The sequence below is a fragment of the Mesoplodon densirostris genome, chromosome 18 (assembly GCF_025265405.1).
Source record: "Mesoplodon densirostris isolate mMesDen1 chromosome 18, mMesDen1 primary haplotype, whole genome shotgun sequence".
NCBI classification, from domain to species: Eukaryota; Metazoa; Chordata; class Mammalia; order Artiodactyla; family Ziphiidae; genus Mesoplodon; species Mesoplodon densirostris.
In genome coordinates this window covers 50389493-50530367 of record NC_082678.1, presented here as the reverse complement: position 1 = coordinate 50530367, position 140875 = coordinate 50389493, and the positions used below count along the sequence as shown (strand labels likewise).

Genomic DNA, 140875 nt, shown 5'->3' with positions numbered 1-140875 from the left:
TTAGTGCTTAGAATGAGAAACTAAGGCTGTTCTAAAAGTACTTGATCCATGTTAACTCATTTAATTCTCCCCACAAACTCATGAGAGGGTTGCTACTGAGTAGTCAGGGTCTTAACCTGTAGTGCAAGTCACAGAATTACTCAACTTTCAGTCTAGAACAGGGTTTGGCAAACTTTTTCTGTGAATGGCCACATAGTTTTACAGGCTTTGCAGGCCATATGGTCTCTATTGCTACGATTCAACTCTGCCAGCAACTCAACTGTGCCATTGTGAAAGCCCCCACAGATAATATGTAAACAAATGGGCATGGTTGGGTTCCAATAAAACTTTATTTATGGACACAAATTTCAGATAATTTTCATGTCATGAAATATTCTTTGGGACTTCCCTGGTGGTCCAGTGGTTAAGAATCCGCCTTCCAATGCAGGGGACGTGGGTTCGATCCCTGGTCAGGGAACTAAGATCCCACTTGCTGCGGGGCAACTAAGCCCGCATGCCACAACTAGAGAGCCCGTTTGCCGCAACTACAGAGCCCACGTGCTCTGGAGCCTGCATGCCATAACTAGAGAGAAGCCCGTGCGCCACAATGAAAGATCCCACGTACCACAACTAAGTCCTGATGCAGCCAAAAATAAACAAACAAATAAACAAATAAATATTAAAAAAAGAAATATTCTTCTTTTGCTTTTTATCAACCATTTAAAAGTGTAAAAACCATCTTGGCTTGTGGGACAGACAAAAACAGGTGATTTGGCCCCTGGGTCATCCTTTGCTGGCTCCTGATTTAGGAAATACCACAAACTGGTTACCTTGTCCATCCCCTGTCTCCAAACAAGTCCATGCCTAAATCATCCCAGGTCAGAAGGCTGCGAACATACATTTAAAGACTGGGACATATCATAGCTCCTCTTAAAAGACTATCCCTATGCTTCACAGCCCCAATTATGGAAAATGAAGAATAAAGTGAATGTTCTTTGAAAAATCTTTGAAGTTCTATATAGTGCTAGGCATTATTATTATTGTTGTTGTTGTTATTAGCAAGTCCTTTCTTATGGCCAACCTAATTTACTCAGGCACACTAATTTATTTGGTTCTTTTACTTAGTAGAGACACAGAACAGATACTTCCTATTCCAATTCCTTTAGCTTTTGTTCCTAATTCTGATTTTCTAAATGATTCATCAGCTGTGTGATTCTTATTCTCCTAGGTTCTTCTGGAAGAACCAGCACAATATCATAATTGAACTGATAGATATGAACATATTTACTTAATGATATTTGATGATGATTTAAAAAAAAAAACCTTCAAGAGTTGATAAGGTGGTTGTCCAAGTCTCTTCATTCTGTTCTGCTGCTTCCTGTGACAGTGGCATACTAAATATGGGTGGCTCAGGATATTTGCATATATTCTGGGAACAGACGATGACACATGTGTCGGATCACAAGGTCTGAATCTTTTGTGATGTGTACAGCCAGGATGCTGATACCAAGAGCAAATCCCAGCTCTGTGGCCCATCTCTTTCCTGCCCCACCTTCTCCCTTTGAGTCCTACTATCTAGCTCCTGACCCGGGCTGCCCCTGCTTAGCTGACAATATCAGACAAGATCACAGCCGTAGGCAGTACAGCTGCTGCCAGAACCTGGTGGCCCCCTGCGCAGCTGCTGCTTCCTGTGTCTGCGAAGTGTCTGGCTTGTCAGCCACATCCCCTCCCTGGAGCAGTCTTTGTTAACCAATTCCACCTCGGCCCACTGAGCAGAAGATGAGATGCCAAGAGCTCCTCCAAAACCAACAAAGACAGCAGCCATTACCAAGTCCCTGTTGGAGTCCCTTCCCCAAGGTGACTCTCAGAGCTGGCTTTCCTGGCACTTTTAACCCGGAGCGGGGGAAAGCTGGAGCTTGGGATGGGAGATGGCAGATGCAGGGAGAGCTGTCTGCCCCTCCCAACTCCTCCCCATTCCATCCTGCCTCTTGTCCTGCTATAGTAACTGGTGGAAATCCCTCATCACCAACTCCCTACATCATGTCTGAGGCTTTAGTTGGGCCATAGAGAAGTCAACAAGGCCCTTGGGAGGAATCTTCGATTATCTCTTCCTAGGGCTGGATCCAGCTAGGGTTGGGAGGAAGGCACAGTTAGTACCAAATGCTCTGATGGTGTTCTGGGACTTGGGAGCTGCATTCTTTCCAGGGATCCCCAGCATCCCAGCTTCACTACACAGTGCTGTCTTTCTAGACCAGCCCTGACCGCTCATTTCCTGGTCATTTTTTTTTTCCTGCAATGCCCTTGTCCCTTCTCACCCTCCTCCTCCCCAAACTTCGTAGCCTGGATCTGAGCAGAAAAAGAGGAAAGGGAGGCCCAGAGCATAGCGGTGAGAAATTGATGCAGAATGAGCAGACTGTTTATTGGGATCTAGGAAAAGCCATTAAGAAAATAAGTACTTAAATGATTTTCAATCTGTGCATGGAAGTCATCTATCTTCATACTGGGGGAAAAAGGCCCGTTCTCCCCTCCCGGCTTTGATTGACTGCTTTCCAATTCTCTAAGCATCTCTCACAGGAGCCTCTCACCTATTTCCCATAATGACAGGCCTTTGCATTTCCAGGCAGTGTTTTACATTTATTTCCGATTTGCTCATAATGGTCAAAAGTCTCTCTCCAATCCAAGGCATTTCTCTGGCAGTGCATGGTTTCCCTCAGGCCAAATAGCTCAGCTGTGATCCACGGAAAATGAGTATTTCCCAAACACACCTCTGGACTAGGGGAGGGTCCAGCATCACAAATTCAGATGGAAAATTTCCCACTGTTAGATCAATATCTGGGCTGAGAAATAAATGCCACAGGGGCAGAGAGCTGGAGCAAAATGATTACAATTGGCACAATTACATTCACCAGCAGAATCAGCTTGCTGATTACTCCTAGGGATAGGGAGCTCCCGCTTCATCCACTGCAGGACGGTTTGGGAATTAGAACATCACTCAGCATTTCATAATTCAACAGATTTGCCCATTGCTTTGGCGTGAGTTCATTTCCTCCATATAGTACATTCCTGAAAGAGGAGTTCTTATTTCAAGGAAAGAAGGAAGGACGGAAGGGAAGAAGGGAGAAAGGAAGGGAAGGAAGGGAAAGTAACTAAATCTCAGAGTATGTGAGAGACCAAGGCTAGTATATTGCAGGCAGAGGTTAGAATATGCTGCTCTGGAATTTCCGGGCCAGGGATCTGACATTGTGACTGCTAAGGTGAGGTCTTTCCCAGAATTCTACACAGCTACAACCTCATCAGGTACAAAGGGCTCAAGAACGTACGCTTGGGTGACTTAATTATCCTGTTGACCAAGGAATTTACTAGGCAAGTTTTCATTAACTGAGAACCAATCTGAAGTTCTTTTGGGGCCACAGGAAAAAGACGGTCTGCTGGCTGGTGGGGATTTCTACAGCATCTTTCCTCTGCTGAGCTCACTGCTTTCTCACCAGTGGTGAATGCTGGGTAGGCGGGGGCCACGGCAAATGGATTGGGCATGCTGCGTGGCTCTGTGTACTGACACTGGCCCCAGGGCCCGCTGTGTCCCTACCCCCTCCCAATCTCCTCTTTAATCCCCCCAACCAGATAATGTGGGATTTGGAAGCATGTAATATCCATGAGACTCCATTATAGGCTATTACGAGCTTTATATACAGTACCTGGGGGATGTGTCAGGCTGATGCTTGTCACTGTGGCTGCTGAAACCGAGAGGGACTACAGGAATGGTCCCAAGGGCCAAAGTGACCCTTCTATTGTTTTGATCAGTTCCCCCAAAAAGGGAGCTCTGATCTCTTGTGACAGAGAGATGGAAAGCGTTAAAGAGAAACAGCTCTCATTCTCTTATGGAGGAAGAAACACAGAGGCAAGTATAGGGAGAAACAAGATCACTGAATCACTGAATTAATTGCTGGAGTCCTAAGAGGCCATCTCACCTACTGGGGTTTCTGCATGAGGGCACTATTGGCATTTGGGTGGGATCTTCCTGAGCATTGCAGGTTTAGCATCCCTGGCCCCTGCCCACCAAATGTGAGTGGCAACCCCCAGGCATTGTGACAAGCAAAAAAATGATCCATGCCATTTCCACAACTCCCCTGGTGTGGAACTACCAATAGTCCAACAGTCATGCGTTACAGAGGAGGAATCTGGGGTTGGATCAGGGAGCAATCAGACCAAGGTCACAGAGGGCATGCCGGGACTGGAACCAGGGCCAGAGCTCCCAACTTAGGACCCTTTCCACAAAACAGGCAGCCTCTGAGAAGGAACTGAGAGATAGATGCACAAGAGGAGACAAAACATTATATGACAAGAAAAGGGAACAGGGGAAAGAAACAGCAGGGTGTTGGGGAGGGGAAAGGGGATAAAGAATTGAGTTCAAAACAGTGAGTGGGGTCAGGGGACTGGAGGAAAGGGAATAAATCTTATCAAGTTCATTGAACATTTACCACTTTCTAGGTGTGGAGATAAAAGAGGACTTAGGATCTCTGACCTCAAGGGCAGGATGGATCCTGATGAGGGAAGATGGAGGGATAAGCAAACCAATAGTGAGAGCTAAGGGCAGACTTGGGGATGGGCTAGCAACCAGCACAACAATACTGGACTGTTACAACAGAATGGAGATGTCTTTGCCTGTTTTTTGAATGTGAGGCCAGGACTCCCCTTGATGCCTGGTCTGGGGCCCTTGCTGAAAAATGACAGAGAAGGCCCAGGGCCCGGATGCAGACTCTCACTCAGGTGTCTTTTTTTTTTTTTTTTTATAGGCAGACTGGACTACTGCTGCTGGGAATGAAGGAGAATGCAGAATTAAAGATAATCCAGGCTACTCTGTCTAGGCAGGGAGTGGAACACCAGTGTCTTCCACCTGAGGAACTGAAGCAACGTTTCCCCAATATTCGGTTGGCCAGGGGAGAAGTGGGGCTCTTGGACAAGTCTGGAGGAGTTCTCTATGCTGACAAGGCGCTCAGAGCCCTTCAGGTGATATTGTGCAGCATTAGGGGCACTGCAGCTCCTGCTCTGGGCATCCTGGGTCCCCATCAGCCATCCCCTGACCCCCAGTTGGATGACAGCCTTTGCCCTGCCAGCTTTAGTCTTGACTTTTTGGACTGGGCAGTTTTATATACCCTGCTAGGCCTCGACAATATGGGAGAGGAGGTCTAGATTCTGCCCTCTCTTTTCTGCACTCCATGAAGGATTCTTTGTCCACCAGGGTGAACCACATACATAACTGATTCGCCCTTTCCTGCTCCTGCCCTTTCAGGATGCAATTCGACAGCTAGGAGGCATAGTGCATGATGGAGAGAAGGTGATAGAGATAAAACCAGGGCTACTGGTCGTGGTGAAAACCACTTCCAGGAGCTACCAAGCCAAGAGCTTGATCATCACAGCAGGTCCTTGGACCAACCGGCTCCTCCGTCCCCTGGGCATTGAGCTGCCTCTCCAGGTAAGGGGAGCTGGAAGCCTGAGAGTTGGAGCTTAAGAAAAGAAGCCTTGGACCCAGATGGACTTGAGTCTTCCATCTGCCACTTGCTAGTGGATGACTTTGGGCAAATTCATTCACCTTCACCTCACTTAGCCTCAATTTTATAACCTGTAAAATGGGGACTAGGGCTGTTGGAGAATTTTTAAAAATATATATATATATATAACCTTAGGAGATGGCCTGGCCTATAGTAAGCACTCAATAAACATGAGGTATTATTAACTCCTGGAGAGAGAGAGAAGTAGGCTGGATGCAGTTTTGGGAGAAGATTAAGAATAGGGGAAGAGACAGATTCAGCAATTTTTATGCTTCATAACATAATGTAACATGTAAATGACATGAGAATTGAGTGAAACAAAGATGGGTGAGTTAATCAGGGCATCTGGGCTTATATTAAAGGGCTGCGGGACCCCAGAAATGCTTTCCCCCTTCATTTCCCACTTCTTCTTCCTGCTCCAAGACCCTGCGGATCAATGTGTGTTACTGGCGAGAGAAGGTTCCCGGAAGCTATGGTGTGTCCCAGGCCTTTCCATGCTTCCTGGGCTTCAGCCTGGCTCCTTACCACATCTATGGATTGCCCTCCGGAGAGTACCCAGGGATGATGAAGGTGAGCGGAGAGGCCAAGAGAAGGCTAGTAGGGGCCCAGGCAGATTTGGGGCAGCTATTCTAACTTTCCTCTCACCAGACTCCCTCGGATCCCAGTGGGCAGGAGCAGGAACGGACTTCACTATTCACTATGCGCAACACAAGACCCCTGGCTGTCCTGGAGCCCTTCCTTTGCAAACATAGGGTTGGCAGGGGAATGGGCAGCTAGGCAAACTCATGTGGCAACAAACAGCATCTGTCAGGACTGGGGAAGGCTGGGATGATGGATGGGGCGCATTCTGTGTACAACCTGCCCCCTGGGTTGGGGGTGGTGTGCAGGAGGCCGGCCATCCCAGCTCACACTGCTCTGATTGGGAGCCAGGTCTGCTATCACCACGGCAACAATGCAGATCCTGAGGAGCGGGACTGCCCTGCAGCTTTCTCGGACATCCAAGACGTCCACATCCTGAGCTGCTTTGTCAGAGATCACTTACCTAACTTAGAGCCTGAGCCTGCTGTTATGGAGCACTGCATGTACACGGTAAGGGTGTGGGCAACTGGGCCAGGCTCTCTCGCAGCCCTGGAGAACAGGGGAATGAGACAGACTGGCCTTGTGCTGCTCAGGCTGGACTCTACCTGACCCCTGACACAGTATGTGACTTGAAACAAATGAGCTCATTTCTGCGGGTCAGTTCACCTCCACCAGAGAGGGCCCACTAGAGGTTATTCGTATTCTTTTTCATTAGGAAACTAGGCATACGTCTGGCAGTCCTTCACTATGCTTCCCAGAAGAGCTCTAAAAGAGTTTTTGGCAAGATGTTCTAGTTGAGCAGGCCTTAGGGACAAAGAGAAGAGACAGATGTCACCAGGGCCTGAGGCATCTTCGCTAAAGTTAGTTTACACGCGTTAACTGAGCACCTGCTGTGTTCATAGCCCTACACGAGAAGAGACAGACGGACAAATGAGAAAGACTGGCGTACCCTAGGGCATTGGCGTGCAGAAAGCATTCCTGTGCCCCATTCCTATTCTTTCTGGAAAGAAATCCAGCTGAGTCTCCTCCCTTCTGAGCCTGCGGTTCTTCTTCCTCCCTCTATCCTCAAAGGACACAGGTGTGATTGTTTCTTTCTAGAACACCCCTGATGAGCACTTCATTCTTGATCGACACCCAAAGTACGACAACATTGTCATTGGTGCTGGATTCTCTGGTGAGCCTGAGCGAGGGAAGACGGGGTGCCTTAAAGATGACCTACCTAGGGCTTCCCTGGTGGCGCAGTGGTTGAGAGTCCGCCTGCTAATGCAGGGGACACGGGTTCGTGCCCCGGTCCGGGAAGATCCCACATGCTGCTGAGCGGCTAGGCCCGTGAGCCATGGCCGCTGGGCCTGCGCGTCCTGAGCCTGTGCTCCACAACGGGAGAGGCCACAACAGTGAGAGGCCCGCGTACCGCAAAAAAAAAAAAAAAAAAAAAAGATCACCTTCCTCAGTACCAGGCAAAATGGTGTTTTTCATGCTTTTAGTTGAACAGAGAGGGGCCAAAGCATAGACCTTGAGTGTATAAGGGGGTTGAGAGGGGCTATCAGAGAAGAAAGGGTTCTCATGGTGGGAGGCAACTTCCAGCTTTGGGATGCGACCAATGGGGAGGTTAGCTCTATCTGAGGACTGTGTAGGGGACGTCCAGGGAGTCCAGTACCTGTCTCTGAGGATGCCTGACCACCTGTTCTCCTTCCCCTAGGGCATGGGTTTAAGCTGTCCCCTGTTGTGGGGAAGATCCTGTATGAATTAAGCATGAAATTAATGCCATCCTATGACTTGACACCTTTTCGAATCAGCCGCTTCCCCTGCCTGGGCAAAGCCCGCATCTGACTGGCCAGCTGCTTCCCTTCTGTGCACAGGAGCTGGGAAGAAAGCCCTCTTCTGGGAAAGACTTCTCAGAGGAAGGAAGTGTCTGTGAGATGTTATCCTTTTTTCTTGCCCCTCTTCAGTTCCCCATAAACACCAGCTGATTGAATTTACCTTCTTTCCCTAGCCAGCTCCCCAATCCCACACTTTTTTTGCTTCAGAAGTTCAATCAGATATTCTATAATCACAGAGTAGCAAGGACCTTGAAGCTGGATGTCTCAATAAGGAGGGGGCATAAGGACTGGCTCAGGAGACCAAAGCAGTTGTTAAAATTCTCTTCACGGGGGGCATTTGATGAATTTGGGATAGATTTGACCAAAGCTGCCTGGGGGAGAGTAAATAAGATGATCTGTAGACCACTAAGGCCCTTGGTATTCCTGTTCATAAAACTAGAGCCACCCTCTATCACAAACTCCTGTAAAATTTGGCTCATCTTGAGTGCACAGTAAATGTTTGTTGCAAAAAATGTGTTGAACAAACAGATAAGTAAATGACTGCACTGCATGAAAGCCTGTGGTGGGCTTTATTTTCCATGTGACCTTTTTTCTTATAGACTTTTAACTGTCTAAATTAGCACCACAGAATCCATTACCCCAGGACTCCGTGGGGTCTTTATCCCCTCAATGCACTGCACCCTCTTTCTCTGGATTCTTTGTTTGGTTCTCATCCTCTCTCTGGCTCTATAAAGATGCTCAGCTCCCCAGTCTCTCATTAAGGTGTATTGTCAGGTCTTTATGAAGATGAAGCTGTTCTACCAGAAAGGAAGAGAGAGACACACTCGCTTAGAAACCCTGTTCAATGTTTGAATGTTAAATGTGCCATTTTATTATCATTAGGATTGCTCCCACTTAATGAAACGGCATTAACACCCAGTCGGCTGGCCTCCTTGCACTAATTGCCTTGGAAGGAAACAGGCTCATAACTGCCCCAGGGTGGGTGGAGGGGTGAGAGGTGTAAACAGAGATTCAAGCAAGGCTGAGTGCACTCAGATGAAACCCAAGCAGGAGCATTTCTAGACAGGGCCAGTTTGACCCAAAAGAACAGGAGTTAAGGCGCTCTGGAGAGAAAAAAACTGGGCCTGGGTGGGGTGGAAATGTTCGAAGGAATCGCTGAGAGGGGAAGAGTGGGAAATGGAAATAAGAGTAAAAATATTCCCAAAGGAAATAACAACACAGAGGAAATTACTCTTCAATTGCCTTATAGGCCTAGGCACATGGATTAGTACTGATTTCTCCTGGGAATTATAAAAGCCAGCCAATCCTGTCAACCCCATGCCAAGTCTGCTTCTTGGGTGCTCTCCCTTAGTTCCCCGAACCACAGCCTCTGTAAAGTGGGAATAATCATATCTGTAAAATGGGAATAATACTATTGATACATTCCATGGATCAACCTTGAAGATCTAATGCTAATTAAAATAATCCAGACATAAAAGGACAAGTATTGTATGATTCCACTTGTGTGAGCTAACTAGAGTAGTCAGATTCATAGAAACAGAAAGTAGAAGGGTGGTTGCCAGGGGCTGGAGGGAGGGGGGAATAAGAAGTTATTGTTTAATGGGCACAGAGTTTCAGTTTGGGAAGATAAAAGAGCTCTGGAGATGGATGGTGGTGATGGCTGCACAACACTGTGAATGTACTTAAATGCCACTCAACTGTACACCTAAAATGGTTAAGATGGTACATTGTAAGTTATGTATATTTTACCGCAATAAAGAAAAAGGGAATAATACTGACCAACTCTACAGGAGTGTGTGAGGATCCAATAAGATCATTCATTCATTCATTCATTCAACACACAAATATTTGTTGAGTTCTGCTGTGTGCCAGGTACTGTGCTAGGCATGGTGGATGTATCTGAACAAAACAGAAATCTCTACTCTTGTGGTGTTTACAGTTCAGTGAGGAGAGGACATGTAAGTAATACGTATAAATAAATTGTGTTGTACATTAGAGGGTGACAAGTGCGTTGGGGAAAAAAACAGTAGAATGGGGAAGAGAGAGAATGCTGGGAGAGGGGCTGCCCTTTTCAATGGTGGTCAGGGTAGGACTCATTGAGGAGGAGGCATCTGAGCAGACTTGGAGGAGAGGGAGTGCACCATGTAGATACCTGGAAGTCTGTAAGAGAACGTGGTAAATTGTAAAGCAAGGTATTGTGTTATTACTGAGAGAGAGGAAAATGCGGTACAGAGAGGGATCAGTGTAAGTTCCTGCCAGCTCCCAAGCCGGCAAAGTCGGGGAGGAAGGATGTTGGGAACCTCTCTCTCCCTCTCGTTCCATGGCTGCCCGCAGCTCCCTCTTCTTCTGCTTCTCTCAGTGCCACCCTCCTCCCCCAGCCAGCTGCAGCTCCCCTTCCAAAATATCCAGTCTTATTCAGCTTGCCGGTGACAGCTAAAGGAGGGGACAAGTGTCTAGAGGAGGCTGAGAAAGGACAAGTGGGGGATGCTGACAAGCCCTGCCTGGGCTGGCAAAGTCTCTTTAGAAGTGAGCCAGTGTGTCCTAGAAACAGAGTGCAGGCAGGGGCAGGGGCAGGGGCGTGTGGGGTAGGACGGGTGTGTGTGGGAGGGATGAGGTCAGGGAAGAGTGGAGAGAAACAGGAATTGGATAAGAAGAGACTGGCAACGTGCAGGCCAAGAAGACAGGTGAGGACCTGCAGGGATGCTGCACGCAACCCAAGTGGGAGGAACTGAGCATTTCTTACTGAGGGCGGGATGGGGTCATAGAGCGAAAGAAGGGATGTAGGAAATAGAGTCTGCGGATATGGAGACGAGGACTAGACATTGTAGATGGGCTCGGAGGACAACCTGAGGGTTTTGGTAACATTGAAGGATTTGCCAAGCAGACCCACCAGCGTTATCTCCCTGCCTACCTTCTGCTTGAGCGTGGCCAGGCACCGACTTTCAGGCCGACCCTACCTATCTTCAAGATGGAAGAAAATCAAAATAAATCGGGCAGGCAATAAGAGACCTCTGGAAGGGCAACTGGGGTCCTCACAGGCTGCAGGGGAGAGATAAGGGCAGCGAAGAGAAAGAGGCCGGCATGGTTGCCAACCAGACTAAGGAAAACAGAGGCAGGCTCAAAATAGATTGGGGTTGGGGGAGGGAGGAGAGGCAGCCCAGAAAAGAAGGGAAAGCAGAGGCAATCGATGCCATTGCGACTCTGACCCAATTCTTCATTTCTCAGCCTCACCATCTGAAAAATCAGGGGGTGATGGGGAAAAAGGGGAAGACTGAGGAGAGTCAGGGGAAAGTAATTGGAGTCCTAAGGCCTAGGCAATTGTGGGGTACAAATCAGTAATCCCAATGTGAAAAAGAGAAGGTATATGGTGTAGTCAGTACGAGTTAAACACTAACCAGAGTTCGGTATCCCAGGACAGGTTTAAGAGCTTAAGGAGTGTGATTGTAACTTGGAATGAGGTTCACCTGTCTAGCAAGGTAAGTGGCAGCAAGAGGATGAGTTAATCTGGGGGCACTAGGCGGGAGTGACTTGATGCTTGCATTTAACTTCTCAAAAGAGTGTTTAAAGAGAATCTGGTTATTGGATATTCTATTTCAGTGGTGGGCTTCTCATGCAGCAAGAGGGATTTAGGTTAGAACTTGGGAAATCCATCCCACTAAGTAGATTTGTGAGATATTAAAACATGTATATAGCACAGCTTAGGGTATTCTTTCCTTGGAAATGTTTAAAAACGAGAAGCCCACCTATTTGAGTCTATATAGTCTTGCCCGAAGGCCAGGACCTCCCAACAAATCTCTGAAAGACTTCTGGCTAGAGAGGAGGTAGGGTCTGAGATGAGATTCTGGGCAGGGAGAATGAAGGTAAGCACCTGGGGGGAGAGGTGAGGCATAAGGCAGGCTGGATCTGTCAGGCAGGAAGAAGCAGCAGGGACAAGGGGCAGGATTCTAACAAGCAGGACCCAGTGGCATTTACATAACTTTGAATAATGAATAAGCCCAGCTCTGGGGCTCCCAGTCAGCATGCTCATCTGCATGTTTATTAGGCTTTATAAGTGATTCAGCTCCCTACCCTTTCCCCCCAGCCCCTGCCCAGCCTGCCCCAAGCATCAGGGTAGTTGATTGCTCATTATTTTAGACTAGATTTGTTTCACCAACATTCAGTGAGGCATGGAGTGGGGGACACAGGAGGGAGGAATAAATCCAAAAGGCAGGTGGAGTGGAGGGGTAGGGGAACGAACAGAAGCAGCAGCCACAGGAAGGCAGGCAGACGGCTGCGAGCTGGGAACGTGGGCATAATTCTCTGAAATGCTCCTGGGGCCAGCATCTTCAGGAGAGAAAGGTTTCTTAGATTCCTCAAAATGTGCTGGGTTCAAGTCCCACTCAATCCCCTGTTTCCCTTACATCTGTTGCCAAGCCCCCAGCAGGCTTCTCTCTCAGCTCCAGTGCAGTGCTGAGCCACTTGAGCAGCCAGATGAAAACTGCCCCCAGGGAAGTTCTCACTTTTTCCTGAGGCAGGAATTTTGCTATTTTCATGAAAAAAAAAAAAAAATCAACTATGCTTTGCAAGGCCAGAACAGGCACCAGGCATATATTAGGGGAGAAAGTGATAGGAACAGGCCTACATGGTATGTGAATTTGTAGAGAAGGGAATGCTTGTGTCCCTAGAGAGTTTCAGCCCACCTGGAAAGAGAAGCCTGGAAAAGATGGGCAGCCCTCGACTCCTCCAGGTAGGCATATTAGGGCCAACTGCTCTGGTCTACTGGCAGGAGGCAGGAGAAGTAGTTAATAGCCTGGATGAGGAGTTGGCAGGAAACTGGTAGGGGGAAAGGTGGAGCACTTCTCAACCCTGGCTGCACGTTAAAACCATCAAGAGAGCTTTAAAAAATATGATGCTGGGGCCCCACCCAAGGCCAATTAAACCAGAATCCCCGAGGGAGAAGGCCTTGGGCACAGTGGTATTTCTTAAAAAGCTCCTCAATGATAGGACTTCCTTGGCGGTCCAGTCCTTCTACAGCAGGGGACATGGGTTCGATCCCTAGTTGGGGAACTAAGGTCCCGCATGCCGTGCTGAGTGGCCTCCAAAAAAACCTCCTCAGTGTTGTTTGGATGCTGATTTGAACAAACTAACTTTAAAAAAAAAATATATATATATATATATATATATATAACTTATTACATTATTAATATTTAAAATCAGGAAAATTTAAACACTGGATATTTGGTACTAAGGAGTTATTGATAATTTTTTTTAGGTGTGATAAGAGTATTGTGATTACATTTTAAGGAGTCATTTTCTTTTCTTTGAGGGGTAGATACTAAACAAATATCTTCATTGTAACAAAGTCATATCATATCTGGGGTCTCCTTCAAAATAATCCAAGGGAATGGGGAAGCGGGCCAGGTTCAAATGAAGCAAGATTCACTCTGTGTTGAAAATTGTTGAAGCTGTTTGGTGGATAAGGCTCATTATACTATGTTTTTTACTCTTTGTATACACAACAAAACAAAAACAGTTCCTTGAGTGTTTCTAATATACAGCAAGGTGAGAACCTCAGAGCCAGGCACTCAGCCGGAAATGGGCCACCATGGCACCTCTGTGGGCACAACTGACTTTAAGGAGACCAGGTTTGTGGGACCCTAAACTATAGGTGAGAGCCCTGTCCTCCAACGCCCTAGGCTTCAGGCAGAGTCACAGGGACCACTTGTGAGGAACCAGAGCTGGCAGTCAGAGGTGCACTGGGGGTGTCCAAAGAGCCCTTCAGGCTTCCTCCCCCACCCCAGCACAGCCTCTGGGGACTCAGGCTCTATGCATCAGGCCAGGAGGCTGGACCAAGGGAAGCCGCCTGCCTGAGGCACCCAGAGCAAGCAATCAGCCTGTCTCTTCTCTCTCAGTCCCTGCCCTCTCTCGATTGACTCCACAGGAGCCAGGCCCCTATCTCAGCCGGCAACACCCCTGCCCCCTCCCCCCTTAGAGCCGTCACCACTGCTTCCCAGCGCTGTCACCCTCCCGACAGGCTCATCTGCCTCTGTCAGGGAACATTAGCCCAGCAGACTTCATCAAGGACGTGAGGGGAGGCTGAACACCAGTCCACAGAAGTACGGGCACCCAGGCAGCCACCCCCAGCGGCTGCCGGCAGAGCTGTCTGAGCTGCTGAGAGATTCGCGGGTAGCTTGATCTCATTTGCATATCACTTCTTTAACGAACACATTCACAAGAATCCCAAATTCTGTTTTCTACTCTCACCGACAGATTGGATCTCCTCACACTTGTCCCTGACACGGATCAACCATTCCCACGTTCTCCACATGCTCTTGAGAAATAACTTCCCGCCCTGCCAAGGCGCAAGGTATTCCCTCCCCCACCCCGCCCCGCCCCTCCGAACTCAGCCCCGCCCCCACCCCACCTCCACCGGAGCACTTGGGGCTCTCTTTCTCTTCTCCGCTCCATTACCTGCCCCTGATGGCCTCTAGGGGCTGGGCAGGGGAGAGAGTTGGAGGGGATCTATTTAAGAGATTTTTGGAATCTGTGCCTGCGCATCACCCGCTGCCATGAGTTATTTCAGCGCCGATGTTTGTCTCGAGCTGATTATTCCAACCCGAGAACAGGTGGAGCAGCCTGCGGTGGCTTATTCGTCAGCCAAGGCCATCTGTTCCCAACAAGCTGAGATTTGTAGCTGATTTCTACTGGGGAGCAAGGAGTGGGGGCGGGGAGGGAGATGAAGATCACCTCCAGGCCCCAGGAGACTTACTCCTCCCAGACCTTATGCGAGGTCTGAACCCCTAGTCCTCCCCTTCTGAAACCAATACCTTCTCATTTTCTCAGAGAACTCACCGGTCAGTTGACTCTCTGAAACAGCGAAAATACTTTTTCCTTAAGGGGCTAAACCTTCTTAGATGGAGTCAGGTATGAGAAGCAGGAATCCATTAGCCAGGCACAGTCTGGCCATTGAGTCATGTCCACACTTAGAGATCTTAAAAAAAAAAAAAAAAGTAGGGCCTCCCTGGTGGCGCAGTGGTTGAGAGTCCGCCTGCCGATGCAGGGGACACGGGTTCGTGCCCCGATCCCGGAGGATCCCACATGCCGCGGAGCGGCTGGGCCCGCGAGCCATGGCCGCGGGGCCTGTGTGTCCGGAGCCTGTGCTCCGCAACGGGAGAGGCCACAGCAGTGAGAGGCCCGCGTACAGCAAAAAAAAAAAAAAAAAAAAAGTATAGAACCATAACACAAATACCCTAAATGACCTTCTTGACTCTCGGCTTCTCCTCACCCCACTCCATCACCGGTCCCTTCATCAACATGAGTCTCCTTGCCTAAACCTGTCACCTGCAGGGCTCCAGGCTGCATGGGAGGCCATGTCTGGATGCTCTTATCTCCCCCTCCCCCACTGCTCCTCTCCCCTAAATACCCTGTTCAAGTTCCACCCTCCAATCTGTTCCTCTTCCAGCTTCCATTCTTAGCCATGCCAAGAGACGCCTGCTGCTTTAAGAATGGCTTTCCCTGAGCAAGGGATCTAAGCAGTTTCTAAGCAGCTTTGCCACATGGTTTACCCCCTGCCCAGGGCTACTATTTCTATATATGCAATGCCGGGAAAGACGCTACTCTTATAGTCACACTAATATGACAATTTGGGGCCTTCTTTGGTGTTTGACACAGATACACATCTGTACTGACTTAAAAGAAAAATTGTATGAAAACTTTATTACAAGCACAGACACTTCATCTATAATCCCACATCCCCAAACAAAGCTATTTCTATTTTTCAGAAGTCTCTTCTAACGTTTATCTATTTATCTGTTTTCACATGTACTTTTGTCATGTGTACATGTTCCCTTAAGAACCCATTCAAAGAGCTTAAGACTGCCTCACTTTCGAGTTGGTTCTCTAGGCTTATTTTGCCAGTGCCTGGGAGCGGAAGCTCCTTTTCTACTCTTAAATCCTGTCCAGTGGCTCAGTATGTGGTTCACTGGAAAGACCAGCCCCCACAGATGAGCTCCTGGACACTCAAAAGCAGGCCATGGACCTGTGCTTCTAGTGCAGAACCTTCCAGGGCAGTGCCACTCACTAGGGTCAATCTCCCTTGCTCTCCAGAGGACACTATTCCCGTGGGGGCCAGAAGCAGCCCTTAAGCAAGGGTGCCAACCTGTAACTGACGCCAGTCCCCAGGATTAAATATGAGCCATGAGGCCCATTTCATCATGTACAGTTTTATATTTGCCTCATCATCAGTTGTTGACCTGTCTTTCAAAGAGGTAAAATTTCTGAAGCTATTGGCTGTATTCCCGTACCAGGATTTTTTTTTTTTTAATTCTCCACTTTCAAATTCCCTAGTGTCCTCTCTTCCGCAAATCCTTTTGCTTCTTTTTCTAATCTAGTCAGATCATAGATGTGGCATAAAACATATAAAAATTTATTAAAATGTGGAAACTCTTTGACTCTTAAACCACCTCAAATATAATTCGCCTGGATGGTGTCAAAACTTAATATCCTTTTTGAGGTTTTTTTTTTTTTTTGCCAAACTGTCATAGCTGACTTTTGATATCTAAAGCAAATTCTATCCACGCATTTAAGTATTCCGCTGGGAGATTTATGTCACTGACTTCAATTGCAAAGCACACATCCTTTTTGGAATCTCCCTCATGTATATGACCCATCACTGGGGCTGACACTACAGAGGACTCAGTTCTCTGTAAAATTCCTTCTGAATAAATCTAGCATCCTTGTTAACTTCAAAATGGCTACTGCTCTGGAAATCACTCCTCCCAGATCAAATCCCAGAGAATGGTCTGGATTGTTCCATTGTACTGTAATGAAATTAGATTGAGGTGAATAGAGCTTAAAATATGCATTCCAGGCCATGTGGAACTGTTAATCATATTGTTGGCACCGTTGTTGAAACACAAATGTGATCATGTATGGGGGGTGCTCTGAGAATTGTTAAGGAGCAACACAAATGTGAGGTTGACATTTCCCCCCCAAATTGTCAAGAAGTGCTTCCTTCCTAAGGGCAGGCCTTGGTGAATACCAGGCACACAGTGATTTGAGATGAGGATCATGACAGCAATTCTTGGCCTTCTCGCCTCCCTCTTCACACTCTGACAAGGCCAGAGTAGCTCAAAGACGCCTGGCCAGTTGCTGGAACCAAGCTGAGGACCCTGCTAGGCCGGATGTCACCTCTCTGAGCCTGTTTCCTCACGGGGACAATGACACTTCACAGAGTTGTGATAAAGGTTAAATGAGGGGCTTCCCTGGTGGCGCAGTGGTTGAGAGTCTGCCTGACGATGCAGGGGACACGGGTTCGTGCCCCGGTCCGGGAAGATCCCACATGCCTCGGAGCAGCTGGGCCCGTGAGCCATGGCCACTGAGCCTGCGCGTCTGGAGCCTGTGCTCCGTGGCGGGAGAGGCCACAGCGGTGAGAGGCCCGCGTACCGCAAAAAAAAAAAGAAAAGAAAAGAAAAAAAGGTTAAATGAGATGTAGGCAAAGTGTATAAGCACTGGGGACATAGTAGGTGCTCACCATGGTTATATTGATTTTGTCCTCCTCATCCTCTGGGTCACTACTGACAAGCCGGGCAGGCCCCTCAGCCCCAGTTGCCACACAGCTTCAGCTCCTGCTGAGGACTTCCAGCAGCCCTTAAAAGGGCGGGGAACAGTATCGTCGGGTTGCTGCGCGAGGAGACCTGTCCTTATGCTTCTGGAATCCTTCAAGGGCAACGCCGACAGTCGGTCCTGTCACAGGCTCAAGGACCGTTAAGGGGCATGGCTTCCGGGAAGAGCGCGGGGGCGGGTGGGGGACGGGGCGGGGAACCTCCAGGCGGAGGCGGAGGCGGAGGTTCCGTGCTCCGGAGGCCGAGGTCATGCAAATGAGATATGAATATGCTAATATGCCCGGGTTCCCAGTGAACCGGAGGGCGCTTGCCTGGACAGGTAGAACCAGCCAGGAAAGAGGAAAGGAAATGAAGAGGACGCGGAGGCGCATGGGGCTGCTGGACGGAACCAAGCCCAGACAGCCCTCGCGCTGGGAGAAGACGTCTGTCTTCTTCCGGCCCCACTAGCGCCACCCATCGGTCCCTCCAGCTCCTCACCAAGGGTGATAAAAAGGTGGGGGTGAGAGGTTCTGTTGGCAGCATTGAGGGGCTCTGTCCGAACCTAGGATCCAAGAGATTCTTGCCAGCAATTCCACCTTGTTTTACAGATGGGGAAACTGAGGCCCAAGAGGTCAAGGCTCTTCTCCAAGATCTCAGTGCCAGTGGCAGAAGCGCTCGGTTTAGCAGGTTTTATTCGTCTGGTTTTGTTTTGCTTCCACTAGGGTCGGGGGACACCACTCCGTAGGTGAAAGAAGCAGCAGCCCCAAACGTGGCAGAACTTGGTACATTACCAAGCATGTCCTGGACGGCCCACCAGGCTGGAGGATTTAGGAAAGAAGACTTCCTGGGGAAAGATGAAAGGCGTTGGGGGTGGCAGCCAGTAGCAGTAGCAGGCAAGTACAGATGATCATAGACTGGTCTGGAATACGCTGCTATGTAAAAAGTGTCTCAGCTTCCCTGAGAACCAGCTCAGAGGAAATGAAAGGGGAACAGAAAGGATTAGGGTTAGATTTAAGGCAGCACTTTCTCCCAGGGGTGATAATGGGGCCCTTTCTTCAATGACCAAGGAAGGCTGTGGACTCACCCTGTCCCTCCCACTTCTGAGGCCTTTGGGAATCCATCTCCCTCCAGTCCCACACGGGCCTGCTTGGAGGACAGGAGTGAATGATTGACTTTGAAAAGTCCCCATCACTCAGGTAGGAGATCCTTCGCCTGGATGCGTCTCCTGGGCTCTTTGCTGGGGGTGAGGACAGCAGACGCGCTGGCTCCAGGGCCCCGGGTGGGGAGAAGCAGCAGTCATGGCATCTCTTGCAACACACTCCCTGCCAAATGGATTCAAATTGGCTTGGATATGAACATATGATTAAAGGAGAGGCGCGATTCATTTATCAGGAGAGATTAAAGAGCAGCATCTGCTCAGCCTAGCTGGGGGACAATTAAGGAGCAAATCGCTAAGTGTCTGTGCCACCAGGCATGGGGGTGGGGCATGGGGGAAGGACAACTGGGATCATCTGCCAAGAGGACACAGGACAAGAGGTAGTTCGGGAGTCACCATGTGCTGCTGTCGTCTCTGGGCACAGACTGGGCACCTTGGGGAGCCTCACAGGCTCCCCCCCCCAACGCCTCTTATCCAGGATTCAGAGCAATCCTGAGGGTCTGAGATTAGAGAGGAAAATCTAGCGAGGCGGCTTTGAGCCTGGCACAGGGACAGATTTGCTGCCTGTTTTGTGGGAATCACTTACATTTTAGGGACCAGAGCGACCATGAGTGCACAGGTGAGGGCAGGAGCTTACAGAGCTCTGAAGCATACCCCAAACGAAGATGGGCTCTGATGGCCTTGCAGGTCCCTGGACTTCCCTGAGGAGTTTGTGCAGAGGGAATTGCCTTCCTCCCAGCCTGGAGCCCAGAATGCTGGCCGAAGGCCTTTGCTGAGGCTTGGAGAAGTGTTGGTCATGTGGGGTGGTGTCCAGCTTCCCCAGACAGCCTGTGGAGTTCCCTGCCACCACCTCTATTTCCCAGCCCCAGGGCCTTTGCTCAAGTTCTTCTTTCTTCCCAGCACACCTATCCCAGCAATATCTACCTGTGGAAGTGCTATCCTTTCTTCAAGCCCCAGCTCAAAATACCAGCTCCTTTTAGAAGCCTTCCCAGTCCCTCCCCACCCTCTCTCAGTGAGAGTGTCTCCCCTCATAACTTGCCCAAAGCAACTTCTTTGTCCTTTTATGTCTCATGTAATTATTTCCAAAGGGATCTGCCCTAGCCCTAACACACGAGCCCCTGGAGGACAAACACTATGACGTACTCCTTTCTACTCACCCAAAGCTTGCGCATATTAGGAGGCTAGACACACATATTTTTTTGTGTTTAACTCCTCCACTAGAATATCCGCTTCTTGAAGGAAGGGACCTCACCCATCCCCAGCACTTAGAACAGTGCCTAGACCATAGCGGCAGTTATGAAATATTTGACTGTTGAGTGAATGAGCAGATGAATAATACATATTTTCTGACTTGAACAAAGCCCTCCGCCCCAGGGAAGGCTATTAGAGGTTGATGCTGGGACTTTCTATCAATGATTAACCAAAGGCCTGAGTCAGTGTGGGTGAGCAGAGTTGGGATCTTGTCTGTAGGTAGCAGGGACTTTTGTCACACTAGCTCCTGGGAGGAAAAAATTGCACCGAGCTATCTGAAAGCAGGAGTAAAAGATGTGAGTGACAGAACTGAACATGAGGAGCCAGCAGTTAAAAAAAAAAAAAGTGACTTCACTTTTACTACCTTCTCTATTCCACCTTGGGGGCAGTTTCTTTTGTTCAAGATGCAGCCACTTCACACTTCTCTCCCATTCATTTTGGGGATGACATTTCCCCCCCTTTCCCTTTCTTGCCCCTTTCTGGGTGGGTGACATCACCAGAGCGTCAGCATCAGGCCTGTCTGATACCCTTTCTTGCCTACCTGTCCAAACCAGAGGAGCCTGATCGACCAGCTGTAAATACTTCATGCACGCAGGGATTATAACTGGTCACATTACAGAAGGTAGAGGAGGAGGAGGGAGTCATTTGTTTCTTGCCCACTGCCTCTCAGCTGTCAGTGAGGGAACCACGTGTGGCCTGGGGCATGAAGGCAGAGACTGAGCAGGGTGGAGAAGCCAGCACGCCCAGCCTATTCAAGTTGCCCTGTGGCCAATGGGGTGGGAGGCCAGAGAGAGTTCTGCCAAGTGTTGATTAGAAAGTCATCTTTGGGATGACTAAACTTAAAAAAAAAAAGAGAGAGAGAGAGAGAGAAGATAGGATCTCTGTAATTGGCAAGATTTAATCATCAGAGGGACCTCAACATTCCCAAGTGGAGGCCAGGGTAGGCCAAGGCCTGGACGGCTCTGCCAACCTGAATTACAATCCACGGGCTCTTAAAATAAAAGGTGGGGTTTGTGTCTTCCTTGACCAATCCTCTCATCCACTGCCTCCGCCTGCTCCAGATGACCTGCCAAGCTCTCTGAGCAGCACTGGTCTGATGTGGGAGCAGGTCAGGGATGAGGGTGATTCCCCCAGGTCCCCACCAGAGTCCTCACTCTGCTCCCCTGTGACCACCCCTGGACTCTACCTGAGCCTGAAGGAACAGGCAGGAAAATTGGCAGAGCCAGGAGAAAAAGGACATTTATTTCCATACATCAGGTAAGCAGGGGAAGAGAGCACAGCCCAACGAGTACAAACCAATTGCAGGGGAGAAAGGGAGACGGCAGATGGGAGCGGCACCAGGCACTGCCCTTGGGCCCCCGTCTGGTGGTGTTGGTGGGATGATCTTTAGGGTGGGAGCTGGGACTGTCAGTCTGCATGTTGTCATGTCTGGTTTAAGTGTGTGTGGGCAGGGCGACTGGAAGAAGAAAAATGACTCAGGCTCAGGACACAGGGTGAGGACTTGCATCTAATACACATCAGTACCGACCAAAGCTTCCATCTTCAGCTTTTCTGATCACAAGCCCTCAACCCAAGGCCTTCCCTCTCAAGCTGAGCTTGTGATCCAGGCAACTTGGACAGAGGGGGAGGGAGGCAGTGCTTGGATAAGCCCTGAATTGGCATTAGGTGGAATGGGTTTACTCTTCAATGGGTCATTGCACTTAACACACTGATGAGACAAAGAAGGGTAGGGGCTGGAAGTTCTGGCTGGTACAGATGCACCCCCGTCTGTGTAGGCCTGCTCAGCTCGAACCCAGAAGCACCTGAGAGCCCCTCCCCACACGGACTCTTAAGAACCTGGGCCCAGCTCTGCTCACGGGTCTCTCCAGCTGCACAAAGAAAGGACTGCTCTCTGAAGAGTAAAGATGAAGCTGAGGTTCCCCTCGTCATCCCCGGTGCGGGGAGGCGGGCCGGCTGCCACCACAGCCCCCTCCCCCTCTCAGGGATGCAGCTGTGATGGAGAGGTTGGGTATTTAAATTAAAAAGTAGTAAGACAGCAGGCACTGAGAAGAGAAAGCCCTCCCCCACCCCAAACTCCTCCCCATGGACCCAGCGACCCGAGAACGTCCCAGTAGGCAATCTGTCCAACGTCCCTGAGCGGGGGGAGGGGGCTGAGATGGAGGTCAACTTGCTGGCTCTATGCAGTGCCAAGCCACCTGCCATCCACGGTGGCCCAAGGCGGGAGCAGAAAGTTCTCTTTTCAGAACTGCTCTTCCCTCCACCTCTTCCACGTGGAAAGTCAGATACCCACAGCCTGGGAAGCCCCCTGACGGAAGAGGGTCGGGTGTTTCCCATGCAGATCAGCGGTCAGGTGGGGGAGACCTGTGCCCCGCCATTTCCCGGGAGAGGCGCCGTGGCAGCATAGGCCGTGGGTGGGAGGGGTGCACACCACTCCCCTGGGCTATGCGTTGGTCTCTGTCTGCTTGGCCTCTGTGTCGCTGTCACTCAGATAGTTGTGGGAGTATCGGGGCCTGGAGGTGCTGTCGAGAGGGTCGTGCTCGTCATCTGACCGGTCAGGGGCAAGGGACTTCCAGTAGCTGGTGGGGCTGCAGGGAGAGAGGAATGAGGTCACAGAGGAAGGACGCTCTTTACCTTCAGCACCAAAGCCTTTGGTCCTGGGGAGGCCCCCCAAACCCTGTCGCAGCATTCCCCCAAAGTCACAAATTGAGAAGGAGACTTCCCTAGCTTCCCCAGAAGATACTCAGAGTAAAAGAGAAAGGAGCACATCGTTTTGACCCTGAAACCTTTTACAACTCCGAGGAAAGCAATGCTGAAGAGCAGTGGGTCTCGAACTTGAATGTGCGTTAAGAACTGGCTGCTAGATCCCCGGGTTCTTCCCCTGAGAAGTTTGGATTTGCTAGCTCTTGGGTGGAACCCAGGAATTCTGCATTTTCAACTCCCTCCCCAGAAGATTCTGATACAGGCAGTCCATGGACTGCATCAACTTGGAGACTGCAGGTCTGGTGATTACACGACTACAACCTGTCTTAGTAAAGTTCCTCCCAAAAAGGTTCCTTGTAAGAAGGACGGGCTTTCCCCATTGAATACTCCCAGATCATAACCCTTCTTCCTAGTCAGGCTTTCCTAAGGCCGGTGAGAGTTTCTGCCCTTGACCATGATATCATCTACTCACAAGGAATAGAGACTCAGGATGTAGGAGCTGGTAAGACCTCTGTTTCAGGGTGGCATAGTCATCCCTTTCTTGGTACCATCATCCAACCCCAAGGCTTTCATCAAGCCATTGGGAGCCTCGTGCTCTCCCCTGACCAAGATATGCAGAAGCATTACTCCCTGGATGGAGCAGACGCATGGCGTTGAGCATGGATGGGATCTCATTTCCACCTCTAGTCACCTTCTCTCTTCTTTCTTTTCCAAAGCCTTAGAGCAGCCTTCCCCTGCCCCTCCCACCTCCACTGCCTCTGCCAGTCCAAGTGCACTGTCATTTCAGCAATGTTGGAGAAAATGCAGCCCAGGGTGGCTCCACCCCTACCAGTGCCCTGCACTCAATGGGCCCCTCCCTGCCCAGTGATCTCAGGGACACAGCCCTGCTTCCAGATCCTAGAGAGCTTCTGCTAGGATAAACAGGAATCCTGTGATCCCACTGTCTACAATTCTGATTTAAGAATCTGAGGAAGGCCCTTGTTTACTAGCGCTTTCAAAGTTCTTCTATCTCCAAACCGAAACAGGAGGACACAGCGTTCTGCAAGAAAGAACCACATGCTCAGCTTTTCCAACTGTGTTGAAGAAAGGATTTCATCACTGAGTATTTCCTGTAATGTGAGACACTGTCTTAGGCACTCTGGATGTGCTATCTTATTCTTCACCACATGATATGGCATGAAGAAGCTGGTTCAAAGAGATGAAGCACCTTGCCCAAGGTCACACAGCCAGTATGTAAATCTGAACCTGGGACCTTAGACCTCAAAGCCTTTTGATGACTCCACCTTGCTGCCAGACCGGTGACCTGAGGAGAAAACCAGATGAAACCTGCATTCTCCTCACTGGCCTGGGCGAGAGCCCAGGGGGTGTGTAAAGACAGGTCTCTCTTCCTCTCTCCCTGGGGAGATGGAAGAGTCTGATAGAAGAGCCTGTTCAATTATGCAAAACGGTTTAGGAATGGGGCAGTCTGGTTAATAGTTATCGTATTTCTCATGAACGAATTACCATTTTTAAAGGAATCAGAATAGCACAAAACACATTTAATATAAACTAGTCTGAACATAAATGAGTTTTACTTTGATGGGCCAAAGGCACTTAAGGACTCTGGGACGTCTCAGGGACAGAATTATAAAGCTCAATGATGACTGTGCAACATAGAAAAAACTGGGGTTATTTTAGCTTTTGGATTGTTTGAATTGTGAATTAGCAGGAGCCTGATTTTATTTTCATTTTTCAGACAGAACTTCTGGGCACCCAATGCTAAGGTCTGCTGTTGGGCAAAGGAAGGAATGGCTTTGTGGAAAGACAGTGGGGTTATTTTGTGGGGAGACAGGGGTGAGGTGGGTGCCAGGGCTGGGACCCAGATGCAAATGGGGTGCTCCTTTCCATCCTCACACCTCTCCTCAGAGTGGAGCTGCAGACCCCACTTTCATATTCCTGTGCTTGCCAGGCAGACACCTGGATAAACGACAGCTGGGTTTCAACACTGTTCCATCCAGATGCTGGGTGCAGTGGCAGAGGCAGCCGGGAGCGTTAAATGCCAGGCCTCTCTCCCCTGCTCTGTGCAGCCACAAGACACCCCTGCTCCCACCCTGGGTGCTCTTTAGCCAGTTTCCTTTGTGGCTTCTACAGCCACAGCTGTCGGAGAGTCAACAGCAGGCAGCTGGCCCCCTTCCCTGGGGCAAGAGTCAGGGCTGCAATTTGAACATTTTAACCATATTGTTTCAAAAGCTTTCCTCCTCACAAGCCAGCGTCTCCTGCTCAGCACTGTCACAAACGATTTGGTTCAGAAGCTAATTCCCACTGGGCGAGCAGCCCCCTCCCCTTGCCTTTGCTATGGATGCTTTCGTGTTCTGCATTCTTGCAGGTCCCCATCACCAGGTGAGAAGCTAAACTGCCCTCACTCTTGGCAGTTTATTCACCCAAAGCCAGTTCATGCTGAGTCCAACTAGGTCCTCCCTCCCCTGGACCTTCTCTGCCAGCTCTGTACTGGTTGGCTAGCTTCTGGCTTGGTGCCCACTCTGGCCGCAGTGAATCCAATCCTTGTTGGAGGTGGCAGTGTGTAGGGTTTCAGGACTACTCCTGTCTTCCTGGTGGACAAGGACTGTGCTGGTGGCTGAGGCAAGAAACGGGTTTTCTGTGTTTTTGTTCTTGCTGGGTCAAGGGTGATGATGGGCTGAGTCACTGGGGTCTGAAATCCACCAGTTGCTGGGCGGTGTGGGATGGCCTGCCTAGGCCCAAGTCTCCCTCTTCAGGTATTGGTACCGTGCTCAGAAGGGCCTGGCCCTCTCTGCTTTCTAAACCTCCTCCCATGGCCCGTCAGCTGACTTCCCGTGCTAGGGGAGCAGGGCGCTCAGCAGGGCTGTGGAAGGACGGGCTGAGATGGTAGACACAATATTATGACCCCTGCCTTTTCTCACTGTGGTGCTGACAACAGCTCCCTAGTGCAACTGAGATGCGTCCTACTCTTCCCAGAGCATCCTGCAATCATCTGCCACATGGGGGGAGTGACAGAGCAGGGGTAAGCCCAAGGGCTTGGTTTCAGAGCAGCTCAGGGCCCACAGAATCTGAGTTGGCCATGAGCCTGGTCTGGGTTCAAGTTCTACCTCCCCCATACCACCCCCCCAATCCCATCCCATCACCATCTCCAAATAGCTGCAGGTAACATTCACTTCCATGGGCTCCATTCCTTAAAACAAAACTGGTCCCTTTCGGTAGAACCCAGCCCAAGTCAGTGTGCTTGGGCAGCTGCTCCACTGCACAAGAGGCCCACTAGCACGCGACAGGTGTGTGTGTTAGTTCATGCATCTAGGAAATAGTGCCCGTGCCCCAGGGGGCTGCGCTCTGGGGTCATACCTCCTGGGAAGCAGCAAGCTTGCCCTGGGAGGGTACCATGCCAAAAACAGCTTCACATAACCAGGGTGATCCAAATGTCACCGCCCACCAGGGAAACTGGCAACAATAGTATTCCAGTGAGTCAGTCTTCGCCTTTCTTCCAAGTGGGGGTGTGGGCATAAAGGGCCTAACAGCTAGATCTCCCTCCCACAGGGAGGAGGCTGGGGGAGGCAGGAGAGCCAGGAGGGGGCTGTCACTCAGCAGCTGCTAATTTCTATTCATTAAAACTTTACAAGATGAGCTGAGATGAGGTGACGCTCATGTGTGGGCTTCGGGTAGGAGGGGTGGGGAGAGAGTCAGGCATCTCCAGGTCTGCTGCAGGGCGCGGTGATGTGGGCGCTGCAGCCCTGTAAGCCTTGCACTCTTAGGCTTGAGACGCATGCCAGAGAGGAGGGTGACACTGCAGGCGGGGGAGAGCTGAGCAAAAGGCCCCTTAATAGCTGATGGCCAGTGATGTACCAACCCACGCCCGGGGGTCAGCTAGAGCCCTTTCCTGGGCCCAGCGTGTCAGGGTCATGGACAGAAGTTCCGTATGGGTGCTGCCAGACACATACAGGAAACATTTTGCCCATGTGCTCTGCCTTGGGTAGTATGGAGGAGTAGTTAAGGGCAAGCTGAATAGATTCCATTCAGATCCTGGCAACATCACTTGCCAGCTATGTAACCTTGGCAAAGAACTTCACCTCCCCGAACCTCAGCTTCTTGTTCTATAAAATGGGGCTAATCGGACATTGGTTATGGGGTTAGTGTGAGGATTAAATGAATAAAATATGGCACGTATCTGGCGGGGGGGTGGGGGGTGGTCCCTGGCCCAGGGTTAGGACTTGATAAGCGGGAGCTGTGATGGACATCACCAGTGAGTTCAGCTGATTGGGCTCAGGGCTCAGAATGACTGATCAGCTCAGCTGGCCCCCGGCTCTCTGAGGTAGCCAGGAGGCTCTCCGAGGCCATTCCCGCGAGGAATGCAGGAAGGGGCCTGGGTGGTGGCGGGTGGGACGGGAGCACGTTAGTTCACACCAAGCGGCACACACCATGCTCTGCACTCCACGCCAGGTGCCACCTACTGCACTAGTCGCTCTCGGGGCGGTACAGGTACCGCATCATCAGGCTGTCCACCTCCTTCTTGCGCTTCTTCTCCTCCTTCCGAGACTGTCGGCGCGCCTGCCCAGCCTCCTTGTCCTCCGCAGCCGGGCCCTTCTTCACGCTCGAGCGGCTGTGGCCTGAGACAGTGGAGCCACTGGATGTCGACGAGGAGGACTCGGTCTCCGTCTCCGTTCTCTTCCTTCTCGATTTGGACTTCTTCTTGCTTTTTCGAGAGCTCCCCTTCTTCCGCCGCCTGTGCTCCGAGGAATCTTCGGAGCTGGAGCTGGAGCTGGAGGTGCTCCTTCTCTTGCTCCGGCTTTTCCGGCTGCTGCGGGGCCCAGAGACGTCCGCAGCAGAGGCCGAGCGGCGGATACTGGTGGCGCGCTCCGGGGGGTCCAGTTGGGCGCTCCGGGTGCTTTGGATGCTCTTCCGGTCCTCCTCCTCAGAGTCAGGCTCCAGGCTGCTCCGCTGGAACGGGACGGGCTTGTAGCTCAAGACCTCGTGGATGGCAGCCTCCAGGTCTGGGTCTAGGTAGGACTGACGGCTGATGGGACGGACACTGGAGCCGAGAGGCTCATCTGTGGCGGAGGCGGAGGCGGAGGCGGAGATGCGGGGCTGGGGTGGCACCGACAGACTGCGGGCCAGCGACGGGTAGCTGTACTGCGAGTGGGCCTCACTCAAGGCCACACTGGCTCCATCGTCCCAATCATCCAGGCAGCTCCGGCCCAGGGACAGGTGGGAATCGGGGCTCTCCCGGCTGAGGGCTGAGGCCCGGCCCAAGGAAGGGCTGAAGGTCCTTGACAGGCCGTCGAGCCTCGAAGTGCTGCGGCGGGAACTGGGGGAGCCCGACAGCGAGAAGCTCATGGAGGAGCAGGCCCCATCCTCGCCGGAGCCACGCTGTGTGGCCGAGGAGGCCCGGCTGACGGCCGCAGAGACGGCCGAGGCCCGGTCAAAGTCTGAGCCCCACGGCTTCTCCAGCCCCCGGCTAGAGCAGCCCCCGACCCCGGAGAAGACGGAGCCGCATTCCTCAGGCTCCTCGGACTTCCTGCCCAGGCCCAGCTCCTCCCTGGGGCCCCCACGGGCCTTCCGGGGGGGCCTCTCGGGGGAGGCTGGCCGCTCGCTCAGGGTGGTGAAGAGTGAATCCTCATCCCCGGTGCCCCCGATGGAGTCCTTCAGGGTGAGCCGCTTCCGATAGCTCAGGGAGCTCAGCACAGAGGCCGGCCTCTCCTCCACCCCCTTGCCCTCCTTCCCCGGGGTGTTGAGGGCCGCTCTGCTGTGCGGGGGTGAGGCCGGGGAGGAGAGAACCGGGAGTGGATTAGCAGTAGCAGAGAGAGAATGAGAGAGAGAAACAAGCATTAAATGTAGAGAATAAAGACACCGGGGGAGGGAGAAAGGAGAACTTGGCAGCAGCCCTGGCAAAGTGGCCGTGAGAGCGTCGGAGGAAATGAAGCAAAATAATTTGCGTCAGTGAAAATAGCTTCATGGAGAATGTCATGTAAATTAGACTATTGTTCTATTTCATCACTTTTTCCCCTCGAAAACGTTTAGTTCAATTTATTTCATTGTCAACTACCTGGAGCCTGGTGCCGTGCAGTGGTGAATGGCAGTGGAGTGGGGAAGGTGGCATTATCTGCAATAGCAAAATGGTGTTTGGCCGAGTAAATTAAACCAATTAGAGGGGGCCGCTGGGTGCTTGCAGTGAGGGGCTGGACTTGGGAAGGGGCCTCAGGGGAGCTGGAGAAGGAGAGGGATTACCTTTTCTACCCAGCTCACCCAGCGCTCTCTGGGAGGAGGTGGAAAGGCGTGCCCTGGGGGATCAGGATGGCTCTGAGTTGGGAGGGGGGAGTCAGCAGGGAAGTGGCCGCAGGAGGGGTGGGAGCACAGGACCCCGGCTGGCCCGTAGGTGGGGGATGGGAATTGGAGACCTGGATTTCAGGGGGAGCTGCCTGTGTGATCAGAAGACTGTGACTGGGCTGGAAAATAGGGGAGCAAGTTCCCCCAGCGGATGGGTGTTAGCAGAAAGCATGGTGGAGGGCGAGTGAAGAGACTAGAAGAAGAAGAAGAGAATGGGCAGAGAAAGACAGAAATGTGTCTGTAGCTGTGACAGGGAAGTCAGGGGAATTGGGGCCTTTTCTGCTGCTATTCCTACTAAGACCTCAGAGGTCCACAGCCAGCCTGGACTGGCCTTGTCCAGGGTGTGGGATCCAGAGTCCCCCTGTGCCCCATTTCAGTCTTGATTCCAAGGGCCCAAACCATCAGGTAGTTCGTTCAACATCTGTTGAATGAATAAGTGGGGATGAAGTTAAACTTACACCAAACCAAAGCCCTGAAGCCCGGTAGGAAAACATTACCTCGGAAAATTAAGGGTGCCGCAGACCCTGCCTAAGAAGAAACCAGGCCTCCTGTGCTCATCCCACGTGCCAGGGGCAGGCCTGGGCCCCTCACGCGCATACCAGGCAAGAGAGAGACGCAGGTGGCGTGAGGCCCACCCTCTTTGGGATCAAGGCGCTGCTCATCCATCCCTGGGGCATGAGGTGGCCTTTCCTCCCACCTAAGGCCACATGCTCACCTGGAACTCTTCAAGCTGCCATCATCGGAAGCCGCCTTGGAAGGCCCCTTGTTTTTGGACAACCATGACTTGACCCCGTCGACCCGGTCCTCTAGCTCTGAGTCCACATCTGAGTCCCCCTCGCTGTGGGATGAGGAGCAGAAAGATAGGCAAGGCTGGGAAGAGGTGATCGCCTGGTGGCCCAGGAGGCAGCGCAAAAGTGGCAAAGCAGGTTTGTCTTGGGTGGAGGTGGGATGCAGTGCCGCATGCGCATCAGTGAGTCAGAGAGAACAAGTGAAGTTAGAGGGAGGAGCGCACCATTCACAAGGACCCTGCCCCGCTCAGCAGGCCACATCGTGGGACAGCCACCGAGAAGATCCTGAGGAGCATGGAGGCACCCCCACCCCACTTTCTGTGACAGGCTGCTGTGCAGCCAACCAATCCAGTGAGAACGACAGGGAGACCATCCATTCATCAATTACAGCTAAATGGCTTTTGGTTAAAAAGAGGAGCCCTGGGCCCTTCAGCTCCTCCCTGAGGCCTATTCTGCTGTTCTTGTCTGCCTGTTCCCCAAAACGTGGCTACAGCTGCTGCCACTTTCCATGCCTTCACTGCAAGAGCTGGGCTGCTGGTGATGGAACAGAGAAGAGAAGGGCTTCATTATGACTTCAAGTGAGCTTGAACCTGGAGTCTCCTGAGCTGATGCAGTGCCAACTTGGGCACTACAGGCCGTATCGCAGACCCATCCTGCGACTCCCCTTGGCCCTTAAGAAACAGAAAGGACAAGGCGGGGACCGCAGCACTTCCCGAGGGGTTCGTAACAGCTTCAAGATTCCAGCTGCACCTGGAGATCCAGTGGGGCCCAGAAATCCCAGACAAGGGCTCTGTCTCTCCCAGTCTCCTCTTCCACCCTCAGGAAGCCTCCAGCTCTTGCTCCCCCGGGGCTTTTTTCTGGCCAAGCTGGCCTGAGCCCTCTCGACTTGCAAGAAAGCCCAAAGGAGTCAAATTCTGATGCTGGAATCACAGTGACCTCCTCACACAGCAGCAGGGGCTTGGAGATAGCTTCTGAGTGAGACTGCTTCTAGAATTCTGCAAAATGTCTGCTCACCAAGTTCCCTGCTGTGGATATGCTAGGATTTCTCCTTGATATAAATTTCCTTTCATTTGTGTCAACAGAAGCAGCCCCATTCCTGAATTATGTTCTTGAATAAATAGCCACACAGGTGTGCACATGTGCGTGCACGTGTGTGTATGCACACACAGAAGAAGCCACCAGACTCTGTTCTGGGGATGAGACAGCATGACTGAGGGGAGGGGAATAAAGAAGCATATTTTATGGGCTTCCATCAAATACAGAATTGTAACAAAGACCAGGCTGGCTGATGCCCCGGTTAAACAGGAGTTTAGCAGACAGCCCCGAAACCGCTAATGCAAGCCCTGTGCCCGTTCGAGCCTGGCAGATTTACTACGGTGCACAGGCCCTGTAGAACACCAATACCACTTGACTTATACACCCATGCAAAAAACCTTCTCTAGCTTCAGAGCCTGTAATTTATCACCGCCGTTCATAACCATATTGATTGCCATTAGAAAGGAGGTGCTGTATGCATCGCGAAATCTATGTCTACATGTTAAAAGCGTTTCTGTATAAATCTCCCTTAATACTGTGCTGTTTACTGCTTTCATTAGGGTTATGGCAACAACAACTGTATCTCTAAGTAAATCGAAACATTATTTTTCTGGCTGCCTTAGCACACTCGCTCAATAACTTGGAGCAGGGGCCCAGAGCTGCTGAGGAAAAGACCCCCTCTGCCGTCAGCAGGAACCTGGCTATGACTGCAGGCCCTGTGTGCCTTCATGAGTGCACGCTGGTATGTGTGTGTGCGTGTGCAGTAGTTTAGAATATGATCTGAAATGCGCATTTTATCAGTCCTCGAAGCTCCTTCAGCCCAAGGATGGCAGGGCTAGAACACACAGGGGACAGACAGTCATGGGCCTAGAATATGAATTTGCCTCCTGACATTCAGAGCAGTGAACGGGTTGAGAAGCTGGCCTGCCCGCCCTTGCCTTCCCTTTAGTTTCAAGCCTATAGAGGATGTTTGGATTCTTTTCCTTAAACAATCAGGCCCGTAAACAAACTCTAGGGGCAGGCAGGCTCAGAGGGCAGTTGAAATTTTAAATGGTCGGAATTAAACCTCACGTCAAATACAATTTATGTCCAGGCTCATGTGCTATTAGTTAACTGGGAGCTGAATCGCGGGGGAACAAACAAACGGAGACAGAACGGCAGGGGATATTAATTGCGTGTGACAACTGGGCTCCAGCGGCCCTCTATCACTGTTACACACTATTACATTTATCATTAGCTCTCACGGAGTCCTTTGCACTGCCGCCAGCCCATCCTGGCCAGTGGAGGAGGCCTGCCAGGCAAGAGAGAGTCGGGGAGGAAACCCAAAGCAGCGCTAGAACAACAACCTCCAAAGACCAGCCCTGTCGGACCTGAAGGAGGATCACCCCGACCTGCCTGAGGGCCCGCACATCTGCCCCAGCTGCCCAGCTCCCACCCAGAAAGAAGGAAACGGACAGGGGGTGGATTTACTGGGCTTCCCGCCACCCGACTGACAGCAGCACAAATGCCTGGGGCCTCCTTCAGCCCAAGGTGCCTGCGGAGAGTAAAGTAAACACATCTGGCTGTGCTCCCTTCCCCTGCCCGGATGCTTTCTCCCAAAAAGTAACTGTTAGATGCCCCTCACCTTCTACCCTTGTCTGCCGAAAGAAGGTGGCGGACCTTTCGAAATGAAACATACCCACTTCTTTCAGGCAGCTCAGGCTCCAAAGGAGCCCAAGGATGGGGAGAAATCCAGCCCAAACAGACGTTTCCCCAGAGAAAGAGGCCGGGAAGCGGCTACGCTTGGTTTCTGATGGGGCAGAGGCTGAAGCTCAGGAAGGCAGGCTGTGGGTACCACCCAATGAGGCTGAGCTCTCCTTTCTGACGGAGCCCCCATCCTGCCGACCAAGGACGTGGGGGCCAGTGAGCCTCCCAGTTGGAGCACCCTCGTTGCCTGTGCTCTACAGGGCGCGGCCTGCCCCCTTGCCTCCCTTGGGACAGAGTGAGCCGTGTTAGCATGAGGGACTAGCTCAGAGGAGGAGAGGAGGCTGTGTGTCCACGTGCGACATGCAGCAGGGCGGGAGCCTAGGGTTAGGGGGAGGTTAGACACCACGCGAGGAGAGGCAGAGAGCGCGTGCGCTCCAGTCCTCACGGTTTATTCTTTCTTTTGTGATACTTTGTCACCATGTCCTGCAAACTGGAAACAGAAAGAAAATGGTGGGCAAGGGGGCCGGAAGAACACAGAAAAGTCAACCAAGGTGGACCCCTCAGCCGAGGACCCCTCCTTCCTCAGCAAGACAAGGCTCTGGCTGGCTGAGACCAGGAGGTGGGACAGTGCTGTCCTCAGAGGGAGGTCCAGGCCGCCTGGGGCACCATTCCCCTGCCCTAAAGGAGCAGGCTCCCCGGGCATCCCAGGAGCAGGATGGGGCCTCGGCCTTCAGCTGGGATGGGGGCAAGTCTTGGGGGTTCTGCTCAGGGCAGCCTTGGGAGCTTCTCCAGGGCCTGACCCCATTCCCACTGCCAGTCTGCCTGCCTCGTGACTTCCTCCTCGGCCTAAGACTACAAATCTCTCTGCTAAACCATTCCCTGGGTGGGTCTTATGTGAGAAAAACTCTGGCATGGTAACAAGGCACCAGGGCCCTTAAATCTCTGCTCTCCCCAGAGTGGGGCAGGCGCCATCAGAAATGCAGCTAAATGGGGGAATAACTCATCTTGAACGGGCAGAGCTGGAGAGCCAGGTCCCTGGGAGGCCTGGGGAGAAGGACAGAGAGGAAGTGGGGAGGGTGTCTCACCCAGGCAGCAGCTGTCCAGCCCTCAGCTGCTGCAGGACAGGGTCCATGCTGGGGTCTGGCAATGAGGGGAGGGTGGGCTGGAGGCTCAATGGTGGGGAGACCCAGACTGCAGCTGTTCTACCTGGTCTGGAGGCAGTCAAGAGGGCCTCCGAGCTGGCCACGGTTGCCATAGAGGCCCCTCACCTGTTGATGAGGTCCTCGTTCTCATCACTCTCCATCTCGTCCTCAATGGCGGCCTGCAGGTCCCCGATGCGCTTGAACGCCAGTTTCAGATCAGCCTGCAGGCTCTGGTTAGCAGCTTCCAGACTCTCCAGATCCATCTCCTAGGAGGGAGAGGGGGCAGTCCAGTCCACAGGAGGGCTAGTCTCTCACCCAGCTGCCCCAGAAAAGGCCAGCTTCCAGTCTCTCTGGGCCAGGCAGCAGCTACGTGGGTGCTGCTGAGAACCTGCAGAGCTTTCTCTGATCTGCTGTTGCTGGGCTGTTGAGGTCTGACCTTGCCTGACGGAGACTCCGGTACCACCCTCGGCCCCTGGCCTGCCCTTAGGCTTTGTGGACTGTGTTCTTGACATGTTCTCTTCCCTCTAATTCTGGTTTAGAATTTAACCATGGTTTCTTTGCAGCCCACCTCCACAAGCCCACGGGTGAGGTGTGTGCTTAGCAGGTTCTCAGAGGGCTGCCAGCCTCAGGCCTCGTGGGTAGGGGGCATTACCAGTTCATGCTTCTTGCGGCTCGCCTCGGCCTCCTTCCTGGCAAGCTCGCCCATCTCCTCCTTGGTGTCCCGGAGCTGCCGCTGTAGCCGCTTGTTCTGCTCCTTCTCCCGGTTCTCAGCCGCCGTGCGCTGATCCCGTTCCTCGGTCAGCTTCTCCATGTTCTCTTTGAGCCGGCCGGCCAGGCTCTGGACAGGGAGGTGGGAAGAGAGACCCATCAGCCAGGCAGAGAGCGGGGTGTGGCAGAGCTCCAGAGTCAGGAGGCCTGGGTCCAGCTCCGGCTGCCCTGCTCACTGGCTAGGTGGGCAAGCAACGAAAGCCCTCGGAGGTGACATCCTTTGTCCTTCTGTAAAAAAGGGAGAATAACACCTATTCCCCAGGGGTCTTTTAAGGCCCGAATAAGGTAATGTATGTGAAGGGACTCTGGAAGATGAAAAGTGCTATTATCATCATTATCACCACCTAGGTCGGAGGAGAGCTCTGGCTAGAGTCTGGGCCTGTCCACGCTGATGCCATGTATGGGGGCCTCCATGGGCAGCAGGGTTTCCCTCAGAGACCCTAAACCCAGAAGCTCCAAAAGCTAGGGCCTGTGCTCAGAAGTAAATGGCTTTACTGAGAATTCTGGATTAGGAGGAGACTGAACAGTCATCACATGCCAAACACAAAGCCATTCCTCTAAGCCTGATGAATCTCTCTTTCCCCCGAAACGTGAACGCATTTTTCCCTTCTGCGCCATAGGACGCTGAGCAAAAAAGGCCCTGGAGATTGGGGCAGAGTGTGAGGGAAGAACGCTGCTTCTGGTCCTAATCCTGGTTCTACCACTGACTGGCCGTGGGGTTGCCACTCTCAGCCCCCAGCCTCTATGTCTCTAAAATAAGGCTACATCTCTAAGGGCTGTATGCGTTTAACATTCTGTGCATCTAAACCACATACTGCCTTTCTGAGCAGAAGGGAAAATGAGAGAGTTGAGGAGAGGGACTGGGGCCCACGAGAAAAGGAGGCAAGTGCAGCTGGTCTGTCCTATTTTACTTCCACCAGACCAATGGCCTCCTCTGCCCCTTGATAGCTTTGGGGCCTTAGGCAACCTACTTAACCCTTCCTGTGTGTCAAACATGGATCAAAATATGACCAAGGCAGAACACGGACTATTACTAAGTCTCCTTCACTCTCTCTAGCTCGCCAGAGGACTGTGACCCTGTCCTGGGAGGTCCAGCCATATTTTCTTCGAAGGTCAAGGGTACTAATGCCCTCCGATGCCCACTGCCAGCTCCATAGTCACCTATTTCCATCCCCACCCTCTTTCCTGCTCCACCGACTCAGGGGTTAATGGGGAGGTGGCAGGGATGCTCCTCAGCACCCACACCATGAACATACTTCTCATGAAGGCCTGTCAGTGCTCAGACAGATGTCTACATGCTTGGGATGGAGGAGGAGAACTTGAAATAGGGTGAGAGGGGTGTAAACCCGGAGAGATCATTCTGCTGGCCTCTCTTCCTACCTGCTCTGCTGGAGAGGGAGGGGCTGGAGCAGGCTGGCTTCAGGAGAGTGGAACGGAAAGGATTAAATGTGGAGGTTGGAGATTACAGTTGGGAGGAAGGAGGGGTGGAAAGGGAAGATGGAGGTGAACAGAAAAAGGAGAAGGGTCGAAGGGAAGAGGGTGAAAAGTAGAGGGAGAGGACAAATGGGATGGGGAGAAAGGAAGAAATAGGCCAGGGTAAGAAAGGGAATGAGATTGGGGAGAAAATAAACAGAGGGAGAAGAAAACATGGGGCAAAAATGGAGGAAAATGAAGAGGGAAGGAGAAAAGGCAGAGAATGCAAGCATGGGAAGAACTGAGGAAAAAAGGGAATAAAAAACGGGAGGGAGAGAAAGAGAGAGCGGTGAGATGAGAGGACGGACTCCAGCCCGTGCAGAAGTGGTGCCATCCGCTGCATATTTATGACCCTGCCAGAGAGCGAGTGAGGGGACCGGAGCGGGGAGTGCACGGTGGAGGAAAACATGAAGACGAAAAGCTAAGCTGCTCTGGTCCCTTGGCAGAAAGCAAGCACAGAGTCAGAATGTAAAGCAGGCAGTCTCCGCGGTGCCCAGAGAGCAGGCCTGGCGAGCGGGGGAGAAGGCACCCGCCCCGTCAGCTGGCCTGGCAGCTTGGCAGAGGCCTCCGTGGAGCAGGGTGGCTGCGGGCCTGCCGGGCCCTGCTGAGCACGCGTGGCTCCAGCCGTTGGGGCCGCTCAGCCCTGCCTGCTGAGGACTGGACGGGGAAGTGTGCACCCACCTCCAGCCGCTTCACTTGGGTCCTTTCGAACTCCAGGCGTGTCTCCAGCTCCCGGATCTTAGCTTCCTGCCTGCTCACCAGGGACCTGTCCACCATGGACTGCTCCAGGAACTCCACTTGGCTCTGGAGGGCTTGTAGCTGCGGGGTTGGGGGCGGGGGCAGGAAGGGAAGAAAGAACTGAGCCTGGAAAGGGAAGGGGCAGGTTCTCTCTCTCCCCACCCCCCAGCAAGATCACCATGGTGACTAGAAGGCTGAGGGAGGGAGGGATGCACAGGGAGGTGGAAGGATGGGGCCCCGAGCCAGGGGCATTCCCCAACTGGCCCTGCGCGGGCACAGATTTTGCCCTTTGGAGAGAAGAGAGAAAGGACCAGAGAGGGCATAGAAATGCGAAATGAGGCAGCTGAAGCCGAAACATCTGCTATGGTGACATGGCTCCAAGCCTAGGCCTCCGCACTTGCTGACGCTGACTGATGGCAGAGAGAAGCACGTGCTGGCCTGTGAGCTCGGGAGTTGGTCCCCACACACAGTGACCCTGGCACCCTCTCTCTACCAAGGGAGACCCTGGTCCCCACCTTCTCCTGTAGCTCTTGCTTCTCTTTGTTGGCTTCTTCTAGCTGAGCTTGGAGATCATTCATCTGAGCCAGATCCCGGGAGGCCTGGGAAAGGAGAGGGTGCTGAAGCAGGATCCCCCATGAGCACCAAATCCATCCCGCCCCACCCCTCACTGAGGCCAGGGCACACAGGCACCATGACCCCCCCAAAGCAGCGGCTGTGCCAGGGACCTAGAGGAGGACCAGAGGACAGCGCTTCTGCAGGGTGCGCTGGGGCACTCCTGGGCAGGGTACCTGAGCCACGGCTGCCTTGTGCTTCTTCATCAGCTCATTCAGGTCCTCCTGATCCTCCTCCAGCCGGCTCTGCATCTCATTCTTCTCACGCTGAAGGCGGCCCAGCTGCTCCTCCAGCTGGACAGAGGCAAAGACAGATCAGAGAGCGTCAGGCCTGGCCTGCCTGATGGCCCTCGGTGGAAAGACTGAACCTCCCTAGGCTACCTCCAATGGGACGGGGTGATGATAGGGCCAGGCCCACCCGCTGGAGGAGGTTCCAGGACCAGTGATGCTCAGGGAACTGCCTGTCCTGCTGTGGGCCAGGAAGCGGAGGGAAAAGGGCTGTCTTTGCAGCTCAGGCAGACCCTGGGCTAAATGACAGCTGCTTTCTGACAGCTCTTGGGAGGCTAATGAGAAGGCAGAAAAGGTCTGTCCAGAACCAACGACCCATCATCCTAGCACTAGCGTTCAGGCCCTAACCTGTGCGCACTCTGCCCCCTTCAGGCCCCAAGGAAGGACCCCTCAAATCTGTGAAACTCTCCTGGCATGTTTCTCCTGGGACTGCCTGCTCCCTGGCCATCCAGCGCCCACAGCCAAGTCCACTCCTGGCGGGGGGAGGAGAAGAGACAGCCAACAGCAGCTTCAGGAAATGAATGAATCTATTAGCCTGTAATTCCAAACCAAAATGACTGCGTTGGCTCCTTCTCTGCCCCATCCATCTTGTTACCGGGACGTGGGGAGCTGCGGAAGACTCCGCCAAGAAATTTATTAACTCGGATTTAAATAAAATGGTAATTTTATAACAGCCCTTTTTAACACAATTAAGGAATTTGAATTACTCACCTGAAAACTGCTGAGGAGCATAAATGTCACGGGGATAAATCAAGCCCAGGAGATTGGCATCTCTCAGCAGTCAGGTGACTAGCTGGGGGGCCAGGGAGCCCAGAGCCCAGCCCAGCCTCCTCCCCTGCCCCATTCCCTGCCTGAGGAGGTACCGATGGCCACATCCCAGTAATGAGTTTTCGGCCGATGGATGGGCCGTGGGAGAGGTGGGGAATTAAAAGGTAGGCATTAAATAAGCGCTCTAATTAGCTGCCGCTTGGGCTTGTCAGTGGGCTGGCCAGGGGCAGGGGAGGGAAACGGAGCCATACCATCTTATCGGTGCTTCTGCTAATCTCTAGGTACCTGTTTACATCCCTCAGCCACACTTGCTGCCTTTATTTATGATGTTGGGGCCTGTGGCCAAGCTCCCACAGGCAGGTGGTTAAACAGGGAGATGGGCCCTTGCTGGCTCCCTCCTCCACCTCACCCCCTCCCAGGCCTCTGCTCTGAGTGGGGAGAGGCAGAGGAGGGGAGGCCCGCTCTCACCGCAGAAAGCCCTGGCGTGAAGGGACCGGGCTGGGGAATGAGCCCTGTTTGGGGTAAAAGCAGCCACTGTCACAGCTCCATTCTCCCTCAGCCCCCCGAATCTGGCCCGGCACACCCCGCATCCTCACCGCCGTCTTGGCTTTGGCGATGTCGTCAATCTGCAGGTGCAGGTCTTCGATCTCCACCTCCATTGCTTTGCGCGCTTTCACGGCTGCTGCACAGGTGAACTCTGACTCCTCCAGCTGGACAGAGAGCCACCCCCGCCCCAGGGAGAGACGTCAGCCATTCCCTGGGGGCAGGAGGGCTGTGCAGGAGGCTCACAGGGGAGAGGGAACCCAGGAGCTCTCCTTCTCCCCTGTTTACTTCAGACCCCAGGGCTGTGATGTGTTGTGTGTGTACCGGCATCTCCTCCCGTGACAGGGGTGGTGGATGCTGAGCCCGTCCATATCATCCGGGGCTTGACAGTCATGCATATAGCATGCGCAGACCCTGGGGAGTCTGGCTTCTCCCCACTTCCCTGTCACCTCCCTTCCCGAGGACTCAAGAACCACTGACAGGGGCAGGAGGGCGAGAGAGAAAGCTGATGACTTCCTGTCTGCAGGTACCTGGTTCTTCAGCTGGGCGATCTCCCTCTTGCTGGGTGCGTTGTTCTTCAGGTGGTCCAGCATGATCTGAGCATCTGCCAGCAGGGCCTTGGTGCGCTTCAGGTCTTTCCGGAGCCGCTTCTCTGACTCAAAGTCTCGCTGGTTCACCTGGGTGGACACCAGAAGCTGGGGCTCTGGGCTCTGCCCCGGGGCCTCCTCCTGTCTTCCCCAAGCCCTCTCCTCACCCTACCCTCACTCTCAGAGATGCCTAATGAGCAATGACAGAGGAAGTGCCAGGACTATGCCAGCTGGTGAGAAAGCCCAGTGTGCAGTGGATGTGATCAACCATCCCACAGGTGATGACAGCGGGCCCTACGGAACCAGCACCCCTCCTGTTCCCAGCTCTCCCTGCGGCAGCCAGCAGTCTCCACTCACCTGGTCACTGAGCGTGGCCACCTTGTTCTCCAGCTCCCGCTTTTCCCGCAGCACCTTCTGCTTGTCCTCATACTCCTCCTCGAGCTGTACTTCCATTTGCTTTAACTGGGAACAGGGGCCCATTCGTCCCTTCAGTGTCTGGTGCCAGCCAGCCCCTTCCCGGCTGGATCCTCCCACCCCGGGAAAAGAGTGGGGCGGCGCTGAGCATGGATGACCCCAGAGGGGCAGACCCTGAATTCAAAGTTCCTAGGGTTTCAAAGCCGCCTGGGAGAGGAGGGACGGCAGGCCATGCACAGGGGCCCAGGCCCGTGTGGGAGCCCTTGCTCCAGAGCCCTTGTGCCTGCTGCTTGGCACAGAAAGCAGGGGGCATTAACTCCTCAAGGGCCTGAGCTTCTCTACAGACCCTGAGAACACACATCCCAGCCAATGCCAGGATCCCGAGTGGAGATTCCTGGTCCTGAATAGCAATGGAAAATAATGTGGCTAAGGTAAAGAAACAGAAAAGCCCTTACTTCAAAGCAGTGATGGGGGAACTGGCATTTATATTGGACAAGTAAGTGCCCATTGCTTTACCTTTTTCTGACATGACTGCCGGGCCTCCTCCACCTCCTCATCCCGACTCTCCATCTCCTTGGAATGGGTCTGCCTCATCCGCTCCATCTCCATCTCGAGCCGCAGCTTGGCCTGGAGGTGGGTGGGAGTAGGGACTGGGTTTCTTTCCCAGCAGCACCCTGACCCCTCCCCACTGCACCCTGATGGGCCGCTCTCCCCAGGCTTGGGAGCAGGGAACGTCTCCCTTTGCTCCCACCTTGTTTCTATGGCAAGCGGCTTCTCCAGAGAAGCTGAACTCCTTTCCTAGATGTCTGCCACAGGCCCAGAGAAGGCTGCTGCAGGTGGGGGCAGTCCTGCAGCTCTTCCACTTGGCCTCCAGGCTCTAGCTCCCTGAATTGACATGGTAGCTCAGTGGCAGGCTGGATGGGCTCACGGCCTTCCTGCTGCCATGGACTCTGAGCCCCTCACCAGTGGAGGTCAATATAGATCTGTTCTTGTGGAAAGTACCATGAAAGCTTAATTATCTTCACACTGTGGTTGGCACGGATCAGGTGCTCCCTCAATATTTTGTGAATAAGAGAAGGAATGATCGACTGAACTTGGGATCTTGTCCTCCTCTGGCCCACACCCCGGGGTAGCTGTGGGGACGGCAGTGCCTTCCTCAGCCAAGCCCTCAGCACCTGCTCCAGCATCTGGATGGTCCCCGCCTGCTCATCCAGCTCCTCTTCCTGATCCTTGACCTTGGCCTCCAGGTCTCGGAGCTGTTTCTTGACCTTGGCCAAAGAGGCCTCATCCTTGGACTCTTGGGAAGAGATGTCCTGGAGCTCAGCCTCCAATGACACAACCTTCTGGGTGAATCCCGCAATGTCCATGTCTTTCTCCTGGAGCAAAAGAGAAGATGAGGCTGGCCCTGGGCTGGCCCGAGCCTGTGATGGGGTTGGGGTATGGATGATGGGAAGCCCCACGCACCTCCATCTGCTGCTTCAGGCTGAAAGCCTCGGCGAGGAGCATGTCCTTCTCCCGCTGCAGCTTCTCCCGCTGCAGCTTCTCCCGCTGGGCCTCGTCATGTGCCTGCGAGAGCTCACTGTCAAACCTGCGAGGGAGCGTGGCCATGGCGGCTCCATCAGATAAGGGAAGAGTCCAGGTCTCCAGCACCCAGAGGCCGCCAGGAAGTGGTGCCACACATATGGACAGGACCCAAGTCAGGGGGAATCGTGCAGCCTGAACTTGGGGCCAATGGTCAGGTGACAGTCAGGGGTTACAGGTCAGGCCACCTAGGCCCTGCTGAGCAACCTAGTCTGGGATGGGGTGGGTAGGGATTTCATCAAACAGGTCCAAGGAGCCTTTTCACCAGATGGGCCTCAGAGGGAACCACAGACTGCTTCCAGGGAAGAGGCGGACAGACTCTCCTCTGGCATTAAGTCTCGACCTTTTCCCTTTCAACAGATCAAAGAATGGAGAGAGGGACCAGGGTGAGGGCGGAGCGGGCATCAGGATGGGTAGAAATGGACGTCCTGCCTTGTCTGACTCACTTTCTACAGTTCAGTTGGGCAACTTTAGAGGGAGCAGCTGGCTGCTGCCCCACCTCTGAGCACCAGGCCCTGGCCAGGCCCACCTGCCCCAGCAGCACCCCTGTCACCCCCAGGACACCCCACACCAGGCTGGAGGCCCCAGTCCCACTGTGCCCGGCTGGCAGCGTGCTTCAACGGGCACACGGTCCACGGTCGGGGGCCTCTTGCTTCACTTCTCCACTTCCCAGCCTTCCATTTCCTGCCCAGTGACGCTACAGAAGGAGCAAATTGCTGAAATTCCTCTTAACACCTTCGCTGAAGAGCTAATGGGCTTCCGGTGGAAAACTGAACAGCTCATCCCCACCCCAACTCCACATCAAAAAAAAAGTAAGAAAACTCCGGGCAGCTGAAACCTAATAAGGTGCCCAGCGGGGAGTGCAGCGAGACGGTAACTAGGCCGAGCTGGCACGGTCATGGGGGTGCTCTGAGCAGGGGCGGGGTGTCCCGCTAAGGGTGTCTGCCACTAGGTAAAAGGGAAGGTGGGGGTAAAGATGAGAACTAGGGAAGCAGAGAGTCACAGAGCTGGGAGGGAGAAATATAAAGCCTTCCTACCTCCCCTCACTCTCTGCAAAGCAGCAGCCCGGCAGGCCTGAGTGAGCCCAGGAGGCCAAGGGTAACCCTGGGTCACTGAAAGGACCCAGCCCTGCCGTCCTCACCCCCAGGGGCGTGGGTGTGGGGCTGCCCCTTCACAAAGGCAACTGGTGCCTCTGCTGAGAACCCGACCCCTGCAGCGGGGAACCGGGTGCTGTTTCCACCCCCTGGGGTGCCCTGCTGTTTCCAGGGTGTATGGGTTCCTTCCTGTTACTACTAGAGGCATCCCATTGCCATCCCCAGCCAGGGAAATTAATTTAGATTGGATTTTCTCCTGTGAGGGCTACACCTGCCCCCCTTTGTGTCACTACCGTAATGAGATGGAAGTGGCACGACAGTTTAACGACATTAGTCAGGAGAGTGTGTTTGTGTAGCTGAGGCAAAAAGGGGAGATGGGGAGCCGGGCGAGGGCAAGAGGCAGGGCCGCCGTGGAGAGGTTCCTGCACGGGCTCTGGCTGACACCCATCCTTCCTGGTCCCAGGCAGCGTGACAGCACATACTGAAGGGAGCATGTCCAAGAGCGAAGGCCTGAGCAGGCCGTCGGTGGGGCTGTGGTCTGCGTGCTCCTTAGGGGCGAGACCCTGAGTCACATGCCAGGATGAGTGACCATGCAGGCAAAGCCCCCGGCCCAATTCAGGCCCCCTCTTCTCTCCCCGCTGGAGGGAGGCGGGGAACCCTGTCTCGGGCTGCCCTAGGAAGTCCTCTGCGCCCAGGGCAGGGGACCCACCCACCTCCTCTGTTTCTTCTCCAGCTCGTGGTTGCGGACCTGCTGGCCCTCCAGGTGCAGCTTGGTGTCCTGCAGCTCGGCCGTCAGCCGCTGGCACTTCTTCTTGAGCTGCTGCAGGGCTCGCTGGCTCTCGTCACTATCTGCCTGCAGGTCTCCAAGCTAGGGGGCAAGATGGGGTGCAGGGTCAGCAGCCATTGAGAGGCCCAGAAGTATCGGTCAAAGAGGTGAGGAGAAGGAAGTGGGTGAATGAGGGGGAGATGTGGGGATGAGGGATGAAGTCAGGTTCGTCCAGGGAACCTAAGACACTCTTAACAATAGTTTGCCTTTGGCTGTCCCCTGAACCGAGAGGCGAACATGTCAACCCTTCCCTGTTGCTCCCAGGGCCTGCCTGGCTCCGGCCATTCCCTGGGCCAACGTGTGGCACCAAGCCCCTCCCAGCTTCTCCCAGCTCGTCCTAGGCGCAGACCTCCGCTTCTTCCCCCAGACTCACCCGCCTCTCCAGCTGCCTCTTGCTCTGCTGCTCCACCTCCAGCTTGTCCTCAAACTCCTGCTGGAGCCGCTTCTTGGTGAAGTCCACCTCCCGCACTGCTCGCTCATACTTCAGGCGCCACTCGCCACCTGTGGGGTGGGGGCACACAAGGGAGGACTGAGCTGCTGAGAGTCCCCGAGGAGGGGCCGAGGGGACGCAGGATGGGGCAGCAGTGGAGTCAGCTGGAGGGACTCAGAAAGGTCCCTGGAATGGTGGCTTCCTCCCAAGGCAGAAGGAGCCACTAGGTGGGAGAAGCCTAGAGAGGGTGATGTGGCCACGTGTGCTGTCTTCTCCCCAGGGACCGGCAGACCGTGGTCCTCAGACATCATCCTTATCATGGTTGTTACCGCCCTCCACGATAATCGCCTGCACTTACGGGCACCTCTACTTTCTCATCAATTTATTTCATGTAGCCTTAAAACAGCCCTACAGACAGGAGACAAGGGGGGTGGTTTCCTAGGGGTGGGCATCAGAGCTTGCCACTCAGGCCACTTCCAAGTCCTCCAGCCTCCGACCCACCTGTGTCATCGTCATCCACTTCCCCGTTGATCTCAGCTGCCCGGATGAGACGGGCCTCCATCACCTCCATTTCCATCACCTCCGTTTTCTTCTTCAGTGCATCATACTGGGTCTGCAGAAGAGGAGGTTATGAGATGCGCCATTCCACCCTCTCACTCAGTACCACCCGCGCCCCTGAACCACCGAGACCACAGTCATAAGCTTACCCGGGGCAGACAGGGGTGCTGGGCTGGTAGCAGAGGTGCCACCTGTCATTGGGGGAGCAGTGGGCACTAGAGTGCGGCAGCCGCTAGCACGGTCCTGCCCTTACCTGCAGCTCCTTCATCTCCTTCTCAGCCCGGAGCCTCTCGGCGGTCTCCGCGTCCAGCAGCTGGGAGGCGGACTCTCCCGTGTTACGTTCATCCGTCAGCTCCGATGTCAGCTCTGAGATCTGGGGTTGGGGGAGGGAGTCGCCACCAGTTGAACTGCCTGCCTCACTCAGCTGGAACAGCAGTGGGGGGCCTCCTGGGCTGGGCGCCCTGCGGAGGTGGGCCAGTCTGTCTGGTGCTGGGAGGCACTCACCCGGGTCTCCAGCCGGTCACTGCTGAGCCGCAGCTCGTTCCGCTCCTTCTCCACCTTCTCAAGCTTGCTCCTCAGCTGCTGGATCTCTTCCTAGGGTGCAGTAAGGCGGGCAAAGTGAGCCAGAGGCACTGGGAGTTGTTGGGGCCCAGGAGCTGCACCCTTGGGGTGAATGAAGCTGGTGAAGCTCGGGCCGGGACACAAGGGAGCTGGAAGCCACTGCCTCCCTGGGGCTCCATTCCTAGACCCTTCCCCATATGCTGAGGATGCTTGAGGTCTCATCCTAAGAGGATACCCAGGGGCTCAGCCAGCACCCCAGAGGGATGCCTTCTGTTTGCTGGGCATAGTTCAAGGATACCAGTTCCCTGGACGAAACGAAGGAGCACTTGGGAGCCCAAGACAAGCTGGCAAAACTCTTGCCCACGTGGATCAACCACAGCCCTTCCCTCCCAGCAGCGTGGCCTTCCCAGGCTGTTACGTACGTCTTTGTTCCGGATCTGCTCCTCCGACAGCTGTACCTCAATGAGGGGTCGCACCGTGGTGAAAAGCTTCCACCAGGGCCAGTCCTTCACCCCTTTGTTCTTCTTGATGTTCTTCTGCACACAGCGAATGGCCAGGTCTTGGATCTAAGTTGGGGTGGGGCGTGGCACATAGAAGGCTCTCAGCCCTTAGCCCACCAGGACCCTCCCCACCACCAGCTCAGCTGCTGGGCTGCTCCTCAGGCCACCTGACCCCGAATCAAACACTCTCCAAGCCACCCCTTGCCCCCAGCCTCCCTCCGTCCCTTAGAGAGTGGGAGGCAGACAGCCCGGCCCTGGGAGCACCGCACTGGGCGCTAAATGCTCCGCCATCATTAGGAATAATTTCGTCTGCTTTATTTGCTGCCTGATTATTTCCAGCACCCTGGCCTAGATGTGCTATAAAACCTAATCTTGCTGAAACACAGGAGTCGGCGGTACTGGCTGTTTTATGGACTTGCTAATAAGAAAAAGAGTCGCTGACACAGCTCCTTAATCTTCACGGAGCAGCCTATGATCCAGAGCCCACCTTTGCCCGGGCCCTGCTCCCCACCACCCTAGCCCTCGGACCAGGCCACACAGCCCCATTGCTGGGTACACGAGCACTCTTGCTGGCACCGGGAGCTGTCCATCCCCTGCCCTGGCCCAGGGCATGCTGCCCCTGGGACGTCCAGCCTCTTCTCCCCCAGATAACGATAACTCATAGCCCCACGACCAGCCTCCTGGCCCGCACGTTCCCTCGAATGTCCCTCCCCCCTCAGCCCCCCCCCCCCCCCCCCCAGGAGCTCAGCTCTGCCCATCTAGGCTGAGGAGTGGGACGGGGATGTCCCTGGAGCAGCACCTTTTTCTTCTTGAAGTGCTGACGGGCCAGGTAGCCCCTGCAGGCTGCCTGGAACAGGGTCAGGTTCCTGCTGGTTTGTTCATCCCGCTGCTCCTCCAGCCGTGCCAGTGTGCCTGCCCGGAAGAACACCTGTGGAGAAGCGGGCCAGGTGAAGGTGGGAGCCTGGGCTGGGGGCAACCCGGCGGAGGAACAAGCAGCTGGCACAGAAAGCCAGCAGGCTCAGAGCATGGCCCTTGGCCTGGTAAGAGCCTGAAAACCCTGGGGTCTACAAGGAGGGAGGAAGCAAGAGGCTGAGGGAGGAGGGCCAGGCTGGGGGCTGGGGAGGCTTTGGAAGGGGAGGAGCAAGGTGGGAAAGAGATGAAAGGAGAGGGAGGCCGGAGGGAAGGTATCTGGGACAAGAAGGACATGAGGCGGCGGCCGGTCATATGGGGAGATGCCCCTCAGCAACACCTATGCTGGCTTCTTCCCCCAGGGCTGCCAGCAGCACTGCCCACGCCCCTGTACCCATGGCCACTGCAGGCCCAGCCACAGGCTCCAGCCGCCTCTGGTCTCTAGCTGCCTGCGATCAGGCGGATGGTGGTGTATGTGTTTAAGAAGGAAAAGGCCCAGGATGCAGTGTGCAGAGAAGGGGGAGGCCGGGGAGGGGCCCCCTCCTCTGCATCCTCCAGGCTCCATTTCATGTCGGACTGTCTCCTCTTTCATGTGCCAACACCCTGCCCCCACACCCAGGTTTCATCTCGTGAAAGAGCCAGTGGGGTGGGTGAGGGTTGGCCCAGGCGAGGGACCTGTCACACGGGTTTGGGGGCTGGAAGGCAGGCGTGAGAGGAACCAGCTGGATGTCCCCACATCCAGCCTTTCCTCTCACTCTTCGGTGCCCTGAGCTGGGACTGGGTAAAATGTTCTGTGCTAAGAGAAGAAGAAGAGGGGGAATCGTCAGGTGAAAAAAAGACTAGTATCCTTGCAGAGGGCAAAGGCCATCTAGGTATACACCACCTCCACCTCGCCCAGAAGACAGAAAATTCTCTTTTGTGGGGCAAAGAGACGATGTGAACTCCGCGGGAAACATTCAGAACCAATAGACATGGTGTCCCCAGGCCTCCCCCCAGGGAAGAAGTGGGGAGACAGCCCGCACTTTCTGCTGAGAAAGCTTTGCCTCTGGCAGGAACCTAGTTCCCCGAGGCTGGCCTGGGAGAAAGCCAGCTCAGCCCTCTGCAACACGCGGGGCTGAGCGCCTGGGATCTCCCGTGGGTCTCGAGCCCTACCTGAGCCTCCGTTTCCCACAATGTGTGAGCCTGAGATTCCACAGGGGGTGTGAGAGACCCAAGTCTCCCGAGAGGGTGGGCCAACACGCTAGTGTCAGTCTGACTAGGCAGAAGTGAGGTATCAGGGAGGGGGATGGAAAAAGGCCCAGAAACACACCGAGAAGCGAAAGGATGGTCTACAGTCTAGAGCAGTGAGCCTCAAACCTCTCTTAAACGCTGTATGTTTGCGGGGTTAAGTCTTTTTGAGTATTAGGTGACATCTCAGGGCCATCTCTCCCCGTGAAACACACCTATCCATACACATTTTACAAACAACATCAGGAGGCTCTCAGACACCCAAACTTCCTTGCCTGAACCCTCAGGGTCCTGTGGGCTCAGGTTGAAACCCCCTTTCCTCTGAAGCAATGGGACAAACACACAGGGAATCCTCACTCACCAGCCAGTACTAACCACATCCCAGAAGCCCTGAAACTTCTCTCCCAAACCAGATGTCAGCAAACATCTGACTTTGCCCCTAATTCTGCTCTGAGCGTGAGTGGGCCCTGGGTTTCTCCTGTTTCAGCCAGGCACCTGGGATGATGCAGAGAGTCGGAGATGGCAGCTGGGAAGAGGACCAGTCTGTACAGGCCTTCTTCTACCCAAGACATACCTTGGAGGAGGTGCCAGCCCCAAGGCCAGCCAGCAGTGGCTCAGCCTGCCAGAGTTGACAGGAGCCCACCCAGGGAGAGAGCAAGAGGCTGCAGTGAAAAATCTGACTGCAGGCTTCCCAGGGAGGAAGCTCAGCTGGCCGCTCCTGAGCTTAGAGACAGGTGGGGAGGAGGAGAGCAAGAAGGTGAGCCACACAACGGCAGAGACCAAAACCAGAAAGATGACACGGAAAGAGGCTGGGACCACAGGAGGCACAGAGAACAAGGAAAGAAGCAGAAAACAACAGGATCTGAAACCAAGGAATAGAGACCAGCAGGGACAGCCACAGCCCAAAGGAAAAGGAGAAACCAGGGACAGCACAGACAAAGATAGAGGCAGGGGACAGGAAACGGATCCCCAGTGAGGGTGGGGGCTGAGGGACCAAAACTATGACTCAGAAGGCAGGGAGAACAGAGCTGACAAGCAATACGCAGGACTTTTTTGCGAGCACCCCCCTCCACCTCATACTCCCACGAGTTCCCTCCCTCTCTGCTGACAGATAGGCAGTCCAGAACCCTCCCGGCGGCTCCCCACTGCTCTCCGTCCCACCTTGGCCCTTGAAGCACAAACGTGGATGCCACCTGTCAAGCCTCCCAGTCTCGGGAGACAGGGGTGCCCAGGTTCCCTGCCCCGCGGGAGGGACGCTCGGCTGGCCCTTTGGTGTGGAGCGACGCGGCAGACTGGCACCTGGGGCCGGGTGTGCCTGCCTTTTATGCACGGCGTTCCATTCAGGTGAGGAATTCGGCCTGTGGACGGGCGGTGGCGGCTCAGCCTCACCAAGCCCTGCTTGCTCTCTGGGACCCTGGCAGCCCCAGACGACTCACCCAAGGAGGCTCTGCCTTCCTGCCTCTCCCAGCTCTCCCTTCCGTCTTCCCCATTCCCCACACCAGGACTCAGGCCAATTCCGGGCCACCTTCTGACCCACTCCATCCTGACATCACGGAGGTGTTCCTCGCACTGAACAAGCCAGTCATTCAGAGGGAGGGAGAGTCAAGTTCGCTGCAGCTGGAGTATTTTACTTCCTGGCCCCCAGCCCTGAAGGGGGCAGCTTGAGAGGAAAGGCAGCCCCAGCGTGGCTGTGGTGGGGAAGGGGGCTGGCGGGGGCAAGACCCAGCAGGGGCCCCAGGAGACTCCTGGAGTTGGACTGAGCAGGGAGAGCAGGAGGGGAGGGGCAGCCATGTGGACAAGTGTGACCAGAGAGTGAGGGCGGCCGCCTTCCTGCAGGGACAGCTCACCCGGCTCAGGCCCATGCAGCAGCTGCTCTGTTCCAGGTCCAAGGACTCCAGCAGCTCCTCCACCGCCTACAGAGAGACGCCTCCGTCAGGGAGACCACCCGGGGACTCCCCACCTCCACGCAGGGCTCCGCCCAGTCACTCAGCCCTTCCCGTCCTCCGTTCGGTCCGCTCTTTATTCAGCGAGCACGTTCGGTGGCTTCCGCAGCGTCAGGCCCCGTGCTGGATTCCGGGGATATAAAGATGACTGCAAGAGGAACACGCTCTCTTATTGGGGAGCGAGACAAGAAAATTGGTGAAGTACACAGAGGAGGAGGCATCTAAGCCAGACAAGGGAGCTGTGGAAGGCACCCGGAGGAGGTGTTGCTTGTGCCGTCTTTAGATACAAGTAAGAATTAGCCAAAGTAGGGGTGAGGGCATCTCAGGCAGAGGGACTAGCATGCGCAAAGGCCTGAAAGCATAACACAGCAGGGAGCACCGAGGAAACTCCAAGTAGTTCAGTATAACTGAAGAGTGGGGAGGGCAGCAGTTAAGGGGCAAGTAGATAGGTGGGCAGGGGCCAAAGCACGTGAGCCTGTGCGCTCCAAGAGCCCCTGGACGGTTCTCTCGGGGAGGGGCATGGTCAGAGTTGCTCTTGATAGAAATCCCACCGGCACATGAGTGGAGGATGCATGGACCCCTTAGGCAGGAATCCACAGGAGAGAAGGCTAGAGCCTGACCCAAAGGGAGGAGAGGAGGGGGAGATGCGAGAGGCCTTAAGGAGATGAAGCCTTGCCCGATGCGGGGGAGGGTTAGACGAGAGGGAGGAAGCTAGGGACGCATGGAGGTTTCTGACTTGTGTGGTAATTAGTTACTGGTGCCATTCTCCAAGGTAGGCAATACAAGAGAAAGAATAGGTTTGGGAGGAGATATAATCAGTTTGGTGTGGGCGTGCTGAGTTTGAGGTACTATAAAGGCGTACAGGTAGAGCAGCCCAGAAAGCAGCTAGATAGAAATGCACGTCTGGAGTGGGAGAGAGGCCTGGGCTAGAGGCATTGATCTGGGAGTCATCAATATATATGCGGTAGTTGAAGTGATGGGCGTGAATGAGGTTGCCCAGGAAGAGGGTGTAAGACAGAAAACAGATAACGGCCAAGGAGGGAGTCTTAAAGAAGAGAGAGACCTTTACTTCAGGGGCATGTGAAAGAAGGGAAGCTTAGAGGGACTGAGAAGGAAAGAACAGAGAGACAAGGGGAAAACCAGGAGTGGCATCAAAGAGGCTGAGCAGAGAATGTTTCAAAAAGAACAGAGCTGTCAACAGTCACATGCTGGCAAGAAGCACAGAAAAGTGCCCATTAGCTCTGGCAACATGGAGGGCTTGGGAGGACAAGACCAGTCCCAGGTGTCAGGGGTGGCAACCAGGCAGCTACCGGTGGAGGAATGAATGGCAGTGGAGCAGGGGCAGCAAGAGGAAACTAAGTGTCGATGGTGCAGGGCACGAGGGAGGGTTGATGGAAGGCTCCTTTCTTTTTTTTTTTTTTTTTTTTTTTTGCGGTACGCGGGCCTCTCACTGTTGTGGCCTCTCCCGTTGCGGAGCACAGGCTCCGGACGCGCAGGCTCAGCGGCCATGGCTCACGGGCCCAGCCGCTCCGCGGCACGTGGGATCTTCCTGGACCGGGGCACGAACCCGTGTGCCCTGCATCGGCAGGCGGACTCTCAACCACTGCACCACCAGGGAAGCCCGGAAGGCTCCTTTCCGAACGTAACGTCTGTGGAACGTTTCTCCACTGAGAGAAGAGCCGGCAGAGAAGGAGAGGCCGGAAGAACAGGAGAGAGAGAGAAGACGTATCGCTGATGGAGCAGGTCTCCAGAGAGGCCAAAGGGAATGGGTTCCGAAGCACGGGAAGAAGGGACTGGACGAGGGGAGGGAGGACACCTGTCCCACCCAGACAGGAGCGCTGGGGAAGAAGGAGGCACCTGGAGAGGAGTGTACACAGGCAGGAGGAAGTTGGAGCCCCGATTTTATTAGCGTTTGGAGGCAAGGTCGACTGCTGGGAAGGTGCAGTGGGGGAGGATTTGAGGAGAAAGACGGAGAATGGAATAGCAGAGAAGGAGCTCGGAACAGGGGCCAGGTAAGGATGGAGCACGTGGAAAATGGGGCCCAAGGGTCCAGTGAGCCTGGAGACCGTGAACCTATAGGAATTCAAGTCCCCGCAGTTGTATAAATTTCTCCCACAGCCCTTTGGGAGCCCCAAGCTGAGGAGAGCAGACGCCCAGAGGTGGCCCTTCAGGGCTGGGATTGAGCAGGGAAGGTGCTATGGGAGGCTCAGGAGAGCTGAGGGTGATGAAGGCCGAGTGACCGGAGGGCTGGACCACGGCGTCGAGACTGAGAGGAAAAGGAAGTGAAGTCAGAAGGGAATGACCGAGTGGGGTCCAGAAATGAGCGGTGTTGATGGAGTCATAGAGCGGGTGTCCTGAGAGGAAGAAAGGGGTCAGATGGGGTCACAGGTAGGAGGCTGTGGTGAGAGAGTTCAGGAGCGGAGAATTTCCAGGGATGATGAGGCGCTGGGTGTAACCATGAAGGGGAGGCGGGAATGGAGGTCAAGGGTGAGAGAGAAGGGGGTGTGGCTGGGTCATCTAGAGCCACACCAAGGTCACCCTGGACACTGGCAGGTCCCGGATGGAGAGGGTAGGGAGAAGGTCTCTGAGGCCTCCATCAGTGTGGGTCTGTGACTCGGGGGGCAGCAGGAGGCAGGGGGCTTCCTGCCCTGTTCTGCACAGCAGTCTCTCTTTGAGGAGAGCCGTCCTAAGGCCTGAGATGCCTTCTGAGTCAGGCTGAGTGCCTGAGGCCAGAGCACAGTGCAGGAGGGTTCCTCGGCTCAAGGAGCCCTTTGGCTCTCTGAGGAGTTGCCTCTGGGGGTCAAGGTGACAGCCGAGAACGGCAGGGAGACATCCCTTCACACAGCCAGGAATTCACCAACCTGGCTGACAAGGGGCCTGTCCTGGGAGGCTTGGGCTCACCCTGGCACCAGGAAGGTGTTGCCACATCAATCTTCCTCCAAGGAGGGATGCCTGCCCCTCCCCTGGACAGCTTCCTGCTGAAGGAACTAGGCCCTGGTGTGGAGGTCAAGGTTGAGGGGCCCGGGTGCTACCCATGGGGCACTCAAAACACTAGTTCTAATCTGCCACCTGGGAGGCTCTTGGGTGATTGTCTGGCTCACCAGACAGCAGACACCCTCAGCTCGGGCCTTTAAAGGGGGTGGCTCTTCTGTGATTCCTACAGTCCATCCGTGCCCCGGGCTGCCTTCCCCCCACCGCACCGCCATAGCCTGGCTGCCATGTGTCCCTGGCCTGGCCCTGGTTGGCCAAACAAAACCAGGCACCTGAGCCAGAGCCAGCCTGGCTCTCTCTCTAGGGGAGGAAGGGCAGCTGCCTGGAGGGGTCTGAGCAGAGGGAGGAGGGTCTGGCGGGGCCGTGGGGACCCAGACCTACCCGCTTTTCATCCACCACAATGTAGTTGCGCCCGTGTTTCTTGGTCAGGTGCGGGGCCAGGACGTCGAAGCGGCGGCGGAACTCAGAAAACACCATGTGGTCAGGGTAACCTAGGGAGAGAGCGGCCCGGAGCCAGGCCCGTCAGCTTCACCTGCTCCCAGAGCCCCCAACAACCACTGATGCCCAGGCAGAGTCATCTGAAAGGGAAAAGACTGCCGGGGGAGGAGAGCCCGCGGTCGAGGTCGCCCCGGGAAAGGAGAGTGGAGAGGAAGGAGGCAGGGGCGACGGACAGGAGGTGGGAGGACAACCAGGCTGCCCCATGCTGGGACTGCAGGGATTAAACAGGGAACAGGTTCTTTTAGAAGGAAGCAACTTCCTTGTCAGTGAGGATGCAAACGGGGGATGGCTGACCACCTGGAAGGAATGCTATGGAGATAAGAGCCTGGATGACCCCTAAGATGCTTTCTAGCCTCCAGGTCTATGACTCCGTGATAACCCAGAGAAGGATGTTTTGAGGACTTAATAAGAAAGAAAAAAAAAAAGAAAATAGGGCATTGGAGAATAGCAGAGAGGAGAAGTACAAGGGCTTAGGGTTGGAATCCTGTCCTGGCTCTTGCTATCATGTGACCTTGGACCAGTCACTCAACCTGAGTCTCGGTTTCCTCATCTGTAAACGGGGGCCCTACCACTTACCCCGCATGGTAGTCATGGTGCTTAAATGGGAAAATGTGTAGAAAGCACAGCTTGGCTCACTTGGTGGGTGTTCAGAAAGGGCTCCCTTCCTGCCCCCTTCCTGACCTTGGGCCCTAGGCCCAAGGTGACCAAAAAGGCTTGTAGATTCCCTTTCCCTAAAGAGTGTTACCTCTAACAGAGATTCCCTATTGTCTGCGCTCGAGGCTGGGGCAAGGTCAGGATTGTGGCCAGCGAGAGGTTACCCTGAGGCACCCCGACGACACCAGAACCCACGGCAGTGGATCAGGAGACCCACTCCTATGGAATCACAGAATTTCAAACCAAAAAGAGGTCTTAGACCGGATAAAACTCAGCCTCCAGACGTGGAAACTGAGGCCTGAGACGGGGAGTGACTGGCTTGCTCAGGGTCACAAAGGCTGCGGCTGCAGGCAGAGCTGGACTCCAAACCCAGGCTCCTGACAGCCCGTCGAGGGCTCGCTCCACCTCGGTGGCCTAGCTGGCTCTGGGAAGCCCTCCAACTGCGAGATGGGGCTGATGCATGTGCCTGATGATTGAAACAGGAGGCGGGGGCCACTGAGGGGCCAAGACAAAGTGAGCTATTGATCGTATCTGAATTGCAATTAAATGGATGGGCCGGGATAGCAGGTCCGGACGCCTGGCATCTTAATGAATCATCAGCGCCATTGATGGTGGCTGGGGGCTGGGGGAGGAGAGGGGGTCTGCTGCGGCTGGCCTCATCGATCTGCTTGTCTGAGTAAAGCACATTGATTTTGGTTCAGAGCGGTAACAATCTGGTTTTGAAATAATAAACAGCAACTGCTTATCAAGACGTGGGGACAGATCGATGATTTATTCAGAGCAGGGCTGGGAGCCCGTTTCCTGGCTTTGGCTGCTAAGGAAAAGTGACGGTGCCCCTGTGGAATGCCTCAAGGGGACCTGGCTGCGGGTCGGTGGGAGCCTGCATGCTCTTCTAGCTAAGGGAGAAAAGGGCGGAAACCTGGCAATTCATAACTTTTCAGGCCAACGAAGCCCTACTCAGAAACTGGTCTGTTTAGGTCAAATCCTGCCCTGCCACTCACGCGCTGTGTGACCTTCGGCAAGCCACTTAACCTCTCTGAGCCTCAGTCACCTCATCTGGGGATGATACTAGTACCTACATCTCGTGAAGTTGTTGGGAGGATTAAAGGAGTTACAGTGTGGGACGAGTTTAGAATAGTGTCTGGTATACCGTAAATGCTCTAAGGACGTTAACTACTATTATTATCGTCCTGTCTGGCCCCTCGTCCAGGTGGGTCCATAAAAAGGGTCTGTCTGACCTTTCTTGGGAATTTTAAGTTCTTCAGAAAGATTTAGCACTTCGTTTCTCACTGCAGGGCTGGCCCACTCTTAGAGGCAGTTGCTCCGCGAGGACACTGAGTCTGCTGCTGTGGGCAGAGGTGACCCGTCCAAACCAGGGAAGGTGGAAGGAGGGAGCTGTGGGAACAGGGCATGTGGGCTGGGGAGGGGAGGGGACGAGGAGGGCTGGAAGGTGGAAGGGAGAGGATGGCCAGCGAAAAAGAGAAAGGAAAACACTGGGCTGGAGAGATGCAAGGAGAGACCCCCAGAGGAGGGAGCAGCAGAGACGAGAGATCTAGGGCCAGTCGGAGATGGGGGGGAGCAGCACCCCTCTAGCCCCACAGGCCCTGTTAGGGAGGTGGGGAGGGGCAGGGGCAGCTCTAGGAAGGAGGGGCAGGAGTTGAGAGGGAAGGGGCCCCACCTTGGCGGTACATGCGCACAGCATCAAGCAGGCGGGAGCCTCGAAGCTGGGCGCGGAGCAGGGGCGCGTCCAGCTGCAGGAGCCCGGCCTCGCAGTGGTCTCCCGGGGGCAGGTCCAGCTCACTGCTGCAGCTGACTCTGCGGGAGTGAGCGGAACGGGGCTCCCCCGCCCAGCCCTCTGCCACAGGCAGGAAGCAATGCACGAAATGCAGCTTTGACTTCTTGATGGTGTCAATGAGGGCGTCCTGCCAAGGGGGAAGGGACAGCCTTCAGTGGGCTCTGACAGCCCGAGCCAAGAGACCAGGGACTGGCGCCAGCATCTCCACTCTGTGCAGGATGGCAGGTGTCCCACCGCTGTCTGGGCAGGACGTGCTAAGCCTGGACAACCCTGCCCGTACTAGGCCCGGGGTGGGCAACGCACAGGGGGTAGCACTGCAAGAGGACCCCACCAGCAGCAATCAAGGTGAGTGGGATGCTGAGTGAGCACTGGTGACCTGAGTGTGCCCAGAAGGCCCCGGCCACCTGCCAGCGGTCAGGAAGTGCCCCAGGGCCTGCACTGGCACACTCACCACCTGCAGCTTAATCTGGATGCACAGGGACTTCTTCTTGACAGCCGCCATCCCTGTGGTGAAGGTTTTCCGCATGCTGGTGGCCCGGCGCAGCGCCAACTGTGAGCCGCCCTCCAGGCCCGCAATGGAGCCTGAGAGCACCGTGGCGCTGCCCGCCCGGCCCAGAAACAGGTTGCTGATGATTTTTCTGCCAGAGGAGGGGAGGTAAAGGAGGGAAAGAAGTAACATTCAGGCAGCAGTAGAGGCCGTCCCTTTTCCCGGCTCCTAGGTCACCGTGGCCAGGGGCCTGGGTTATCTGGGCTGGGGCTGCACGTCCCACACCTGACAGAGACACTACAGAGAAACCCTCACACAGCAAGAAGAGAAAACCAGGGCGGGCGGACGGAGTGGTGTTCTTACTTCTGGGAGTCCTGCAGGAGCCGGGGGGCGTTCTGGGTGGCCGGGTTCTGCTTGGTGTAGCTCAGCCAGCCAGCCGTGTTGTACTCCACCCAGTTGGTGCCATGGCTGTGGCCCAGGAGAAAATGGTGCGGTTTGCTGCTGCGCAGGAGGGGGCTTTGGCCTGAGGGCGGAGCAAGCAAGGTTCAGGTCATCAGGGCACAGGTCCCCCAAAAGCCCATGGACTCAGTGAGCCCCCCAGGCAGTGCCAACTGGACCCATATATACATAAATGGGTTCTCAGGAGAGGAAGCAGAGGCGCTGCCCTCCAGGGGTGCCACCTACCTTTTCGGTCACCTTCCTGGGGACCATAGTAGGAGAAAAGGCGCTCCAGGAGGGCGTCCTCAGTGGCCCCTGGCACCAGCACCTCCTCTTCCAACAACCATAGCAGGCCCTTCGCCTCATCCGTGCGGGCCAGCGAGCGGACCTATGCAGAAGGAAAGAAATCCGGCAGTGCCACATGGAGCTGTGTGAAGGGGGCTAGAACCTGTGGTCCCGACCTCACACCATAAACACGTTACACAGATACACACGCTACAGCTCCTGCCCCTCATGGCTGACATTCTGTGGAGCAGGTGGCCAGCAAGGAGAAAGAGGGGCCAGAAAGAGATCAGAGAGAGAAGCCCACGGCACCATATGATTCGTAGGACCTGTGTCCTAAGTCCCCAAAGACTGAAGGGTTCTTATTGACGCAAGCTCACATCCAGAGCCTCTCCTCCATCCTCAACCCCTTGGAGATCAGGGGGGCTTGGGTGAGTCCCCTGTTGCCCTCACTCTCTGGGCATCACCTCCCACGCAGGTTAAAGGAGATAAGGTCTTTAAGGCCCTGAGCACAGGGCATGGCCCAAAGGAAGCTGTCAATAAGAGACAGCTGCGATTAACCCTGGTTCCCCGCCCCGAGAGGGGAGAACCCAGAGAGGGCTCGGAGCACTGCAGGTGGCGTCACTACAGGGTCATAAACTCAAGTGCCAAAAGCCTAAGACAGTTGACTTAATGGCTGTGGCAGCCAAAATGGGCAGAGCTGGGGTGACCGGAGAGCAGGTGTCCCCATCTAAAGGGGACAGCCGCCACCCAGCAGCAGCCGACTGCTGTCCTGGAAGAACGTTGGCCTAGTGTTGGTAAGTCCTGCAGTTTTTCAAGAGAAGGTGAAAATACTGAATTCTGATGTCTAGTTCCCCATGCAAGCCAAACAACTAGGTGTGAAGGTGCCTTTTCTATGGAATTCCCAGGTCTTCCTTGGGCAAGAAGGACTCTGGCCTGGCCTCTAGGGACTGGGGACAAGAGAAGTGCCCTTTTCCCTCTTTGACCCAAGCTGCCCAAGGGAGTCTGTGTGCTGCCCAGGAGGACACAGAAGGTGGCCAAGGACCGACGGGCAACTAAGGCCTCCGAGCAGCTGGAGCTGTATGGCAGGAATGAGCAAGAAGCCACTGGCTGGTGAGTGGCAGGCTGGGCACTGAGGGGCCCCCGTGCCTGGAGGTGCAGCTGCCCGATGCCGAGGCCCATCAGAAAGGGGAGAGCAAAGGAGGGAAGGGATGGCCAAGCCCCATCCAAACACACTATCTGACCCACTGCTGCTCCTAAGCCAGCCGTTCAACTTTCCCACACCTCCTGGGAATGGCAAAGGCTCTCGAGGGAGGCCTTGGCAGGGGCCTAGGTGTCAGGAAGAAAAGCCAGCTTCCCTGGGGAGATGTGGGACTTGGGCACTTTAAGCACTTGTCCCAGGGGGACACTCACTCTCCCGGGGCCCCACCCCCTGGGCCAGGGCCTTCCCGCAGGGAGGAGGGAGAGAGAGGTGGGACTCAAAGCAGAGGAGGGAGATCAGCAACCTGGCAAAAATGCCAATTCTCCAATAAAGCGCCTTATGCAACTTCCCTAATTGAAGACAATTGCCAAATGCCAAGTGCTCATCAGGCAGCCAGTCCCCCAGGCAGCAAGGTGCCCAAGACGCTTGCCCAAAGGGTGACAAAGCCCATCCCCAGATTGAGGGGTGAGGACTCACACCCACACAGCCCCTCAGTGGGCATTTTATATCTGGGTACTGTTTCTGTGTTTGGGTGAATGCCACCTCCTCACCCTGCTCTGCTAGGCTGCACCGGTCCTCTACTTGGGGACAATGGGAGGGGATGACTATGTCCTCTGGGTCCACAGGCCCTCTCCACTGAGGAAGTGGTAACAGGGCTCCTGGCAGACACACTTGAGGCACGGCTGGCACAGGGCCTGAGCTCAGACACCCAGGGGTGGTGCTCCCCACTGCACCAGGGCAGAAGGAAGTGCCACCTTCCTGGCCAGACTGGCTGACAGCCAAGGGAAAGGGCACACAGCTCAAAAGCGCTTGGTGTCTGGGCCTGACTGCTGGGCCCCCCAACCCATAGCGTCCCCACCCAGCAGCAGCTCATATGGGGAGGGCTCTACCAAGGGAGAGGAATGGGAAGGGCAAGAAAAGGCCAGCCCAGGCCCTCCCTGGAATTCCTACCAGGGACTGATGGGAGGCCTGGTCCACGGCGGCCACAGAGTCATCTGTGGCTGGCTCCAAGTCGTCAAATGCCAGCTCGATGTTCTCCTAGGAAGGTGGGGAGGTAGTGAGCACAGGGCCGTGTGTGGGGTGCAGCCCTATGAGCAGGCCAGGTGGGGACGCTGGGGTCAGCAAGTCCAATGTCCCATCCGAGCAGGAGCTCCCCTCCAACAGCCCGACTGACAGATGCTCACCACCTCTCAAGGCACAGCGTTGTGTCTTTTTTGTGTGTGTGTGTGGTTCGCGGGCCTCTCACTGTTGTGGCCTCTCCCATTGCGGAGCGCAGGCTCCGGATGCGCAGGCTCAGCGGCCATGGCTCACGGGCCCAGCCGCTCCGCGGCATGTGGGATCTTCCCGGACCGGGGCACGAACCCATGTCCCCTGCATCGGCAGGCGGACTCTCAACCACTGCGCCACCAGGGAAGCCCCGCGTTGTGTCTTTGGACAGCTAACCTTCTCCTAACCTCCTTTCACAGCGAGCTAAAGTCACGTACACACTCCTGTTACTCCCACCTGCTGATTAGGCTACGTGGAGTAAGACCACTCTCGATTTCACACACTCATCCTTGAAATACTTGAAGACAACTGTCATTTTCCTCCTGAATCTTCTCTCACCCAAGATAAATATTCTTCCCAGCTCGTTCAACTCACCTCCACATGAGGTAGGATTTCCAGATCCATCCAGGACACCCTTTTATGGGGGCAGGGGGGCTAAATAATCAGTCACCATCCCAACAGCTCAGGAGACAGGGAAGGCCAGGCCCGACACACGTGGAGGCAGGAACTGCACGGTGGCAGTTCACAGGGCCTAGGCAGGTGCCTTGAAGGTGGGCAAAGAGGGGCTCCCAGGGACCCTGAATGCACCTTCGGCTTCTTGGAGAGCAAACTCTCCATAAGGAAAGCATGTAGCCTGGGCAGGAAAAGCGTCCTGCTCCAGAGACCACCGGGGGACATAAATGTCAGAGGGTAAAGGGCTGGGAAGGGAGCAGCCAGCAGGGAAGGGGGTACCTGGCTGCATCTACAGATGCCTCCCCCCCACCACTGAGGGTGCCAAGGCCAGAAGGTGAGCCTGGGGGGTGTCAGGCGGCAGGGGCAAGGTCAAGTGCTACCTCCTTGTATCTTTCCAACTCCTGCACAAAGGTGCGCTCATGGAAGAGCCTCTGCAGCCGGTCCTGGGCGTAGTTGTGGCACAGCTCCTCAAAGGAGGCCCCGCGGGCCGACCCACCCTGCTCAGGGTTCTGGAAGCCGGGAGTGTCCACAATCATCATAGAGCAGAGTGAGTGCTGGCTGGACTTGAGAGCCCTTCACAGGGAGAGCCTGGGTCAGAGCTGCCCAGGGCGGTGCCCCCGGTGCCCAGGTAGCTCACCCCTTCCCCATCCCCATCCCCCGTGCAGGTGCCCAGGACCCGTGGGGAGGAGTGGCCTCTCCTGCCTGCAGGGACAGTGAGCCCCCTGCTGGTGGAGGATGGCTCTGCCTCAGCAATCGCACAAGCACAAAGGCATCAACCCCACCTTTGTCAAGGCAGCAAGATGAGAGCTCCTAGGCCCTGCCTGGCACTCACCTGTTCACCAGGGAGATGAGAAGCGTGAAGAGCTCGCTGTAGAGGCCGGACGCCATGCCCTCCAAGCACTCCAGTGCACTCAGTTTGGGGCCTGTGGGCAGGAGGGTCAGTTCTATCTCCAGGTCCCTGGGACTCCCCACCTGGGTGTGCTCCCTACCCACCCAGGCCAAGGCAGCATGGGGCCCTGGGGCTGGGCCTCTCCCCCTAATGGGAGCATCTATTCACCCCAGGAGTTTGCCCACCCCAGAGATGGCAACGAGCCCAGGAAGAGGCCTCCGATCACATCCAGCAGCCAAGGGGCTCGGGTACCTGTGCCATCCCCCAGGCTGCTCTCCTCGGGGCCCTGGCGGAAGGAGGTGGAGCGCTGCAGGGTGCCGCCCTGGTGCTGGTGCTTGAAGATGGCCGAGGAGAGCTCTTCCAGGCTGCAGCCCAGCAGGTACGCAGCCTTCTGGGCCCACTCGTGGCGGGCAAACTGCCTGCGCCCAGCTATGGGGTAGAAAAAAGGACCTGACATGGCGGGTCTTCCTCCTTAGACTGTTTGCTGACCACTGTGCCCTTCAGCTCCCTTGCGCCCATAGCACTAGGGAGCAGCCATCTTCCAGAGGGAAAAAAAACGAGCCCTGATGACACCAGCAGGGCTTCAGGCAAAACAGGGAGAGCCAGCAGCTGCCTGTGCTTCCTGTGTCCCTTGGGGTTGGAGAGAACGAGCAGGTCCTAAAAGAGGAGGTAACGCCACACTGCGGCCACCAGAGGGCTCCCAATCGGCTGCAAAAACCCCTTTAGAGGGCTTGGCTCCAGGCGCCAACGTGGGGAAGGACAGAGCATGAGCCAGCCCACCTAGGATGAACACAAGAACTGCCTGTGCCTTGGGGGGAGTATCAGGAGAGCACTGGTGTCTCCCCCTTCCTTGGACGCATTAGGACCCTCCCGAATGCGTCCGCCAGGGGAGACCGCAAACATCCACTGTGGCCCAACAGTGGAGAGGCGAGCAAAAACTGCAGGGGAGAGGGAACAGCCCACGCGGGCAGACGCGCCTCAGCCAACACGTGTCTAATCGCGGCAATTAGGGAAAGCTAACAAGAAACAAGGTTTTACCTTCGGCAGCTTCTGTAAGGCAAAGGACCAGCATGCAGCATGCAAAGAAAAACAGCATGTTAGCAAACAGTCATCAGCTGAGCCTGCCAGGCCCAGTGGAAGGGCCCGTGGGGGTGGGGCTTTGGGAAGATGAGCAGGAGAGAAAACACAACCCCATTCAGACTCAGAAACACACACACACACACACACACACACGCACGCACACATTCACAGCCTCAAAGGATTACGTTTATGGATGTGATCACACCGACACACAAGGAAAGAGACCTGCAAAGACTTTCTATCACACATGCGTGGGCACACACCCTCCCCCGCAACCCAGAAAATACTGGAAGCTCTGAGGAGGTAACAGACACTGCTCAACAAGGTCCACGCACTGACGCCCCCAGAGCTCTCCACCTGCCGTCAGCGCTGAGTAGGGTTACAGGAAACCTGCACTGTTACCTCCTTGGAGCGAAAGAACTTCCTCAAGGCACAGCCACACAGCCACCCACCTGCCCACCTACAAGTGTGGAGACAACTTCCTTAACTCAGAGCCTGCTTCCTCTTTGGCAGGGATGTAACCTGCTGGGATCACAAGGAACCTAACACCCAGACGCATGTTCCTCCATGCATCCACCCACCCTCCCACCCACCAGCAGTTCCTCACTCCTGCTGACAGCCTGGGGCCCTTCATATCCCAGAGGAAGATGAAGCCGATGCCCAAGGTGCTGTTCAGAAGCAGCATCCCTTTCCCCAGACTGGAGGAGAAAGGGGTGAAGAGGAGCTCAGAGCACCTGACCATCAATGTAATCTCAGAGGAAGGCAAAGGAGCTCTTCCAAGCCAGACCAAGCTCCAGCCCTTCACAAGACCCCGAGCACTGACGCTGAAGCTGCAGCCCATTCAATACCACGGTGCCTGCTGCCCCCTAGTGGCCTCTACCCTGACATGCAAGAGAAAGAGGCACCTACTACCAAACCAGTGGAGAGAAGGGAAGATTGAGGGAAAACTGGCCTTGGGAAGCCCCAGGAAGCAACACACCCTTCCCCACGTAAGCCCCATGGAGGGCATCCTGAGAGATTCCAGGATCTGAACGCAAAACAGGTAGAAACAGCTATTCCTGGGACTCTGAGAAGCCCCACTGCCAGTAAGCACCCTCTCCACCCTCAACCCTGGGGCTTCTCCCAGGCCAGTGTCCTCTGCTATGATAGAACAAGCCCAGCCCCTAGAGAGAGCCCAGGGCAAGCACCAAGAGGGGGCAAGGTGGCCCCTACACCCCAGGACGGGGTCAAGGTCAGTTACCCGCTTGCTCCTCGGGGGCCTCTGTCAGAAAGGGAACAAGAAGGAGAGTTATTCCAGGGGGACTGCTCTGAGTTAGTGCCCTTCTCTTTCCCCTCAGCCTCCAAACCCCCAAGCCCCCTGCTCTTCACAGCGCTCCCAGTCACTGCCACCTCAGTCCGGGCCTTTGGCCATCCTTGGCAGAGACGCTTCTCCAGGGGTTTGGAGACTTCTGCTCTGATGAAGGGGACGGGGAAGAGGCACAAGCCAAAGAGGGGTGTCTGATAACAGGTGAGTCTGTGCTGGGCCAGGACAAACTGGGAGTGGACTGGGCCCCCACAAGCTCTCCCCGGTGACCCGCTAGGCTGTTGGGATCCACTGCCCGTTACCTTTGGTGGCGCCTGCAGCCCCCAGGTGGTAGATGGCAGCCAGGATGAGCCAGCAGGCTTTCTGCTCGTCGGGGGAGATGCCCAGCACCTTCATGGCCGTCTGGAGCTTGCTGAACTGCTGAGCCGCCTTCTGCTTCTCCTCAGGCTGCAGCGACAGACGGGCACACTGGCACCAGATCTCAGAGGGGCTGTCCCTCTGGTATCTCCCATGTTGCTGGACCATCAGGGCGGCCAAGCTAGAGTAGAGCCGCCCAGCCTGGGCTGGGCTCCTGCTATTCCCATGAGGCACTCCAGGCCATTCCAAGCTTCTCCGACCCCAAGGCCCAGGGCTGCCAACCCGTCCCCATAGGCCCCTCACCTTGGCCAGTGGTACAATCCCAAACACATTGTTCTCTGCCAAGTGGTTCAAGTGGAGCTCTGTCCTGGGGGTACAAACGAGGCGTCAGCACAGTGCTTGGTCCCCATGCCAAGTCCAGCTCCCTGCCAGGCTGGAGACAGAGACTCCGCTTCCAGACTCAGGCCTGTCTGCCCATCATGCCCTCCTGTCAGGCCAGCTGCTATGGCCTTTCCTAATTGGCCTGGACACCAGGCCAGAGCACTGGCCTCCCTAGGACAGGTCACAGAAGGCCCTGGTGAGAGTGTCCAGACAGACCCCTGGAAGGGAGCAGGGAAACCGCCCGAAGGGTGAGTCCAGCCAGGACTGAGACCGTGCCCTCAGTGACAAGGAGAGCTCAAGACAATAGTGCCCTGGGCTGCTTGCTCAGCGTTATCATTTATCCTCTTCTCAGTGGACACAGACAGCAAGCCCGAAGGTCTAAAGGGAAGAGCCTGGCGGAGGAGCCAACGTGGATGCAGGGAGGCCAGCATGGAGGGCACTGGAAAAGGCTTGGTTTTTTGGCCCCTGTGTGGACTCAAACACCTGCTTAGCCCCATACTAGCTGTGTAACTGCGGGCAAGCCTCTGAGCACCTGCATCTCGGTGTGCTTTCCTCTCCAGATCTGGCTTCCCAGGAGCACAGATCCTAGCTAGGCCCTGGGAACGCTGAAGGGTCAATGGTGCCCCTCACATATAGCCAGGTCCCCCATGCCTGGGGCCAGGGAGCTCCCGCTGGGCAGGGCCTATGGCTCATTCATCTCGCCATCCCCAGGGCCTAGCTCAGAGCCTAACACATGGCAGGCACGAAATAAACAACCGGCACGGGATGCAATCAAGTGGCAAAGCCCAGGAGCTGTCAGTGGGTGGGAGCCCAGAGCACCCTCCTTGTTCTCTCTGTCCCATCTCACCTGAGGGTGCCATCCCCACAGGCCAGCAGGTAGTAGAAGATATTGAATGTGGCCTCACCGGCTGGGCGTCGTGCCACACGCAGCTTCTCCAGAAGCATCGTCTGTGGCACAGCATAGAGGGTATGTAGGCAAGGAGGCAGTGCCAGGTCAAGCTTCTCCCACCCACACCAGAAAGAACCAGGCCCATGGGAGCGAGTGGCTGCATCTGATTCTCCAGGTGCTCACCTCATGGTCAAACCTGGGGCAGACACCAGAGCCAGGGAAGAACACAGGCCCTGCCACCCCGCCCAGCCTCCAGGCACAGTCTTCTTGGGGAGCTGGACACTTTGTGGTGAGATACTTCATTAGCATGGAAGCGAATCAGCCTCAGCTGGGCCTTACTTTACTGACAGGCCAGCCCTGCCTGTCAGTGAATCAGCCTGAGAGAAACCCCTGAGCAGGGGCCAGGGCCCCAGCTAGGGTGCGGGCAACCCCAGGATGGGCAGGAAGCTGAGCCGTGCCCCATGCAGGGCAGGAGGCACAGTGGAGCAGAATGTGGAGGCTCAGGGCAAAGTAGGCCAGCCCTGCCAGGCCCAGGGTCCATCTCGTTAGGGAAGAATCCCAGGAAAAGGAGGTGCAGGAGAGAGTCTGATTTCTAGGGTGTGAAATCAGGCAGCCAATCTCTTACTATCCTGGGTGTCCCCTCACCTGAATGGAGGCTGAGGCCACCTGGCCGGCTTGGTCAAAGTCCAGGGAGAGGATCTGGGAGAAGCGGGTGGCGTTGCCGTTCATGATGGTGGGGCTGTTCCCAAAGGCTTCCAGGAGGGTGTACAGAGCCTGCCACTTGTCCACTGCAGAAGACAGGCCCAGGGCCCATCAGGAAAGCCACGGGCAGCTTGCCCCCAGCCACAGGCTCCAGAGGCCCAGGGAGAATGGGAGGCCCAGCCCATGGCTGCTCCTCCAGCACCCGAAGGCTCAGTGACTTAGACCACCAGACTGCTGAGGATCGCGGGGTTTTGTGGACACGGAGAGGCCAGGGAGAAGAAGAGTTGGCACCTCGGCGGGGCCTCCACCCCCACACCCCTCTCCAGCCCATTCTGTTTCCCCGGTTGCCCCTGCCTCACCAGAAAACACCTTATTCCCACTGGTGCCTGCGATGGTGGCCAAATATTGCACCAGATGCTGACAGCTGGTGGTCTTGCCACTGCCACTACTGCCCAGGAGGATGATGGACTGGTCCTGACGGCTCATCAGCATCGCCCTGTATGCGGTCTGGGCCACGGCATAGATGTGGGGGGCCATGTCCTCCCGCCGACACCCCTTGAACATGTGCATCACCTTGGGCGCGAGAGGGACGGAAGGAAGGGATGGGCGCTCTTAGCCGGCTCCACACGGACAGCCCTCACCCCCAAGGCCCACATCTTTCTGGGCTTTTCACTCCAGGGGAGCCAGAAGGTTCTGAGGCTAAGGTCATGCATGGAAATGCAGATACCAGCCAAGTCCTGGCCTCTGTGAGAGGTCGGGGGAGGGCCTTTTGTCCCCACCCCTTGAAATGACTCCTCTTCCCAAGGCCACTGTGAGAGTGGACGGGAGCCCCGTGGGATGCCAAGGGGAAGGGGTACAGTCGGGGAAAGTGGGCAGGGGGTAGGGGTTGGGGGGGCGGTCTGTGGGGCCACACGGTAGCTGAGGGGGGCTGCACCTTCTCCGAGTACACAGCGGGGGCCCCCCGGGGGCTGAGGACCAGCAGGCTGGGGCCGGCGTACGTGTGCAGCAGGCTGGCGCCATAGCGCTGGCGCAGCGTGTGCAGGACGCTGGACTCATTGAGGTACACCAGCGAGGCCAGATCCTCCAGACGGTCACAGGAAGGAGCATTAGCCTGTGTGACAGGACAGGCGGGCGGGCACTGAGGAACAGATCCAGTCTGCTCTGCCAGCGGACGGCCTGCCCAGCCTGGCCCACCTCCTGTGCCCTCCACCAGCCTCCTGCAAACCTTCTCCACGTCATCCTCGTCCACATCCAGGATGGCTCCATCATGGTCTAGCTTCACGCGCACCTTCCCCTCGGGCAAGCTGAGCTCCTCGGATTTGAGCTGAGTGGCTACAGAGCAGGGACAGACAGACAGACATGGGCCCGGGAAGCCGTGGCAGCCCTCTTTGGGCCCTTCGTGGTCCTGCCTTCTCCCCACTGTATCACCCGCCTCTCCTTGCTCAGGCCTCTCCAGACCCAGAGGCCCACCCACCACCCAGCCCTGAAACCAGAGAGGCCCAGGCCCTGGGTCTCCCCAGACTCACCCAGTGAGAAGCCATCCTTATGGACCAGCCACACCCTCTCTGTCTCATACCAGGCCTCCTCAGCTGCGATCTGCTCTTCTGTCTTCACCTATCAGAGGGAGGGGAAGAATAGTCAGACCCTGTTCTGGAAAGCAGACAAGGACAGCAGGAGAGAGGAGACATGTGAGGGGAAGGGCTTTCGGACGAGCCACTGGGCGAGGGGGACAGGTGGGTGGCAGACACAGAACGGGAGACATCAGAGATATCAAAGGAAGAAGGTGGGGAAGCCAGGAGCTGGTGGCGGGTGGCCCTGAGGAGCCCTGAGGACAAGGACACAGAGCTAGGGACCCTGACAGCCCTGAGGGTCTGGAAAGACAGGGACACATGGAGTATGTGCCTAGGAGAGAGCAGATCCCAGGAGAGCAAATCACCAGCCACCCTCTTGCTCCCTCCCTGCAAAGACTGTAAGATCAGTATCCCGAGCCTCCAGCCCTCACCCTGGGCCACAGTTGCTGTGACCTTACAGGCCTGGCTTCTCCATTCATCCACCTAACAGGCCCTCCTTCACCAAGCTGGGAAAGGGCATTTCCTCAAGATCTGAGAATGTCTTCCCAGGACTTCAGTGCAAAATGATGGGTGAGTCCTAGCCTTGACCCTGGTCTTCCCTCCAGAGGATGCTCTCCTGGGCAGGAGCAGTGCCCAGAGGCACATGCTAGCCCCCCTGCTCCCCCTCCGTGCCTCCTCAGGAGGAGCACAGACCCATGGGGACGTGCTAAGGCCATACAGGGGCATGAGGCAGCATGGCCAGGGACGAGAGGCAGGGGCAGGGGTAGCAGCGCTCTGTCAAATACAGGAAGAGACTTGCGTGCCACCGGGATGGGCACGGGAATGGGTATAAAGGGGCTGGGAGCCCCCGGAAGCCCAGGTGGTCACCGACCAGGAAGAAGCATTCACGGGCAATGTCAGGGTGTAGGGCTGCCAAACTTGGCACCCCTAAGAGACCTGAGCTGGTCAGCAATGGTGCCTGGGGGAGCTGGGCAAACAGGAGCGGGGCCTGGCCCCCATGGCCCATCAGGCTCCTTTTGTCATGTGGGCAATGGGGCAGCAGGGGCATCCAGTGTCCTTTGGTGGGTGGATGGTCACCCCCAACTTGAGCAGCCCCCAAGCTAGCTCTACCCCCCCAACTCTCTGGGGATCCCCAGCTGCGAGGTACAGTTAGTCTCCTAGGGTCCCCCACCCTCAGGAAACCAACCTGGGGCCAAGGTGTAGACACTGCTCTGTGACACTGACCCCCTGGGTGAGGGATTGGAAAGGACAAGAAACAATAATAACAAATACGTTATTTGTTACATTTCCTGGAGCTGAAAGAAAAAAGATCTGGGTTCTACTCCCAGGTTGGACTCTGGCTTCAGATAACTCCCTCTCCCTCACTGACAGCCCTTCTGGGCTATAGAGTCAGAAGGCTGATTTACACAGCAGTCTCCAGACTTTGCATATCATGGGCCAGTGAAATTACCCCTCAAATAGGAGGATCACTATGGGGCTGTCAACCTTTTAAGTGAAGACATCCAAAAAAGGCTGGTTCTTTATATTTGAAAAAATTAACTTTATCAAACAAAATTACTTCTTTTTTTTTTTTTTCAAATCATGAGACAGGTGAAACCTTTGTCTTGAATGGGCATGTTGTACGGGTCCAGGGTTTGGAGACTGATGAATAAGGTGACATCAAAGGACCATGGCCTCCAGCTAGTTCCTTTAGAACTAACCTGAAGACAGGTTCCCATATTGGCCAGCAGGGGGAGAGAGAGGATGCGCATCTTCAGGCTTCAGAGAGGGGAGGGGGTGGGGGTAGGGCTGGTAGGGGTTCAGCCTCTCCAGCTTTCTCTACCCAGAGAGAGCAGAATTGAAACACCTAGAAACCAAAACTCTGGCCAGGCCCTTGGGCTTCTGTGGCTAAGAACCATGCGCCACAGAGGCCAAACTGAGTGGCGACCCTCGGTCTAGACACTCCTCCAGGGCCTGACACAGAGCTGCCCCATGTCCAGCTCCTGGCACTGCCTCCCCCAGGGGTCCCCCCCAGATACCACGTGAGGTGGGAGCCAGAAGGGGAAAGGGGCCTTACACTCCAGCACAAGGCCCGGGCACAGACGCCAGCCGAGGTACAGGCCGGGGGTGGCGGGTGGTCACCAGAGGAAGCGGAGGGCTCTTGAGGGGGGCAGGAGTACCCTACCTGGCTGTGGGCAGGAGAGGCGGCCTCAGGGTCCAGCTACCAGCAGCAAGCAAAGAAGAGAGAGAGAGGAAGAGGGGTGAAGACAAGCAGACCGTTGGCATGTCCCCTTCAGCAAGCACCCCGGGCCAAGTGGAGGGGAGAGGGGCGTAGCACCAGGACGTGGATGGTAGGAGGGCTGGCCCGGCAGGTACATTGTACCTAGTCAAGGAGAGGCCAGGCCAGGAAGGAGAGGCCCTGCTTGGTGAAGAAACACTTGGTACCATCAGACTCCTCAGAGGAGATGCTCTGATAAGTCACTCCCTGCGGCAGGAGCGAGCCTCTCTGCCTCAGGCTACAGGCCCTCCTGGGCTGGCCATCCAGTCCATTCTGAATTACCCTCCTCTTCTGTGTTGCCAGGCCAGACCACCTCACCACACCCAGGGCCTGGGACCCCTGGGAGCCTCTGGCCTTATCTCCAGGGCATTTCCCAGCCCAGCTCCCCTGTAGCCACCAGCTGCCCCTGGCCTCCAGACACACACCCAAGGGTGCCACTCCCCAGGCCAAGGGTGGCCCTTCAGAGCTGTCACCCCTGCCTAGCTCATCAAACAGGACCACCAGCAGCCCCAAGTCTAGGACTCCTTCCTCAGACTCCCACTGCACCCCTGCACCACTCCCACCCCATGGCAAGCAGAGGTAGCACCCATGCAGGTCCACCTGCCAACTGCCCAAGAACCAGGGGACTGTGGACAGACCCGGTGGCCAGCCTCGACCTCCCCATCTTTGTCTGGTTACTTAAAGGCCTTTCTGGAGAGGAAGAGGAGTCAGCCAGGCCTTGGACCTTGCCTGTTAGAAATGGGCAAGGAGCTAACAGGCCCCACCTGGGTCTGGAGAGCCAGGGCATCAAGAAAGGGGAGTGTCTTCTCCCTGCCTCGCACCCACCAGGCCCTGGCACCAAGATATGCCCTCTGGGGCGAGAGACTGGGGCCAGAGAAAGGGGCTGGATCTCCAGCCAGAGGGGTCCCTCCCACAGGTTCCCTGGAGGAACAGGCCTCACTGTGCTCAGACCCTCCACAGTGCCCTTCTCTCATTTCTTCCAATGGGAAGCCCATGTGAGGGCCCCCAGGCCTCCAGGGAGCCACACTTCCATTGTCAGGTGGGCCTACACACACAGACACACACAGTCTGGCCAGCAGCCCCAGCCAAGAGGAGACCAGGGACTGGGAACCACACGTGAGAGGCGGCATTACAGGAGCTGTGAAGATCCTCTCAAGCCGCTGGTGGGCCTCCTCCACGGGGGTCAGCTGGACCTCGGGGGCAGCTCCTGCCTACAGGTCAAACCACTATTAGTCCCGGCCTGGGGAATTGGGGCCACAGCACACCAACCTTCTAGCTCAGGAAGCCACTGGGACCCCCGTGGGTTAGTGGAATAGGGTCAGGGAGGCAAGCCAGGTACCAATTTGAGTTTTTAAGCTCTCAGATGAGAATAAAAACAGGTGCCTGGGGGTTCTAGGGTTAATTCTTCCCACCACTTTAACCATTCCAGCACCAGGACAGCCCGTTCTCACACGCATCCTCTGGCCCCTGCCCTGGGCCCAGGCGACAGGTGGCTGAACTCCAGGTTGGGGCCCATCTCAGCCCCAACTCCACCTGAGTGAGAGGTGGAGGGACAGGGAGCCAGAGGGAAGGCAGCCGGCCCAGGAAACGGGCGCATGATGCTCTCTGGCTCCTTGGAGGTTCTTCTTAGGGGCCAGTGGTTCACCTCACACCAAAACGCCCCTGCCAACTCCTGTGTGCCAGGAGGTCACTCCCCTGATGCAGAGTGGGCCAGGAGGGGCGAGGGAAGCTGCCGCCTGCTCTTTTCTGAGTTCTACAAAGCCCGGGAAGAATGGGACGGGGAGCAAGGCAAGTCTGAGACCTTAGGAATCCTAGCAGGCAGCAGGCAGAGAGGAGGGCCTCTAGGGCCTGGGAGACAGGACAGGTCTTTAGGTGGTACCCTGCCCCACTTCTCCCGACTGTCCCCTTTCAGCCAGAAGGAGCACGCAGGAGCACAGAGAGGCAGTCGTGAAACTTGATGCATCGCTCCACTCACCCACCCACCCAACTCCTGAGGCCCCAGAAGGGTCCACAAAACGGGAAAGCTTGAAGAGAAATGCCCCCCAACCCAAGGACCAGCCAAGCAGGCATCACCTTCCAAGGGAAAGGGCTGGACAGATCGTCCTTGGCCCTCCCCTGTGCCTCTCAGCCTCCTGTCCCACCCAGAGGGCACTTTGTGGACAGATAGGACGGCAGATACCAAGGGGACGCACTGTGCTCCTTTGCCACCCAGGCCCAGAGCTCCTCAAGAGTCCTGCTGCCAGAGGGACAGCTGGCCAGGCCTGAAGAAGTAGTGACGGCGACGATGGTATCAGTAAGCCCTGTTACCAGCATCACTATGGATGCTACCAGTTACGGAGCACCCACCACACCAGGGATTAGGCTCAGAGCATTCATTCCCTGTATCCTTTCTAATCTTCATAGCAACCCTACAAAGTAGGTATTATCCCTTATTTGCAATTCTAAAATCCAAAAAGCTCTCCAAAACAAAAGATTTTTCGTAACTGTTTTGGTGGCAAAACCTGACTGTTTAATCCCCCTCACCCTCCGCAGCATGAACATTCATAACTTTCCCGGTGGAAATATTAATGTGTTTGGTCATGAGTTGCTGCTCATTACGTACATTGCATGACAGTCTCAAATACAAAAATCACTAATTTCCAAAATACTTCTGGCCCAGGGGCTTCAGAGGAGGGATGGTAGACCTATGTGAACCCCACTCGACAGATGAAGGCTCAGCGATGCTGAGGTCCCACAGGAGTGAGTGGCTGGGGATGGGATGTGGGCACAGGCCACCTGACCCCAGAAATTGTATCTTTCTACCCTCTCACTGATCTGCTAAGACTCTGATCCTCGACTTGGGATCTGGGGCCTCAAGCTGATACCATGTAGCTGGGGGCCAGGCCCCAACTCCCTCGCAAGTGTGGAAGAGCAGCAGCATGCAGTTAACAGGTCCCCTGGGTTCTGGCATTCGGTGAAGGAAAGCCATGCAGCCCCTGCCATCGGCACGTGGCCCGGGCCCAGCTTCGCCGTCATGCGGGGCTTGTGGAAGAGCCTCGGGAAAGCTGGCTGCCAGTCCTCAGGTGAGGGTGGTGAGGGAGGGTAAGAGGTTAGTGACACACTCAGGTACCTCCTGCTGCACGTCAGGGGCTGGTGACTTGTTCTGTCGCAATCCAGTGAGGTTCGACTTGAGGTTCGGGTCGGCGGAGCCTGGGTCCGCCAGCTCTTCCGGCTGGGCTGGGGAGCCTAGCTTCTCTGAGGCGTCCACCGTCTCTGGGGAGACTGGTTTCCCCGAGGAGCCCGGCTCCTGGCTGGAGGGCTTCTCTCCCTTCCCGGGAGACTGCCTGCCACGCGGCCTGTGGTCCTTGCCCCTGCCCCGAGACATCAGGCTCCGCAGGCCCGCGGAGAGCTCATCCTTGGCGGCCTCCTTCTCTGCTTCGGACTTAGGCCGAGCAGGGGGAGCGGGAGGGGCTGCCTTTTCTCCCTTCCTGCCTCGAGCTGGGTGCTCAGGAGATTTGACCCCTCTGCCCGCAGGCTCCTTGGCGCTCCCAGGTTCCTCACCAGGCAGCACCTTGCTCACCACCTTCCTCACTGCATTCGCCACCCTCTTCCGGGACAGGCCCTGGGCCTCCTCGCCGGGGCCTTCCACTGAGGCAGTCCTCGGGCCGTTCATGGCGAGTGTGGATGCAGGGCTCTTGGCTCTCTGGGGAGCCTCTGAGGGTACAGGGCTGGTGGAAGGCTGAGGACTCTTAGATGGGCCACTGCTGCCCTTTGAGCTGCCCTCTAGCTACAGTCACACAAATACAGGGAGACGTTAGCATCAGCCCGTGTCCCTGCCCGCCCCACGTAGAGGAAGTAAGAGGTGTGACCTCACATCTAGTCGTGGAACAGACCTTCCATTCATCCAACAAACAACACAAGCTCCAAGAGGCCGCCCCAGGAAGCCCCCTTTCCACCTTCCAGATAGAACAACTGCATCGAAGAGTTTGGCTTCTCTCTCCCATAAAGCACAGTAGGTCACCTGCCGTCTATCTCCAGGCTTAGCAAGGAGCGGTGAGAGGCCAGCACAGGGTGCCCAGAGGCCCATGAGGTACCCCAGAGTTACTGGCTTATGTCAGGACAGCAACTAAGCCTGGATCCCAGGAAGCCCGCTCCCTCATAGCCCAAACACAGCAGAGACGGAGCATGGCGAGGTCAGACACCAATTCCTACCATCAATCCTGGGCCTAACTCTGGGGCTTCCTGCCTTTGTGGTCCCTGGTCCTTCTATCACCCAGCTTCCTCTGTAGTCAGACCCAGAGCCTGCCCATCCCAATGAAAACCGTAGTTAGGAAGTAATTCTTGGCCCGCAGACATGCCAAGCCTCCTCCCTCCCCACTCCTCTGGGTTGAGGCCACTGTCTACCCCTCACCCACACTCTCCAGAGCTGCAGAAACCCAGTGCTGGCCCAGGAAGCTTCCACCTCAGCCTGCTTTCTGCCAGTCTCCCTGCAGTTTTCCTTGTGCAAACCCCTCAAGGGCTGGAGGCCTCCTAGCTCCCAGAGTGTGTGCACGTGGAATGGCAGGAGTAGGGGGGGCAGCTGCAGCTCTCAAAGGGTTAAGCACCCAGGCGACCACAGCTCCACTCTGTCTAGGCTCAGCCAGCCTCTGGGCACCCAGGAGTCCACTGAAGATGCTGGCACACTCTGCCTGGTGAGGACTGTCTGCGGTCCCGAGGGACCACCACTGGGCAGGCTCGGGCTGGCTAATGGCAGGGCAGTTTCCTGCAAAGCCAAGCCACATTGCCTGGGAGAGCCAGGTCAACCTAGGGGCTCCTTGCTGGTCAGGCAGTGCCCTGCCACTAATGAGCTGTGCTTGAGTCCTCGTTCCCCAAACAGTGACCTTGGTTCTAGGGTGTACCTGGCTGCCATCTCTGTTGAAATGCAGGAGGGCGCTCACAGAGTGCACAGACCTCTGGCTGCCGTGTGGACAGAGACCCACGTCCTGAGCAGAGCTGAGCCAAACGACCTCAGCCCAGGCCTCAGGTACAGGGGTGGCCCTGCTGCAGGGGTGCGAAAGGGAGGCCTTGAAGGAGCCTCTTCCTCAACCTCTTGGGCCAAGAGTGTTCAGTGGCATGTCAGGGCCCTGCAGAGCTGCCGTGGCCCCAGCTGCTGGGCCTCACTCCCTGACCCCCACTTCTGGCTTTCCTCCCATGCCTTCTAACTGAAGCTCATGATGACAATGACAATGATGATGATGATAGTAACTGCTAACACTTAAACGGAGCTTATTATGTGCCAGGCAGTCTTCTAAGCACTTTACACATAATTTCCCCCCCAAATCCGGCATTCTCCAAGGCCCCTCCCTCACAAATCTCAAACATATCCCCTTGAAGTCACCCTGACCTTGCAGCAGTGCTTACAGGTCAGGTGGAAGCCGTAACACCTGGCTAATCAAACCTCCACTCAAGGAAGGGGTGTGTGTCGGGGGCGGGGGGCAGGCACCATGTGGGGTAACGAAGTACAGATGTGTTTTGTGATCCAGCTCTGTTCCCGAGCCCTGGGCACTCCTGCCCCCTAGATCAACAGCAGCCCTCTCCTAACTACACATCTCTGGACCTGGCTGTTCTAGAACTGTGTCCCCTCTCTTGCCTTAAAAGTGTCCAACTTTATTCAGGGTCTCTATCCCAAGGCAGAATGACTTGGTGGGGCGGGTAGTGGCACTGCACGGCTGGAGCCTGCCTCTAGGTCACCCGCGCTGAGCAGCTGACAGGGTCTTGGGAAGAGACAGCAGCAGCTGCGGTGAAATCCCTCCCCGCCCTTGGCTTGTGCCACCCGGAGCAGGACGAAGCATCCCAACAGCTGAGCTCTCACTTGTCCGCCTAAGCCTCTCCAGCCCCAAAGAGTTCAGGAAACCAGAACTATGGGTAGGAACTAAAGAGGGGGCTTAGGGACAGGTCCCCAACATGCCTTGGCATTGCCATCTCCTTCACACGCACCAGGTGGGCATCACACATGCTACACTTTCTGTCACTTTACTGGAATTCCCTCTAGCCACCCCACACGGGAAGGGAAACCCTGCCGTGCCTGCCTGCTCCGTGGAACTGCCTCCCAGACTAGGCCTGGGCTTGTGGACTCTCTCTCTCTCTCTCTCTCTCTCTCTCACACACACACACACACACACACTCACACACACACACACACACACACACACACACACACACACACGGGTCTAGGAGAAGCACTTACAGCCCCTTCCTCCTTGGCAGGAGGACCAGGCTTCGGCAGGGTTTTGTCCTCCTCTTTAACCTGAGGGAGCAGACAAAGAAGTCACTTTGCAGGTCAGAGGTCAGGGTGGGCAGACCCAGCACGAAAAGCACAGAAGGAAAACATCCAGGCAGTCGCGCTCTCTGAGAGGCTGAGCTCCTGAGTGCTTAGGAGTCCTGGGCCTATGGACGTGAGCAACAGATATCCTATCCTGGGGTCAAAACTGTCCAGTGACAGCTTCAAGAATGAAGTCTCTCGGGGGGTGGTTTAAAGCCAAGTACCCTTTGCCCTCAGTGACCAGCCACGTGACCCACCTAGGCTGCCTGAAGAGGTCCACCCATGAGAGCGACCTCATGGCCTTGGTTACAGGGTGGAGAGAAAGATCCAGCTAATTCAACTCCGGCTAAACTACAAGAGCCATTCCCAGCTCAGACAGGAAGTGGTCTGAACAAGAGCCTCCCTGACCTAGGGACTGAGGAGGAGGGAATGACCCCAGCGTGGGGGGCCGGCTGGGCCAGCAGAGCTCAGTGTGGGGTAATAGGTGGCCCCTATCAGGCTGGCTCAGGCTTGCTTCTAGGTCCGTATGATTTCCCCTAGCACAGAGCCTGCGTGCCTTCCCAACCAGAGCGCTGAGCTCTGGCTGGAGGCAGGAAGTCGGGCAGAGGCGGGGATTCAGGAGGCCAGATATCTTCCCAACCTCAGACCCACAAAACTCTGCCAACCATGCAGCTGAGGGAGGCAACCCCAAGGATCGGGGTGGAGCGTGGAGGAAGGAAAGATGCCTGGGCTCTGGGGTTTGTGCCCAGCCCAGGAGCTGGTTGGCCCAAGTCAGAGGGGACGAGTAGAGTCAGGGGCCAAGGGCAGAGACCCTAATATATCCGGAAAAAGGACAGACAATATGGCCACTCTGATGGTTCTTTCAGCTCAGAGCCTGGCTCAGAACAGACCCAGAGGACCAGGCCCCAAGTCTGGGAGAGCCTTCTCCCCTCCCCCTGCCCAGCATCTCTTCCTCCGAAAGCTCAGGCAGTCCTCGTGGATTTTATTTCTCTTCTTTCCCCAGTCACTTAGGACTGTAGGAGAAAGACAGGTCTGCCACCAGCCCTACCCCATCCTCAGCGTGACTCCTTCCCAGCACAGGGGCAGGAGCATGGGAAGGTGTCCTTGATTCCTAATGGAAGAGATCCTCAGAAACTCATCCAAAATCATTTTAATCATCCACCTGGGGGGACTCTCCATTTGCAACCAGGGTCCATGGCTAGTTTTGACCTCTAATTAGCAGTGCCTGGGGCACTGACCAGCATGATGGCCGCTGCAGTTTTAAAGCTAATAGCCCATAGAGCTTTTTACAATGGGCTCAAGTTTCAATGTTAGTACACAGTGCCACGGACAGAGGGAAAATGGCGATTATTCATCAGAGTGGACTCCACGACTTTAGAAATTAGGATTGGAACAGAGAAAAGGAAGGGAGGGGCTGATGGAGAGGAAAGGAAGAGGAGTGGGAGAGTCTAGGTCGGCACCTGCTGCCCCTACAAATGCCCATCACTGCCCAGCCCCCCGCACCATCACACCGTGCATTAGCTCCCAGACCCACAGGTTAGAGGGACAGCAAGTGTTCACACCCAGACACACTCATTACTGCACACAGTGCTGTTAGCTAGGGCTCAGGGATGGCCCAGATTCCAAGTCCACTCCGTGTCCTTCAGCAGCTCCAAATCTGTCCTCCTTCCAGTGGCTCAAGCTTGGGACCTCAAGGGTCTTCCCCCAGTGGCGAGGCACTGAGGCAAACAGCGGCTGCCCCCTGAAGTGTCTGGGACACCAGACCTAGCTCTGAGCTCAGCTCTGGATTTAGCCCGAGGCTGACTCACTGTCCCTCCCCCACCCGAAGGGTTCTGTCTGTTGTAGGTCATTGCCCAGCTGGGGACTGTGCACAGCACAAAGGCACGCCCAGGTCTGCAGCCTGAATCACCCTCTGGCCCCAGGTGGCCAACTGGCCTGGTTCCCCTCTCTTGGCTCCTCTCCCCCTACCCATCACAGCCCCCAGACTCGGGGAGACCCAGTTCTGAGGCCTCAGAGCCAAAGCCATTCCCAGCGGCCCCTTCATAGCAGCTCACATTCCCAGGGGTGAGTCAGAGCAGCGGCAGTGGGAAGGGTGTGAGGGGTTAATTTGGAGGGGCACCAGTGGGACAAAAGGCAGCTCGGCTCACCAGAGGTGGAGCTCAGGGGAGGAGCATGGCTCAGCGCAGGAGCCCATCCAGACAGAAGAGTGAGTTCATGGACCCCCTGGTCATTCTCCTCGGCCCCCAAATACACACACATGCCCCAACCCGTTTCTAGCTTCCAAAGCTCCCGCTCCCACAAGCCAGTCTCCTGCCTGCACACACCATGCCAAGCACATAAGAAAAGCATAAAGAGTTTTGAAATACAACTTTCCTTTTGCTCCCAGAAGGCGAACCTTGATGAAAAGGCCATGGTGCCGAAAGTAGCCTGCACTCTGGGCCAGAGAAGAAATGGGGGGCAGGGTCTCTCAGGGACTTGGAGTCTTCCTAAAGGCCAGGACCTGCCGGGACAAAGACTGTGGGCAACAGGGGAAAGGAGGGATGAAGTGGAGGGGGAAGGATGACAAAGCTCAAAAGGTCAGAGAAGGAGTAAGGAATAAAATATCAGAAACAAGAGAATGCAAGGTCGGGTACAGAACATCGACACAGCCCTTGGAAGCTGTGCGCCCTTGAATAAGCCACTTCACCTCTCTGGACCTCTCTGTGGAATTAGGGGATGGACTAGTCCAGGTAATGGTTAAAGTCCCTTCCAGGTCTGGCACCCTAGGAGGCTGGGTGGGTGGTGAGAGGCACGCAAGCCCTGAATTCAGTGAACCAAAGCTGCAGGCCTGGGAGCCAGGAGGGGATTAAGGAAGCTGCTCTAGGACTCCTGTGGCTTTGCCTTTTACCTGCAACTCACCAGCACCTGCCAGGGGCAAGAGGCCTGGAGAACTGCACAGCTGCCCCGTCTGGGGGTTAGAAACTACAGCGGGTCCTCTTGAAATTCAACAGGCAGAATTGGCCTCAGCCCAGGGAGAGGCTTCATCTCAAGAATCCGTTCAAGTCAGTGGAGTTAAAAAACTGGTTCATTCTTATTCTTACTTATCCTGAATGAATAGCGAAAAAACAGAGAATGTTTTGTTTTCAGTGAATTACTTTAAATTTGCTTTGTTGATGTTTCTATCCTATTATCCAGTTCATATGCTAGGCTTTAAGTTTGTTTGTTTGTGTTTGTTTTTTTAAGATGTTGGGGGTAGGAGTCTATTAATTAATTAATTTATTTTTGCTGTGTTGGGTCTTCGTTTCTGTGCGAGGGCTTTCTCTAGTTGTGGCGAGCGGGGGCCACTCTTCATCGCGGTGCGCGGGCCTCTCACTATCACGGCCTCTTTTGTTGCGAAGCACAGGCTCCAGACGCGCAGGCTCAGTAGCTGTGGCTCACGGGCCCAGCCGCTCCGCGGCATGTGGGATCCTCCCAGACCAGGGCTCGAACCCGTGTCCCCTGCATTGGCAGGTGGACTCTCAACCACTGCGCCACCAGGGAAGCCCCAAGTTTGTTTGTTTGTTTGTTTAATTAACTCATTCGTTCTTTGATGTCCTGCTCCAGTTCTCCTGTGTGTCCAGAGAGGAGCCCATCAGCCTCCGGCTATAAGGACACCAGGCCGTTCACACCTGGGCCTGTTCCTCTGCGTCAGCTGTTCCTGATGAGCATCGCTCTGAACGCAAACGTGGGTTTTTCCCTGGAGGAAATTCTCTCTGTGGCTTCTGTGCAAAATTGCCTGGATCTTTCTCCTCTCTTCCTTATCACTAGATTTTAACTAAGATTTGCTTAGGATCAAAAATAACCTATCGGGCTTCCCTGGTGGCGCAGTGGTTGAGAGTTTGCCTGCCAATGCAGGGGACACGGGTTCGAACCCTGGTCTGGGAGGATCCCACATGCTGCGGAGCAACTAAGCCCGCGAGCCACAACTACTGGGCCTGCGTGTCTGGAGCCTGTGCTCCACAACAAGAGAGGCCACGACAGTGAGAGGCCCGCGCGCCGCGATGAAGAGTGGCCCCCGCTTGCCACAACTGGAGAGAGCCCTCGCACAGAAACGAAGACCCAACACAGCCATAAATAAATAAATAAATAAATTTATTTTTTAAAAAAAAGAATAACCTATCTTTGGGGCTTCCCTGGTGGCGCAGTGGTTGAGAGTCCGCCTGCCGATGCAGGGGACACCGGTTCGTGCCCCAGTCCGGGAAGATCTCACATGCCGTGGAGCGGCTGGGCCCGTGAGCCATGGCCGCTGAGCCTGCGCATCTGGAGCTGGTGTTCCGCAGCGGGCGGGGGCCACAACAGTGAGAGGCCCACGTACAGCAAAAAAAAAAAAAAAAAAAAAGAATAACCTATCTTTATCCAATACAGAACAGGTAAGGAACACAGTCCCAAAGATGGTGGCCATATCTCTGGCACAGTCACCTCCAGAGCTGAGAGCTTATGGTTCTCAGCAAGGGTGCTTGGAAGCCAAAGCGTCTCTTCCCTGACCTGTTCTATCTCTGGAGAGTTCAGACATTTCCAGCAACATTAATTACTGAGTATGGAACACCTAAAATGAGATGGGCCCCGTAAAAATATTTAACGTATATTTTCGTATGTAAATCTTATGACAGCCTCATGACATGGGAATTATTATTATTCCCACTTTACTGATGAGGAGAAAGACTCAGAAAGAGATTAAGTCACAAAGCTGGTAAGTGATGGAGCTGGGATTTGAACCCAAGTGGCTCTGACTGCAAGCCTGTGCTGCTCCCTTGGAGGCCCACCTTTTCTGCTATGTTAGGCAGGGTCAGAGGGGCTGAGTCATCCTTCGTAGCCAACTCTGGTTAGATCTGCGTCAGCGCTGAGGTTCAGGTCTGGGTCCAGCCACAGCATGGATTGATAGTGTGGAGCTTACTAGCATTCAATGCGCCCAAACTGAGCTTCTGGACTTGCAAAGGGACCACGACCCTGCCATTCTCTGAGGCTCTGACCACCTCCTCCCTCTCTGGCACTTCTGGCCTCTTCTCTTCGGGGAAGGGAAGAGAAACCAACGCTCACCAAACACTCACTGTGGTATCTGGCACAGTGGTAGGCGCTTTACACTGTCTCCTATTCCAATCCTCACAAAAACCCACTTTCTAGGTAAGAAAACTGAGAAGGCGAGTACCTTGCTGAGGGCCCCCCAGCTGGTAAGTGGCAGCACTGGGATTCACACCCAGGATGGATCTTGGGGGGCTGTTTGTGTGTCTATAACACTCCCCGGACTGTGATTTCCTTACAGGCAGGACTCTGTTTTACTCATCATACTGTGGGCACTAAATAAATGTTTGCTGCCTGACGGTCCTGCAGTGGGGGTTCTCGGTACAAACCTCTTATTCCCATCTGGTCTCTTCTGTCAGCTGTAAACTATGGAGAGTAAGACTTGTCGATCCTGATTCCCAGGGAGGTGGGGAAAACAAGGGAGGTATAATCTCTAAATTTGGCAACAAGAAGTAGATAGTAAACCCAATTGCCATGGGGATGAAGGGAGGGCAGGACACTCTGAAATTGCTTAGTAGCTCTTCCTGGAGCCAACAATAGCCATGAAATGCATCATCCTCTGGCCTGGCTGTCCTATCTTCAGGAATGTATAAGCAACGAGCTGACTTAAAGAAAGGAAGAGAAAGAAAACCTCCACAGACCAATACAAAAATGCACTGTCTATAATAGCCCTAAATTGGAAATAATTAACTCCCTAGAGTTAGGGAGGGGTTAGGTAAACTATGTTACTTCAGTACAATACACTGTTGTGTTGCCATTTAAACTAACAAATATGTGGACAATGTAACCATATGGAAAACTCCTCCTAAAAGAACGTGATTCAAAAAAAAAAAAAAACTAACACCTAAATAGAAAGCAAACGGTGATGGTAACAATCTTGTAAATTGTGCAAATTGGACATAATAGAGACATTTGGTATTTATTTTGTTATGTATTTGTTACTTACTATTTATTTCTATTATAAAGATGGCTAAACAGTCAGTGAAAAAGAAAAAGCAGAGGAGATAATAGCTAAAAGCATTTGTTCTCAAAGAGGAGAAATCCAAGAAATGTGCTGAGGGACCCATCTACCCTCAGCCCTGAAGGCTTCCAAGGCTCAGGGGTCTGGGTCAGGCTGGGTTTTACCCTCTGCATCATGAGCAAGGACCATCCACCCTTCACTTATCATCCTGTGCCCCTCACAGGAGGGTACAGGTGCACAAAGGCCCCCAGGAGGATTGTTCCAACCACCAGGCACCCCTCAGGCATGGAGCGCTCAGCCTGGACAAATGTATCGCGGACATCCATGCCAGATGTCCACCCACTGCAAGCCCCCGAGGACAGTGGACACCCTGAGAAAGACTGCCTAGGGGAAGAGAAGATGCTGCTGCCTGTGGCCAAGGGAACGTGGCAGCTCTTCCCTCTACCAGCTCGCACACACGCTCCGGGCTTCTCATGGCATCCTCCTCTCTCCCCTTTCCCATTCGAACACAGAAGGGATTTCCCACTTGACCCTATCCCTGCCAGTCCTAGCCTAGCACCGACTAATCTAAGGATGTGGAGGAGGATGAAGGTGCAGGGAAGAAATGACAGTAAGAACAGTCAGCCTTGCTTGAGCATGTACTAAGTGCCAGGTACTGTGCTGAACGCTTTACGTGCATTATCTCGTTTAATCCTCACAACATCCCTCTGAAGTAGATACTAGTATGATTCCTACTTTACAAAGGAGCAAAAGGAGGCTCAGAAATGACCTGCCCTAGGGACTTCCCTGGTGGCACAGTGGATAAGACTCTGTGCTCCTATTTCAGGGGGCCCAGGTTCGGTCCCTGGTCAGGGAACTAGATCCCATATGCATGCCGCAACTAAGAGTTCACATGCCACAACTAAGGAGCCCGCCTGCTGCAACTAAGACCCAGTGCAATCAAATAAATAAATAAATATATTTTTTAAAAAAAAGAAATGACCTGCCCAAGGTCTCATAGCAGCGAGGGGCTGATTGGGACTTATGCCCAGGTCTGTCCTCCAGCAAGAACGTCAGAGGCTCATGTTAGGAGATGGAAGGAAGCCCTGGCCCCACCTCCCTCGGTTCCCCTGTGCCACTGTCCTTCCATGACATCACCTGCCAGAGCAACAGTTTGGGTAGAAAGCTGGGGTTTCCAGAGATGGCCTACTCCTCCACCCACCCATGACTGGAATAAGCTTTATACAGAGCCGCTTGGGAGGAATGGGGGGCTCTGCAGGGAGTGGCCTAAAGGCCATGCTGCCAGAGAAGAAAGGGGAGAAGAGCTTGGCAGGGACACCCTGGCCCCTTTGGTCCAGCCTCCAGCGAGAGCCCTCCCCCCGCCCAGGGCGGAACAGAAAGTAGCCAAGCGTGCGGCCACTGCTGGCCAGGCCAGCCTAGAGGAAGCAGGTGCACTGGGATGGCTTCCTGCTGCCACTGCAGTTGCAGAAGGCCCGGGTTTCCTCCTCCAACGGCCAGACCTGCTGGAGGCCCCCCCTCCTCTGGGGATACTCACTGCCCCTCTGCAGGGCACTTTGCCAACTGCCTGGCCATCGGCGTGCATGGCCCCAAGTCTGTGACCTGGTGCCGGGACCTGGAGGCCCAAGGTGGGGTGGCTTATAAGCTCTACCAGGAAGCACCCACTCTCAGGGTGAGAAGCCGCTCGGGCCCCACCCCCAGCCCGCCCACACATGTTGGCGCTGGTGCCAGTTTTGCGGCTGGAGCGGGGCAGTCCTTGGGCACAGGGAGATACAAATGCTCCTAGGCACATCTCAGGCTGCTGATACACCTCCGCACCAGGCCAGCCCATACTCTCTGCCAACTGCTGACACAACTGAAAACCTTACCCTTGGTGGCCGGGAGGGGCGGCGTGGGGGAACGGAACGGACTGGGAGGCCGCTGTGTCTCTCCTCACTTGCTTTTTTAAGGAACTTACTCCCCAAGATGCCATCTGTGGCCCTTCCGAGTGTCTGATCCACAGAAACGGAGGAGCCCATGCTGAGTCCACTCTCGGGGACAATGAAAGGGGGATCCCTGACAACTCCAAAAGCCACCCCTCTCAAGCCCCTCTCTCTTGTCCACCAGGGGGAAGCAGGGGTGGAGGGCCACGCTGGCAACGCAAAGCAGGGACAAGACCTCCAAAGTCATGAGTCAGGCCCAGGAAGCCCTGCCCCTCGCCTCTGAGAGGTAGAGGCTGCGGGGATGGATGATTCTCTCCCCACCAAGGCAGCCTCACGCCTCCCTCCCCACCTACTTCAGCCACCTCGAGGGAAATAACAAAAAGTCCCCTCCTTCCCGAAATGAGGAAACAGCATGAGGAGCCTGGGACATTTCCGGGGTGGGGGGTCAGAGGGACACTCACCCGCATAGCCTGGCCTGGAGCAGGCCAGAGCAAGGAGTCTCCTCTCCGATGCTGCTCCGTTAGCAGCTCAAAATAGCACTGGCAGCAGCCCCGCCCCTGTTCCCCTCCCTCTCTCCAGGCCCCTCCCATCCAGAGCTGCCCAACCCTGGCCAGAGCCAGTGGGAGAGAGTGAGTGAGTGAGTGGCCTGGAGGACTGCGGGTACCAGGTATGCCGGGAGGAGAGGGTGATACAGCACGCGTGGAAGAGGAGGAGGAGGCTCTTGGAGTGAGGACGTGGGGTGGGGGGCAGGCAGTGTTGGAGGGTTAGGGGCAAGGGACGGGGAGGGTGAGACTTTCCGACTGACACACACCCAGGCTCCCGACAGCTGAGCTGATATGGCCCCTAAAAATAGCAGAGGAATTTGAGACCTGCAGCCCCCCAGCCCCACAGGCCAGAGTCAAGACATGCACATGCGCGTTCACGTGTATACACACACACACACACACACACCAGCACGCATGAACACTCGATCACAGCACAGTGTTTCTGAGAACACACAAATCATAGGCTCACCCCAGTCATCTAATTACTGCGGCAGAGGCCAAGACAACTACTAACGTCACATCCAATACAACATACAGGGCCCACTGTCCACTGTGCGCAAACACAGCCATGCTGTAAAGTCCAGCAGGAGCAGAGACCCACTCGATCAGTCTGAGGCCCACTGTGGCTGCCCCCCTGTAATAAATACACCGGGGACGTGCACAGGATCAATTGCACGCTCTGCGTAGACATCCCTCTCCCACACAGCCAGTGACTGCGCAGGCACAGAGGAGGGTGGGGTAGGTGGGGTGTGGGAGGGGGGGCCTTGGCCCTGCAGACAGAGGAAATCTTGGGTGTCTGGCGGATGAGCAAGGGTTGCCAGTGAGAGGCCAGCGTTCCTCACGAAGAGAAACCTGGCCTGGCTCTTCAGTTAGCACCACAGGGTGCCCAGACCAGGGCTGGGGACACCGGTGAGGCTGAAATGGGAGATGGGCGCAGGTGGGAAGGAGCCAAAAGACAGGTCTTTTGAAGCTGTCTCAGAACCTGTCAGCTCTGCAGCAAAAAAGGAAACAGTCGTTGCCTCCCTCTTCCTCTCCAGGAAGAAAAAGGGAGGGGGAGGGGGAGGGGGAGGGGAGGGGCTGTTGCTGAGAAGCCAGAGCAGAGCTGTCTCCTAACCAATGCCCAGCAGGGTGTCTGGAGACCCCAGGCCTGTCACCCTTGCCGGTCCTATGAGCCCAGTGGGTCCTGTAAACAGTATTACTTTCTCTGTGAAGAGGTTGCTAAGCACTGCCCAAGAGGACCGAAGCCCAGCTCCGGCTCCCACCTGCCACTCGCTGTACAAGCCATTAGGATGCTGAGCTCGTGATTCTGCTTTCTAGGGAGTGGTGTGTCTTCCTGGGGAGATGGTCTGACCCTTCGGGGGCATGTGCCATGTCACAGGTCTTCGTACCTCCAGTGCTTTCTTGACACAGTGGTGCCACTTGCCTCAGTGGCACACTGAAATCCCCGGCGGGACTTTAAAAATACTGATGCCTGGATCCCACCTCTTCCCCCTAGCTTCTGATTTAATTGGTCTGGGAGAGCGGCCCGGGCACTGGGATTTTTAAAAGCTCCCCTGGTGATTCTTACATACAGCCACAGCTGAGAGCTGCTTGACTGGAAGGTCAACATAAGGCCTAGGGCAGGGGTGCCCATTTGTTATATCAATGAGAGAGTCAGTGAATGAAGGAATGAATGACTTAGCTGTGTGACCATGGGCAGGTGACTTAGATTTCCCTCATCTGCAAAATGAGGATTATGCTGCAATGACTCTCTTAGCATGAAATTGATGGAAGTCTCAGTCAGTGAAAGGGCTTTGGTTTTCAAAATGTGGTCTCCAGACCAGCAGGATCAGCATCCCCTCGGAACTTGTTAGAAATATAAATTCTAGGGCCCCACCCCAGACCTACTGAGTCAGAAACTCAGCATGTTTTTATGCTGAGTTTTTACCAGCCCTCTCTAGATGATTCTGAGAACCACTGCTTTAAAGGAATTATTCACACTGTACGGTGGTTAAGTTAGTGAGGCCTCCAGAGCCAGACTGCCGGGTTCAATCTTGGCTCTCCCATGCAGTAAACTACACGACTTCACTCTGTGCTTCCATTTCTTCACCTATAAAATGGGGGAAATAATAGTGCCTACTACACAGGGTTATTACAGGGATTAAATGAATTAGTACTTGCAAAGCCCTAAGAACAGGGTCCAGCCCCTATGTTTTCAAAAAGTTTTAACAATTATTATCTATCTGTGATCACTGGGGTGGGGGAGAGGCATCACAAGCAAAATTTTCAGGTAACTGAAGCCTACCCTCTTTAAGGGACAAAATACTTTCTATTTTAAGTAGTTTTCTAAATTCTATTACTATTTCCAATCATAAAAACAACAAACACTTTATAGACGCTCTTTCTTTGGTAAAATACTCTGAACTCATCTCTAACATCTTAAACTCTGACCTCCTGACTTACAGCCTGGCTTCTGCCCCACCAACACCCCAAACCACTCTCCAAGGGCACCAGCCCCGTCTCGGCACCACAGTCAACCTGAAGCCTCGGGCTACCCCCATGTTAGGAAGGCCAGACGCCCTTTGTGTCTGTGTATCTGCTGTTTAGTTCTTTTGTCCCCTACCCCTGCCAGACCATTGGCTGTCACTCTGCCTGTCATCATGCCTGTCTTGAGCAGTCTAACCTCCTTCTAATATGCTGTTTCTGCCAAAGGCTGTAAAGCCAGCTAACCAAGCCTGATAGAAGAGTCCAGAGCAGAACAACGGGGATGTCAGCGAACACACAGCCTCTCCTGTGAGTGAAAGGCCTGCGTTTTCACACGCAGACTCAGTGTTCTCTACGTTGGCTGCTTGAGGGCCTTCGAGGCTCACCTGCCATTCGGCAGTGCCCTGGAAGATGACTTCTGGGTGACCAAGTGTCACTTCATCTGCACAGTCTTGTCTGACTTACTAGTAATAACCGTGGGCCCATCCGTTCCGAGTTTCTACTCAGATGACTAGATCCTGTCCATTCTGTCTCTGAGATGCTTGATATTACTGATGGAGACCATCTCAGGGCAGTTTCACTTCCCTTAGTGAAAAGGGAAACCTCTTCATTCCGAGGGGGAAACTGGGGCCGTGGCAACCCACTCAGCTTCACACACAGTCACCATTAGTCCCTCTGCTGCTCAAAGCTCAGTGCTGTCTCAGGACCTGGTCCTGAAGCCTGCCCTGTGGCTCTGGGGGCCACGCGGTCACTCCCACAGCCAGCCGGACCACCTCCAGGCACCTCAGCCTCCCTCTAAGGACAGCCACAATCTGGGGCCTCCTCAGCGCTTCACCCTCACCTCCCTCTCACCCTCACCTTCCTCTCACCCTCACCTTCCTCTCACCCTCACCTCCCTCTCACCCTCACCTTCCTCTCACCCTCGCCCTCTCCCCAGCACTCCAGGCTCTCCCTCTCTCAGGAAGATCTTCCCACGGCTCCCTGCCCTCATCTCCCACAGAGCCTTTACTTATGAAAGCCTCTCCACCAGCCCCTCCACCTTCCCCATTTCTCAAAGTCCATCGTGAGTTCCACCTCCTTCATGAAGCCTTTCCCAAAACCCAAGATCTGCGAGGTAACAGAGTGCAAAGTCTGAATCCCAGCTCGGCCTCTTTCTTGCAGTCTGACCTAAGGGAAAGTTACTCGATTTTTTAGACTTTCCACTTTTTGCCTTATAATAGTACATTTACCTTATGGGGTTGTCGTGAGAATTTAAAAAAACATGTATATATATATATAGTGGGACTTCCCTGGTGGCACAGTGGTTAAGAATCCACCTGTCAGTGCAGGGGACACGGGTTCAAGCCCTGGTCCAGGAAGATCCCACACGCAGCAGAGCAACTAAGCCCGTGCGCCACAACTACTGAGCCTGCACTCCAGAGCCCGCGAGCCACAACTACTGAGCCCGGGCGCCTAGAGCCTGTGCTCGACGGCAAGAGAAGACACCTCAATGAGAAGCCCGCGCACCGCAACGAAGAGTAGCCCCCACTCACGGCAACTAGAGAAAGCCCAAGTGCAGCAACGAAGACCCAACACAACCAAAAATAAATAAATTTTAAAAATAAATTTATTTAAAAAAAAAAGAAGTACCTGGTAAGCACCTAGCATTAGGCCTGGCAAATTGTCAGTAGTGATTAAATTATTATTAAAAACCAAGGTGTAGTGGAAAAAAAAAAAAAAACCCACAGTGTTCACTGTCTATACCCAAACATCAGCACATATGCGTGGTGGTTCTTGAGTATACTCAACATGGTGCTCTGTTACATACAGGGGAGTCACATACCATGTGGGATTAGATTCTAAAGTCCGCATGTAAGGCAAAAATAGAATATAGTCAAAATTACTCTTAAAAATCCCTAAACTTGCTCACAAAGTATAGTACATACACATGGGTTTGTATATACCATTCTATATATCTGAAAGCATAATGTATACAGTCATGTACAGCACTGAATAAAAGTACACAAAATACAATGGTTATAATTTCAGACTACAGTAATATATAGTTTCCTACACAACCACATACAGGTATCCTCCATTTTTTGAAGGTTTGTTTTATGCCACTTGGCTTTTACAAAAGGCATACATTAGTACCTGTTTCTGATAAGCCAAAGAAATCTGAAGAGGATTTTCGCTTATACAGAAAAATGCTAAGAACAAAAATAGTGTCCAGTGTTTGTTTTGCAGCAAGCGTTATAGCGGCAGGACACACGCCGGGCAGCACTGCCGAGCTTCTTCCCCAGGAACTACACTCAGCATCTCAACATCAAACTGTCATAGCTTTGAAGTGAATCTGTATGTATGCTTTATCTTGATTTTTAAAAATGCATCCATTAGCAAAATGTGCCTTAAGGTCATTGCTTCTTTACTTTACACCATTTCAGCTTCCAAAAGGTTTCATAGGAACGCTGTACTTTCAGATTGCGGGGGGGGGGGACTGTAATTGAATTTATTGAAGTTTAATGAGTATATGCCATGACTAAACTGATGTTTTGATGGTAATCTATTTGTGTCATGTGTTTAAGCCTTCTCCCCCTGGAGAACAGGGACGATTTCCTACTTCCTTTAGATACCATCCTACTCCCCAGAACCAGGCACATAGTAGGTGTTCAATAAATATCCACTGGATTTAACTAACTGATCTGAAAGGTACATGTGCAATTAGCCACACAGAAAAGAATGGGGAACAAAGGAATATCCAGATTGAGTAACAACTTCAACTACTCTGCTCTTCCACATTGGTAGTGTTGGGTGAGTGAAAGGGCCTTGGCTCTGTTTCGGGCACTGGGTCAGGCAAAGTGGTTAAGCAGATCTGGGAGCAGGCTAGACAGGAGGCTCTGAGGAGTAAGTCATTTACTCTTGCAACTAACGATGATGTGTAATACCTCGCGGTGAACACTGTGGGGAAGCACAATGCCTGTTTTGGGGTTTTTTGTTTTTTGTTTGTTTCATCCCCTTTCCACTAGACTGAACTTCTTGAGGCTGGTTGAAAGGGAGGTAGTCTGTAAAACATTGAGACTGAGGTTCTAATTAGCATTTTAATGAAAGAATACTCCTCTGACCTTACTTGTCTTTCTAGTTCCCCTTTAAATCAAAACTCTTAAAAGAAAGGGGGGGGCTATAAACACTGTCTCCATAAATGGATACTAATTATGTAGTGCTTGTGTTATGACTAATTTGCAATGTATAAAGTGGCACTAATAGAATTCTTTATTTAAGGAAGTTGGGGGGAGTCTTGTTTCTAGCACTATGCTCTCAGGGCTGGGGAGGGCCTGGAGCATTTATGCTTCCTGGAGACTCCCAACCACCAGACAGATGCATTCTTCGGGATGATCAGTTCAAAGGTTTCTCAGCACCTGTGCCTTCCCTCTGTTGGCAAGAATTAGCCTTTATTACCTTTTTTTTTTTTTTTTTGGTGTGTAAGAAATGTCTTCTCTCCTATAAAATAACAGTGTAAGTGTGTCAGTAGACAGTGACTGGTACTCTTTGAGATACCAAGGTTTTTTCTGAAATTTTACTGGGCATCAATAACCAGTGGATCCCAAAGGAAGGGCACAGACCCTCTTGAAGCCTAGGGATGGCCGCAGGGACGGGGAGGAGGTCTGAAGGGAAACCCGCCGAGACCAAGGGTGCACGCGCAGTGATAGGCCCAGACAACCCTCCCCAGGAGTTGCCTCACTGGGTTGCGGCGAGTCAGCCCCCGGCCCCGCCCCCAAACCCTGAGGCCTACGCTTCCTGGCCCCGACGGCCCCGCCGCCAGCGCAGGGGGGGAGTCTGGGGCGGGGCCCGGCCGGCACATGCGCCTGGAAGCCCGGTGTGCACCCGCCCTGCAGTGCTGCTGGAGCCCGGCAGAGGGCGGCCGCCCCCTTCTCAAGGGCCAGCCGGCGCCCAGGCCGCGGGATAGCACCTCCTTGGGGTCGCCCTCCCGGCCCCGCCCCCAAGAGGCGCCCCCTGGGAGCTGGAGGCTGAGGAGGGCAGAAGCGGCAAAATGGCCTCTCCCTTTACCCTGGAGGGATACGTCCAGAAGAGGCAAAGATGAGCTCGGCGCAGACTTTGCTTTCATCACTGCTCCATCCCCACAGCCCAGAACAGTCCCTATGTATAGCAGGCACTCAGTAAATGCTTATTGATGGAATAAAATGGATGAATGGATGACTTCATGAATAAACAGAAGACTCCAGGGATGCCTTGAGCCTGTGTGGTGGGGAGAGGTCTGGGACAAGCAATCCAGGAGGGTCAGTGGGCTCGGAGTGGCCAGCCCCAGATCACTGCCCCAGAGGTGGTCACTGAGGCTTTGGGTTCCCCCAGCCCCTGCCTTGGCACACTCAAACGTTTGCTCAGAGCCTGTTGACACCACGCCATCTTGTGGGCACAGAGCCCAAGCAGGGAAGTCTGGGCTTGTCCTCTCTGAGAAGACCAGGAGACCATACCCTCGAAGTCAGGTCCCGGCTGCCTGCGGGGACAGACCACCTGACTGGTGGCTCCAGTAGGCCTGCTGCTCCCTGAGGACTCTCAGCTGCTGGGGATTTCCTCATGGCCCCTGGGGACTTCCAAACTGCCTCCGCTTGCCAAGCTCCCACAAGGCCCAAAGCCAAGGGCCAACCTTGAGGATGGTTTTCCAACATCCTCCACCCTCCTGCCCCAAATCCCACCAAGACTTGGGGCACTTCTGAGTCTACTAAATGCACCACGCATGTTATTCCCATCCCCACCCCCTCTGGCAGACAGGAAAGAATAAGCATAATGAAAAATTGTTCTTCTCTTTCTCACATAACTGACAACTCTTCTCTATTTCCAGAGGATAAAAAAAGGAAACCCAGTTTAAGGGTCAGCCACACCAATTTAAATAAAATATCAGTATGGCCTCCCGGGGTGTGAGTTGGAGGCCTGTGCTATTTATTCTCAAAGTCAGAGACACTCCTTTAGATAAGCCTCAGTGTCCTCCAAACACTGGATGTTCAATAAATGTTTGAGGATCTGTGTGTTCACCTCTGGAGGCCCCTGTTGGGCTTGTTTCTAGCACTCTTTTAAGTCAAAATAAAGCACAGATCCAATCTCCATAGAAGCAGGAAGGAAGAAGCAAAAGCTTCTACTTTTCCTACTAACCCCCCACCTCTGCATTAACAGCCCTGGCCAAATCCACTGGGGCACGTGAGCACCTGTGCATTACCAGGCTGGGCAGAAAACACGCTTGGCGAGCTGGGGAAGCACTGCCCCAGTTGTGGTGGCACATGGCCAGGGACCCGTTGGCCCTGGGGCATCAGGATTCCTGAGTTGGTGAAGTGTAGAAATTGCCGGAGAGAACAAGCCTTCCTTCCTGAGAGGAAGAGAAAACACCACCCTCCCAGCCTCACCAGGGGGACGGCAAGACAAGGTTCAAGATCACCCCACCATTTCTTTCTGAATGAGCTGTCTAGAGCTGCACTGTTCAATACAGTAGCCACTAGCTAAGTGTGGCTATTTAAATTGAAACAAGGGAATGCTTCTGATTAAATTAAAAATGAAATAAAATTGAAAATTCAGTTCCTCAGTCACACTGGCCACATTTCAAGTACTTAATAGCCACGTGTGGCTAATGGCTACCAAGTTGGAAAGCACAGACTATCGAACATTTATCACTTTGCAGAACTTTCTACTGGACAGGTCTGGTCCAGAGGATCCCCCTTTCAGCTTGTCCTTGTCATCCTTGCCAAAGACTCCTTCAGGTGTTGTCCCTGACCACCTGCTGTTCTCTCCCACCCCTGCCCCAGAGTCTGCTTAGACTCCTGTCCCCATGTGCCATGCCTTGACCCCCAGGGCTCAGAAAGAAGTGGGGGAGGGGACGGTAGCCACAATGTAACCCCCAGCCTGGGAGCAGAAGCCAGATGCAGAAGGGATGAAAAGGCAAGGCTGAATGGAAGCCAGCCCCCACCCCAAGGCATCCCAGGCCTGGGAGAAAGCCCCTCAGTGCACACAATCATTCCTTGTTTCTGCAGAGTCTCTGGACCATGCATGGGTAAGACATCTGGAATGTAGTGGCCTGAGGGCTTCCCCACATCACCCGCTGCTGGACTCATCTGATGTTAGTGCTCCCAGAAAGAGAAGGGCCAGCAGAACCCTGAACTTTGAAGAGCAAATAAGGCAATGAAGCCTTGTACTGAACAGAATGTTAGGAGTTCTCCCACAGGGTAGTGGGGACCATAACCGGACACCTCCCTGTGATGCCAGACGGATAAAGCAAATGAGGAAGAGGGGGAGGAGGATGTGGTGGAGAAAGGACTCCGGGGCATGCTCACCTTGCTAGAGAGGCTCAATCAAGCTCCCCGGGGAGGAAGGCGGGACCGGGCACGGATCCGACGGCTATCACATGCTACCACCGGCGCTTAATTTGAAAGGTTCTGATACAGTAGCTAGAAAATCCAAGGTGAGAGCGTCTGGGCAAGCTTCTACGTGTGAGGGAGGGAGCAGAGAACAGACCCGGGAACTGGCAGGTCAGGGCTGCCTCTCTGTTCTGTGCCTCAATTCCTGCTTAGCCCTAATCCACGTGGGCTGTCAGAGGCAACACAGATGCGAGGAAACACAATAAGTTGTAAAGAGACCACAAGAGAGTAGAGTTTGCTTGTTCAACTGGAAAACAAATAGGAAAGAAGTCTGGTCGTCGAAAGGTATTGGTATCAGCCAGGAATTTGACTGAAGGAAATCACAGGCAAAGTAGCACAGTTCTGAAAACTGGCATCAAACAGATTCGACTGGATATCCAGGGCAAAGCAATCCCACTCTGAGGCTACCATGTGGCCTTGAGTAAGCTTGGGGACCAGTCTGGGCCTTATTTCCCTATCTCCACCTGGAAGGCGCTTTGGGCAAAAGCACCATCCTAAGGAGAAGAGTGAAGCCCACCCCACCCTCCATGAGCTGAGCTGAGTCCTTAACAGGCTGTGGCATTCCTGTGGGCAGATCAAGCCATCAAGCTCCCAGGCACCAAGTGCTTCTCAGCCATCAGAGACAGATCAGTGATGATGACAATGACACTATTCTAAGTGATTTACAGGTGTTGATTCATTAATCCAGGAAAGTACTAGTATTCTTATGTTACAGATGAGGAAAATGAGGCACAGAGAAATCAACTTGCCCACGGTCACCCAGCTAGTCAGCAGGAGAGCCAGGATTCAAACCCAGGCGGTCCAGCTCCACAGGCTGTGCCATGCCCAGTACATGCCAATGGATCAACAACACGAACACAATCATACGCAACTCCCGATTTGTGGGCCCTTCTGCCTATGCTGGCTTCCTCTTCCTTCTCCTCCCCCAAATGAGCTCAAAGTAGTTCGTACAGCCAAAACCAGCCTTCCCATCCAACTGCATATTTGCCAAGCATCTGGTTCTACAGCAACAATAAGAGCTGCAGTTTGGAGATTTTGAAGAGAACGGGTGGGGAGGGAAGATGGGAGATCCTTTATAGCAGGGGCTCCTCTTTCAGAGGCACAGAGGGAGACCTCAGAACCAGTGGTCTGGACTTCCCTGGTGGTCCAGTGGTCAAGGCTCCGCGCTTCCAATGCAGGGGGCACAGATTTGATCCCTGGTCGGGGAAGTTCCACATGCTGCATGGCGTGGCCCCCCAAAAAACCCACAAAAAAACCAGTGATCTAAGAAGACACAGAGGCTGGGTGGGGAACCCAGGGCCCTGATAAAAAGCAGGAAAGCTGTGCCTTCTTCTGCCCCAGAAACCAAGTCCTCTGGTTTGTGGCCAGCCTTCGTCTGCACAGAGAAGGTGAGGGCTGGTTAGAAGGGCTGGAAGCTGATGGCAGAAATGCTTTGGAAGGGTCTGTGTGTGTGTGTGTGTGTGTGTGTGGCACGCATGCGCGCGCGTGTGTGTGTACGTGTGCCAAGCCATTTCCAAGCTGGGTGTCCTGTCACAGAGCCTGGTTCTTCTCCCCAGGTCAGGGCCAAGAAATGATGGGTGGGGGCAGGAAACAATAAAGAAGCCCTGGGAGAGGAATGCAGACAGGCATCTGTGTGACTAGGCAGGGTGGCTCACCTCCCACGACGGAGGGTGAGGGCCTTTTACAGAGCAAAGGTGTTCAGGCTGGTACCCCTCACCTTCTCCAACCCTACGCCTCATTCCCACCTGCCGCCCCCAACATCATCTATACAAAAAACTCCTGTCATTGTCCAGAAATCCTGAAGCCAGAATCAGGATCACTGCAGTCTGCCAGAGAAATGAGGGCTCCTCCAGGCAAAGCTAAGTGCTAAGGGGAATAAGGATTTTGCTGGCCACTTGACTGCAGGAAGACAGCCCACAGCCGTACCCCCAGGTTTCTCAGGCGGTGCGCCCAGTTTCCCTCTCGCCTCTATTGATCTTGATGCATGGCCAAGTGAGCGGGGCCTCAGCTTTACCCTGTGCCTGTGTCCTTTAGGTAACCTAGGCCGCCCGCAGAGGAGGATGCAAGGCTGTGCCAGGCCCAGCACAGGCTGGGTCCCCTGTGCCTGAAGCGCCAGGCACACAGGCTCTCACAGCCTGGACCGCTCCAGGTGAGATAGAAGATGCCAGCCCACCCAGGGAGGAAGCCTTTCACTGCTCTAAAGCCAGTGCTTCTGCAGGCAGCTCCACAACCAAACCAGTCCATGGATGAGGGACCTGGGGGTGGGCAGGGACAAGATGCAGGCCGCCAGCAGGAACAAGGGCTTTGTATCAGACCCCTCCCCTCGCCTTGTCCCTGGGAAGGCTCCACCGGACTCTCCAGACACTTTCCCCTTGATGGGATGGGGCTGGGCATGAAACTGGGTGTCACAGAGAGTCATGACCGTCTCCTGCTGCCTGACAGTGCCGTCACTGCTTGGCCTCCAGCCCACGCCACTCCGGGCTGAGATCTATCTTTTCGCAGATGTCTTCTGTTCTAGAGAAAGCACAGGCTCCCAGATCACAGTGATGACATCTTCAGCCTTTCTCCTCCACAGAACCAAGCCCACAGGGTGACAGGGAGCAGGTGCTCCTCAAGGCTTCCTGACCTCCTGCCTCGAGTGTGCCAAGGCTTCGGGGACACTGGCACCTGGTCCCTGCAGCCCAGAGCCAGGCCCCTCCCCAGCCCACCCCACCGGCAGCCCTCTTCTGCCCAGAGCCGGGGCAGCCTCACAGTCCTGCTGCCAGAGAAGGGAGCCCAGGAAGTGCCCTGTGAGGAACCTCCCTCCCTGTGGGTACCCGCTTGTCCTAGGGCCCAGCACTGAGAGAAGCTGGGCAGGGAGGGAGGAAGTGAGTCAGCTCCTTGCAGAAATGGGAATCGGAGGGAGGAGCCAGCAGAATGGAGCTCAGAGGGCAGAGGGCACAGGGGCTGGAAAGGTCACTAAGAGAGGGAACCAGGCCCTGGAGGTGCTGTGTGGCCCACAGAGTGGATGACGGATACAGGTGACAAACTCAGCGATGCTACCTCCTGCCAAGGCTGGGTGGCCCCTACAGGCCCGAGAACCTGGGAATGACAGGCACAGCCCCACCTGAGGGTGGAATCCAAGGCAGCACCCCTTCCTGACACACTTACCGTCTGGAGGAAGTGAGGCCCTGTGGGATACGGCCAGCCACGTTCTCGCCTCACTGAGGTTGAGTCTCTCTGGTCCCCAAGGCCTCCCGCCGCCTCTCCTGAGCCCCGCAGCTCCAGAAGCCCAGGCTCCCCCTGGCCTGGCCCAATCGGGAGACAGATGCTTGCGTTTCCCAGAGAGGATGGGAACCGAGTCCAGGCCCCAAGAGCAGAGCAGCTGGGGCTGCCCCGCACCTGCCCCCGCCCTCTCCGGCAGCCCCTGCCCCTTCGGGAGCTGTCCCCAGGCTCCAGCTGGAATCTGTCGCTCTGACTGGGAAAAATCCTTGCTGTGAAAATTCCCAGCCTGCCGACATTCCAGCACACAGGCAGCCCAGGGAAAGCAGAAGGAAAGAAGGCGCCCTGAGCCCTGTCAGGCCACATTCCACCCCCTCAGAGACCTGCAGCCAGTAAGACAGGCACATTCCTCCAAGGTCCCCTGGGCCGGACACTGTGTGACCCCATGTGACCCTGAATCTGCTTCTCACCCATGCCTGGTGCCTTCCTTGGCAGGCTGTCCCAGGGACCCTCCTCCCAGAGCCCCCTCCCCAGGCCCCTGCTCCTGGCTGTCTAGAGCCCATCTCCCCTCCACTCGTGTGAGGGATGCCGAGGGTCCAGGCACACAAGAAACAAAGTCCTAACACACTGCAGACAAGTCACCAAGGACAGTCAGCAGGGAGGGTTCTAGGAACCCAAACTGAGCTAAACAAGGGAACCCGGGCAGAGAGAACAGGAAGCCAGTTCCTGACAAGAGAACCATCCTCTTTCCTTCAACAAATATCCACTGCTCTCAAGTGCTCCAGCACGGCAGAAGTAAGAAGATAACGAACTAATCACAGTCTTGATGAAAGCTGTAAAGGAGAAGGAGGACGTGCAGGCCTGCCATGGTCTGAGAGGACCAGGGAAGGCTTCCCTCAGGAAACGATATTCAAACCGGGGCCAGTTTGTATGAGTACGTGAGGGTGGGCAGGGAAAAGCATGATAGACAAAAGGAACAGCAGAGACTCGATGGTAGAAGCCAGTGAGAACCCTGCGTTGCACACCCACCACCTGCCAGGCACTCCGCCAGGCCGTGCTCCTCAGCTTTGTCCCACAGTGCACACTAGGGGAGAACTCATTCACCCCTGTGCCACAGAAGAGGACATGTTCTTGGTCAGAGGTGACATTTCGGGGATCTAGCTACCCCAAATGCTACAGAGGTCAGTACCAGCATGTCGGTAAGGGCCAAAAAGGTGAGGGGGCAACGTGCCTGGCCTCCAGGATCTAGCAAGGGAGAGGTATGAGGGGCAAAAGCACGACCCTCCCCCACCCCGGGGGACCACACCCGAAGGCTGACAAGACAGATGCCACTTGCCTTCCCGCGGCTTCCCTCAGCCGCCTTTCCAGGACCTCTCCCAGCTCCTACAAGATGACATCCCACCTGCTGCCACTTGGGCTCACTTCCTCTGGCTAATCCTCTACAGAGACAGAGAGCAACAGTCACACCCTCCTGCAGCACTCCATCCGCAGAGCACGAGTGGTCAGTCACTCCTGGCTTCCCCTTTCCTTCTGGAGAAGAGGCTTCTAGTGACAGGGCAGCGGGAACCAGAAGGCCCAGGCCTGGGCTGGGCAGTGGGTGTATAAGGATATCCAGAGACTGCCTTCCCCTGCCCTGTAAAGCTATCTATATGGATATATAGATATCCATCTCTCCTATGCACAGTGAAGGGCCGGAAGCTGATACCTTGCGTTCAAATCCTGACCAGTCACTTAATAACCGTGAAACCGTAGGTAACTTAACCTTAACCTTAACCTCTCTGTAAACCAGTTTCCTCATCTGCAAAACAGAGATTATTATAATACCTACGTCAAAGGGTTGCTGGGAAAATTTAATGAGTTAATATGTGTGAAACATCTAGAACAGTGTCTAATGAAAGCAGGGTGAACGCTAGCCATGATCTTTGTTCTTGCTCCTATTTTTCATGCCCTTCCCTCAAGGCATTTCTGTTCGGCTGAATCTTTACCAGATCAATTAAATACCACTTCGGGAGCATGCACACGCTACGCACTGTACTGGGTGCCGTACAGAACACTGGGCAAACACCCCATGTTCTTCCCTGCCGCAGAGTTTGTGCAAAGTGGCCTGGCTGAGCCAGGCCGGGGCAGAACGCCATGCCCTGACTCTGAGGAACATATGGCGGGAGATTAAGGGAGCCAGAGTGGTGACCCAGGCCTAAGGAAATAGTTTCCCAACCAAACTAGAGCCAACAACTGAAAAAATAAGCTTTGCTGACACTGTCCCCTGTATTTCACAGAACGGAAGCCGCTGCCAAGCACCACGCGGGACTCTAGGGTTGGCTGGGCCCCCCCCAAACTGCACAGCAAGAGGTGGGGGGCCATGAAGACTCCATTCCTTGGCAGTGCCTGTCTGGCACAGTGGGCGCCCACAGTGCTGCTGATGCCTGGGGCACATCCGTACCCGCTGCCCGGATGGACAAAGGAGGCTCCAGGCAGCCTGCCCAGGCAGCAGGGGAGCCCTCACCCCAACTGGTCACCGGTCCCCACCCCACGACGCTGCTCTCCACCCCAGGCTCCAGTGAGGAGAATCCAGCAGCTTAGTGTAGCGGGGTGGCGGGAGCCCTGCTGGCAGGCGGAACGCGTGCTTGTGGTTTCTGGGAAATGCTGTAGAGATTTGCAGCATTTTTAAAATACTTGTGTTCCCACCCGCCACACACGCCCCCCTTCACCCCACTCCTCACCCACCCCCAGTCTGGGTGTTTGCATATCTGGTATTTTCCAGAACCACTTCAATGTAAATAAGAGAGATTAGAAGGGAGAGGAGGACAAGGTGGCCAGGGGTATCAGGATGGGCCAGAGGAGTTCTGGCCAGGGCTGGAAGGGGCCGGAGCAGGCTACCTCAGTCAAGGCTCTGCCCTGCACCAGGACTCCAAGCTGTGCCTGCAAAAACAACCGATGACCATGACATGTACCCACACCCAGTCCAATGTGGCCTGGGCACTGTGCCCACCACCCACGGGCTGGGTGGCCAGGGCACTCTGGGACTGTAGTTCATCTAGCATCTCACTGGGAAAAAAGCAGAATGGTCCTCCGAAGACAAAAGGGAGACCTAGCAGAATAGAAGTGACCTAGCCTACCACACTATCCTGCTGGTCCCATGGACCCCGCTAATCCAGGGCAGACAACTCCCCAAAATGCTCCCAAAGACCTTTCACCCACCAGTTCTCACACCCTTGACACCTACCCACCCGCCTCTCATTACCAAAAGGACATAGTTTGGGTTCCACTCTGAGCCCCCAAACCAGGGCTCTCACATGGTGAGACTCTGATGGCAGAGGTGCCAGAAGCTTTGGTGCAAAATGAAGTAAAAAATTCCTGGAGTAACATTAGGAACAGAGCATTTTAGAACCCTGAGCTCAGGCAGTACCCAACTTCTCCACCACCAGAAGCCCCTGGGAAGCCCACTGCCCAGAAGCTGGCCTGGCAAGGCCTGGGAGCAGCACAATTTCAAGTCTCCCCTTGCAGTCTTGCAGGCCCCACTCCTGACAGCACCCAGGGACCCTGGGGACAAGGTTGGTGAGGCTCATACCGTTTCCGCCCAGGGGACTAGGGCCTTCCACTACAGCAAGGGGGCCCCTGCCTTCTCCCAGATGCAGGCAACCCTGACCAGCCAGTCCCCTGCAAGGCCACTGATGACCATGCCTGCAGCCCTGAGAAGCCAGCCTCCAAAAAGCTGGAAAAAGAAAGAGAGCATCCAGCGTCCCATCTTTCCCGCCAGCTGGCTGTTTTTGACAGAGCTACAGAGAAAGAGTTTGGACAGAAGCGTTAGGCGTCCCGTTGGAAAGAAAACCTCACCAGGGGCAAGAATGGGAGAGCACGAGGACGGATTAATTAAAGAGGCTGCAAAATTACCTTTCCTGGATGGCATCAGTGACCGGGCAGAGGGAAGGGTACTAATCTTCCTAAGCATTTACTACTGGCTAAAGTCTATATAAGTGACATCATCTAATACACAAACGTGTTTATCTTAAATAAAGGCCCACAAAGCATGGTATACAGAATAAAAAACAAGTCTCCCTTTAGCTCCAATCTTATTCTCTTTCTCAGAGAAAACTGTAGTTAGTTGGGTGTGCATCCTTCTCTGATTTAGTCCTCTCAAATTCTGGGAGGATAGAATAGAGCCGGTTTATAGAGGTCATGGGTCACTTTGCCTCGGAGGCCTCTCCTAATGGCCACCCCTTTTCTCCCTAGCACAACTGGCCACTTCCTCCTTCTCACCCCATTGCATAGCTGTGCAGACCTCTGTGATAGCAGTTATGGTGCTTGGTTGCATTTCTTCACTTAGGTCTATGCTCCCTCAAGGAAAGATTATATTTTATTTATTGAATCCCCCTGTGCCTGGCACAGTGCCGGTTCTTAAGCACACTTCATTCAATGTTCAAGGGAGTGAGTAAATTGAGGCTCACAACGTTTGGTAACTTTAGTAAAACTCAAACACAGGTCTTTCTGACTCCAAAGTCTACACTCTTTACCCTATAACAAACATGCTCTCTTCCCGATTCTGGAGGGTGGATGTGGTTTAGATGGACACGACGACCTCTTAAGGAACCTGACGGCCCTATAGCCTTTGTTTGTTTGTTTGTTTATCTATTTATTTATTTATGGCTGAGTTGGGTCTTTGTTGCTAGGCGCAGCCTTTCTCTAGTTGCGTCGAGTGGGGGCTTCTCTTGTTGTGGAGCACGGGCTCTAGGTGTGTGGGCTTCAGTAGTGGTGGCTCGCGGGCTCTAGAGCAGAGGCTCAGTAGTTGTGGTGCACGGGCTTAGTTGCTCCGCGGCATGCGGGATCTTCCCGGACCAGGGCTCGAAACTATGTCCCCTGCATTGGCAGGCGGATTGTTAACCACTGCGCCACCAGGGAAGCCCCCTATAGCCTTTGAGTACAAACCCCAAGGTCCAACAGAAGAAACTGTACCACGGATCTCGGGCAAATGCCTGACAGCTCAGGAACCTAGCCTTGACTGGGAGGGAGTGGTAGGCCTTCCTTTAAACCCCCATCACTCCCCTCCCACCACATCCTCAGAAGCTCAGGGGAGCAGTGCTTTCTAGGTACGGCTCCCATGCAGGCCAGCTCCTCTGGCTCTTGGTGGCAGGGGGACAACCACATCGGCCAGGGTTTAGCCAGCTGGGCTTTTCTGAGCTCAGCAGAAACATCTTACATTCCCAGACAACACATTTGTCCCCCGTGAAGGGCCCACTGAGGACACAAACCAAAGGGACCGCTCTCCCCTCTCCCAGGTCCTAGTCCCGGCCAGGCGTCTACTCCTTCTTAATGGTTACTGACTTTCCCACTCAGACTCATGGACCTGGAGGAAGGAATTCTGAACCAACTGGGGTTTTAAGATCCTCATCGTTACCAACACCTCCCTCAATCTCCCCAACTCAAGGAACTCTTTGCCTTTAGAAAACTTAAGGGTAATTGATCCCAAAACAGATGTCCCTAGAACATCTTCCCTGAGGAGCCAAGGAAAGAAGGTAGCATCTTCTCCTAAACCTGGCAGTCACGCTTGACCCCTCTTCTCTTCCTTCTCCCACACCAACCAATCAACAAGACTACAGTGCACCCCAGTGTTCATAGCAGCAGTATTTGCAATAGCCAAGACCTGGACAGATGAATGGATAAAGAAGATGTGGTATATATACACAGTGGAATATTACTCAGCCATAAAAAAGAATGAAATAATGCCATTTGCAGCAACATGGATGGACCCAGAGATTATCATACTAAGTGAAGTAAGTCAGAGAAAGACAAATATCCTATGCTATCACTTATATGTGGAATATTAAAAAAATGATACAAATGAACTTATTTACAGAACAGAAACTGGGACTTCCCTGGTGGCACAGTGGTTAAGAATCCGCCTGCCAATGCAGGGGATACGGGTTCGAGCCCTGGTCCGGGAAGATCCCACATGCCGTGGAGCAACTAAGCCGTGCACCACAACTACTGAGCCTGCGCTGTAGAGCCCGTGAGCCACAACTACTGAGCCCATGTGCCACAACTACTGAAGCCCGTGCACCTAGAGCCCGTGCTCCACAAGAGAAGCCACCTCAATGAGAAGCCGGCGCACCGCAACAAAGAGTAGCCCCCGCTCGTCACAACTAGAGAAAGCCCGTGTGCAGCAATGGAGACCCGACACAGCCAAAAAATAATAATAATAATAATAAATTAATTAATTAATTTTAAAAAAAGAACAGAAATAGACTCACAGACATAGAAAACAAACTTACGGTTACCAAAGGAGAAATGGGAGGGAGAAGGATAAATTAGGAGTTTGGGATTAGCAGATACAAACTACTATATATAAAATAGATAAACAACAAGGTCCTACTATATAGCACAAGGAACTATATTCAATATCTTGTAATGACCTATAATGGAAAAGAATCTGAAAAAATATATATTTTTTTATATACATATATAAAACTGAATCACTTTGCTGTACACCAGAAAGTAACACAACATTGTAAATCAACTATATTTTAATTTTAAAAAAGCTGAAATAAAATAAAAAAGACCACAGAGCCTACCTCAGTTGCTCCCGTCTGATACATCTCTCCATCTGCACTGCTTCTACCCAAGTTCAGGCCTCCACCCATCCTACTGAGATTACAACAGCTCCCTCACTGCTATCCTTGCTGCACCTGAAAGCATTCTCCATAAGCAGTCAGAGAGATTTTCGAAAACCTGTTCCCATCGCTCCCTAATTTAATTGCGTCAATGTCCTTGGGTTAAAGTTCACATTCCCTAGCGTGACTCACAAGGGACTTCGTGACCTGCCCCTGCTTGCTTCTCCTGCTGCTTCTCTCAATAATGTCCCCACACTATTCCCCAGTCGTATTCCCCAGATGTGTCATTCCCTCCAACCTCTAGACCTTGACATGTGTCTTACAGCCTTCCTCTTCCTCCTCTTGCCTCCCTGACACTCATCTCCCACCCAGATGTCAGTCCTCCCTGACTCATTCCCAAGGCGGTACTAGAAGTCTCTCTTCTGTGCTCCCTAGGGCCGTGTCCTGGCCCCTGTCACTGAGCTTCTCGAATGGCATTGTCCTTGTCTGCCACTTGACCATCCCTCCCACCACACTATGAGTTCCTTGGGGCTGGGGTTATGTGCTGCTCACTGCTGGACCCCAGGACCTAGCACACAGAAAGTGCTCAACAAATGTTTGTTTAATAGATAGGTGAGCGGAAGAAAAGACGCAGAAGAGTTGCTTCTCTCAGGCCAGCTGAGTGGTTCCCATCAGGCCTCAAGTCTATCTTACTACCGTAGGTCACGCCTGCTCCCAGTGGAACCCTGTCTAGCAGCTACAGGGATACACGAAGAAGGTGTGAGCCAAGCATTCTGGACACACACCACGTAAGAAGGAAACCCAAGGGGCTGTCTCTCCCTGGGGCCTTCTGAAGAGGCCATGGAAAAAGCCATGGGGCCTGGCCCCCATCTGTGTGCCGAAAGAGAACAGATGGCTAGCCAGCTCCCTCAGAGCTCCCTGGGGACAGGCAACGTGTGGACACAGTTGATGGATGGCCTGATGGGCAGGGTGGCCGCCAGGAGCTGTACCCGTGGGGCTGGAGTTGTCACGGTACCCCACCCAGCAGCCTGGAGGAGGCGGGAAGACTCTTTTCTTGGCGTGGAACTGGGATTAGAACTGCTGCCAAGAAAAGGAGCAGGAGTAGGAGTGGGAGGAAGAGGAGGAGATAGAGGATGAGAGCCGCAGAAGAGGCTTCAGCACTCCCACACCAGCTCCGGGGTCTGTCCCAGGAAGCTGGAATGCTGGGCTCCCCTCCGCTCCCCTCTGCTGTGGCCTGAGTCCCCACCACCTACCCAGGTAGGAAAAGATACAGGGCTTCTCTTAACCTGTCGGAGGGCTCTAGGAGACTCATGAGGATGGGGCTTTCTACTATGTCCCCTGCCCGATCCCCCAGGTGGACGAAAACGTCCTCTGGCCACCAGCTGGGTCTGCCCCACAGGGGCGAGAACAAGCCAGCATTTCAGGGATACCTGTTGTCATGTGGAATCCACCAGGGCCTCCAAAGCTAAGCCATCCACTTCCCCAGGGATGAGGAAGCAGCAGCTAGCTGGGAAGGGAGAGTGGCTGGGAAATATGAGATACCAGGATGATCCCTGTGCTATAAAGACAAAACTAAACAGCATCCGAGATGCCAGGCCCAGGGCCCCACAAAGGCCTGTGCTGTGGTTCAACAGGGAGCTGGCAACAATCCCCCAGGGGAGATTCATTCTTTAAGAAGAAGAGAGGGCCTCCCTGGTGGCGCAGTGGTTGAGAGTCCGCCTGCCGATGCAGGGGATACGGGTTCGTGCCCCGGTCTGGGAGGATCCCACATGCCGCGGAGCGGCTGGGCCCGTGAGCCATGGCCGCTGAGCCTGCGCGTCCGGAGCCTGTGCTCCGCAACGGGGGAGGCCACAACAGTGAGAGGCCCGCATACCGCAAAAAAAAAAAAAAAAAAAAAAAGAAGAAGAGAGTTCCACCTGTTAAATGCAATGTTAGCCTGGTAGAAAGCAGACAGACATGGCAACATGGTATGATTTTTGGTTCTCAAATAAAGACTACTCCCTCTAAGCTGCAGTTCCCTGAGTTCAGTCTAGCCTGATGGCTAACACATAGTAGGTGCCTGATGTGTGTTTCCGGAATAAATGAGTCCAGGTCTTCCCCTGGATTCCACGACAGGCTCCCTTCCACTGACTACCCTTTCCTGACTAGCAAGGCTGCCTGACCCCACCAGTCCCAGGGTAAAGGAAGGTCGGGAACCCAGCTCCAGTGCTTCCTGCCAGAGCCTAACCCTGCCGCTCCCAGGCCCTCCTGGCCCGAGATGCTAGCAGGCTGAACAGCCATCTGAGCTTCCACTTCCCCTCCCCAGGAGAAAGCTAGGACCAGGACTCTGCTTGCTTCCTTAGCATTTCCTCCCACTTCTGACTTTGACACATCTGGCCGGTCACTTAGTGCTGAAAGGTCCTGGCCAGGCTATGCAGTGGTCAGGCTGCAGGGACCAGATCCAAACGATCCTAAAACCCACAGCCAGGAGAAAGGGATGGCTAGAGGCCAACTTGTCCCTCCGGGACTGTCTCTAGGCAGAACATTCCAAACTGATATGTAGCCACCCTATCAAAAGTCCCCTGGGGGCTTCCCTGGTGGCGCAGTGGTTGAGAGTCCGCCTGCCGATGCAGGGGACACGGGTTCGTGCCCCGGTCCGGGAAGATCCCACATGCCGCGGAGCGGCTGGGCCCGTGAGCCATGGCCGCTGAGCCTACGCGTCTGGAGCCTGTGCTCCACAGCGGGAGAGGCCACAACAGTGAGAGGCCCGCGTACCGCAAAAAAAAAAAAAAAAAAAAAAAAAAGTCCCCTGGGGTTAGAGATCTCAATCCCCTTAGAGACCTGCTCATACATCTAATCTCAATCTCTTCTGCTCCTATGTCACCCCCTTCCACTGCTGTTCTGTGTGGGCAGGATAAGAGTTGGGATCTCAGGGACAGTCAGCTCATACTATCTCTGTAGGCTTGATCCCTTTTGCCTTTCCAGGGCCGTGCTTTTTCTTCTTCTAAGAGATAATAAAGACTCTTGGAGCCTGAGTGATCTTTATAAATCAGATCCAGTCACTCCCCTGCTGAACACCCTACAATGGTCCCATTTCACTGGGATAAAATCTGAACTCCTACCATTATTTACAAGGTCTTCGATGATCTGGCCACTGATTATCTCTGCAACCTTACCTGGTATTCAGCTCCTCAGTCACTCAGGGGTAAAAGGAGGCCTGAGGTCATCTCCCCAGGAGCTACCAATGTAAGCCCTGATTTAAAATAATTTCTCTTTTTTTCACCTCCTATATCTAAATAATGGAAATCCTATATTTTAGTCCAGATACCAGTCTGGACTAGTAGTAGCCCAGAGTGTCTCATATCTGGAAGTGGCGCATGTTAGCCCCCGTGCCCCAATTTAGGGCTCAGGACATATTAGCCTACCAGGGTATCATAAAGCTTGTCTCGCTGTGTATCACACCTTCTGAGGTCACTCCTCCCCACAGGCCAGGTAAGTCGTCCCGGAGCCTAAGGAGTGGCACGGCTTCACCGGTCACACTCTCGCTAGGCTCTGATGGTAGCTCCCGGGTACCCCAATCATCCACCCAGGTACAGTCGCAGGAGATGCCAACATCCCCAATCCCTGCTTACCCCCGGCTGCCCAGGCCAACACTCACATGGGCTGGCTCCCTGCGGGGTCCCTCGCCGCTCCGCAGCCAGCTCCGACTCAGCTCGCTGAGCTCCGGGATGGGCTGCACCTTGAGCTGCACGCTGTCCCCAGACTGCCGGATCATCTCCACAATCTCATCCCTGGACTTGCTCTCCACATTGTGCCCATTAATCTCCACCAGACGATCACCCGGCACCAGCCCCAGGGCCAGGTCCTTGGTGCCTGCACCGGGCTCAGCAAAGTGAACCACCCTCCGATAGACCTGGCCTTCAGGGCCCCGATCCAGCATGGTTGTGCGTCGCAGGGAGAAGCCAAAGTCCCCCGTGGGCCGTCGCTGCAGTTCCAGTTCCCGGAGCGCAGGGGGTAGCGGGGGCACCACGGGGGGCAAGCGCAGGTCAGCCGGGAACCTTTTAGTCACCAGCTCAGGGGCTCGGGACCGAGGTCCTGGTCGAGGGATGCCTGGGCCGGGATGCTGCATCAGCTGTCCCTCTAGGGTCCTCACCTCCACCTGTGGAGACGGGGCGGCAGAGTGCTCTGAGGGGGTGGAGGTTTCTGAGGCGCTCTCATCTCGGCTGCGCTGGGAGAAGGAGAAGCGCTTGACAATCATCTGTGAGTTCTGCTTGGCCAGGGAGCCGAACTTGGCTGCCCGCTGCAGCACCGAGCCCCGTAAGCTGCCTTCCTCACCCTTGAGGTCATCGCTGGAGCTGGCTGTGCTCAGGTGGCCCGAGTCCAGGATGACACTGCCCCTGTTGCTGTCGGAGTCGATGTCAGTCAGGTGCAGGTCGGAGCTGCTGGCCACCTTGATGGGGATGGGGTTGGAGATTTCCAAGCGTGCCTTCGAGTCACGCTTGGAGGAGCGGTTCAGGTTGAAGAAGCCACGCCTCAGGCTCATCTCTTCCAGGCTCCGCAGCTCCGCTGCTGACATCCGCTCCTTCTTCTCCTTTTTCTCCTTCTTCTCCTTCCGCGTGCCATCCTTGTCCTTGTCTTTCTTCATTAGGTTAAACATGGTGGGGTGCTATTTTTAGGGGTGGCCCCCCAGAGGATTACGGGTGCTCAGCACAGGGCCTTCGTGCCCCACCTTGCTGCTGCAAACAGAAACAGAGAGAAAGGTTATTCGAGCAGAGCCTCTTTCTGTGTCTCCAATCCAGACACGGCCAGCTAATGAGCACAGCCTTCCCTCACTGAGCGCCAGCTATGTGCCAGGTGCTCCGTTTTACACAGTACTGTCTCAGTTAAGGCGATCTTCACAACACTGCTATGGGTAGGTCCGTCATTCCCCCCATTTTACAAATAGGGAAACGAGGTTTAGATCAGCTTATAAAAGCCCAGACTCCAAACTCTCTCATTTCCTGTAATCCCTGAAAGACCCAAGCTTAGGTGTGCATGGTGGTGGCATCTGGGAGATCTAACCTCCTGGTTAGAGGATGCTATCAAGCCAACTTGGGATCTGACTTAAGATTCAAAAGCAAGGGACTTCCCTGGTGGTGCAGTGGTTAAGAATCCGCCTTCCGGGGCTTCCCTGGTGGTGCAGTGGTTAAGAATCCACCTGCCAATGCAGGGGACACGGGTTCGAGCCCTGGTCTGGGAAGATCCCACATGCAACGAAGCCCGTGTGCCACAACGACTGAGCCTGCGTTCTAGAGCCCACGCGCCTAGAGCCCGTGCTCCACAAGAGAAGCCACCACGCGAGCCGCAACAAAGGAGCCTGCCTGCCACAACTAAGACCAGGCACAACCAGATAAGTAAATAAAAATACTAAAAAAAAAAAAAAGAAAAGCCACTGCAGTGAGAAGCCCACACACCACAACGAAGAGTAGTCCCCGCTCACCGCAACTAGAGAAGAAAAGCCCGCGCACAGCAACGAAGACCCAACACAGCTAAAATTAAGTAAATAAAATAAATAATTTTTTTTTAATTAAAAAAAAAGAATCCACCTTCCAATGCAGGGGACGCGGGTTCGGTCGGTGAACTAAGATCACACACTGCAGGGCAACTAAGCCCGTGCACCGCAACTACTGAGCCCACACGACACAACTAGAGAGAAGCCTGCGTGCCACAACTAAGACCCAACACAGCCCAAAATAAAATAAATAGATAGATAAATATTAAAAAAAAAGATTCAAACACAAAGCAAAAAGGAAATGGACTCTGTGCACCATCACCTCCCCATAGCCAATGTCCATTAAGGCAACAGGCATCACATGCTACTGGGCTCTTTCCTAAACCTGCTACCCCTAGAGCAGCAGCCTTAGCCACTGCCTGACAGAAGATCTCAAAGAACCAACACTTATTTAATGACTGCCACTCGCCAGGCATAATTCCAGGCACTTTACACACACTATCTCATTTGAACCTCACAGCATCCCTGCAAGGTAGTTATCATCATCTCTACTTTACAAATGAGAAAACAGGGCTCAGAAAATTAAGTATATGTTAGTTGTCACACAGCTAGTAGGCAGTGACCGCAGGATTCAATGGCAAATGTTGTTTTCTTTCTAGGGCCTGCGCGCCCAAAGTGAAGCAGGGAGGGAGGTAAGGGGAAGTTCCAGACTGAATAGAGGACAGACAGCTGCAAGGTGGGGGTGGGCGTGGGGTCTGCTGGATAAACAGGATCCTGAAAAGCTCACATCCTTTTCCCCAGACCAACACCTAAATATAGCCTCAGGAAGAAAGTCGTGGCAGCCTGAGAGAAAACCCCAGCTCCAGGACTTATGCGCCTAGGGCGCCAACCTACTCCCACCCCTAGGCACACCCATCTGGGGACAGGATGGAGAAAAACCTGGTGGGGTGGAGTTGAGAGAGCCTTCCTTGTTCTAACCAGCAGGGAACAAGAAGGAGGTTGTACCACCTAATTAGAAATTAAATGTACTTTTTTCTTTCTCCATGAAGGCCTCCCGCTCTTGAGTTCTAGACACAAGACCTACAAGCTTACCCCTTGCAGCAGCGAGCTCTTTCCAAGCCCTGGAGAGGCCTTTTCTTTCTGTGTACCCCACTGCCACAACCAAGCAGGGCCTTCCAGGCCCCCCAATTCTACTGAGAAGGACCCCCAACCCAGGTACAATGCCTAGGAAGGCATCAAGGCCAGAAGCGCCCAAGGGCCCCGGGGTACTGGCTAACTGCTTTCCCCCTGCCCAGCACCCTGACCCACGTGGCCCCTGAGAGATCAGAGTATCCTTTCTAGAGCAGCGCTGTCCACAAGAAATATAATTCAAGTCATATGTGGAATTGTAAACTTTCTAGCAGCCATATTAAAAAAGATAAAAAGAAACGGTTAAAATTAACTTTAACAATATACTTTATTAATGTAGATATCCAAAATATTGTCATCTCAACATGTAACTATGTAAAAAATATTAAGATATGTTACATTCTCTTTTCCGTATTAAGTCTTCAAAATCCAGTGCACATTTAACAATTAGAGCACATCTCAATTCAGACAAACCACATTTCAAGTATTCAACAGTCCTGTGCTTGCGGCTACTGGATTGGGCAGTGCAGTTCTAGAGAACTCTTGAGTTATAGAGCATATCCAAAGAGGTGGGAGATCTGTCCCAGTCACTGGTTCCCTGTGGACCTAGCAGGCATCCCTCTCCCCCTCTGACCTCCATTCCTACCTGGTAAAACAAAGTTCCCTCTGAACTTTTTAGATCTTAGTGTTCCAAGCACAGTACCTGGGAGTGGGAAGACAGGAAATCTAGGGCCCGAGAAGAGCAAAGCCAGGGACAGCCTCGGCTAGCTGAGCCTGGACTGATTCAGGGTGAAGGGGGGCCCAGCAACAGGCATCCTCTCTTCAGGGCTCTACTTTGATATAGGGGGTCTCTCCCTCTCCTCCTGAACGCTGATGGGGATATGGACAGACCTACCATATGCTAGGATGCAGGATCTTTGGTTGGTCACTGCTCACCTTACCTCTCATCCATCACTACCTGCACTCTCTTAAAAGGCTAGTTTAGAAGATGGCTCCAGGGGGACATGTCGGGGAAATGAAGAAAGAAACCCATCTTGGGGACTTAGAGGGAACAAACCAATATCTCAGCCTCAGCCCAACCACAGAGAACCAAACCGCCTACAATGCTATCCCACCAAGACACATTTTATGGTCTCCAATTCTCACTCTGCAATCCTTACCCAGTGCTGGCTCTTTGCTGGGGACTAGACATCTGAGCAGTATCAACGGAAAACAGCCCCCAGAATTCTAGAATCTTTGGGCTGTCTTGGCAAAAGCTTGTCCCTCACTGTCATTGCATCAGGCAGAAACAACAGTCACAGCAGCAGCACAGGGGGATAGTGCTGGCAGGAAATGTTAGAAGATCTGGTATCTAGGCCCGGATCTGCCAACAAATCGCTAGGGGACCTTGAGCCTGTCACTTTGCTCAAGGTTGGACTAGATGATCTAGGTCTCTTCTAGCTATAAAATTCCAAATATTTAAGTCTCTTGTGGACATAGGTTATTTATTAACTTTCTGCCAAAGTCACCCCTCTCATCCCAACCCTGAGGCCTTTGAGACTAGGTCCATTTCAGCCCTTCCCTCATCAGCCCTGTCCTGCCAATGTTATCTACACAGCTCACAAGGTACCCCTTCCCCACTGTTGTCCCTACAATTGCCAGGCCTGGCCGTGGCCTGGGTTCTCTCCTGTGTCACACGTCTAGAGCTACCTGCAACCTCCCCCTCCAGGGTCAGACCTGCAGTATAGCTGCAGCTGCTCCTATGCATCTCAGAGCCCAATTCGCCAGAGACCTGGGCTCTGTCAACCTCCTGTGGACCTTGGACTTTCCCGCATCTCCTGTCCTTAGGTCCAAAATCTCCAGCAGCAATCACTACCTCCCCACCCCCATTCCAAGCTGCAGTTTCTACCTGCCTCCCCTTCGTCTCTTACCCCCCCCACCGAAGGTGACCTTACAGTTTTTCTGACCTCCTTCTCTGCCTTTCACCCCTCACCCTACTCCAGGAGGCCTTTCCTAATTTTAAGCGGAGGGAAGGTCTGTGTGTAAATTAGGGTACGTATCTAAATCATCTTGACCCTACTATCCCCCAAATCAAAGCAAAGTACCACTGAATCAGTCAACTCAGCTGCTTTAGTACTTTAAGACAGAAAGCATTTTGAGGGCAAGGACCTTTCAATTCAAGTATGCAACTATCAATTCATCAACAGGAGAAACAATTTACATATTCATATCATGGAATACTACTCAGCAATAAAAAGGAAACTACTACTGATACACACAATAGGGATGAATCTCAAAAACATCTGTTAAGTGACTGTAAAAGAAGACTTCGACATACTGGTATGGTACTTTTCATATGCATTTCTAGTATAGGCAAAAGTAACCCATGGTGAAAAAAAATCAGAACAGTGGTTACCTCTGGGAAGTGGGGGTGGAGTGGGAGTGGGGATTACCTGAGAAAGGGCATGAGGGAACTTTCCGGGGTAATGTTCATGTTACATATCTTGATAAGGGTTTGGGTTGACAGATGTATACATTTTGTCAATTGTCATCAAATAGTGCACATAAGATTAGTGCATTTCATTGTATGAAATATTCACTCAAAAGAAGAAAAGAACGGTAAACAAATATCGAACTCTAGTTAATGATATGTATGCTAACGTATTGGGGGCAACGTATATTGGTGTCTGAAATTTACTCTGAGATGCATCAAAAATATAAGATGCCTTGAGGGTTGGATCAAGGGATAAAGATGTGATAAACAAGGATAGTAAAATGTTCACTGTAGAGTCTAGGAGATGGGGTGTTCACTGTAAAACTCTCTAACTTTTCTAAATGTTTGCAGAGCCTTGTGACAAAATGTTGGGAAAAGTATGTATTTATCAAGCACCTACTAAATGTAGGGGATATAAAGATAAATAAAACCCATGAAAGAGTTTAGGCTTCAGATGACAGGTAACAAAGCTGAAAACAAATTCAGGTTAACAGCGATGCAATCTTGGGCAAGTCACTTAAAGTCTCTGTGCCTCTATTTTCCCATTTTTTAAATGGAAATAATAGTACCTACCACATAAGGCATTGGAATTAAATGAAATATGTATATATGCCCTTCATATAATGCCTAGACCAGACTAAGTCCTCAAGAATGGTACCCAGTGGTAGCAAGGCACATTCATGCCATTTAATGGGATGGTAGAGAGGATAATAAAGTACACAAATGACTATCAGCACACATATGACTAAAATAAGTCTAGACATACAATCTTAATGCTCTACAGAACCTTTGTATATGGAAAGTAAAGCCCAAAGAAGTGAAGGCAATCCAGTTAGCACACGGCCAAGCTGGATCACACTGGCTCGAGTCCAGAGGCCCCATATAACTACTGCCAAGATAAGGAGAGGCAATTCATAGATGCAGAAATACAAATGGCCAACAAACATGAACAGGTATTCAGCCTGAGTAATAGTCACAGCTGTGTGAAATAAAACAGAGGTATACTGAGTTCACTTAGCAGTTTAGTAAAAACTACCAAGCTAACATCAATCAGAAGATGAGAAGAAGGGTGTCCCAAATATGTTGCTGGGAATATAAGTTGATAAAAGGAGGGCAAGTGTGTGGTATCTACGAAAATATTTAAAGGTACATATTCTTTGACAGGGCCATTCCATTTATAGGACATCTATAGATACATTCACACAATAAACATAGCTAATCTTTGCTATTTCATAATAGCAAAATTCTGTCTCTATAAAAGTCCATCACTAGGGGAGTGGCTAAATTATAGAACTTAGCAGTTACTTAAAAGAATGAGGTAGGGCTTCTCTGGTGGCGCAGTGGTTGAAAGTCCTCCTGCCGAGGCAGGGGACACGGGTTCGTGCCCCAGTCTGGGAAGATCCCACATGCCGTGGAGCGGCTGGGCCCGTGAGCCATGGCCCCTGAGCCTGCGTGTCCGGAGCCTGCGCATCCGGAGCCTGTGCTCCGCAACGGGAGAGGCCACAACAGAGAGAGGCCTGCGTACCGCAAAAAAAAAAAAAAAAAAAAAAAAAAAGTATGAGGTAGATTTGTGTATACTGACCTGGAAAGATTCTATACTATGTTGTTAAGTGAAAAAACAAAGTTGCCAGATAGTATACAATTTTTACTAAAATTGTTTAAACTACGTATATGTGTACATACATATACATGCACATTATGTATAATATTTGCATATGCATAGAAAAATGTATGTTCTGGGGAAGAGACAAGGATTTTGGAAGGGTCAAAGCAGACTTGTGTTTTGTCTACATTTTAAAATTTATTGACAGTGAGAATATTTAGCTGGTAGGGGTATGTGTGTGTGTACACTTAAGCCTGGGGGCTTTAGATAGTGGGATTATGTATAATTTTTCTTCTACTTTTCTTCATGCCCTTTATTTCCCACAGAAAGAAAATTTATATAAAATTCTATTTATATAATATATAAGTATTAAACTATAAATACATAATATATAAAATATTCATAACAAGCTTTTAAAAAATAGTCTGGAAAGATCCGTTACACAAATATATCAGTGATTTTTCTCTGTGGAATAATGGCAAAGAGGGGTAACACTTCAGCTTTCTACCTCGTAGACTTGCTACAGATAAAACCTTTTTTTTATCATGTTACTTTTGTGATTTTAAAGATCAAAGAAGAAAAAAGGAAGGTGTGACAAAGTCATAAGCAATCCATTTGGCATTAAAGCTGTAAACGGGTTTGCAACGACAAGTTCAAAGCTGGCCATCTCATGCTTTGAAAATGTTTCCGTGACTTGGGGGACTTGGTTAAAATAGATCTCACTAGTGTCTTGTGGCTTTAAGCGGGGACAGATTTAAATGGGTCACCCTGCAGCTGGCAAAGTAGAAACCCCAGGAAATGGAAACTATAACATTAGAATCCCAAGACAAGGGCGCCCAGACTTGGCTGCTGTGGGTGTATACTTAAAACGGCCAGTCCTCCCACCCTCGACCACACTCATAAATAAATACAAAGGAAATACTTTCCCAAGAGAGCCGGCCTCTCTCCCTTGGCCTCTGACCTCCCTGAGCGGCCGTTTCCTACCGCCCCGAGGCCTTGATGGGGCGCTCGCCCGCCCGGACCGAGGAATTGCACGAGTGGCCCAGCGGGGCTCGCCCGGCCCGGGCAGCGCAGGGTGACGCCTGTCGCCGCCGCCGTGGAGCTTTTTGCCGGCGGTCCTGCTGAGCCCCACCGCGGCCCATGACTCACTGCCAGGTCACATGGAGCTTCTCTGGCTCCAGGTGTGCTCACTCACTCCGTCTGCACGCTTCTCACATGACATCAGCCGGCCCGGCCGCTCGGCCGCCGGCTCCCTGCCCTGCCCGCCGCAGCGCCGGGAACCATCGGCCCTCGGCACCTCCAGGCAGCCGGGCCGGCGCAGACGCAGCCCCGCGGCGCCTCCGCTGCGATACCGTCTCCCCTGGAACGCAACAATCCCGCAGGCCCCGGGAGAAACGGGAGCGGGAGACGTGCCAGCAGCCCGGCCAGGTCCCCGGCGGCGGCTCTTCCAGATGCACCTCCTTGGCCCCCCGCAGGGCCTGCCGCGGCCCGCTGGGCGCTAACACTCCAACACCCCACCTCCTGTGTGACCTTGAGCAAGTCCCGTCCTCTCTCTAGACCTCGGCTTTTTCAACTCTAAAATCTCCATGGGCCTGAGACTTCAGACTTGGGCTTCGCTGAAGAGGTATTCTGCTCAACCACAAACTTGAGGTTCTAATCCCGCTCTCCCTCTGATTTGCTGTGTGACCTACAGCCCATTATCCAACATCTCTGAATACTAGAGAATAACAAAAATAATTCCTTGTAAGTGACTATAAAGTACCTGGCTGCGAGAAAGGGCCCTGGGCCCTGTAAAGTCATCAGTCCACAATTTAAACTGCGGCCTGACTGTAAACTATTTGAAATGTCAAGGGAATGTGGATAATTTACAAGCCACACAATTCCTACCTCAAGAGAAAGGGCAGGAAAGTGAGGGGCGGAGGGTGCGGGGGTTTCCAAGTCTGCTCCCCACCTTTCCCAATCCAGTTCCCACTACTGCACCACCCCACCCTCTAATTCAGGCTGCCTCAGAAAATGGTGATGGGGGGTGAGGTGCAGTGAGCAGATCTTAAAGAACCCCGGGGCCTGACCCAAAGCAGAACTTAAAAGCTCCATCAAGCCCCCAACCCAAGTCCTGGGGAAACCTGTTAATCATAGCACAGGGTGGGCTGGGCCCTCCCAACCCCTCAAACCTTTAAACTATATCAGGCCAGAGCCCCTCAGCTTTACCCACCACACCCAGGAGAGGCCTAGGACAAGGCCTGGGGCTCAGGGCCACCAACAGGACCCTGCTCACATGGATGCTCTGGCCCCAGTCTGTGGTATCCACTCCAGGTGAGAGAGGTCTGGCTGGGGACAGACCTCTGGTTGAGAAGGAGTAAGAACAGCCCTGCTGCCCTGGAGACCTGTGACACAGCAAGTCTGAATCAAGCCTTCCTGAGTTCCAACAACTCCCTGCTCCACCTAAGAGGGTGGATTCTCCCTTTCACACAAGCTCCACTTCTGCCCCTCCCAGTCCACCTTCAAGTACCTGCCACTGGGGGACCCTGGAGTTTTCAGGCCCAGCTTCTGAAGACACATGCACCCCTCAATGAGCAGCCTCAAGCTAGGCCAGTGAAGCGGGCTCCAGGCAACAGGCTGGCTGCCCAGACTGCCAGGCAGTGAGGTTGAGGGACCAGGCAGGAGTCAGGAAGGGCACAATCCACCTGAAGTTTTCTGAGGAGAGCCTGGATCATGAGAGGAAGCCCTCGGGCACACACCCTGGCACCTGAGTCAGGCCAGCAGACAGGAGTAAACAAACTAGATATTCAGAGCTGCCAGGTGCCAGGTCATCGACTGTCCAAAGCTCAAAGCTCCCACAGGAAGTGATCATCAGCATTCTACTGCTTCCTCACCCACCCTCCACTCCCACCTGTGACACTTCTCATTCCCCTAACCCCCCAACACAATAGCTTCCCCCATCATCTTCCTGGAATTGAGGCCCCAACTCCAGTGTTCCCAACCCCAAATGTACAAGCACACCTCCACCCAAAGCTATATATAACCAGTCATGTCCAGCAACCAGGAGGATGTTTCCTGGAAAGTCCTCATCACAAAAGGACAGAGGGGAAGCTGAGGAGGTGGCAAGCCACTGACAAAGAGCCAGTGAGGCCTGTCCGGAAACCAGAGACCTCGAGAGAGCAACTTTCAATATCTCCAACTAGAAAGTAGCCCCTGAGTTCATAGGGTGGGGAACATGAGGCAAGGCCAACTCCGTTGCCATGACAACAGGATACCAACCTGCCCAAGAAAAGGGCTCCAGACCTGGTAAGCACATGGAAAGGCAGCTTGAACCTCTAGGTTCAAAGTCTTGCTAAGGTGTTCTTGCTCTTAATCACCTGGACAACCTTCAGTCCCTTCCAGCATGGCCGCAGTGCATACACACTCGGCACCGTTCGCTCTTCATAGGGGGATATACTAGGCCTCCTCAGCCACAGACATGCTAGGCACTCCAAAAGACGAAACGAACCTACATAAATCATCGGCAAGGTGAAGAGGGGAGGGAATCCAATTCCATGATTTGGGGGGACCATCTGAGGGCAGGAAGGCCCTAGGCAGGAAAGCTCTTCCCAGGAAGCACCATCCCAGGCCTCCCTACATGAACACAAGCCATGAGGACACTGCCAAACACATGCCCCATTGGCCAAGGGACCAGGCAAAAGGAGTACCGCTTAAAAAACGAACTGGCAGCCTCCCCCATCCTCACCCTCCCCGCCAGCTCATTCTGGCCGGCAGCCTTTCCAACTAATCAGCAGGACACACATGCCTTGCAACAGGGTGACACCCCCATCCCCCACTGCACCCCTACCCCCAAACAAAGCTCCAATGTGCGGTGTGTCCCTGCAGGCCTTATCTCAGCCAGGAACAGGACCCACTCCTCACCAGGCTTGGTACCAGCGGCACCCCCAACAAGGGGGTGGGGGGCAGCGAACCTTACCATCTCCCCTTCCCATTGGCGAAGCAACTGGCATGACAGGTTCGCAGGGCGGGGCATCAGGGCAGTCTCTCCCAGAGGCCTGGGGCAGGCAGTCCAACGTTCCCACACGCACCCCACCCCTTGGCAGGGAGAGGTGAGGTGAGCAGCCATTCGCAGGGGACAGCTGGCACGCCCTAATCCCCAAAGCCTACCGTTCACCCACCCGACCCCCGTCTTCTGTCCCAAGGGGAGGGGGCCCAGGGAAGCAGGGTCTCCATTGTTTTGCCAGCTGTCTGGCAGCTGCTCCTTTGAGAGGAGTCCGGTGTCGGCCTGGCAATGAAAGGGTGAAGGCCGCTGGGAGGGATAAAGGACTCGGTGGAGGTGCTCGCCTTCCCCGCTGCCTTCCTCAGAGCCTCGGTCCGTCAGTCTGTCTGGGGGGGCCTGGGCCTGGCCTCGAGAAGCCCCCTACCCCCCGGGCTGCAGCCTCCACCCCGCAGCTCGGGGCCACCTGGGCTCCCCCGAGCCCCGAACACCCCCCCCAAACTGAAGGCCACCCTGTCCGGCCTCCCCCCGCCCCTCGAGATGGCAAAAGGGGCCGAAGCTCGCCCTCCCGCCCCCCTCCCGGTCGGCCCCGCGTCCCGGCGCCGAGCTGCGCGGCACGGCCAGGGACCGGAGCCGGGAGTCCGGGCCGCCGCTTCCAGGGCACAGGGGAGGAGGAGGAGCCGGCGGGCCCCGCCGCCCGCCCGCCTTCCCGGCCCGAGCCCGCCCCGCCGCCCCCCCCACCCACCCCCCCCGGGCCCGGCCCGCTAACGAGCGGCCACCCCCGCCGCCCCGCACTCACCGGCCGCCGGAGCCCGCCCGGCAGGCAGCAGGAGCGGAGACGCGGCATCCAGCGGCCCCGGCCCGGTCCGGGCAGGAGCTCAGCACGGCGCAGCGCAGCGCCGCCCCCCGCGGCCGCACGAGCCGAGCCGAAAGGGAGCTCCCTGCTGGCGGCTCCGGGGATAAACGGCCGGCCTTCCTGGCAGCGCCTGGGCGCGCCTCCAGAGCGGGCCAGGCGGGCACCGGGAGTTGCCCTGGAGGCCTCGGTCCGGGTCCGAGAGGCCCTGCCTGGGGGTCCTGTCTGCACTGGGCACTGGGGGCTGCTGAGCGTGCCCAGGGCAGGCCCCGGGGTCATGCTGAATGTATAGAACAGGCTCTGTCCTCGGCAGGCACTGGTGGACTGTGCTGGCTGTGTCCAAGAGGGTGCTGCCCAGGACAGTGCTGTCCAGAGAGAACAACTGAGCCTCGCGGGCCACATCTTCCCAGGGTGGCTCTGCAGAGACAGACATAGGGTGCTGCTGGAGGATGCCAGATGGCCTAGTCCAAAGCAGGCACTGCCAGCCGTGCCCAAGGTGGCACTGGAAGAATGTACTCCCCAAGGTGGACACAGCCTCCTGGTGGCTTGGCCTGAGAGAGCCCTGCCTCAGGTGGAGCTGCCTAAGGGATGAGCCAAGGCCCGGGAGTCATAGCCATAAATGGCACTCACTCCCCAAAGGAGTCCAGCAATGCCAAGATTAACAGCTTTCAGAAGCTCTTTGGAATGAGGTCTGCCCCTGGGTCCTCATGTCCTATCAATGTCGGGTGAGCTGCTCTACCCATTGAGAAGGAATTTTAGACTTTCTGGAAGAGGCCAGAGACATTTAGAGACCAGACCTCCAAGATAGGTGCTATGCCTTGAGCTGAGAGAGAGAGGTGGGCATTTCTACGGACAGTGTCCATACTGAAGGGAGGTACCCCAGAACGTGGAAGAAACTGAGTGGGGTGGTGCAGGTAAAAGGGTGTAGCAGACAAGGGCAGCTGCCTCCATAAACAGCCCAACCAGGAACTTCTGGCAGGGGTGGCCCAGCCTGACAGACCAGGGAAGGTTCAAGCAAGGGGGCTCAGGAGCTAAGAGCTGAGTAAGAACTGAGATATCCTGAGGAATAGACCAAACCCAGAGTGTGCATTTTGGATAAAGGAATAGCATGTAACCCAAACTCAATGCAGCACACTTTTACTGAGATCCTGCTAAGTGCCAAGTGCAGCAGACTCTGAGGGACATAGAGCTATCAGACCTGGAGCCTCTCTCCAGGGAACTCACATGGTGAGAGCGGGGGCTGGTAGTGAAATTTGACTGCAGTGGGATTCACCACACTGTCATCCCTTGGATGATGAGATGGATGGCGTATTTGGCTGGAGGAATGAAAGAAAGCTGCTCTGAGGACATGACATTTGAGCGGAACCTTGGAAGCTAAGTAGGACAATGACTATCACTATTGCTTTCTGAGCAGCTACTAGGTGCTGGACACTATCTCTATTCCTCACAACAAACGTATGAGGGAGACATTTTTTAAAAGATTTTTTTGATGTGGACCATTTTTAAAGCCTTTATTGAATTTGTTACAATATTGCTTCTGTTTTATATTTTTTGGTTTTTTGGCCACGAGGCATGTGGGATCTTAGCTCCCCGACCATGGATCAAACCCGCACCCCTGCATTGGAAGGCGAAGTCTTAACCATCGGACCACCAGTGAAGTCCCTGAGGGAGACATTATTTTTATAGATAGGGATTGAGTGCGCGGACTCGGGAGCCAGGTTGCCTGGGTTCAAATTCCAGCTCGGTCAAGTCTAGCTGTTACTCTGGGTGACTCACAAAACCTCTCTGTGCCTCAGTTTCTTTACCTGAAAAAGTGGGCTAATAATGCCTGCCTCAAAGTTTATTTTGAAAATCAAATGAGTTTAGTGTTTTCAACAAATGTTGCTGGAACAGCTGGACAACCACAGGCAAAAAGAGAGAGTCTAAACACAGACCTTACACCCTTCACAAAAATTAAAATGACTCATAGACCTAAATGTAAAAGACAAATACACAAAACTGCTAGACGATACCATAGGAGGAAACCTAGATGACCTTGGCTACGGCAATGATTTTTTGCATTCAACACCAAGGACATTTATAAAAGAAAGAACTGGTAAGCTGGACCTCATTAAAATTAAAAACTTCTGCTCCGTAAAGGACAATGTCAAGAGAACGAGACGACAGGCCACAGACTGGGAGAAAATATTTGCAAAAGACACGTCTAATAAAGAAATGTTATCCAAAATAAAAAAAGAACTCTTAAAAAGCATCAATAAGAAAACAAACAATCTGATTTAAAAATGGGCCGAAGACCTGAACAGTCACTTCACCAAAGAAGATATACAGATGGCAAATAAGCATTTGAAAAAATACTCTACATCATGTGTCATAGAGAATTGCAAATTAAAACAACGAGGTACTATTACACACCTAATAGAAAGGCCAAACTCCAGAACACTGGCAACACCAAATGCTGGTGGGAATGTGGGGCAACAGGAACGCTCATTCGTTGCTGGTGGGAACGCACAATGGCACAGCCACTGTGGAAGACAGTTTGGCAGTTTGGGGTTTTTCTTTTAATTTAATTAATTTATTTTTTATATAGCAGGTTCTTATTAGTTATCTGTGTTATACATATTAGTGTGTACATGTCAATCCCAATCTCCCAATTCATCCCACCCCCCCCACCCCCCGCCCCTCTTTCCCCCCTTGGTGTCCATATGTTTGTTCTCTACATCTGTGTCTCACTTTCTGCCCTGCAAACCGGTCCATCTGTACCATTTTTCTAGGTTCCACATATATATGTTAATATGTGATACTTGTTTTTCTCTTTCTGACTTACTTCACTCTGTATGACAGTCTCTAGGTCCATCCATGCCTCTACAAATGACCCAATTTTGTTCCTTTTTAAGGCTGAGTAATATTCCATTGTATATATGTACCACAACTTCTTTATCCATTCATCTGTCAATGGGCATTTAGGTTGCTTCCGTGTCCTGGCTATTGTAAATAGTGCTGCAATGAATATCAGGGTGCATGTGTCTTTTTGAATTATGGTTTTCTCTGGGTATATGCCCAGTAGTGGGATTGCTGGGTCATATGGTAGTTCTATTTTTAGTTTTTTAAGGAACCTCCATACTGTTCTCTATAGTGGCTGTATCAATTTACATTCCCACCAACAGTGCAAGAAGGGTTCCCTTTTCTCCACACCTTCTCCAGCATTTGTTTTTTGTGGATTTTCTGATAATGCAGTTTGGCAGTTTCTTATACAACTAAACACACTCTTCCCATATGACCCAGCAATTGTCCTCCTTGTTCTTTACCCAATGGAGTTGAAAACTTATATCCACACAAAAACCTGCACATGGATATAACAGCTTTATTTATAATTGCTAAAACTTATAAGCAACCAAGATGTCCTTCAGTAGCTGAATGGTTAAACTGTGGTACATCCAGACAATGGATTATTATTCAGAAACCAGCTATCAAGCCATGAAAAGACACAGAGGAAACAAATGCTTATTACTAAGTGAAAGAAATCAATCTGACAGGGCTATATGATTCCAACTCTGTGACATCCTGGAAAAGGTAAAACTATGGAGACAATAAAAAGATCAGCTGTTGTCAGGACTGGGATAAGGGAGGGATGAATAAGCGGAGCACAGAGGATTTTTAGGACAGTGAAACTACTCTATATGATACTACAATGATGGATGCATGTCGTTATACATTTATCCAAACCCACAGAATGTACAACACCAAGAGTGAACCCTAATGTAAACTGCAGACTTTGGGTGATGATGATGTGTCAGTGTAGGTTCATCAGGTGTAACAAATACACCACTGTGGTGTGGGATGTTCATAGCAGGGAAGGCTGGTGGTGGGGAGGGTGAAGAGGGTATGTGGAAACTCTGTACTTTTAGCTCAATTTTGCTATGAACCTAATATTGCTTTAAAAAATAAAGTTTATTAACTTTTTAACAATTCAATGAGTTAATATGTAAAAAGAACAGTTCCCAGCATACAGTAAGCATTCTATAATTGTTAGCTTTGTTTTCATAAATTTCCCAACTCACAGCTATGGAAACACAGCCTGCAAGTGGCGTGAGGATTCAAACTGAGGTCCCCAAGACTCAAAGCCCATGTTCTTTCCCCTGTACCATGGCAATGAATGAAGAGACATATTAACATCTGTGTTATTTATGTGCGTCCACATCAGGGCACTCGGGGGTAGCACACGGTGTTCCTAAGAGCTCCTCTAGCCTGAACCGGGAACCAATTTCAGAAACCCGGCAAGAATGAAACACCAGAGCAACGCCCACAGTGACTCTGGCTCATGGTCACTTGTTTTTTAATCTTTTACTTCTCAAAGGTCAGAATAATCCCTGCCCTGGCTCTAAGTAAAAGTAAAAGTAAAGCCCCATGCACTCCTCAAAGAAAAACATCACAGCAGTGTCCACATAAAATAGCCCAGATGACCACGGAAAGGCCAGTTTTTCCAGAAAATTTGTAAGCTCCTAAAGCAATCTGACTCAAGTCGAGAAGCCCCTAAGGGAGAAGGCTGGTAATAATAAATATCCCTTACAGCAACTGAGCCTCCACTATGGGTCAGCGTTAAGCTAACCCCTTGGCCGGCATTGTCCCATTTAGTCCTCATCCTCACCTATTAGGGAGGTGATGTTCTTATCCCCATTTTGCAGATTAGAAACCAGGCTGAGGAAGATGAAATAATTTGCCCAAGGCCACACGGCTAATAAATAGCAGAGCCCGGATTGCTTGCTCTGAGTCACTCTGCTGGGCTGTGTCCTGGGCAGAGTGAAAGGAGCATGGACTTTGGGGCCACACGGCTTGAGAGGACATGTGGTCTAGCAGCTGCTGGCAAGTTCCTTAGCCTCTCTAAGCCTCAGTTGCCTCATCTATAAAATGGGGATAATAATAGTGCCTACCTCATAAGAGTGAGGATAAAACAAGCAAATTCATTTAAAGCAATTAGCCTAGTACTTGACAGGTAGTAAGTGGTTAATAAATGTTAGCCCTTATTAATCTCTCTGACTCTCCTCATCTGTGAAATGGAGGCTGATAATAAAGTGTAAGTCATAGAGTTATTGTGAGGCTTAGAAGAAATGGCACAGGTAAAGCATGATGATACTCATCACACAGTAAGCTACCACAATATGACACTCCAGAAAGGATCGCAAATAAGCAAGCCAGTTTTTTTTTTTTAAGCTCACAGAATTGCATATCTGTGTGATAGCAAGTGATGTTCAGGTGACAAGAGCACATGTTGAATATTATTCCTCAAAATGCATTAACAGAAGATCCTTTATTCCTCTGCATAGACACTTGCAGTGTGGGTGCAGAACCCTCTCTAGGAAACTTGAAGCTAAATTCTTAGAAGAGAGTACCTGCCGAATATCAGCCGAAAAAAAGGAGCCTGTCTCTGAAATGACATAAAAAAGTTTAACTTGGGAAAGTTCAAACACAGACAAAATAAAAGAAATAATATAACAAACCCCTGAGTACCCATCACACAGCTTCAATCAACTCCTGGAAATCTTGTTTCAACTATACTCCCCCCATAACTGTAACTTTAAAACAAATCCCAGATATCGTATCACTTCATCTGAAAACATTTTGGTGTGTATGTCTAAAAGATAAGGATTATTTTTTAAACACCACCACATACCATTGTCACACCTAAAGGTTTTAAATAATAATTCCCTAATATCATCAAATCATCAATGTTCAAACTTCCAATTATCTTCATAAAGTTTTTTTTAATTGCTTGTTTGTTTGAATCAAGATTCACATGTTGCAGTTAGTCGACTTTTTTTTTTTTTTTACAATTCATTTAATGGCAACTGGTAATCATCAAATTAGCAATAGTTATCTTCAAAAGTTATTACACTAGTTGTGCTGTAATTTCTCGAGGTTGATCAGATACCTAGAGTCACAGACATTTCCCACATAAGATGCATTATATAAATCAGGCTTGATTTATCACCAGCATTTATAAAACCAGACCTAGGGAAAGAACTAGGTCTGGGGACACATGCATGGTCTTAGTGTAGCAAATTCTTAGCCTGCTCTGATTATTATAAAATCAGAATAGCAAGAATATTTGCAGGATGTAACTTTTAACTATCTTTTAACCTACAGGTTTCTCTTCTATCTCTTCCTTTTTTCCCTCACAACTCATTTGTGGGAGAGACTAGGTCATTTATCCTACAGATTTTCCACAATCTGGACTTTGTTGATTGCATCCCCATGGGGTAGTTTAATATGATACTCTGGCCTCTGTATTTCCTATAAATTGGTAAATAGATCTAGAGGCTTGAGCAAATTTGAGTTTTATTTTGGGGGGAAGGATACTTCATAGGTGGCATGGTCTTTTTTCTTCAGGAGGCATATAGTATCTTGTTGACTCTAAAATGACACTTAAAAACATCAGAAATATATGATTATCTTTATTAGAAGTGTAAGAATATGAAAAGAGCCCATCCAGCAACAGATGAATGAAAAAACAAAATGTAGCATTTATACAATGGAATATTATTCAGCCATAAAAAGGAAGGAAACTCTGACACATGCTACAATATGATTGAACCTTGAGGACATTACACTAAGTGAAGGAAGCCGGTTACAGAAGGACGAATGCTGTATGATTCCAGTTACATGAGGTATCTAGAATATGCAAACTCATAGAGGCAGAAAGTAGAATAGAGATTACCAGCGTCTAGGGGGAGGAGGAAATGGGGAGTTATTGTTTAATGGGTACAGAGTTTCTGTTGCGGATGATGAAAAAGTAATGGAAATGGATGGCGGTGATGCTTGTAAAACGTTGTGAATGTAGTTAATGCCACTGAATTGTACACTTAATGGTTAAAATGGTAAAAATGGTAAATGTTATGTTATGCATATTTTACCACAATAAAAAAATATCTTTAAGAGCCCAGCTATTGGGAATTCCCTGGCAGTCCAGTGGTTAGGACTTGGTGCTTTCACTACTGGGGCCCAGGTTCAATCCCTGGTCAGGAAACTAAGATCCTGCAAGTCACACAGTGCAGCCAAAAAATAAAAAGAGCCCACCTATTGCATAGAATACGGCCCCTCTTACAAAATTTTGACGGCTTCAGTTTATATGTCGGCCTTTGTCTGAACCTGCAGCCTTAACTCCCTCTGTACTGATCTGCACATAGTTGTGGGACTCCTTCCATGCTCCCAAGAATCTCACGGGCTCTGCCTGACTCTACAATGAGCCACAATCCCACCAGCCTCAAGCCCAGCATCCTAGACTATAGACATACACAAGCAGAACTGTGGAGGCAGCTGGAGCATGTGCTTCTGGAGATATAAGGCTTGAAGTTGAGCCTCTCTTTGCTACTTACTTGTCATGAGAGCTTAGTCAAATCACTTAACCTCTCAGTTTCCATTCTTATAAAATTAGGGCTATGAACTCCTACCTCACAGGGTTGTGTAAGGATGGAATGAGGTTGCATAATGGTCAAGGGCTGTACAAAGAGAGGGCTTCATGTTGTTATTACGCTTGGAGTGATTCAGAGAGGATCCAGCTAGGACATAGGTTTATCAGCTCATTGGGAAAATAATGTTTCCAGAAGTTAGTTACTTTGCAAGCTAAACTTTTCTTGACATCATTCTTGGTGAGGACAGCAGTAGAGTCACCAGCTGTCAGTGCCAACACTGAGGGCATTCCCAGGATGTGGGATTTTCAGTGCTAAAACAGAAAGTTCCAAGCGAAATAGGACAAATTGGTCACCCAAGCCATGACCTACCAATTGCTAATGCTAGGGACTGCCTCTCAGGCTTGCTGACTACTGCCTATTTGACCTGCCTTTTCTTCTCAGCTTGGCCCCTGGAACCTCTTCTAAATCTCTTTGCTGGACCTATTTCCTCTGTTTGCCCTTCAGTGTTGGTGCTTCCTAGGATTTCTTCCTCCACCTTCTGCTCTTAGGATCCTACACCCGCTCCTTGGGAGATCATGTAAAGCATCTGATAGTAAATATTTTAGGATTTGCACGTGTCTCAACTACTCATTTCTATGACTGTAGCACAAAAGCAGCCATAGACAATACACAAATGAATGAGCATGGCTGTGTTCCAACAAAAATTTATTTATAAAAACAGATGGTGGAGGCTTCCCTGGTGGCGCAGCGGTTAAGAATCCACCTGACAATGCAGGAGACACGGGTTCGAGCCCTGGTCTGGGAAGATCCCACATGCCTTGGAGCAACTAAGCCCATGTGCTACAACTACTGAGCCTGCACTCTAGAGCCCGTGAGCCACAAGTACTGAGCCCGTGCGCCGCAGCTACTGAAGCCCACGCGCCTAGAGCTCGTGCTCTGCAACAAGAGAAGCCACCACAATGAGAAGCCCGCACACTGCAAGGAAGAGTAACCCCCACTTGCTGCAATTAGAGAAAGCCCGCAAGCAGCAACGAAGACCCAACACAGCCAAAAATAAATAAATAAAATAAATAAATTTATTAAAAAAATAAAACCAAACATATGGTGGGCCAGATTTGGCCCAAGGACTACAGTTTGCTGAACTTTGGCCTAAGGAATAGAATCCAAGCTTATTAGCATAACCCAAAAGGCAAATGGTCCCCCGCTACTCAGGACCAAGACACCAATACCCTGAGGTCCAAGGAGAACAGCTTCCACTGCAGCAAGCAGGACTCCAATTAGACTTTGGAAAGAACTTTCTTAGCTGTTAAGTATTGTTAAAATTGCCCCAAGTTGTAGAGGGAGACAGGGGAATGTCCATCTCCTCTGGTTTGCTGACATGCCTCAGGCAAAGCCCTTTCTGGCCACTCCTAATTCTGGTCTGAAGATATCAACACTAAATTAAATCATCATAGATGAGTCGAGCTCCTATTCCATGCAAAGCACTAAGTTAAGAGCAGGACTGTGTGTCCTCTTCCTGCAAAGCTCAGCATCTCTGCCCTGCCTGCAGCTGAGGTGCAAAGACCAGTCAGAGACACGTGCAAAGTTACACAGCAAGATGGATGTAAATAACTGCTGAAGGTCACAGTCAAGGGGAGTCACAACATGCATGACTAATTATCGAGTGGAATCGTCCTGGAGGTTCAGAGGAGGAACAGATCAGAGGAGGGGTCAAGGAAGGCTTCACAGAAAGAGGCTAGGATTTGAGCCTATAATAGTAGAATTTAGACGTAACAGCCCTGCTGAGGAACGTTGTGCATCTGGCACTTTATACCCCTGTGAAGTGGGTATTATTAGTCTCTTTTTATACAGAAGGAAGCTGAGCCTCAAAACCCCAAGCAGCTTGGCCAAGGTCACACAGCCAGTGAGTGGCAGAACAGGATTGGAACCCAGTTAGTTTGGCCCTGAAACCAACCAGGGCAGAGCTCCCAAGGAGGGACTGTAGCAAAGGGTGGAAAGAAGCGGGTGAAGGTCCGGGCAGAGCTCCTACTGTGGCTGGATTGGGAAAGAGTGGATAGCGAGGTCTGGACTGGCTTGTGGAAGATGCGGGATGCCAGGCTGAGAAGCTTCAAGTGGTTAATTCAAGTGGAGAGCTGAGCGGGAGGCAAGTGCAGGTTAGAAGGGAGCGGGGGGACAGTGCAGGCAGGAAGGTGCTGGCAGGTTCAGCAGTAGCAGTGCAGGCAAGTCTGAGCCAGGGAGGTGATGTGGGGACTGGAAGGAGGGGACTGGGTAGGAGAGACTAGGAAGGAGGATTTGTGTGGGGACTCTGCTACCAACACCCATAAGAGCAAGTGAGGGAGGAGCTGGCAATTGATTCCACAATTCTCCATGGGCCAGGCAGCAAGGCAAAAGCAACCCTCCAGATAGCTAAAGTTAATACAATGGCTATGGGATAGGGAGGGTGGGAGGGAGACGCAAGAGGGAGGGGATATGAGGATATATGCATACCTATAGCTGATTCACTTTGTTATACAGTAGAAACTAACACACCACTGTAAAGCAATTATTCTCCAATAAAGATGTTAAAAAAAGAAAAAAAGAAAAAGAAATACACACACACACACACACACACACAAATACAATGGCTTATGTTATTGTGACCAGCTACTATTGGTGAGTACTTTACATATATAAACTCATCTTATCCTCACAACATTCTTAGGAGGTAGGGTTTATTATTATTCCCATTTTTTTCAGGTAAAGGAACCGAGGCACAGAGAGGTTAAGCAACTTGTCCAAGGCTATGCAGCTGGTAAATGGCAGAACTGGGATTTGGTTTTCGTTGTTTTTTTTTTTTTTTTTTAATATTTATTTATTTATTTATTTAGGCTGCGCCAGGTCTTAGTTGTGGCAGGTGGGATCTGGTTCCCTGACCAGGGATCGAACCCGGGCCCCCTGCATTGGGAGTGCAGAGTCTTACCCACTGAACCACCAGGGAAGTCCAGAGCTGGGATTTGAACCCAGACAGTCTGGCTCCAGAAGCCTTGCTCTTAATCACTTTGCTATCCTACATCTGTTGAGGTAATGCTTTCAAGAAGAAGCAGGATTCCCCAACCTCAAGGATAAAGCAGGAGAGTGATGGTGATGGCAGGGTTTTTGCCGGGTGGCATTGCCCAGTCAGACCTCAGGTCTCTGCTGCTACCTTGAGCCGGTTGCCTCTCACCATCAGGCGGGGAGCCTGAGGCGTGCTGCGCTGGGGCCTGCACTGACCCGGCCTACACCTCCAGGCAGAAGGGTACCTGGAGCCCCGGGCTGTCTCATCAGAATGGAGCAGGGGAGGATGGGCAGGCCACCCCATAAGTGGCAGCAGCTGGCACAGGCCACAGAGAGGGGTTGGCAGGGGAAGACCCTGCCCCAGTACTACAGCTCCACCAGGTTCAGGAGAAAGAATCCCACTCCTACCCCAAATATGAAATTCAGAAAGATCACCTTCTCTGCGGCCCTGGACACAAAGGAGTCAGTACTAGGGGGACAGGGATAGAAGTGGTAATGAAACAAGCATGGAACATCAAACCCAAACAGGGAGTATTGCCCCAGCAGGAAGGCCAACCCCGTAAAGGCCCGCAGTGCCACGTGGGCGAGGTTGATGGCCAAGACTCTGTGTGACCTCAGGCTGGGATCCTGGGCTGCAGCCTCAAGGCATTTGAGGAGAATCTTCTCTCCCGCCAGGAGCTGTCCCTCTAGGAAGTGAGAAGACCCCAGGAACCCCAGTCTGGGTTCCTGTGGACACAGAAATCACAAGGTTTAAGGAAGGAACTGAGGTGAGGTAAGGAATAGGGAGGGAAAGGGGGGCGGATAAATATAAAGCCCCAGCAGCCAGATATTTGCATAACTATTTCTGGCCCACAGCAAGAACTCCAGTTCCATCTGTGCCTGATACCCAGGCATGCCACTTGCTGCCTGACAAGGACAAGGAGAACAAACTGGCAGAGAAAAGGACATTGAGGAAGAAAGGATGGAAGCAGCAACTCTCCAAGTTTCTCCCCAGCACAACCCCAAATTAACCAAGAGAGTCTGAACACTTACACTGCAATTAGGCTTCCGCAGAAATGTGCCTGACTAATGGGCTTTTGAACCTTCCAACGGTCCTGGGCATTTTTTTTTTCAGACTTACATGGCACCAGGCATGTTTTTCTCAACATGCCACAGCAAACTATTCATAACTTAGATTGTTTCTCCCCCAGGTTCCGCGGTCACATATAACTTTTTGTCACCATGCTAGGATTTGGAAGAGACAGGTCTTACAGCCCCCATTCTTGCCAGGTGGATGCTCTTTAAGGCCTCACATTGCAAAGATCGTATCTAACTTTACATGTCTGTAGCTTCTAATCCTAGGAATTACTGAAAACCTTGCCAAGGCACAGTTTAGAGGGGGGTATTGACACCCCTTATCACCATCAGCCCTCTCTTTCAGCCTCCCAAATGTGAGTACGATCTAAATAGAGCAGCGGCAGCATGCTTACTGTGCAAACCCAGGGGCAAGACAGGACCCCAGCCTTCACAGCTGACTTGATTGTCTTCCATAGTCCCCCACTAAACAGAATCCTGGAGCTGCCCCTGGAACCTCTCTCTATTCCCCTTACTTTCAAAAAGACAAGTTGTCAACATGAGTGAACGAGGGTTGAAGTTTCTGGTTGCCAGGGCTTTAATACAATGGATGAGAACACAGTCTCTCACGAGAACTTTGCAAATAGGGCAGAGATCTATCTGTGCAGGCCCAGGTTTCTCAACCTCAGCTTCAACCTTAGCACATTGACATTTTGGAACTGAGAATTCTCCATTATAGAGGACTGTTGTGTGCATTGAGTGAGGTTTAGCAGCATCTCTGGCCTCTATTCACTAGATGCCAGTAGCAACCCCCCTTCCACCCCGAGTCATGACAAGCAAAAATGTCTCCATTTCCAATGTCCCATGGGGAACAAAATTGAGAACCACTGGACTAGGCTAAGCAAAGTGTTTTCCTGCTTGGAGGCAGGGGATGAAAAAGTTGACCTTTAGATTCTAAGATCCAAAAGGAAAAACTCCAAGAGGGGTAAACAAGATGCTGTGACAGGCTAGAAGTCAGGGAATAGAGCAAAGGCCCCGTATCATAGGAAATTGTGATGCCCCAGCCAGCCAGCCAAGGTCATGTAACAAGGACCCTGCAGAGTCAAGAGTAGTGAATCCCCAGGTTTTCAGCAGCCACAGGCCTTATCATGCAAATCAGTCCCACCTCCAGTGTGTCCAGCTCCTCCTCTGAACTCAGATCTTCGGGGGTTGGGGGAGACTGCTGGGTAGACTTCTCTGGGTCTTCCTTGGAACCACACAGATCATAGAGGCCTGCAAGAAGAACCAAGGCCTGGAAGGGTTTCCAGGTCCATATCTTAGAGTGCCTCTGCCCGCCCTAAAGCCCTAGAACGCAGGGCCAGCAGGGCCTGCACTGCTGGCAGGATTCTTAAGCTCCTCTAGTTCCAAATCAGTAGTACAGATTCTTCCTTTTGCCTCAGCCCCCGACGTGGCCTGGCACAATACCGTTACTATCTTTTCTGTATCGAAAACATTATTTTGTTCAACATGGATTTTTTTTTTTGCATCAGTTTAAATTTTTGAAAATATTCCAGTAAGATATTCTTTATCTTGATTCGTGAGGTTTCTAGCATTCCTTAAATTTTGTGCCTGAGGTTACTGCCTCCCTCACCTCATGCTCACCCCAGCCCTGCTCACTGGGTCCCCAGCAGGACAGCCCATGAGGCACATGTGAAGGCAGAGGTCACAAATGGAAGCCCACAGGCTGAATTCTGCACATAAATGTGTTTTGATTGGCTAGCACTGTGTTTTCAAAAATGTCTTGATTTGTAGCCAATTTTTTTTAAGTCAAGAGATTCACATAAAAATCCACAATTCTGGTTTCTTTTGAAACATTGGGTGATCTAGCAATACTACATACCATGGTCAATAGCTGGCGGGACCTGCTTAGTGGTTTTCTGTTTAGGGGAGGCGGTACTGTCCAATTTCCCTCAGCCACACTCACCCGGCTTCTCCTACTTACAAGACCCATCTGATCCCCTGTGCAGTGGTATGCTGGAGCTGGCTGGTACCCACTCACAAGAGTTGACTGTCAAATTTCTAGAGTCAGTTGTTGAGCCATTATAAAACAATTAAATTATATAAACTTACAATTAAGTACATTAAATTGAAATCAAAACTCAACTTCCTAATGACTATTTTTACTATTATGTTTACTATTTTACTAACACATTTTACTATTACCTATGCTCTTGAGGTTATTTACATCTGTTGTGCCTATACGGTGGAAATATTATTTATTGGTGTGTTACTGCATCTCTTCCCAACACTGTGTTCAGTTTTGTCACATTGGAAGTATGAAACTGGCCACAATAGGAGTATTTACACCATAGAAATCGGCAAACACCATAAAACAGGGCTTGATTCATTGTGTTGCTGATTGTCTAGACTTAAGCTTTTTGGCTTTTTTTTTTTTTTTGGCCATGCCACAAGGTATTGTGGGATCTTAGTTCCCTGACCAGGGATCGAACCCAGGCCCCCAGCAGTGAAAGCTCTGAGTCCTAACCACTGGACTGCCAGGAAATTCCCTAGACTTAAGATATTGATGGAGAAAATATTAATACCATCAATAAACTTAGTGTGTCGCATCTGTAGCTGTTATACTATGATTAGCACAAAAATTTGAGGAACTAGTCTTTCAGTATTTGAAAACTACCATGCAATTCAGCAAGGAAGTTGCTCAGTCAGTGACTAACAAGTGAAGTTCAGACAAAAGAAAAAATCTTTATTGTTTCACTTTCATCTTATGCCTTAACTTCAACAAAAATATCAACCAACATTCACGTCAAAAGTACACCTGTTTATCAGTTGTAACCTAAGGCTGATTACTGATATAAGTGGCCCTCAAAAATCAATGAAAGCATTTTGTGGGAATGAATTGGCTAAGTGGAATTGACCATGAAGAGTATTGTATATTTCATTATTATTTCTAAATTGTGTGCTACACATTCTTTATACAAATAAAACATTTTAATAACCTTATGTGTTTGTACACATCTTTCCAGGGAGCCAGTTTTTAAACGTTTACCAGCACACTGCTGTTGGCATCTGTTTGCCACTCTTACTGTAAAGTTTCTGGGCTAAGAAGGCAGTTACTTTCTCTTCTGTTTCTCCCCAATTCTTTGTGCCACATGGTCCCAGGGTGGGCACCCAGGGGTCCCCCAACAGAAAATCTCTCAGAATCCACCTTCCTTCCAGGAACCACCTGCTTCATGCCAGCCTTCTCACATGTGCTCGTATCAAAGTCCTCCAACAGCTAATTGAGATAGACGTGATTATCCCCATTTCACAGATGAGAAAACTGAATGGCAGAGCCAGGATTTCAATCTAGGTCTGCTGCCTCCAAAGCCTGTGTTCTTTGTACCATGCAGCCTCCCAAAGGAGAGAGAAACATGATTTAGAGCAAGTAGGGCACCGGAGAAATACCTATGTACCTCTCTGATCCCAGATTTTTAAAAATGCCATTGAACCTGTGCCATAGACAAGGGCTGCCCTGGAGCCTTCTCCTCCTTCTATCAGCAAGATATTCCTTCAGTCAATTCTAAATCCTTATTATGGCTCTGGATTCTGGAGACCCCTAGAGCCAGGCCCACAACTCTCTTACCTGGAAGGGAGTAGTTGTTGCTGAGAGGTGGAGGCTGAAAGAAATCTGCTGCCTGCTCCGGGATGCTGCAGACCAGGAAACACGCAGAACATGGGCTGTTTGTCCCCAAGCTGTGGGGGGCTTGCAGGAGGAAAACTCAGAAAAGGGTGCCACCAAAGCTGAGACCCACAGTGTGTGTTCTTCGTGTTCAGAATCCTACACACTCGGCACAACTGAAGCCACGAGTATCCCCCTACCCTTCAGCGTTCAGGACCAAGCTGTGGCCATGGCCTGCCGGGTTCAGGAAATTCCCTCCACAGGTATGGACACCTGACGTAGTCACCCTTGCAGAGGTGCAGGTGAGGCCCGGCTTGGAAACCACCTGGCTCCCAGGAGTGCTTGGCTGGCACTGACAGGAACGAATCAGGAGCTAGGGCTGTTCCGTTCCCAAGGCAGAAGTTCCTACCAGTGAAGCTCTTTTCTCCCAGCTTGGTGGAGGGGCCCGGGGAAGCTTGGGGGTGATGTTTAGGAGTGCCTCCCCAGGAGAAAGCCCTCTTCCCCAGAAAGACTTCCCAGGTTGTCTGGCCTTCCTGATGTCTCTCGGCATCTGAGTCTGAAATCAGGGGCCCCAGGCTCTATCACTTCCTGGGTGACTTGGGGCAACTTATTCCACCTCTCTGGTCCTCATTTGTATAACAGAACCAACAGATATTGGATGGCCAGGGCCAGACTCAGGAACATCACATTCCTTACCTCACTCATATCTTCTCTCCGACCCTGTGAGGTTAAGATTAGGATCCCTACGTTGTAGCAGAGGAAACAGAAGACCAGAGACGTTAGGTAATTTAGCTGGGATCACTCAGCTAGAATTCAAACCCAGGTCTAGTTGACTCCAGCTCCACAGATTCCTGTTATAAACTATAAGGTACTTGACACAGCATAGCAGGAATGACTCTGTTCTCTACTGCAAGGTATAAGAAATAGATGTGAACTTTATATCTGTATTAAACCATAGAGTTTAGTTTAATCCCAGGCCATTTTAGATTCCCCTTCCCTCTGCACCAGGATTTTGTCAAGGTGGCCCAAGGCAAGTGTGCAAGCACTCAGCCCTCTATGTCATCTACCTCTATGTCAACTGATTGGTAGAACCGGGCCATTGGTTGTCCCACACTGGGTTACTGCTGAGATGTCCTTTATTTCTTGTCTGCTGGCTTTCTCTGTTATGTCCATGCCAGGCTTGAGGGTCCAGGGTTCTTGGCAGCCAAGTTCCCATCTGCCCCACCTCCCCAGACCGCCATTTCCTTTTGCTGCCCCAGGCTCCAGCCCTAGTACACCACAGGATCCCTCTGGCTAAGACTCCTGGCCACCCACAGAGTCATCCTTTCCCCTCTGTCTCTTCCGCCTCTTAGCCTGGAGGAAGCTTCTCCGGTTTCTGAAAGGAGCCCCACTCCTCTCAAACACCCCATCCGGCTTTCACGTATGATATTTTCCTCAAATATTCAGTCTCTACTCAGAGGTCTCTCTATTCTCCTGAAGACTAGATTTCTGGAGAGGGAGGCCAGAAAGCAACTTTATTTCTGAGGCGTCATCCTCTGAGGCAATGAGCACAGGACAACCCAGCTCCTTGAAAAGCAGGAAGTGGTGGGGATGAGGTGTTAAAAATACCAACAGGAAGGAGAAAAATGGGTAAGATCTCAAAAATTTTTACATCAATAATCTTGTACAAACTTACTATTCTTTCTCCCAATTCCCCTTTCCTTGGGGGCAGAGATATAGCCTTTCAGGGCTTAGTACTAGTAGTAGCAGTAATAATAATAATAATAATAATAATAATAATAGCTAATATATGTTGAGGCTTTTTTACGGGCCAGGCACTATGATAACTGCTACATCTATATTACTCCACTTAATTCTCATAAAAATTCTGTGAGGCAGTTCTTATTATCCCCATTTTACACATGAGGAAACTGACCCTCTGAGAGCTCTGCCCCAAGATCTTACAACCTGTACGTGTGGAGCCCAGTCCTCACCCAGTTTTCCGACTCCAGAGACTGTGCAGCAACCACTGGGCCACACTGTAGTTGGCTGACCAATATCACTCAGACTGCCCACTCACCAGCATCGAGAAATATTGTATACAAGCAAGTCAGGCACTCCTCAGGTGAGGACGTAATGGAACTTTGGTGTGAACGGGTTTCACCTGCAGAAGCAGGAAGTTGGCTGGGAAGGAGGTTACTCCCAAGGACCAAAAGACCAGACTGTAAGTCCTTGGCCCACCTGGCAATGGGCTCCCCAGGCCAGACTCAGAAGCATTGTCTGGGGTTCCAGGCTGGACCCACCTCCAGCCTGTCTTCCCTCTTGTCTGGAGGATGCTGAGAAATCACTGCCCTAATCCAGGGTCCCCTCATCCACCCAGAATGTGGGTACCAGAAGTGGTGTCAGATGAAGCAGGTGCCAGCAGTCTGGCCCTGGGAGGTGAGGGGTCAGTCTGGGACCAGAGCTGCATGTTCCAGGTCCAGCTGCTCCCTGGATACACACACACACACACACACACACACACACACACACACATACACACACACACACAGAGTTAATCTTCCCCTAATATGAGATTCCTTTTCTTCTATAGTGATAGAACTTTTTATTAATAGCTAGGCAATATCTACCCAGAATAAAGACCTCATTTCCCAGCCTTCTTTTCAGGAAGGGTGGCCATATGACTATATTCTGGTCAATGGATGTGCATGGAAGTGCAAGTGCAACTTCCAGGCAGGGCTCAGCTGGGTGATTTTCTTGCCCCTTGTGCCACTGACTGAGGTCACCTGGTGGTATTCAGCCGGTGCATGGGTTGGCTTGGAATGTCCAAGTCAGCTTCACTTACATGTCTAGCATCTTGGCAGGGGCAGCTTTTGGTGAAAGGCTCAGCTGGGACAGTCAACTGGAGCACCACGTGTGGTCTCTCGAGCATGATGGCCTCGCGAGAGTTGGACTTCTTACGTGGCAGCTCAGGGCTCCACAAGAAAGCGTTCCAATGATCAAGACAGACACTCCATGGCCTTTCACAACCAAGCCTTGGAAGTCACTTGACATCACCTCTGCCTATGCTATGGTCAAAGAAGTCACAAGCCCACCCAGAGTTGAAGAGAAGGGTCATAGACCTGCACTTCTCAATGGGAGGAGAGTCAAAGAATTTGCAACTTTGTTTTAAAAACACACCACCAGCCCTGGACCACTAGGTCTGGACTTGAAGTCAGAGAAAAAAGAAACTTCTATCTCATTTAAACCACTGTTATTTTGGCTCTCTCTCATGCACAGCTGAATCCAACCCCAACAGACACACATATATATTCACAATATGACAGACACACATATATTCACAATATGACAACAGACACACATATATTCACAATATGCACAAGACACGGAGGGTGGGGGTGTGGGCAGATACTGAAATCTCACAGGATTAGGAGTATTCATTTACTCACATTTAGTCATTCAACAAACCAAGCTCAGCAGCTGTCTTTCCCCAAAGCTCTTATCTCACTCTATACTTCCCCCGTCATAACGCTTTCCATAACCTATTGTAATTACCCATTTATTTGTCCATATCATCCTTGCTCTGCTCATCTCTTGGACCATCTCTGTCTTGTTCATCATCATTCACTTATCACCAAGCACAGAACCTCAGTAAATATTTTCACAGGTTCATATTTTACAAAGAGACAGCAGGTGATGCTTCAGACTGCTGGGGTCTGGAGATCAAGTGGAGAGAAGTGACACTGGTTAGGAGTCTGCATGGTGCCTGGAAATGATGAGTTCCCAGACTGAAGCGTCAGCAGGTTCAGGGGGATGAAATGAAGAGAGAGCAGGAGGTGGGACTGCCAGGCCTTGGTGATGATGGGTGAGGAAGAAGCAGGAGTCAAGAGTGGCACCCACAGGAGTTCCCTGGTGGCCTAGTGGTTAGAATTCCAGGCTTTCACTGCTGAGGGCCCGGGTTCAATCCCTGGTGGGGGAACTGAGATCCTGTAAGTTGTGGGATGCAGCCAAAAAAAAAAAAAAAAAAAAAAGGAGTGGCACCCAGGTTTCTAATCTGAGTAATAGAATAATAAACAGTGGCATTGTTTGCTGAAAGAGAAAACAGGAAAGGGAGGTAGAAGACTGGGGGAAGGTAATGAACTCAGTTTGGGCTATCTGCATTTCAAATGCTTGGGGGCCATCCAGGCGGAGTCATGCAGGAGGCAGCTGGACACACAGAGTTGGACAAACCCAAAGACCGGTAAAGACATGAGCACACATTCAGAAACATTCCCACTTGTGTGCGTTCATCGTTCGTTTAAAAGTGTTGGAGGAAGCAGGGTCCAGAGCAAGGCCTTGGCATGGAAGTTGGTAGACTCACACGCCCGACTCCACTACAACCTGATGTGTCATCTTGAGAAGGGGCTCTGCCTTCCTGGCTCATAGTTTTCTGCTTTGTTGTAAAAATGAGAGGATTGTTTCTGACTTCTCTTTCCTTCTAGCTCTCCTGGGCCATGATTCTTAGTGAAATATTTGAAATATTTGAAGGTCTACGACTTGCAGGCTATCACACTAGACACTGACCCTAGTCCTGCTTCTCACAAAAAAAAACCCCAAATCGACAGCAACATCGAAAAGAAGGTCACCTTCAGGAGGAGGGTGCCAGGTGAATTGCATTGTAAGCTCCCGGAGTCCTGCTGTTCTTCCTTTTATCCAATCCCTGCACCCAGTTCTCTGTCCACTCAGTACTCACACCTGAATCCCACCTTGGCCTCCAGGCTCCTCCAGCCATTCTTGGCCTAATCCTACCCCAACAGCTGTTTTCTTAAAGACCAACTAGGATTAAAAATTATCCTAATTCCTCACATTTGTGTCATACTTTATATTTCTACTTTCTCAGTATAAATGATATTTATTGCACAGGAGCTATGTGGTAGGCAATGTGCCAGGCTCTGAGGCTCCAGGATGAAGAAGACATGGGCTCTGCCCTCCTCACAAAAGGCAGGGAAGAGAATTAGCAATGTAATCTGATGTGATACAATCACACAGGGGCTGTAGGAATCACACAGGGGCAGTGTAGGTGGTGTGTGTGTGTGTGTATGTGTGTGTGTTTACGAGGATCCTCAAACCCTGTGAAATTTTCACAAAACATCAGCACTGGAAGGGATCTCACAGACCAGTTAGTCCCACTTTCTCATTTTATTTGTGCAGAAACTGAGGCCCAGGGAAGTTAAGTGACTTGCCCAAGGACACACAGCTGGTGAGAGCAGCAAAGCCTACACTGGAAGCATATATCCCAGACTTCTTCCAGGTCTCATCCACTGTGCTCTTTCCCCCTCACCGCACTCCCTCCTAAGATCATTCAATAATAATGATATATTTTTTAATTAATTAATTAATTAATTAATTAATTTTTGGCTTCGTTGGGTCTTTGTTGCTGCGCGCAGGCTTTCTTTAGCTGTGGCGAGCGCAGGCTACTCTTCGTTGTGGTGCGCGGGCTTCTCATTGTGGTGGATTCTCTTGTTGCGGAGCATGGGCTCTGGCGCACGGGCTTCAGCAGTTGTGGCACGTGGGCTCAGTAGTTGTGGCATTTGGGCTCTAGAGCTCAGGCTCAGTCGTCGTGGTGCACGGGCTTAGTTGCTCCATGGCATGTGAGATATTCCCAGACCAGGGCTCGAACCCATGTCCCCTGCATTGGCAGGCAGATTCTTAACTACTGAGCCACCAGGGAAGCCCCAGTAATGATATTTTAAGCTTTATAAGTGCTAAGACACTGTCCGGCACCATGCTAAGCTCTCTACATGAATTGTCTCATTTATTACTCACAGCAACTCTAAGAGTTAAGTCTGTTTTTATGATCCCCTTTTATGATAATATTGAGTCTCAGGTTAATTGACTTGCTCAAAGTCACCCAGTTAACGTGTGAAAAAGTCAATATTTGAACACGGGTAGTCTGAACACAGAGCTATGTGCATGAAAAAACAAATCACCTGGTGACCTTGCTTAAGGTACAATTCCTAAGTCCTACCCGTGGAAAGTCTAATTCTATGGGTCTAAGGTGAATAAGCTGGAGCCTGCATTTTAGCCATGCCCTCTAGGTGATTATGATTTGGTGGTCCTTGGACCACACCTGGAAAAACCCAATTCTCTTTTATCTTTTTTCTAAATTCAGAGTTTTCTGACAGACCCCTCTCTTCCCCAGGGAACTGGCTTTGGGAGAATGAGGGTGCTCTAGGGACAGAAGTGTGCCCCTTGGTGGTCAAAGATTAGAGGCCAGGAGCTGCAGCCAAGAGGGCCCTGGGTCAACATCACAAATGTGGATTTTTCTACAGTTCTGTTCAGCCAATGTTCCTGAGGTGCCACTATGTGCCAGCACTGAGCCAGTGTAACTCATGGTACACTCGACTGAAGCAAGATTTCTGGGAGCAGAATTCTTCACGGTGACCGCTCACTTGTTTTCACCCGCCGATACAAAGGCATGGATTTCTGGCTGCAGTTGTGCAAATTTCATCTGCTCCAGGTAGTCATATCTATCTGACAGTACATGGCTCTGTATTTTAGGTCTTTAGGGAGGTGCAAAAGAGGTTTTTGAAAAAAGCTGAGCCCACACTCTGGCAGGAGGATGCAGGAGCGTATTCACCGTTCAGAGTGAAGGGGCCAGCCTTCGGAGTTAGGCTGCTGCAGCTCTGCTGCTTCAGGCTCTGGGGTCCTGGGACAGTTCTTTCATCTTCCTGAGTTGCAGCTGCCTCACCTAAAACATGAAGCAATAACAATGCCTACCTCATAGGGTTGTGACAAGGAGGAAACGGCTTCCTGGAGCAGTGTCTGGCACATGGTAGAAGCCTGACAAACTGTGGTGTTTTTGATATACTTTGTAGTTATATATCATAAAGTATAAAAGAGATAAACCAGGGCTCCTGATATCAATCTTGATTTATTCTCCTTGAAAAGGAGTGGTAGTAATTCTCAATCCCGTGTAACTGAGGGAAAAGATCTACTCTAGTGCCGAATCCTCTAATATGTGCCCACAGATGTGAAAACTGCTCCACACTGTTGGTGGGAGTGTAAATTAGTACAACAACGTTGGAAAATCGTTTGACGATGTCTGCTAAAACTGAGCGTGTGTATGACCCAGCAATTCCACCCCTAGGTATCTTCCCAAAAGCAATGCTTTTAGATCTTAACCAAAAACATGTATAAGTATGTTCACAGCAATACTATTTATACTATATTATAATACTATTTATAATAGTCCCAAAGTGGGAACTACCCAAGTCTCCATCCATAGTACAAAGGATTTAAAAACTGGTATTTTCATAGAATAGAATAACATACAGCAATGAGAAGGAACAAACTAGGCATAAACACAATGAAATGGGAGAGTCTCACAAACATGATGTTGCGAGAAAGAAGCCAGACACTGAAGAAGAGGTACCGTATGGTTCCACGTATATAAAGTACAAAATGGGGAATTCCCTGGCGGTCCAGTGGTTAGGATTCAGCGCTTCCATAGCAGGGGACACAGGTTTGATCCCTGGTCGGGGAACTAAGATCCCACAAGCCACACGGAGCAGCAAAAACAAACAAACAAACAAATAATGTACAAAATGGTCAAAATGAGGGCCTCCCTGGTGGCGCAAGTGGTTGAGAGTCCGCCTGCCGATGCAGGGGATACGGGTTCGTGCTCCGGTCTGGGAGGATCCCATGTGCCGCGGAGCGGCTGGGCCCGTGAGCCATGGCCGCTGGGCCTGCGCGTCCGGAGCCTGTGCTCCGCAACGGGGGAGGCCACAACAGTGAGAGGCCCGCATACCGCAAAAAAAAAAAATGGTCAAAATGAATCTAATGCTGTTGGGAATTGGAATAGTAGTTACCCTTCAGAGCAGAGTGCTGTTGTGCCTGGATGGGGTGTGAGGAGGCTTCTGCAAGGCTGCCACTAGTTGATCTGT

At 52.9% G+C, this 140875-nt stretch overlaps 2 protein-coding genes and 1 non-coding gene across 13 annotated transcripts in view; 1 reads left to right on the top strand and 2 right to left on the bottom strand.

The window, feature by feature from the left end:
- PIPOX (pipecolic acid and sarcosine oxidase) overlaps positions 1–7937 on the top strand; it is an 11082-nt gene extending 3145 nt beyond the window's left edge. Inside the window, exons 3-8 of the mRNA XM_060082344.1 lie at positions 4773–4986; positions 5270–5452; positions 5952–6098; positions 6459–6617; positions 7206–7281; positions 7807–7937. Of these exons, the coding sequence (XP_059938327.1) occupies positions 4773–4986; positions 5270–5452; positions 5952–6098; positions 6459–6617; positions 7206–7281; positions 7807–7937 (910 nt within the window). The remainder of the gene's footprint in view (positions 1–4772; positions 4987–5269; positions 5453–5951; positions 6099–6458; positions 6618–7205; positions 7282–7806) is intronic.
- A 13806-nt stretch (positions 7938–21743) lies between these two features.
- On the bottom strand, positions 21744–117870 carry MYO18A (myosin XVIIIA). 11 transcript variants are annotated; one of them, XM_060082193.1, is made up of 44 exons: positions 117768–117870; positions 105956–107033; positions 72019–72675; positions 70043–70120; positions 68817–68852; positions 66608–66695; positions 66307–66413; positions 66016–66192; positions 65441–65654; positions 65025–65167; positions 64338–64438; positions 63413–63476; positions 63055–63199; positions 60622–60798; positions 60313–60403; positions 59861–60053; positions 58713–58799; positions 56525–56666; positions 56204–56363; positions 55805–55991; positions 55237–55480; positions 52788–52897; positions 49320–49385; positions 46136–46264; positions 45259–45402; positions 44780–44869; positions 44529–44648; positions 44219–44330; positions 43661–43788; positions 43175–43329; positions 41251–41374; positions 40962–41162; positions 40303–40413; positions 39730–39834; positions 39316–39462; positions 38839–38952; positions 37364–37480; positions 37091–37174; positions 36519–36656; positions 34249–34434; positions 33723–33862; positions 32900–32944; positions 29661–29783; positions 21744–22500 (listed from the first exon to the last, which is right to left on the bottom strand). In XM_060082193.1, the coding sequence occupies exons 2-44, from the start codon at positions 106952–106954 to the stop codon at positions 22356–22358; spliced, it is 6924 nt and encodes a 2307-aa protein (XP_059938176.1). In that variant the 5' UTR covers positions 106955–107033; positions 117768–117870; the 3' UTR covers positions 21744–22355. The 11 variants fall into 11 exon arrangements, with proteins under 11 accessions (XP_059938176.1, XP_059938177.1, XP_059938178.1 ...); XM_060082194.1 differs by lacking the exon at positions 117768–117870 and adding an exon at positions 116948–117380; XM_060082195.1 differs by lacking the exon at positions 117768–117870 and adding an exon at positions 114188–114209.
- A 5928-nt stretch (positions 117871–123798) lies between these two features.
- LOC132479434 (small nucleolar RNA SNORA72) lies at positions 123799–123930 on the bottom strand. The gene has a single exon (XR_009530549.1). It is a non-coding gene; the product is annotated as a small nucleolar RNA SNORA72 (small nucleolar RNA).
- Positions 123931–140875: the final 16945 nt, after the last annotated feature.

What these genes read in the sequence shown, in the direction of transcription:
- MYO18A (XM_060082193.1), bottom strand. Translation starts at nt 106,954, where the DNA reads ATGTTTAACCTAATGAAGAAAGACAAGGACAAGGATGGCACGCGGAAG. An exon ending in GCCTGAAGCAGCAGATGGAG is followed by an intron (nt 41,163 to 41,250) that starts GTGCGTGGGGCT and finishes CTTTTGCTCCAG; the next exon opens with GAGAAAGACATGGACATTGC. An exon ending in GCCGCAAGAAGCATGAACTG is followed by an intron (nt 33,863 to 34,248) that starts GTAATGCCCCCT and finishes TCTCCCTCCTAG; the next exon opens with GAGATGGATCTGGAGAGTCT.